Below are 143,199 nucleotides of genomic sequence, written 5' to 3' on the forward strand. Positions count from 1 at the left end.
GCTTAGTTCCTGGAAGCTCTGGTTGGTTGGCATTGTTGTACATATGGGGTCTCGAGCCCCTTCAAGCTCTTCCAGTTCTTTCTCTGATTCCTTCAACGGGGGTCCTATTCTCAGTTCAGTGGTTTGCTGCTGGCATTCGCCTCTGTATTTGCTGTATTCTGGCTGTGTCTCTCAGGAGCGATCTACATCCGGCTCCTGTCGGTCTGCACTTCTTTGCTTCATCCATCTTGTCTAATTGGGTGGCTGTATATGTATGGGCCACATGTGGGGCAGGCTCTGAATGGGTGTTCCTTCAGTCTCTGTTTTAATCTTTGCCTCTCTCTTCCCTGCCAAGGGTATTCTTGTTCCCCTTTTAAAGAAGGAGTGAAGCATTCACATTTTGGTCATCTGTCTTGAGTTTCATTTGTTCTAGGCATCTAGGGTAATTCAAGCATTTGGGCTAATAGCTACTTATCAATGAGTGCATACCATGTATGTCTTTCTGTGATTGGGTTAGCTCACTCAGGATGATATTTTCCAGTTCCAACCATTTGCCTACGAATTTCATAAAGTCGTTGTTTTTGATAGCTGAGTAATATTCCATTGTGTAGATGTACCACATTTTCTGTATCCATTCCTCTGTTGAAGGGCATCTGGGTTCTTTCCAGCTTCTGGCTATTATAAATAAGGCTGCAATGAACATAGTGGAGCACGTGACTTTTTTCTATGTTGGGGCATCTTTTGGGTATATGCCCAAGAGAGGTGTAGCTGGATCCTCAGGCAGTTCAATGTCCAATTTTCTGAGGATCCTCCAGACTGATTTCCAGAATGGTTGTACCAGTCTGCAATCCCACCAACAATGGAGGAGTGTTCCTCTTTCTCCACATCCTCGCCAGCATCTGCTGTCACCTGAGTTTTTTTTTTTTTTTTTTGGTCTTTTTTTCGGAGCTGGGGACCGAACCCAGGGCCTTGTGCTTCCTAGGCAAGCACTTTACCACTGAGCTAAATCCCCAGCCCCTGTCACCTGAGTTTTTGATCTTAGCCATTCTCACTGGTGTGAGGTGAAATCTCAGGGTTGTTTTGATTTGCATTTCCCTTATGACTAAAGATGTTGAACATTTCTTTAGGTGTTTCTCAGCCATTCGGCATTCCTCAGCTGTGAATTCTTTGTTTAGCTCTGAACCCCCTTTTTTTAATAGGTTTATTTGTTTCCCTGTGGTCTAACTTCTTGAGTTCTTTGTATATTTTGGATATAAGGCCTCTATCTGTTGTAGGATTGGTAAAGATCTTTTCCCAATCTGTTGGTTGCCATTTTGTCCTAACCACAGTGTCCTTTGCCTTACAGAAGCTTTGCAGTTTTATGAGATCCCATTTCTCGATTCTTGATCTTAGAGCCTAAGCCATTGGTGTTTTGTTTAGGAAATTTTTTTCAGTGCCCATGTGTTCCAGATGCTTCCCTAGTTTTTCTTCTATTAGTTTGAGTGTGTCTGGTTTGATGTGGAGGTCTTTGATCCACTTGGACTTAAGCTTTGTACAGGGTGATAAGCATGGATTGATCTGCATTCTTCTACATGTTGCCCTCCAGTTGAACCAGCACCATTTGCTGAAAATGCTATCTTTTTTCCATTTGATGGTTTTGGCTCCTTTGTCAAAAATCAAGTGACCATAGGTGTGTGGATTCATTTCTGGGTCTTCAATTCTATTCCATTGGTCTATCTGTCTGTCTCTGTACCAATACCATGCAGTTTTTATCACTATTGCTCTGTAATACTGCTTGAGTTCAGGGATAGTGATTCCACCTGAAGTCCTTTTATTGTTGAGGATAGCTTTAGCTATCCTGGGTTTTTTGTTATTCCAGATGAATTTGCAAATTGTTCTGTCTAACTCTTTGAAGAATTGGATTGGTATTTTGATGGGGATTGCATTGAATCTGTAGATTGCTTTTGGTAAAATGGCCATTTTTACTATATTAATCCTGCCAATCCATGAGCATGGGAGATCTTTCCATCTTCTGAGGTCTTCTTCAATTTCCTTCTTCAGTGTCTTGAAGTTCTTATTGTACAGATCTTTTACTTGCTTGGTTAAAGTCACACCGAGGTACTTTATATTATTTGGGTCTATTATGAAGGGCGTCGTTTCCCTAATTTCTTTCTCGGCTTGTTTCTCTTTTGTATAGAGGAAGGCAACTGATTTATTTGAGTTACTTTTATACCCAGCCACTTTGCTGAAGTTGTTTATCAGCTTTAGTTGTTCTCTGGTGGAACTTTTGGGATCACTTAAATATACTATCATATCATCTGCAAATAGTGATATTTTGACTTCTTCTTTTCCGATCTGTATCCCCTTGACCTCCTTTTGTTGTCTGATTGCTCTGGCTAGAACTTCAAGAACTATATTGAATAAGTAGGGAGAGAGTGGGCAGCCTTGTCTAGTCCCTGATTTTAGTGGGATTGCTTCAAGTTTCTCTCCATTTAGTTTAATGTTAGCAACTGGTTTGCTGTATATGGCTTTTACTATGTTCAGGTATGGGCCTTGAATTCCTATTCTTTCCAGGACTTTTATCATGAAGGGGTGTTGAATTTTGTCAAATGCTTTCTCAGCATCTAATGAAATGATCATGTGGTTTTGTTCTTTCAGTTTGTTTATATAATGGATCACGTTGATGGTTTTTTGTATATTAAACCATCCCTGCATGCCTGGGATGAAGCCTACTTGGTCATGGTGGATGATTGTTTTGATGTGCTCTTGGATTCGGTTTGCCAGAATTTTGTTGAGTATTTTTGCGTCGATATTCATAAGGGAAATTGGTCTGAAGTTCTCTTTCTTTGTTGTGTCTTTGTGTGGTTTAGGTATAAGAGTAATTGTGGCTTTGTAGAAGGTATTCGGTAGTGATCCATCTGTTTCAATTTTGTGGAATAGTTTGGATAATATTGGTATGAGGTCTTCTATGAAGGTTTGATAGAATTCTGCACTAAACCCGTCTGGACCTAGGCTCTTTTTGGTTGGGAGACCTTTAATGACTGCTTCTATTTCCTTAGGAGTTATGGGGTTGTTTAACTGGTTTATCTGTTCCTGATTTAACTTCGGTACCTGGTATCTGTCTAGGAAATTGTCCATTTCCTGAAGATTTTCAAGTTTTGTTGAATATAGGTTTTTATAGTAAGATCTGATGATTTTTTGAATTTCCTCTGAATCTGTTATGTCTCCCTTTTCATTTCTGATTTTGTTGATTTGGACGCACTCTCTGTGTCCTCTCGTTAGTCTGGCTAAGGGTTTATCTATCTTGTTGATTTTCTCAAAGAACCAACTTTTGGTTCTGTTGATTCTTTCTATGGTCCTTTTTGTTTCTACTTGGTTGATTTCAGCTCTGAGTTTGATTATTTCCTGCCTTCTACTCCTCCTGGGTGTATTTGCTTCTTTTTGTTCTAGAGCTTTTAGGTGTGCTGTCAAGCTGCTGACATATGCTCTTTCCTGTTTCTTTCTGCAGGCACTCAGCGCTATGAGTTTTCCTCTTAGCACAGCTTTCATTGTGTCCCATAAGTTTGGGTATGTTGTACCTTCATTTTCATTAAATTCTAAAAAGTTTTTAATTTCTTTCTTTATTTCTTCCTTGACCAGGTTATCATTGAGTAGAGCATTGTTCAATTTCCAAGTATATGTGGGCATTCTTCCTTGATTGTTATTGAAGACCAGTTTTAGGCCGTGGTGGTCGGATAGCACGCATGGGATTATTTCTATCTTTCTGTACCTGTTGAGGCCCGTTTTTTGACCAATTATATGGTCAATTTTGGAGAAAGTACCATGAGGAGCTGAGAAGAAGGTATATCCTTTTGCTTTAGGATAGAATGTTCTATAAATATCTGTTAAGTCCATTTGGCTCATGACTTCTCTTAGTCTGTCTACATCTCTGTTTAATTTCTGTTTCTATGATCTGTCCATTGATGAGAGTGGGGTGTTGAAATCTCCCACTATTATTGTGTGTGGTGCAATGTGTGTTTTGAGCTTTAGTAAGGTTTCTTTTACATATGTAGGTGCCCTTGTATTTGGGGCATAGATATTTAGGATTGAGAGTTCATCTTGGTGGATTTTTCCTTTGATGAATATGAATTGTCCTTCCTTATCTTTTTTGATGACTTTTAGTTGAAAATTGATTTTATTTGATATTAGAATGGCTACTCCAGCTTGCTTCTTCTGACCATTTGCTTGGAAAATTGTTTTCCAGCCTTTCACTCTGAGGTAATGTCTGTCTTTGTCTCTGAGGTGTGTTTCCTGTAGGCAGCAGAATGCAGGGTCCTCGTTGCGTATCGTTTGTTAATCTATGTCTTTTTATTGGGGAGTTGAGGCCATTGATGTTGAGAGATATTAAGGAATAGTGATTATTGCTTCCCGTTATATTCATATTTGGATGTGAGGTTATGTTTGTGTGCTTTCAATTTCTTTGTTTTGTTGCCAAGACGATTAGTTTCTTGCTTCTTCTAGGGTATAGCTTGCCTCCTTATGTTGGGCTTTACCATTTATTATCCTTTGTAGTGCTGGATTTGTAGAAAGATATTGTTTAAATTTGGTTTTGTCATGGAATATCTTGGTTTCTCCATCTATGTTAATTGAGAGTTTTGCAGGATACAGTAACCTGGGCTGGCATTTGTGTTCTCTTAGGGTCTGTATGACATCAGTCCAGGATCTTCTGGCCTTCATAGTTTCTGGCGAGAAGTCTAGTGTGATTCTGATAGGTCTGCCTTTATATGTTACTTGACCTTTTTCCCTTACTGCTTTTAATATTCTTTCTTTATTTTGTGCATTTGGTGTTTTGACTATTATGTGACGGGAGGTGTTTCTTTTCTGGTCCAATCTATTTGGAGTTCTGTAGGCTTCTTGTATGCCTATGGGTATCTCTTTTTTTAGGGTAGGGAAGTTTTCTTCTATGATTTTGTTGAAGATATTTACTGGTCCTTTGAGCTGGAAGTCTTCACTCTCTTCTATACCTATTATCCTTAGGTTTGATCTTCTCATTGAGTCCTGGATTTCCTGTATGTTTTGGACCAGTAGCTTTTTCTGCTTTACATTATCTTTGACAGTTGAGTCAATGATTTCTATGGAATCTTCTGCTCCTGAGATTCTCTCTTCCATCTCTTGTATTCTGTTGGTGAAGCTTGTATCTACAGCTCTTTGTCTCTTCTTTTGGTTTTCTATATCCAGGGTTGTTTCCATGTGTTCTTTATTGATTGCTTCTATTTCCATTTTTAATTCCTTCAACTGTTTGATTGTGTTTTCCTGGAATTCTTTCAGGGATTTTTGTGACTCCTCTCTATGGGCTTCTACTTGTTTATTTATGATTTCCTGATATTCTTTCAGGGATTTTTGTGTCTCCTCTCTATGGGCTTCTACTTGTTTATTTATGTTTTCCTGGAATTCTTTCAGGCATTTTTGTGATTCCTCTCTGTAGGCTTCTACTTGTTTATTAATGTTTTCCTGTGTTTCTCTAAGGGAGTTCTTCACGTCTTTCTTGAAGTCCTCCAGCATCATGATCAAATATGATTTTGAAACTAGATCTTGCTTTTCTGGTGTGTTTGGACATTCCATGTTTGTTTTGGTGGGAGAATTGGGCTCCGATGATGCCATGTAGTCTTGGTTTCTGTTGCTTGGGTTCCTGCGCTTGCCTCTCGCCATCAGATTATCTCTAGTGTTACTTTGTTCTGCTATTTCTGACCGTGGCTAGACTGTCCTATAAGCCTGTGTGTCAGGAGTGCTGTAGACCTGTTTTACTGTTTTCTTTCAGCCAGTTATGGGGACAGAGTGTTCTGCTTTCGTGCATGTAGTTTTTCCTCTGTACAGGTCTTCAGCTGTTCCTGTGGGCCTGTGTCTTGAGTTCACCAGGCAGCTTTCTTGCAGCAGACAAGTTGGTCTTACCTGTGGTCCCAAGGCTCAAGTTTGCTCGTGGGGTGCTGCCCACGGGCTCTCTGCGGCGGCAGTAACCAGGAAGACCTGTGCCACCCCTTCTGGGAGCTTCAGTGCGCCAGGGTTCCAGATGGCCTTTGGTGTTTTCCTCTGGCGTCCGAGATGTGTGTGCAGAGAGCAGTCTCTTCTGGCTTCCCAGGCTTGTCTGCCTCTCTGAAGGTTTAGCTCTCCCTCCCACGGGATTTGGGTGCAGAGAACTGTTTATCCGGTCTGTTTCCTTCAGGTTCCGGTGGTGTCTCAGGCAGGGGTCCTGCCGCTCCTGGGCCCTCCCCCACGGGAGCCCAGGGGCCTTATACAGTTTCCTCTTGGGCCAGGGATGTGGGCAGGGCTGGGCAGTGTTGGTGGTCTCTTCCGCTCTGCAGCCTCAGGAGTGCCCACCTGACCAGGCGGTGAGGTCTCTTTCCCACGGGGTCTCGAGTTATTATAATTCTTAGCAGATGCTAGATCCTGGCTCACCTTGACGCACCTGGTGCAGACCTGAGCAGCGCAGCAATGCCTGCGTGCGGCTCTAGCTCAAGTTTAGAAGTTCTAAAAGCTAGTCATGACCTTGGTGTGTAGGTTTAGATAGTGTCCAGATTGGAATCCTGATGCTAAAGACTTAGTAAGACACAAAAAAGGAGTTGAGAATTACTTAGGGCTAAGGCTATCTAGGTGCTGCAAGGGCAGCACAAGGACATCTAGGACATCTGTTGTTGCAATGCAAGGCTTATAGCTTTTGTTACAAATCGAGTGAGTGCTGTGGGGTTGATGGTTCTGAGACAACAGTACCAGTCAGTTAGGACAACTGGTGAGACCAAATACAAGACTTGATATCAAAATTCTAAGATTAGAATTACTTAGTAGAAGAAGAGGGGAATGAAAGGAAAATTCTACAGATTTAAGGTTTAAAAATATGAAGTTAAAAGAGTATGTTTCAACTCAGGACTAAACACTGTGAAAAGCAAGTCCAGGCAGCCCCGCCCTGCCGCTAGAACTAACAGACCATAAAAGGAAAGGAATGCAGAACAGACCAGGAGTACCGGATCTGACTCACAGGCCACCTGGCAGGAAGAGATAAGCCCCCAGCCCCCGACATCCAGGACGCCCCAAACCTGCCAATGTGTGTAGCTATACCTTATTACCTCATCATGTGAAATAGCCAATCATATGAGAACATGTCTATGTGCCTCGTTTGAATCCACCAATCCCCGTAACTATGCATCTGCTTCTGTACGCCCGCTTCTGCTTCCCCAATCCCTATAAAAGCCCCATGCTGGAGCTGCTGGGCGCGCAAGTCCTCCGAAGAGACTGTGTGCCCGCAGGTACCTGTGTTTTCCAATAAACCCTCTTGCTGATTGCATCCGAGTGGACTCGGCTCGGTCATTGGGCGCTTGGGACTCCTCCTGAGGGAAAGGTCCTCTCCGGGGGTCTTTCACTACAAGACCCAAGTTCTAGTCCCAGCACACACACAAGGTAGCACAGAAATCACCTGTAGATCTAGGGATTTCTGAAGCTCTAATCTCTCACAAACATACCATTAAAAGAAAAAAAATGCAGGCGTAAGCAACAAATTGTAGTTAAATTAATATAAGGAGGTAGAGAGGTGGTTTATGGGTAAGAGTCACCTCTGACCTTCATGAAGAACTGCATTCACATGCACATACCCACACAGTCACACACACACACACACACACACACACACACACACACACACTAATTAAAATAAAAGACAATGTAGGGAGCCGGCCTGGCCACTTTGTGACTGTATAGCTCAAGGTGGCTACATGACTCTGGGCTGTATGGCCACAGATGCTCACCCCTAAGGTGGCTGCTGTAAGATTATGAGATTGTTGTACAAAAGCCTCTTCCAGGAAGATTCCAGGAGCAATCACAGGATGTTTCAGCCTGAGCAAACACCAGATGTCCCTGAGCAGATTCCTGAGAAGGGTTCGACCTTTTCAAAGAACATGTTCCCGGTAGACTGTTGCCTCTTTGTTTAAGGAGGATACCTTGCAGTTTAGTGATTCACCTTATATCCTTGGGCACTTCCCAATACTCCCCCACCCTAAGCTTCAATTCCTGCCTCAGAGCTTTAAATGCTGTACATTCCTCTCAATAAACGAGACCTTGACAACAGAACCTTGCTTGGTCTCCTTCTTTTCTCCCCCCCTTTGACCCTCAGGTAGTGCCTCTTCGGAACCCTGAATAACTAGACCTGCTAGACGGGTCAAGTGGTGCCTGAACAGGGACCCGAAGCATGGCCAATACCGTAGGACGGAGACAGAAGATCCTCGGAGTGATTGAGGACTCTTCAGGCTGCATTGCTCGTGGGTCGCTGGAGAGGGAGGTAAGACCGGTCGAATAATTTTTGTCCCATTGTCATTGGGGAAGGTATTGTCTAAGGAAGCTTGTTTCATAGGAGAGATCAAGCATTCACTCAGGGAGAGAGGAATAAGAGTTAAGAAAAAGGATCTGATAAAATTCTTTTGTTTTGTTGATAAAAAATGTCCTTGGTTAATTTTAAGCAGCCCCGATAAGCACCCCCTTAATTTTAATAATTTTGGTTAATTTTAAGCACCCCCTTACTTGGAATAAGTTTGGTCAGGATATTAATAAGCTCTTGAAAGCTGGGTCACCAAGACATTATAACAGATGCTGAGAAAGGAGGCGAGAGTGCCCACCTCTTAGCTGTTGCAGAGGGTTTCTTTCTTTCTTTTTTTTTTTTTAGTGTCAAAGGTTGTGTTTTTTATTTTTTATTTTTTTTGGTGTATCATTAAGGTATTTTTTTTTTATTAACGAGTATTTCTTATATACATTTCGAGTGTTATTCCCTTTCCCGGTATCCGGGCAAACATTCCCATCCCCCCTCCCCTTCCTTATGGGTGTTCCCCTCCCAACCCTCCCCCCATTGCCGCCCTCCCCCCAACAGTCTAGTTCACTGGGGGTTCAGTCTTAGCAGGACCCAGGGCTTCCCCTTCCACTGGTGCTCTTACTAGGCTATTCATTGCTACCTATGAGGTCAGAGTCCAGGGTCAGTCCATGTATAGTCTTTAGGTAGTGGCTTAGTTCCTGGAAGCTCTGGTTGCTTGGCATTGTTGTACATATGGGGTCTCGAGCCCCTTCAAGCTCTTCCAGTTCTTTCTCTGATTCCTTCAATGGGAGTCCTATTCTCAGTTCAGTGGTTTGCTGCTGGCATTCGCCTCTGTATTTGCTGTATTCTGGCTGTGTCTCTCAGGAGCGATCTACATCCGGCTCCTGTCAGTCTGCACTTCTTTGCTTCATCCATCTTGTCTAATTGGGTGCCTGTATATGTATGGGCCACATGTGGGGCAGGCTCTGAATGGGTGTTCCTTCAGTCTCTGTTTTAATCTTTGCCTCTCTCTTCCCTGCCAAGGGTATTCTTGTTCCCCTTTTAAAGAAGGAGTGAAGCATTCACATTTTGGTCATCTGTCTTGAGTTTCATTTGTTCTAGGCATCTAGGGTAATTCAAGCATTTGGGCTAATAGCCACTTATCAATGAGTGCATACCATGTATGTCTTTCTGTGATTGGGTTAGCTCACTCAGGATGATATTTTCCAGTTCCAACCATTTGCCTACGAATTTCATAAAGTCGTTGTTTTTGATAGCTGAGTAATATTCCATTGTGTAGATGTACCACATTTTCTGTATCCATTCCTCTGTTAAAGGGCATCTGGGTTCTTTCCAGCTTCTGGCTATTATAAATAAGGCTGCGATGAACATAGTGGAGCACGTGTCTTTTTTATATGTTGGGGCATCTTTTGGGTATATGCCCAAGAGAGGTGTAGCTGGATCCTCAGGCAGTTCAATGTCCAATTTTCTGAGGATCCTCCAGACTGATTTCCAGAATGGTGGTACCAGTCTGCAATCCCACCAACAATGGAGGAGTGTTCCTCTTTCTCTGCATCCTCGCCAGCATCTGCTGTCACCTGAGTTTTTGATCTTAGCCATTCTCACTGGTGTGAGGTGAAATCTCAGGGTTGTTTTGATTTGCATTTCCCTTATGACTAAAGATGTTGAACATTTCTTTAGGTGTTTCTCAGCCATTCGGCATTCCTCAGCTGTGAATTCTTTGTTTAGCTCTGAACCCCATTTTTTAATAGGGTTATTTGTCTCCCTGGGGTCTAACTTCTTGAGTTCTTTGTATATTTTGGATATAAGGCCTCTATTGGATCTGTAGGATTGGTAAAGATCTTTTCCCAATCTGTTGGTTGCCGTTTTGTCCTAACCACAGTGTCCTTTGCCTTACAGAAGCTTTGCAGTTTTATGAGATCCCATTTCTCGATTCTTGATCTTAGAGCATAAGCCATTGGTGTTTCGTTCAGGAAATTTTTTCCAGTGCCCATGTGTTCCAGATGCTGCCCTAGTTTTTCTTCTATTAGTTTGAGTGTGTCTGGTTTGATGTGGAGGTCTTTGATCCACTTGGACTTAAGCTTTGTACAGGGTGATAAGCATGGATCGATCTGCATTCTTCTACATGTTGACCTCCAGTTGAACCAGCACCATTTGCTGAAAATGCTATCTTTTTTCCATTTGATGGTTTTGGCTCCTTTGTCAAAAATCAAGTGACCATAGGTGTGTGGGTTCATTTCTGGATCTTCAATTCTATTCCATTGGTCTATCTGTCTGTCTCTGTACCAATACCATGCAGTTTTTATCACAATTGCTCTGTAATACTGCTTGAGTTCAGGGATAGTGATTCCCCCTGAAGTCCTTTTATTGTTGAGGATAGTTTTAGCTATCCTGGGTTTTTTGTTATTCCAGATGAATTTGCAAATTGTTCTGTCTAACTCTTTGAAGAATTGGATTGGTATTTTGATGGGGATTGCATTGAATCTGTAGATCGCTTTTGGTAAAATGGCCATTTTTACTATATTAATCCTGCCAATCCATGAGCATGGGAGATCTTTCCATCTTCTGAGGTCTTCTTCAACTTCTTTCTTCAGTGTCTTGAAGTTCTTATTGTACAGATCTTTTACTTACTTGGTTAAAGTCACACCGAGGTACTTTATATTATTTGGGTCTATTATGAAGGGCGTTGTTTCCCTAATTTCTTTCTCGGCTTGTTTCTCTTTTGTGTAGAGGAAGGCTACTGATTTATTTGAGTTAATTTTATACCCAGCCACTTTGCTGAAGTTGTTTATCAGCTTTAGTTGTTCTCTGGTGGAACTTTTGGGATCACTTAAATATACTATCATATCATCTGCAAATAGTGATATTTTGACTTCTTCTTTTCCGATGTGTATCCCCTTGACCTCCTTTTGTTGTCTGATTGCTCTGGCTAGAACTTCAAGAACTATATTGAATAAATAGGGAGAGAGTGGGCAGCCTTGTCTATTCCCTGATTTTAGTGGGATTGCTTCAAGTTTCTCTCAATTTAGTTTAATGTTAGCAACTGGTTTGCTGTATATGGCTTTTACTATGTTTAGGTATGGGCCTTGAATTCGTATTCTTTCCAGGACTTTTATCATGAAGGGGTGTTGAATTTTGTCAAATGCTTTCTCAGCATCTAATGAAATGATCATGTGGTTTTGTTCTTTCAGTTTGTTTATATAATGGAGCACATTGATGGTTTTCCGTATATTAAACCATCCCTGCATGCCTGGGATGAAGCCTACTTGATCATGGTGGATGATTGTTTTGATGTGCTCTTGGATTCGGTTTGCCAGAATTTTATTGAGTATTTTTGCATCGATATTCATAAGGGAAATTGGTCTGAAGTTCTCTTTCTTTGTTGTGTCTTTGTGTGGTTTAGGAATAAGAGTAATTGTGGCTTCAGAGAAGGAATTCGGTAGTGCTCCATCTGTTTCAATTTTGTGGAATAGTTTGGATAGTATTGGTATGAGGTCTTCTATGAAGGTTTGATAGAATTCTGCACTAAACCCGTCTGGACCTGGGCTCTTTTTGGTTGGGAGACCTTTAATGACTGCTTCTATTTCCTTAGGAGTTATGGGGTTGTTTAACTGGTTTATCTGTTCCTGATTTAACTTCGGTACCTGGTATCTGTTTAGGAAATTGTCCATTTCCTGTAGATTTTCAAGTTTTGTTGAATATAGGCTTTTATAGTAAGATCTGATGATTTTTTGAATTTCCTCTGAATCTGTAGTTATGTCTCCCTTTTCATTTCTGATTTTGTTAATTTGGACACAGTCTCTGTGTCCTCTCGTTAGTCTGGCTAAGGGTTTATCTATCTTGTTGATTTTCTCAAAGAACCAACTTTCCGTTCTGTTGATTCTTTCTATGGTCCTTTTTGTTTCTACTTGGTTGATTTCAGCTCTGAGTTCGATTATTTCCTGCCTCCTACTCCTCCTGGGTGTATTTGCTTCTTTTTGTTCTAGAGCTTTTAGGTGTGCTGTCAAGCTGCTGACATATGCTCTTTCCTGTTTCTTTCTGCAGGCACTCAGCGCTATGAGTTTTCCTCTTAGCCCAGCTTTCATTGTGTCCCATAAGTTTGGGTATGTTGTACCTTCATTTTCATTAAATTCTAAAAAGTCTTTAATTTCTTTCTTTCTTTATTTCTTGACCAGGTTATCATTGAGTAGAGCATTGTTCAATTTCCAAGTATATGTGGGCATTCTTCCCTTATTGTTATTGAAGACCAGTTTTAGGCCGTGGTGGTCGGATAGCACGCATGGGATTATTTCTATCTTTCTGTACCTGTTGAGGCCCGTTTTTTGACCAATTATATGGTCAATTTTGGAGAAAGTACCATGAGGAGCTGAGAAGAAGGTGTATCCTTTTGCTTTAGGATAGAATGTTCTATAAATATCCGTTAAGTCCATTTGGCTCATGACTTCTCTTAGTCTGTCTACATCTCTGATTAATTTCTGTTTCCATGACCTGTCCATTGATGAGAGTGGGGTGTTGAAATCTCCTACTATTATTGTCTGAGGTGCAATGCAGAGGATTTCTTACAAGCTTCACGCCGCCATCACATAACAATGAAAAAGAAAACGGGGAGCAGTATTCTTCTTGCCCTTCCATTGTTATTGATACACCTGGGGATGAGGGACATCCCTCTTCTGAAGCCTTACACTCTATAGAAGGCCCCCAGATGTCCAAAAATTCAAAAACCATTTATCCTTCTCTCAAAGAATTTTCTGGGTAAAATGATAGTGGCAAAAACAAAATCCGCCGCTATCGCTGCCCCTCTGACTCAGGTCTAGACCCCACCTTTGAGGCCAAATTAGAGGAGGAAGCTGCTAGATATGAGGAAGAGAGATATGGCCCCGGGCCACAGGAACCTCGGGTCCTTTTCACACAAAGATCCGGACCTACCCGCCCCCCACCCTATCTGCCCCAAATGCCGTCAGCTCCCCTTGCACCTCTGCCAATGGCAGTGATAGAGGGACTAACTCAGACTAAGGCCGCTCTTCAGGCTCAAATCACCGGACTGAAATAAGTCTTACATTTACAACAGGAGCTAGGGGACCTTACATTAGAGATTCAAAACTTACAAGACCATGAGAAAGGGACAAGTTGCCCCAAAAAGGCCACCTAACACCATTAAAAAACGTCAGCCAAAGTTGACCTTCTCAGTCATGACTAGAGCTCGTGCCAGACAGGCCAGGGACAAACCTGAACCAGAAGTACTAACAATAGCCAGGGAGAAAATGATAATGAGGAACAAGAGAGTGAGGAAGAAAATGATTACGATGAAGTACCCTCAGATTCAGAGGAAGAAAGCCCTCATCAGAATGAGGGTGGGACCTCGTGTCCCTTATACAAGAAACTTAAACTCAAACACATAAAGGAATTACATTCAGCTGTTAAAAATTATGGTATAAATGCTCCCTTTACCTTGTCCATTTTAGAGGGACTCGCGGGGTCTGGATATTTGACTCCTAGTGAATGGACCAAGGTGGTACAATCTGTCCTCACTAGAGGGCAATATTTAACTTGGAAATACAAGTTTATAGATAGGGTGGAGAGTCTTGCTGCTAGAAACAGAAAAAAATCCTTTAAGTAAAACTGCTTCCTGGACAGCAGACAAGCTATGTGGGAGAGGCTCATTCACCTCTGAGGAAAAACAACTCGGACTGTCCCTGGGTGTACTTGCCCAAACAGCACAGGCGGCTCTGTCAGCTTAGAGAGCAGTCCCAGCTACAGGAGCACTCACCACCCCCCTAACTAAAATAATCCAGTGGGCACAAGAGCCCTACGCTCAATTTGTGGGGAGACTACAAGAAGCAGCTGAAAGAATCCTAGGTCAAAATGAAAGTGAAGGGCTTCTCGCTAGACAGCTTGCTCTCGAAAATGCTAACTCGGCATGCAGAGCCGCACTTCGAGGCAAGACCAAAGACCTTGATATCCCAGGCAAGATTAAACTTTGCAATGATGTTGATTCTTTCTCACACCAAGTATCCAAGTCTATTAGCCTGGCAATTGGGGCTGTGTTCCAAAAAGCTGGAAATTCTGGTCGCCCTAGAGGCAAAACATGTTTTAAAACACGGACAACCCGGTCATTTTGCTAGAGAATGTAACACCCCCAACCTTAGCCAGTCCCCCAACTCTGTTGGATGGCCCATTGCCCCAGGGGTTTGTCCCCGCTGCAGGAGAGGCCGTCACTGGGTCAGGGAATGTCGGTCTAAGACTGACTCAAGTGGACAAGCCCTCCCTGCAGTCTAGGGAAACTGAATGGGGGCCCCGCACTGGGGCCCCTTTCCACAGGCAAGAGTGGGCCCCTATCCACAGGTGACCACACGCCCCCTAGTGCAGCATCAAGCCCCTGCAACGCCAACTTATCCAGGGCAACAGCAGGGAGTGCAGGAGTGGACCTGTGTTCCTCCACCACCAGGATTATAACCCCTGAGGAAGGGACCATTATCATAGAATCTGGAGAGTTTGGGCCCCCGCTGCCTGGCATGTTTTTCCTAATAATTGGGCGAGCCTCGAGTGCTCTTCAAGGACTTGTCATCCTTCCCTCTGCAATAGATGCTGACTATTCTGGAGAAATAAAATTTCTAACCACTACCACGTGGGGCCCCTTAACGCTTAGGGCCAGACAACCCATTGCACAAGCTTTACCGCTTCCCGTCATGGGACAGTTCCCTCACAAAGAAAAGGGGCATGGTTCTTCCTCTCCTGGCTCTTCAGATGTTTATCGGGTTCAAAAATTAACTGATGAAAGACCCATAATGTCTCTTTGGCTCGATGGCAAACAATTTCAGGCTCTTTTAGATATGGGGGCGGATGCAACAGTGCTCTCTTCTAGACACTGGCCCTCAACCTGGCCCCTTAAGGCTACCGACACACATTTAAAAGGGATAGGTCAAACACAGGATACACTTCAAAGCTCAAAGCTCCTGACCTGGAAAGATAAAGAAAATGATACAGGCACAGTTAGGCCATGTGTAGTCTCTGGACTCCCTGTTACCTCTGGGGAAGGTATATACTTTCCCAGATGGGAGTGATGATGTGTAGCCCCAATGAGGTTATTACTAACCAGATGTTAAGGACAGGATTCCTCCCTGGAAAAGGATTAGGTAGAAATGAACAGGGAATTACAGAACCCTTGATCCCCACACCCAAAACAGATAGAGGAGGTTTAGGAGCAGACCTTTTTTCATAAAGACCGCTGCTCCTCCTGCACTCCAGGCTGATAAAATATCTTGGAAGTCAGATGTCCCAGTCTGGATCGATCAGTGGTCCATGCCTCAAGAAAAGGTTCAAGCAGCCCTGCAGTTGGTGCAGGAACAATTATTGCAAGGGCACCTTGAACAGTCCACTTCACCGTGGAACACCCCAATTTTTGTCATTAAAAAGAAAAATGGTTCTTGGAGATTGTTACAAGACCTTAGAGCAGTTAATAAAACTATGGTCCCTATGGGGGCCCTACAACCTGGTTTGCCTTCCCCAATAGCTATTCCTAAAGACTTTTATAAAATAGTCATTGATATAAAAGATTGTTTCTTTTCCATTCCCCTCCATCCGGAGGATTGTGCTCGCTTTGCCTTTTCTATCCGTCATTAATCATGTGGGTCCTAATCCCCGCTTTCAATGGCGCGTGTTACCACAAGGGATGGCTAATAGCCCCACTCTGTGTCAAAGATATGTGGCTCAAACTAGAGATCCAATAAAGCTGTGTTTCCCCTCTGCTTACATTACTCATTACATGGATGACCTGATGGTTTCTTCCGCTTGTTTACAGGAAACCCCAAAATTAGCCCAAATTATTGTTTTAGCCTTGCAAAAAAGGGGCTTCACTATTGCCCCTGAAAAAATTCAAACACAATACCCCTTTTTGTTCCTTGGATTCCAATTAGAACCTACATCCATTTATTCTCAAAAGCTAGCAATTAGAAGATCGCAGCTACATACCTTAAATGATTTTCAAAAACTTTTGGGTGATATTAATTGGCTTAGACCTTACCTTAAACTAACTACCGGTGATTTAAAACCTCTATTTGAAATCCTGAATGGTAGCCCTGATCCTAATTCCATTAGGGTTCTGACTCCCGAGGCTGAAAAGTCTCTACTAAAGGTTGAACAGGCTATTAGCCAACAATTCAGCCCCTCCAAGACACTGTATCTGATCCTTTTTGGAACAAAGTTTACACCCACAGACCTCCTATGGCAAGATAATCATCCACTAATGTGGATCCACCTGCCCACAACCCCCCCCCCAAATACTCCCTACTTATCCCTCCTTGATTTGCCAGACCATTTTCTTGGGGCTTAAGCTGGCTACCCACCATTTTGGCCGCGATCCAGATATTATCATTTCTCCATATTCACAGGAGCAGCTTGCTTGGCTGCAACATAGACATGATGACTGGACAGTCCTGCTGTCCATTTATCAGGGAACATTTGATACTCATTTACCAGGAGATAAATTATTACACTTCCTCCATGTTACCCCCTTTGTCTTCCCAAAGGTTACACATCTAAAACCGATACCAAATGCCTTGACTGTTTTCATAGACAGATCTAAGAATGGAAAGGCCTCCTTTGTTGTTAAAGATCAAGCTTTTTCTGTCAATACTCCATACGCTTCTGCCCAATTGGTAGAACTTTATAGTGCTTTAGAAGTATTTAAATTAGTAAATCAATCATTTAACCTTTTCTCTGATAGCCATTATGTAGTCAGAGCTCTCCAAGTCTTAGAGACTATCTCTACCATACAACCTTCAACACCTACCTTTAAACTATTTTCAGAAATACAAAAACACATAAGGGCCCGGCCAAACCCATTCTTTGTGGGCCGTATCAGGGCTCACTCGAATGTGCCCGGTCCTTTAACCAAAGGAAATGATCTAGCCAACAAAGCCACTAGGCTGGCCATGATTGCTTCTCTTAGTGAGTCCTTACAAGAGGCACAGATGGCACATTCACTCCATCACCTTAATGCTCAAACTTTGCGGCTTAAGTACAAAATTACTAGAGAACAAGCCAGACAAATTGTCAAAAATTGTAAGAACTGCCTGACCCTACTTCCTGAGCCACACATTGGGGTTAATCCCAGGGGCCTTGTTCCGGGAGAAATATGGCAAATGGATGTCACCCATGTCCCATCTTTTGGAAAATTAAAATTTGTACATGTTACCATTGATACCTTTAGTGGGTTCATATGTGCCTCTGCACACACAGGAGAGGCCACAAAAGATGTTATTGCTCATATCCTCTACACATTTTCGGTTATGGGACAGCCCAAAATGCTAAAAACAGATAATGGGCCCGGCTATGTTAGTCACAAATTTAAACAATTTTGCTCCCAATTTCAAATAAAACATATTACAAGCATACCTTATAACCCTCAGGGACAAAGAATTGTGGAACAAGCCCATCAAACCCTTAAAAATACACTGTTAAAGCTTACTGCCCAAGAAACTCTCTATTCTCTTAAAGGCAGCGCTAAATTCTTATTGTCCCATGCTCTTTTTGTTTTAAATTTCTTAACCTTGGATAATCAAGGGCGTTCGGTCACTGATCGCTTATGGTACCCCTCAACCAAGATGGATCATGCTCATGTTCTTTGGAAGGACCCCCTAACTGGACAATGGCAAGGTCCTGACCCCGTGATAGTTTGGGGAAAAGGGTTCGCCTGTGTTTATAATTCTAAAGAAGGGGGAGCCTGATGGCTCCCTGAAAGATTAATAAAGCTGTACAATAAATTCCAAACAAATTCCAAGATTGATAAAGCCTTATAACAAATTCCAGGGTGGCGCCTGAGAACAATCTATTTTTCCTTTCAGATAATGACCCACTACTGGATTACTGGAGAGGAGGTGTGCCTCCTCTCCCTCCATCTGGAGATCATCGGAGCATGAGCACCCTATCAGGTCTACAACTATACATGGGTAATTATAAACCAGGCTGGAGACTAGGTCCATAGTACATCTCATACATGAACTTCACCAATGTGGAGTCCCCTCCATATTGATTATGCAAACTGGCCCTAGGAGCCGAACCAGCCTGGGGGGGGGTACCCAACATCTATTGGCCTCAAGAAAAGGTACCCCCTAACAAAGGGAGGCTCAACCCGGGAAGCCCTGGATTTGGGGGCCTGGGGTGTACCGGGCCTGGCTCTACCTCTCCAGGATGTGACTCCATTGCTGGCCGAAACGCCCTTTATGAGATACTATACAAAATTGGCTATAATACTGGGTTCTATGTTTGTCCTGGGCCCCATCGGCCCAGATCACAAAACTATTGTGGGGTCCAGGAGGCGTTTTTTTGTGCTTCATGGGGATGTGAGACTACAGGGAATACTTACTGGAAACCCTCCTCCACATGGGATTATATCACCGTGGATATGGATACACAAAATAAACCTCACAACTGCACCAGTTGGTGCAGCCCCTTGTTAATTAATTTCACTTCCCAAGGAAAAGCGAAAGATTGGACAAAGGAGCCATGAGGCCTCTCCTGGGGCCTTCGCCTCTATCTGACTGGCTATAACCAGGGACTCTATTCTACCATAAAGTTACTCAAAACTGTCCCTAGCACATACAGGGCTTCTATTGGACCAAACCCTGTTCTTCATAGTTTTGTTACCTCTCTGCCAAATAGGGCTCAGAGCCCAAAAACCCAGTGGCCACACAGGCCCCACAAGATTCCCTTGTAAGTACTGTCTTTCAGCCAACCATTCCTCCAGGCCCTATGCCATCCTCCAGAGTCATACTTTCCATCCTTAATGCACCAGCCTCAGCTTTACTTCTCCAAGAGCAGATAAATAATTCCTCCAAATATGTGGAATGCTGGATGTGCTTTTCTTCTTCCCCTCCATTTTATGAAGGCATTGCCCTTTTTGGAGAATTTATTTATACCAATGAATCCAATGTCCTATATGAAGGCTCTTTAGGATTTACCCTCACTGAGGTATCCAGGGTGGGAAGTTGTATTTTGGGAGAACATATGCTCCCTCCTCACCAGCTGTTAGAAATATGCAACCATACCTTGGTTGTTAACAAACATCATGAGTACCTGCTTGCCCCAAACCATATCTATCTGGCATGTTCATCAGGGCTGGCTACCTATGTAATAATATCTGATTTCTTGCAGCAGCGTGATTATTGCATATTAGTACAATTACTCCCCAGACTCAGCATTCATGAGCCACAAGATATCTTGGATTTTTGGGATAGAAACCCTGGTGCACCCCATCGAAAAAAAAGAGAGCCTATATCGGCCATCACTCTCTCAGTCCTCTTGGGGTTAGGAACAGCAGGGACAGGCACAAGCATCGCTTCTCTTGTGACCTCCCAACAAAATCAACAACGCTATCATTTACTCAGCACTGAAATTGACCAGGACCTAGCTGAACTGAGAGAGGGCTTAGCCAATTTAAAAGATTCTGTTGCCTCCATTTCAGAAGAAGTACTGCAAAATAGAAGAGAGCTTGATTTGCTCTTCCTACAACAAGGAGGACTTTGTGCAGCCTTAAAAGAGGAATGCTGTGTTTTTGTAGACAAGACTGGACTTGTGGAAGACAGTCTGAGAAAAGTGAGAGATAGCCTAGAAAAACGAAAGAGAGAGACAGAGCAACAGGAGTCTTGGTACAAAAACTGGTTTTGTACATCCCCATGGCTCTCTACCCTGTTGCCTTCAATTTTAGGGCCCCTTGTGGGCCTGCTTCTATTGATTTCCTTCTGTCCTTGGGCCTTTCAGCGACTTACATGCTTTATTAAATCACAAATAGATTCTGCTTTGCCTAGAAATTCTGTTTCAGTACATTATCATCGCTTGGAGACCAGAACAGCTGAGGAGAACCAGAGAGATGACAAACAAGATGAGGTGCCCACAACATATTGGGAGAGGCTCAACTTCCACAATCTCCTAAATTAATGCCATTTGGCCCCTACCCTTTCGCCCCTGGGCTCAAGTAAGAGGAATGAGAAGATGACCCGAAGTAGCCATACTCAGAGACGGGCAACTTCCTCTGACCCTTGACCAATCTAAGACACGGAGCCTTGAGGGCGACAAGGTAATCCTATGATGGATAAGGCTAGGGTTCGAGAGGTCGATCCTAAGACAGAGGTGGCTGACCCCGTTTAAATGTACTGGCCGGTCAAATGCTCCTCTGCCCAGTTTCTCCCCCCCAAAAAATACACATATAGCCCAGAACGGTGTGTTACAGCATAAGTTCATTCCTAGCCATTGGGGTGCAGTCCAAACTGCAAGAATGGCTCGCCATGGCCGAGCTGGGCACTCTGTGAGGCATGTCTGATCTCTCTCAGACCATTACTTCTACCTAATGGTCTTTCTATAAAAGAAAAACGGGGGAGATGTAGGGAGCCATATTGGCTTTGGGCCTGGCCACTTTGTGACTGTATAGCTCAAGGTGGCTACATGACTCTGGGCTGTATGGCCACAGATGCTCACCCCTAAGGTGGCTGCTGTAAGATTATGAGATTGTTGTACAAAAGCCTCTTCCAGGAAGATTCCGGGAGCAATCACAGGATGTTTCAGCCTGAGCAAACACCAGATGTCCCTGAGCAGATTCCTGAGAAGGGTTCGACCTTTTCAAAGAACATGTTCCCGGTAGACTGTTGCCTCTTTGTTTAAGGAGGATACCTTGCAGTTTAGTGATTCACCTTATATCCTTGGGCACTTCCCAATACTCCCCCACCCTAAGCTTCAATTCCTGCCTCAGAGCTTTAAATGCTGTACATTCCTCTCAATAAACGAGACCTTGACAACAGAACCTTGCTTGGTCTCCTTCTTTTCTCCCCCCCTTTGACCCTCAGGTAGTGCCTCTTCGGAACCCTGAATAACTAGACCTGCTGGATGGGTCAAGACAAGGACTGGAGAGACAGTTCAATGACTGACTGCATGCTGCTCTTCAGAGGACACCAGTTTGTCTCCAAATAACCACACGAGATGGCTCAGACTCACCTGTGACGTCAGCTCTGGGAGATCTGTCACTTTATTCCATTAGCCAGGGGCACTGCACTCACCCCTGCATGTGTATGGATTTCTCTCTCTCTCTCTCTCTCTCTCTCTCTCTCTCTCTCTCTCTCTCTCACACACACACACACACACACACACACACACAAACGCATACACACAAACACACAATTAAAATAAAACAAATGATTTAAAAAGTAAAAGTAAATGTATATTGCATTCAAAATCAACTTTAACAAACATATAAACAAGTTTCAAAGAGGAAATCATTTATAAAAGAACATTTTATTATTGGTTTTAAATATTATTTATTGTGCGTGTGGTGTAGGATGTGTTTATGAGTGTGGGGTGCTGTGCAGCCTGCACATGGGAATCAGAGGACAACTTATGGGAGTTGGTTCTCTCCTTCCACCATAATCCTGGGCACTGCCCTCAGGTGACCAGGCTTTCACCACAAGACTGAACCATCCCACTGACCCTTAGAAGATATTTTCAAAGTCCCAAGTCATTGTGCTTACAGTCCATGTTCATAGATGAGGAAGTTATCCTAACAGTGCATTGGAGGCTCTGTGCTGCCTGGGTTTAATGTCCAATTGGCCCGAGCTATGGTCACCTGAGGGAAGGAAACCTCAGCTGAGAAACAGCTTCATGCAGGCAGAGCGGTACAGACATTTGATGCCCACAGTGGGGAGGCAGAGGCAAGGTGATCTCTGTGAGTTCTAGGACAGCAAGGCAACAGGACTACATAGAGACAGACTTCCTGTTTCAGGTCTGGGCTGGTGGCACTGGGTTCTATAAGAAAGCAGGCTGAGCAAGCCATGAGGAGCAGAACAGTAAGTGGCCGCCCTCCATGGCCTCTGCATCAGCTCCTGCCTTGGGGTTCCTGCCCTGTCTGTCTTCTGTTTTGACTGCTTTTGATGCTGGACTGAGATATGGAAGAGACAACAAAATAAACCTTTTCTTCCCCCAGTTGCTTTTGGTTGTAGTTGGTGTTTCTTCACAGCAACCGACTCCATGCTTGAGACATGGGCTCACACTCAAAGTCCCAACATGGGCTTTTCAGAAAACCTTTCCTTTTCTTAAAGCTTTGTGTCGTTTTTAATGTGTGTTATTTCTGTCTGTCTGTCTGTCTGCCTGCCTGTCTCTTTTTGTGCATCAGATCAGCGCAGTAATTTGAGAGACTAGAAGGAAGTGTAGCTCCCTTGAGAAGTGTTGTTAGACACCCAGGCTCGGTGCTAAGAAGTAAACTCAGCATCTCTGCTAGGTCAGCCTCTGCTCTCAGTGGAGCCATCTCTCTAACCCAAATTTCACTTTCCTTTTAGGAACTCGATTGCCTCGTCCCAAGATCAGAACAGCAGAGGACTTGGCCAGTGAGGAAGAAGACATACAGATATGTAAGAAGAGAGCCGAGACACCAAGACTTAAGACTACCACTCCAGCTAGAAGACCACTGTGTACCAGTGTGACCCACGCTGGCTCAGTGGATGACAATGCTTGGCAAGCCTGGGGACCTGAATTAAGTGTTCGTACCTCACGTGACTGTGGAAGGAGGGAACTGATTCCACGAATGTCTGCCCTGACTGTGGCATGCACGTGCACACAATACTCACTCAATAATCATGAAAAATAGAATGTGAGGAGTTAAACATAAACATGTTTACAATTCAGGAAAGCAATTTTAATTTTAGGGCGTCACCTTCTCTTCTCCCTGTTATGACTAGTCTCCCCCTCCTCTTTATCTTCTTAGGTTGTTAATTATGTTGAAAATATTTTTGTTTATTTTTATTTGCATGAGGGTTTGTACCCACGTGCATGTTACTGTAGCTGGCAGTGCTCAGACAGGGCCAGAGAGGAAGTTGGATCCCCTAGAAATGGAGTTAGAGGCCACTGTGAGCTTCTATGGGGTGCAAACATGGAGGAGAAGCCAGTGCTTGTAACTGCCAAACCATCTCTCCACCATCATATGTAGTCTAAGATGATCTAGAATTTACTATGTAGCTGCGGATGAAACTCCAGGTTCTTCTGCCTCTATGTCATGTGTGCTGGGATTGCAAGCATGTGCTTGTATGAAAATTTCATAAGTCAGAGTCAAAGGCCAAAGCCACAAAGGAATATCGACTACTTTGCTACATTGCAATTAAAAACTATTCATCAAAATGTGTATCTCATTCTCTATATCTCTGTGTATGACTATCTATATATGTCAATATACATACATACATACATAAATACATATATACATACATACATACATAAATACATATATATATATATATATATATATATATATATATAGAGAGAGAGAGAGAGAGGGAGAGGGAGAGAGAGAGAGAGAGAGAGGAGGATCAGCAGAACTAACATAAAAAGCAGGTCTTGGTGATGTGTGCTTTTGCTTTATTTCATAACACCAGCAGGAAGGGGGAGGGAGGAAGAAGATGAGGATGAGGAGGGAAGGAGAGAGAAGGGAAAAGGAAAAGAGGCTTTAAGTGTTTAACAACAGAAGGCAAAAATGCTGTCTTGGGTGCTTACATAGCCACCGAGAGTGTAGCACAGACAGGGTGCATGTTAGAGCATCCACATATCAGTTGTGGGAACCTCGAAGACACAATATAAACTGGAAAAGCCACAAGACTTAGAAATGAAGCAGGTAACTGAGCATGGTAGCACATGGCTGTAATCCCAGAACCAGGAAGGCAGAGGCAGGAGGAACAGGATTGGGGGTTGCAAACTAGCCTGGGCTATGTAGGGAGACCCTATTAATGACAAAAAAGGAAGAAGAAAGGATGGAAAAAATGAGACAGACAGACAGACAGACAGGAGGGGAGGGTGGGGTGCATCTCTGTGGCAAAGTGCTTGTTCTATGAATCAGGCTTTGGGGTTAGTCTAGAACAGTGGGGAAAAATCTAACATCTGTCCTGGTATGACGATGCTGGTGAATTTCTGAGTTCAAGGCCAATCGGGTCTATATAGTGAATTCTGGACCAGACATCCATAGTGAGATTCTATGTAAAACAAAAAAAGTATAACTTTGTTTATATGACAATCAAACCCAGAGAAGCTAAAAAATACACCCTTGGCAGCCCATGAGCATGTATGCGGCAAAGCCTTAAGCCAAGCAGATATAAGTGTTAGATTCAGGATGTCTCCGGGGTGGCTGGGAAGCAGGGATGTGACATTAGACAGGGGGATCATCAGTATAGACCGCATTCTATTAGTGAATCTGGAGGACACAGTGCATTGGGTATTTCTCATGGAAAGTATACATTTTATTGGGAAACTGTCAAATTGTCCTCTAATCTATGTCTCTACCCTTTAATGTCGCTGCCCTGGCCTTAGTTGGCGATGTTTCCTTCTGCTGTGGTGTAGGTGACCATCGAGTGCTCAGCCCTGTAGGACACCGCCATCCCACCCCAAGGCGTGAGGGAGAGGAAAGAGTTCCACAGGCAGAGGTAGGGGAGGAGAGTGCCCTGAAATGCTGTGTTCTGAATGTGGCTTTGTCTCCTGATCCTGAGGTCACTGCAGCCATGGTCACATGCCCAAGTCCAAGTCAGCAAGGTCAGCTAGCATCCAGTCAGGAGGCACTAAACGTTCTCGGTGAGATATAAAAAGAAAAAGAGAAATGGGAGAAGTGGGAGGGGACATGGAGGGGAGGAGGGAACACAGGCCTGAGGGAGTGGGAGGGTGGGGACGCAGGTGTACATGATAGAGTCATGTTGTACACAAATGTGAACTTACCAAAGAATAAGTAAAGGTACTGTACTATAAGTCTATTTATTTAATTATAATTAATTTATTTACTATATGAGTGTACTATCTGCATGTGCACCTGCACACCAGAAGAGGGCATCAGTTCCTATTGCAGGTGGGTGTGAGCCACCATGTTGTTACTGGGATTTGAACTCAGAACCTCTGGAAGAGCAGCCGGTGCTCTTAACCTCAGAGCCATCTCTCCAGCCAGTATATGTAGGGCACATTCTTTTTTTTTTTTTTTTTTTTGGTTCTTTTTTTCGGAGCTGGGGACCGAACCCAGGGCCTTGCGCTTCCTAGGTAAGCGCTCTACCACTGAGCTAAATCCCCAGCCCCTAGGGCACATTCTTTATGTGTTTGACACGTGCAGAGTGTCAGAGCATTCTCAAGAACACAGGTTTACTGGTTGTCCTTGGCCACCAGAGTGATGCATCCAGGGACAGGGCCTCCATGTCAACAGACTTCACTGGTTCTCATAATAGGGCTGAATGCCTTGTCTCCCAGACCACGTCTGAGGCCTGTTCACCCACAGGACGGCACAGAGCATGCACAGGAACAGGGGCAACTCCAGAAACACCAGGATGCATAAGTAGAGGCTGCCCAGAATGTACCTGGAAGGGACAAAGTCACAATGAGCTCCCTTTGCAGAAGGTGACGCTGCTGCCCTGTGTTATCTGACTGTGTCCACCCCAGGTCTGTGTCCACAGAGATCTATGCAGGGACAAGGACAGGACTGCCTGAAAGGCCAGTGTGATTAATCCATAGCCCAAGAATTAGCTGTGAACTGGGGCCGGGCCTGCTCGCTCCAGACCAAACCCATGGGCCTCTAACCTCAGGGCCTCTACCCATGCTGTCACCTCCTCCCCAACCCACACCCAAATCTCTTCTAACTGGACTTTCTCCTGGCGTCATTCATTCATTCATTCATTCATTCATTCATTCATTCATTCTATGTAGGCCTAGCTGAACCACTCTGGCTGTGAATCAACTCACAGACATCCACCTGTCTTCTTCTCCCAGGTACTGAGTGTCTTGTGCTTCCACACCTGCTGCTTATTTATTTTACATAGATAATTGTGTGTGTGTGTGTGTGTGTGTGTGTGTGCTCATGTGAATGTATGGAGGTGCACATGCGTGTGCATCAATGTAGAGGTCAGAGGACAACCTTGGTCATTCCTCAAGAGCCACTCACTACTCTGTGTTGGTCCTGAGACAGGTCTCACTATGTAGTCCAGGCTAGAATGGAATTCACTGTGTAGTCCAGGCTGGTCCTAAAGTCATAGTGGTTGACCTGCCTCTGCCTCCCAAGTGCTGGGATTAAAGGTGGGAGCCACCACACCTGGCCCATCTGTCCTGTTTTCTGACAGGATCTCTCACTAGCCTGAAGCTCAACAAGTAGGCTGTGTAGCCAGTGAGTCTCAGGCATCCTTCTGTCTCTACATGGACAACTCTGGTCCTTCAGGTATGAGCCGCCATGGCTGACTTTCCCTGTAGGTGATATGGCTCGAACTCAGATGGGCAGAACCATCTCCGCACAGCCATTTCTACAGGCTCTGGGTGTGTTTGGCATGATTTTTCTAGGTTATTGTGAGTGTGGGCAGAGTCCACAGCAGGTAGCCATGAGAGGCCAGCACATTTTGGAATTCTAGAGCCCAGGTTTTGCCAGAAAATTCACAACTGCCAGGAGAGATACTAACAAGGGATAAATTAGGGTTAGCTCCATTTGGCCCCACAAGTGCCAGGGCTACTGCAGGATAAAAGGTTTAGCAAGGTTTTTAATATTTACTGCCAACAAGTGGGTCTTTATCTGAGTGTCATTTTGTGTCCTTATTTTTAGATGAGCATCTGGTACTCACAAGACCCTCCAGGTTAGCCTAAGGTTGGGAATGCAGGAGAGGCATACAAGAGGGAGATCCAAACCCTTCTCCTCTGCTCTCTCAGTATGACCCCTCTTCCCCAATCCAAAGGCCTCAGGGATATTGTTTCCTCACCGTGGGCTGGAAGCAGGAATTGTGTCATTTGTGGTCACGCCGGGCTGAGTGTCAACTGGTGAGGATCTGGTGGGCTCCAGAATTTTTTTACTGCTCCCAGGGCTCCAACCTGTGATTCCGGCAAAGGATGGCAACATAAGACAATTCCCACGATCTCCATACTGTCTCCTACCCATAGGAAGCTCTGTCACTCTGCTTCACACAGCTCCCTGGGGCACGTGGACAGCTGTCTGACAGCCTATCACCCCCATGTCCACACCAAAGCCTGGTCATGGATTCCCTTTTCAGCCCAGATCAGGGTGCACAGTATCTGACCTGCACTTGTAATCATGAAGCCAGTCTTCTTATAGAGGAGAATGTAAGTGTCAGTGACAAGATACTTGGTGAATGCCATGTCTCATCCAACCTCAACCACACTGTTTGCCTCCTTGTCTGTCATTCTTCTGGGGACAAACAGGGTAGTGGGACTCCTTGTCTGCCTGGCCCACTCTTTCCCAGTGTAATCCAGAAAGGCCACTGAGCATTCTTCTCTGAGGAATGAGCAGATGGAAAGTTCTAGAAAGGCAGGTGCTTGCAGGGCCCTGGAGAGTGGCCTCTACTGCAGAGAGCTAGCAATTCAGTGGGATTTTCATTCCCAGGCTTCAGTGTGGATCCACAGAGGAGGTTGCAGGGACACATAAAGGGTAATTCATAATTGAGAGACAGGAGCTGGGTGTGGTGATGTATGTTTGCAATCCAAGCGCTGGAGCAGAGACAGGAAGAGCAGGCATTCAAGATGAGTCCTGAGAACTCAGTGACTTTGTAGTTTCCCTTGGCTACACGAGATCCTCTCTAATAATTATGATGATGATGAAGATGGAGAATGAGAACAAGAAGGAGAAAGAAATTTAAGAAGAAGAACAACAAGAACAGGAAGAAGATGATAAAACTTGGAATTTACAGAGGGGATTGACCCCTTCCTTCACTCCCTTCACAGCCACTGCCCTTAAAGACATGCTCGAACTAGGTTCTAAGAACAAGGGAGGCCCCATAATCTGAGAATGAACTATAGACAGGGAGTATATTAGGGATCAAAGTAGCTGAAAGCCTCCTTTCCATCCTAGAAGGAGAAGTTTTGAGGAATCCTCTGAGTTTCTTCCGGCAGTAAATTGTTTCTGGGAAAGGGGGACACAGGTGAGTATGTAGAATTTGAGAGTATTCCTCAGGGAGCTGAGATGCCCCATATACTTTGTAGGCCCCTCCTTCTGTCTCTGGTAGTCTCCCAGAAGTCCCAGAACCAGTGATGAAGCTGGTACCCTAAGAACCTCCATGGAAGGGAACTGCCCACTCAGTCCCAGGACAGAGGTGTCTTTGAGAGAAGGGAGCTGATGTGCAGGGGTTCTGTTCCCATATGGAGATTAGGGACAGGATTATTTGAGTCCTTGGAGAGGGGAATTGTGTCTTATCAGGACAGGAAGTCACAAAGAGCCAGAGATTCAGAGCCTGTCTCCAGAAATGTTGACACCTGAAACTGTCCCACAGTGCACAGAGAGAATCCCCAACAGAGGCTAATGAGAGGACTCAGTGGGTCCTTGTTTGCCAAACCTGATGCCTTGAGTTTGACCCATAAGGTGGAAATCAAAAACTAACACCCAGAAGTTCTCCATTAACTCACACACAGCATGGGCCAGTCCCTATACACAAATAAACAGATAAATACACAATCAAGCAAACAAATGAATAAAGTAAAAAATGATATCCAAGAACACAGGTTCTCCACTGTGCTTGTGTGCATTTAAACACTTGTACTGGTATATACATACACTGTCATACCTACTGCACATGTTCTCATAGAAGCATGTGTGGACACACACTCCCTATCCTGGATCACTCATGCTCCGAGTTCATCACGCTAAGGATCATGGCTTCCTTCTTCCATGAGGGAATGATAGGCGTGGACTCAGGCTGCCCTGGCATGAAGGAGGCTTACCTGGGACCACAGACAATTCAACCTTAAAGGACTTATCAATAACTAAGGAGAGATCGATCAATGGTATATCCACCGCACATATGTAGGTGCCTGCATCCTCCAGGGTGAGGCTCTCCAAGGTCACTGTGAAGGTCAGGTTGTCTGGATGGTCCCTGATGGACACTTGGCCATTCCTAGCTTCTTCTGAGCCTCCAGTCTAGGCAATATCTTTGCAAAATAGAATAAATGACCCTCTGCACCAGTATTTCTTATTCATCTTGAGTCTTTCCTCATACTGACAAGTCACGCTCAGGGACTCCCCCACAGTACCTGTCACACTGCTGTGGCCACGCAAAGGGACAGAGCCTAGAGAACATGAACCTCCATTCTATACCTCATAGCTGTATGAGAAGAAAGGCCTCCCTTGAGTCAGGTCTTAGAAAACCCTCAGGTCTAAGGCAACAGTGAGAAAGGAGAGAAGCTTTGTCAGAGCAGGAGTCAGCACTGATGTTATAGAGACATTGTAAGATAAATAGAGATCTTGTTCATGGCAGTGACGGTCACAGGTAATGCTCTCAGGGGGTCCTGATTCTGTCTCACATGTGGTAGACATGACCATATTGTGCACAGAATCCTGGCAGCACTGTTGAAGCAGATGCTGACCGCTGCCACCCAACCCCTAAACCCACCCACCTGCCTTTTCTCTAGACCAGTCTGCTTGTGCTGTCTGTTCCTTTCACCTCCTTTGGCCCTGTCAGGCTTACAACAGGAGCTTCCATTTTCAACGTTGGACCTGACACACCTGCCCCTGTGCCCACCTGGCAGCCAAGGAAGGAGCAGTGCTGAAGGCAGTCACAATCCTATTCCTCTGGGGATCATTTCTTCAGCTCAGTTGTCACCTGCATCCATGCCGGAGCCCAGAGGGACAAAGGAGCAGTCTCCTTCTAGACAGTAGAATGTCCTTCTGCCTAGTTCTCCTTTCTGTCTTTAGCTTCCTGGTTCCTTGCTCCCATGTGAGGCACCAGATGAAAAGGTACAGGGAGGGCTCTATCGATGTTCCAGGCCTCAGAGGCTCTGATTCCTACCACACCCAGCAAGTAGAGACACGCATGGCTGTGGATTGAGGATGCCCTCTGTCTCCAATGCCTTCTACCTCCTGCCTGAGAGGCCTGGGGAACATTTTCTTTTTTGGTCAGGTGGCCCACCCTCTCTGACAAGCCACTTCCTGACTGGGTTTGAAAGCTGCCCCTTTTCACTCTAGCTCTGTGATCACAGAGGAACCACCTCCTCTCAAAATTCAGATTATAGGTTGCTCTTAGTCTTTGGGGTCTTTAGCACTATTTCTGGGTTCACACTGCTACTCAAGCTCATGCTATGACCCCCCCCCATCCCTCGGAGATTATCTGGGCATGTGAGTCCTCACACAGTATACGGACCTGTAAGCCACAGCTATCTTCTCTCCCATCATCCCCTCCATCATATTCTGTTTGGTTTGCAGTTTGTCTGTGGCAGCATCTCTAGCCCAGGCTAGCCTCTGTGTAGCTAAGATGTCCTTGAACTCATCTTCCTGTCCTCACATCCTGAGTCCAGAGATTTTAGGTGTCTGTCACCACAGCCCAGTCATGGTGTGCTCGAGATGGAGCCCAGGGATTCGCTCAGGCCAGGCAAGCACTGTGCCAACTAAGACACATCTGTGGCCCTGATGATTTGAGAAAGTGTCTCACACGGCCACCCAAGCTGGGCTGCAATGCACTATTTAGCTCGAGCTAACCTTGAACTCACAGAAATCTCCCTTCCCTTCAGTGCCAGAAGTAGATGGGAGCCACTATGCATGACAGCTCTGTCTTCTTGTGTCTCCTGGCCCCATGTCTAGATCTGGACATGATTTGGTTTAGGTGTTGTGTGGAGAAATGTAAGAATGACTGCAGATACTACTTTCTGATGACTCACTTTCCCAGTGCTGGCCATCCACTTCTATTTCTTGTTGAGGAAGAAGTGAGTACTGAAGCCCACTCACGCACCTGACCATAGAGACACACCCCTCTGATCTATAGAAATATCTGCAGGCTGTGGTGATATTTGCAGGGGACATTTACACTTACATTACCCTAGGTTGGGACCCTATACTGGGTATCCACTGTTATTCCACTCACTTCTCGTCCCTACCAACACAGAATGCAGATGGCCTCCCTACTAACACAGAATGCGGTTTTCCCAGTAACCCAGAATGCAGATGTTCTTCCACTGTATCATTTTCTTGCCTCTCACTGGTTTATCTTCAGGGTTTCTGCCTGCACTAAGTCTGTGTCCACTCTTTCTTTAAGGTCTACAGAATATCAGATCAACAAGAGCAAAGGAACTTTGTGCATTCATTTCAGGACTCTAATTCAAGGTCACTGCTTGGTATCTGTCATAATCACACTGTTCTTTTCCTGTGAAGAGACACCATGACCACAACAGCTAGTATCAGAGAAAGAATGTACCAAGGGCTGGCTTACAGTTTCGGAGGCTTAGTCCATTTCTATCATGGGAGGAAGTATGGGGCAAGCAAGTCATGTGTGGTCCTGGAGACACAGCAGAGTGCTATTTCATGATGTTTAGGCAGAGAGAGAATGGTCCAGACAGAGAGGACAAAGAGAGGTTGGATGAGAGAGGAGAGAGAAGAGAGGAGATGGTAGACAGGAGAGAGAGAGGAGGGGGGGCTTGAGGAGAAAGAGCTCACAAGCGATTCAGTGCCTGGTGTGAGCTTTATGAAACCTCTAAGGCCACTACTACTAATCCACTTCCTCCAACAAACCCAGAACCCTAGTCCTTCAAACCCTGTCAAACTGTTCCAGTCCCTGGTAACAAGGCATTTGGATATATGAGTGGGGCTGGGGAGGTGGGGGAGATGGCGGGGTTTGGGGTCATTCTTTTTTCCAAAGCAGTAATTTAAAGTTTATTCTAGTTATAATTTAGATTATTCTGACATTACGGTAGCATCACATGGCACACTTCTGAGTCCATTCCCGAGATGTTCTGCTGTGCTTGTCTCTGCCTGTTTTACAAATCCATGCAATCTCTGACACCAGGGGGTCCTCTGGGTTTGGATCACATAGCAGTGAACAAATGGATAAAAGGACTTTAGAAATAGTTACAGCAGGAGGCTGCTCTGATCTTAGAATATCAAGACAAATCCTGCCATTACTGTTAATATTTGGATGATAAGTTCTTGGTCTAAATGGTACCTTAGCTGGTTTGAAAGGCTGGTCTGCAGGAAACCACCACAGTATCCAATGAATTCTCACTGTGTCCTAACAGCATAGGAGGGCAGGGGATTCAGAATCTGTCAGAAGCCATAACAAGACAAGCTAATAACTAGCAGGTGTTCATCCTGAGATGGCCAGCCTCGGATTATTATACAATCTGTGACTGGTTCGCCCTCATTACACAAGGATGTAAGGGATTCATTTCAGGAAAGATTACTGCTATTAAAATGCTTTTCCTGTTATTATTATTAAACACTTATAGCAATCATTAAGTAGTAGCACACCCCTTTGGAGCAGATCTCTGCAGATCTACGAAGATGTACTGCCCTGTAGTGATGCTATATAGATAAGTAGATGACTTCTTAGTCTTAACGATGATTCTATAAGAATTGCTAAAATTAAATCAGTGATTATTAAAGTCTTTTATAGTGGGGCTGCTATTCTATTATGTCTTTTTCTGCTAGTCAAAACTACAGTGAGAACTCTGCCAGTCTCCCAAGTGTCACTAGTTAATTGCTCTTAGTAAACAGACTTTCTCCTACTCAGAGCACATTCCAAGAGTTTGTAAAACAATTAACCAAAGGTCCTAAAAAGGAAACTAATAACTTATCATAGGTGCTAGGGCAAAGGATAAAATATTGACTGCAACTCCGGCGAAAACAGATTCTGATGAGGATGTGGAGAAAGAGGAGCACTCCTCCATTATTGCACACTGGTACAACGATTCTGGAAATCAGTCTGGAGGTTTCTCAGAAAACTGGACATTGAACTACCTGAGGACCCAGCTATACCTCTCTTGGGCATATACCCAAAAGATGCCCCAACATATAACAAAGACACATGCCCCACTATATACATAGCAGTCTTATTTGTAGTAGCCAGAAGCTGGAAAGAACCCAGATGCCCTTCAACAGAGGAATGGATACAGAAAACGTGGTACATCTACACAATGGAATACTACTCAGCTATCAAAAACAATGACTCTATGAAATTCATAGGCAAATGGATGGAACTGGAAAATATCATCCTGAGTGAGGTAACCCAATCACAGAAAAACACACATGGTATGCACTCATTGATAAGTGGATATTAGCCCAAATGCTTGAATTACCCTAAATGCACAGAACAGATGAAACTCAAGAAGGATGACCAAAATGCCGATGCTTCACTCCTTCTTTAAAAGGGGAATAAGAATACCCTTGGGAGAGAATAGGGAGGCAAAGTTTAGAACAGAAGCTGAAGGAACACCCATTCAGAGCCTGCCCCACATGTGGCCCATACATATACAGCCACCAAATTAGATAAGATGGATGAAGCAAAGAAGTGCAGGCCGACAGGAACTGGATGTAGAACTCTCCTGAGAGACACAGCCAGAATAAGGCAAATACATAGGCGAATGCCAGCAGCAGACCAGTGAACTGAGAATGGGACCCCCGTTGAAGGAATCAGAGAAAGGACTGAAAGAGCTGAAGGGGCTTGAGACCCCATACGAACAACAATGCCAACCAACCAGAGCTTCCAGGGACTAAGCCACTACCCAAAGACTATACATGGACTGACTCCAACTGCATAGGTAGCAATGAATAGCCTAGTAAGGGCACCAGTGGAAGTGGAGGGCAGTAATGGGGGAAGGATTGGGAGGGGAGCACCCATATAGAATGGGAGGGGGAGGGGTTAAGGGAATGTTGTCATGGAAACCGGGAAAGGGAATAACATTTGAAATGTAAATAAGAAATACCCAATTTAATAAAGATGGGAAAAATAAATAAAAAAGAAAATAAAAAAATATTGACTGCATTTATCTATAGAAAAGTTCACTAATAACTTAGTTGTGGTTTTAAACCATCAGTGAACCTGTGAAGCTGAGACAGGTGATGGATGGTCAACCAGATAATTACTCTTAATGGATATGCATGCAAACATTCTCTGTTGTAAATTTTTATTTCAATTTATGATTTGATTTTTTGTAGGAACTTGTGATGAACTTTGTGACATGTGATCATGTATTCTGAAAGATGTTTACGTGCTGAGGACAAGGAGAAGAGTCAGGACTGAGCTGAAGAGTCAGGACTGAGCTGGAGGGGACTGAGCTGAAGAGTCAGGACTGACTGAAGGAGAATGGAGCTGAACTGAGCTAAGGAGAACTGAGCTAAAAGGATCTGGGCTGAGGAGAAATGCAAAGTGGAATAACTTAGAGACTATAGGTAACATGAGAGAGCAATGTGCAGAATATGGAAAGAGGAAAAAAGAAGAAGCTGGAGAGAGCAGACGTAACTGGCAGGTTTTTCCTCACCATGAGACAGAACAGGTCATTTCTTAACAGCAAGGCAGACTTAATCTTATTAAAAGGAACAAGCCTTTCCTTTACAAACTTGAGTTTAATTCATTTAGCTTTTAAAGGGTAGAAGCTATTTCTTTCTCAATAAAGATTGGCGCTCATGTTTCATCCAGAATGAGTGAGTTCTTTTTGCAGCATTGCTTCTTCTTTTGCTCCATGTGCATATGTAAGTATGGATATGTGTGTAAGTATGTAATTTTGAGACTGTATGCATGTGTGTGTGTAAGAATGTAATTGTGAGAATGCATGTGAGGTGGTCCCAACTGATTTGAGAGGAAATGTATAAATGTACATTCATGAATCGGTATGTGAACTTATATAAGTTTATGCATTTTTGCCGATGTAAAAGTTTTTCCTTCTGCAAGGGCTATTCACTTCCCTTGGTGCAATAGAAGTTTATTGCTCCAAACTTCCCCCTAGCCTGACAAGCAAGAGGCATAGGGGCAAAAGGAAAAAGGCTCTAGCAATTAATCCCCTACTTTATCTCCTGATGGTTTAGAATGAGGTGCTAAATGCCAGAGACTGCAGTTTCTGGCCTCAGAGGAACACAGAAGACAGGTCAGTTACACTAGCAGAGCACAGTGACTTAGACATAGAAAAGTAAATCAGCTACAGTAGCATAGTAACTTAGACTTAGATAAGTAAACTTATTATTATACAGCAAACCTAAATCTCTTGTAAGAAAAAGTCTTACCCCCCTTATCTCCTAGGAAAAAGTCCTACCCTCCACTGATTTTGTTCCCTCTCTGCTGCCTCAAGAAGAACCAACAAGAAAGAAGACTAATACCGGGGCTGCACCCAGCACCTATGCCTGGTGAGACTTTCAGGGGTTTTGTTGCTGGCAAATTCATCATGGTGCCCTGCAGGCTCAAAGCAGATGGTCTTTGGTTGAAGGCTCCCTTTGCACCAGCAAGTAAGATCTAACTCTAGGAAGCACAAGGCTGAGCAAAAGGACCAAATGGATTTTTCTGGACTTGCAATTGTTTTCATATTTGAACCAGGTCAAAATGTCAAGGGCCTGGATAGGGTGTGTCAGGGCCAGAGGGGAAGAGGCATCGGTCAGAACTAACCCCAACTCCTCCATGCTTCCCTAGAGGAGGCACCCTCAGTCCTAGGGTATCTCTGCCTGAGGAAGGGAACAGTCAGACTTTGGGGGAATTCTCAATACTGATCTGAACTGAGGGGCACAAGGGCACTTCATCTCCTGGCTGAACAGTGGCTAATGGAGATCAGAGAATGTGAGGTTTAGACACAGGTTTGTCTTACAGATGACCTCTGGGATTTCCTCAGAACAGGACTTGACTCATAGCACAGCACATGACTCATAACTAACTCAGCCAAGAGATCAGTGCTTACCCCCTGGTCCAGACTTGAGTGACATGGGAATGGAGAGTCACATTCCAGACAGTGTCACAGAACCTCCTGCAGGTGCCACATCAATGTTCCTGACACAACACAATGTCACAGTCCCTTTATACAAACACTTCAGTGAGGACAGGGGACTCATAAGTATTGGTGATGGTTGGTAACTATGCTCCAAATTGTACCTCATGTTCATCTTAGGTCACTCTGCCAGGAGCTGTCCTGGTTAGATAATCTTTGGGCAGACAAGGAACTGCATTAAAAGTTATATTGAGTCATAAAGAGATTTATAAACACAGTGCTGTAACAGAAAGTCCTATAGCAGCTGGGCTACTTCCTCTGACCACTATGCCATCTATAGCCCCAAGACCCCTGCAGGGAGTTGGTATCCCAGGGAGTTCCATGGGCATGGGGAGATGACTCAGTAGGTAAGGTGCTTGCAGTGCAAAGTGATGACTTGAGTTCAGATCCCCAGAAGTCACAGAAAGCTGAATGCTCCCACACATCTGTAATCTCTGCACTCTTAGGTGAGAGAGGATGCAGAGATGGGGAAGTTATGGAAGCTCCTGAGACATTTAGCTTGATATCTGCGCTAGGGAACAAGAGAGGCACAGTTTCAAATAAGGTGAGAGGTGAGGAGGGGCATGAGAGGTTTCCCTCTGTGTGTCCGTGGCATGTGCATGTCTCATGGCACATGTGTGCCCCCAGGAGGATTTTCCTTGTCCCCTCAAACACACAAAGATGCAACAAAATAAAACAACAGAAAGAAAGGATAACAACAAAAATCCCCCAACCCTTCATGGCAAGAAGGTGTACACTCAGGCCCAAGCCTGCAATGTTTTTCACAGCAGGAAGCAGTTGCTCTGCATCCTCTTCTCTCAAAGAGGATGGCAAGAGGTCCCAGTGGGACTCAGGTCCCTTCAGATAGGACATGGTCTTCATCAGGACATGGAGGTATAAAGAGCTCAGGCCTTGATTCTTTCCACCCCTTGGCTGGAAATGTGTGGTCCTGGCACTGTCAGGGTAGGACAAACAGCCCCTGAAGGACAGAGTTGTCTCTGTTCATTTGCACACACCTTCACATTCAGACACACACTGCACAACACACACTGGTCATTGCCATGTACTGACCCTGTATTCTCACTAGGCTGGTTTATTTCATGTCTTTGCCCAGGGCTGTGAAGGACACTCCCATGTTTTGACAGTTCTGTGTCTGCTGGGATCACGGACTTGTGATGGGAAAGTAAGGAGAATTGGGAAGGTGGGATTGTATGCAGGTCCTTGTGGTCCCTTCCAAGTCCATTTGAATGAATCCCACAGCACTTGTGCTTGTATCATCGGGAGAGAAACATGCCTGAGTTTCCTGTGAATGGGAGGTTCATGGGACAACCTTGACTGATGCTTGGCCAAGGTCCACTTCCCACCTTGATTCATGCTAATCCTCCAGGGGCTAAGCAAGAGGGCAAACTCAGCAGAATTGGTCATGTTGTGTGTTTCTCTTCATACTGACACTATGTGCTCAGTAATTCCCCCATGGAGCCTTGCATGACACAGAAGAAGTAAGGACCCTGCAGACCAGGAATCCCCAGTTCTAGCCTCAGAGGAGGGCCAGGCTTAAAGATACTCCCTGGTGTCAGGAACTAAAGAGACCTCTGTGTTACAGGAGGCTGAGCAGGGACACTGCCTTCATCAGACCCAGGACTTGAGCCCGAGTGGTATGTGAGTGAGGGCACAGGGCGAGATGTGTCCATAGAAACAGGGGAACTGGGGCACAGTGACTAAGTGCCATATATGTGATTGTGTGTATTTTCTTGCATGTGTGTTGTTCAGTGAGGTGTGTACCTGTGTGTGTGTGTGTGAGTGTGAGACCAAGATACAAAATTTGTATTGTACTGTTACAGCCACTAGTGCCACAATTACCCCTATGAGTGTATCCTGACTCAAATGACGATGTACACATGTGGTATGTATAGCTATGTAAACTGTTGAGATTATAGTTACATCTGATGTATACAGTTTATATGCATCATGTCTGTAGCATGTGTGACACATGTCCTGTGCATAAGTGCATGAGGTATGTATACATACATATGAGGTGTGTAGTATGTATCATGTGTTGTGTGTGTACTATGCAACACAAGCCTGTGTTATATGTATGCTGTGGGTGGTACATACATATGTGTGTCATCTTTAGCACATGTGAGGAATGTTTGCATGTTTATGGTAGTGCACACACATGCCAATGACTGCCATTGATCCTGGAAGGTTACAATTGTAATGATATATGTGCCTTGGGCAGCCATGCCTTTTCTGTGTAGCTATAAGCCAGTGTAGACCAGCTTGCTTCAAGTGAGTTCTGGGAGGGTGGGCTCCAGGGGTGGCCCTGGCTCTGGGAGCCTCTCTCTCTTGATAGGGGGTAGGACTGGACCATGAGTTGCTCCATACGCCTCTCTTCAAAGGCAGAGGAAAGGGAAGGAGGGGAGGCACAGGTGCTGATGCTCCCAGAAATGCACCTGTACCCCCATCCCTAACTTCCTGCAGACACAGGCTTGGACTCATAGCATTTAAGAACAGTTGCTGGCATAGGAAAACCTCAACTCCAGACTGCCACAACCACACAAGTTTGCTTCTTGCTCTCTAGGGAAAATGAGTCAGCATACCCCCAACCCCTTGCCCCGGGTTAAGATGTCTCCTGTCCACTGTAGGTGGCAGGAAGTCACATGATGGCGCTAACAGTCTCAGCAGGAGAGGCAGGGGGGCATGTGTCACATAAACCCCCATCATCATGATGGTGGGGAGTGTGTGTGTGGAAATAGCATCATTCTCTGCAGCAAAGCACAGCTCTGGGGATCTGGTGGACCTGAGCATGACCTTTGGGGACTCAACTAACAGCAGGAAGGTTAGACTGAATTCAGGTGTGTTGGTGAAAATTGCTCAGGCTTTTTGCTTTGGGCGGCAAGCAGCATCCCATCTAACTGGTTCCTGGACATATCCTGGAGCTTTGGCCTACAGGAGTAGGAGGGACACTAGGTGAAAGGGGGACAGATTCTCTGTGTGGTTGATGGAACACTGTCGGAATTAATTCAGTTCCAGTCACCAACATCATAGACATTTCTCTTATTTCTTATACTACCTGATGTCTTTCCAAAGAAATAACATGGATTTTTCTTTGTCACATGTGTTTGATTTTTGTTAGTTTTAAATTGAATTAATTAAGTATTCGATACAGTCTCTCTGTATGGCAGGTTGATTTATAAGGCTTGATCAAGTGCTATAGATATATGCAAATGTGCTCGGGTGCTCACTGCCACATGCATGTACATCCCCACGTGTGTATGTTCTCCACAACTATATGAACACTCACACAATCGCTCACACTCACACACACACACTCAATCGCTCACACTCACACACTCAAATATATACACACTCATGCACACTCACACACTCACACACTCACACATACAAATGTCCTCACACTCTCACACATGTGCATGCACATACACATACAAATACATGTACACACACTAACACATACACCTACCCTGACACACGCATATACACAATCATACACACAATCACACACTCACACACACACTCACACACACACTCACACATACACATACCCACACTCACACACATACACACACCCACACACACTCTCACACACACACACACTCACATGCATTGAAACACATACACACAGTCACATAGACTCACACACTCACACATAAGCATGCGCTCACACACTCACACATGTGCACACACATACACATACAAATACATGCACACACACTCACACATACACATACCCTGACACTCACACATATACCCAATCACACACACATAAACACACTCACACACACTCACACATACCCATACCCACACTCACACACATATACACACCCACGCATACTCACACACACATACATACACTCATACATACTCACACACATATTCACATACTTACACACACACACTCCCACATACTCTCACACACTCCCACACACAAACACTCACATATACACACACATTTGCATACACACAGAATTATCTGCTCCCTAGAGCCCTTCTTCATCGCCACTGCATCATTTTCCCATGAAGTGTCTTTGATTAATACTGAGTGGAAAGTATAGATCCAAGGAGAAATCTTTTGTATAATAACAGAATCATGGAAGTTAACTTTGAGAAAGTAGCAAATAATCACATTTGTGGAGAAGAGCTCGTCTGCATGCTTCAGTTTGAGAAGGAGAGTGTTAACGAGGACAGAATGTCTGGGAGGAAAGAAGACAAAGAAGGAGGCCATGAGGGTCAAGCCCAGGCTAACAGTGTAAAATGACCCTGGCTTGCTGACTGCCAGCTGCCGCACAGTTTGGAATATGATGAGGCATAAACCAAGCTTGAGAGCTGTCCATCTCCAGGCTGAGATTAAGGTTGCCTTGGAGGAGACACAGGAATTCAGGATTGGGAACTGGGTGAAGCAGGTGTTTATCCTGATGCTCTGAGAAGGAGCTTGGTGCAACTGTTCCCCTCCTCCCAGAGTGATCAGCAGAACAAAGATGGAAGCAGTGTGTGTGTGTGTGTGTGTGTGTGTGTGTGTGTGTGTGTGTGTATCAACTAATCCACGATTCTCTTAAAAGCAGGGCTCACATTTTGTGTGTTCTTAGTGCCTTGTTCACGATAGCCATGGTAAATGAAACTATACATTTCAAAGCATGCTTCACAGACTGGAAAAACTAGTAACTTATTACTGTGTCACCAAAAGTCTGCTGAGGTACATATTCCACAAAGTCATAGGTCCAGGCTTCTGCTGTTTTCCTGTTCTGTGCACTCCCAAGAGCTGACTTCATCTGCACATCTAAGGTAGTCATTACTGCAAGAGTGAGAGAGAGGGTAGGAAGTGGATGGCAAGAGGTCTCCCCAGGTGTGGGTCTGATTCACACTCACAGACCCATGTCAGGGCACAGAAACAAACAGAGCCACAGAAACAAGTGAGGTTGCTATGGGGAAAAGAGGAAACTCAGAAGACAATGGTCTTCTGGAGTCTCTTGCCAAGTTCTGCCCTGAGATGAGAAGCAAGAAATCCAAAAAGAGGAACAACATTCAGCTACCAGAAGAGGAAGTTTGTAGACACATCCAGTGCTGATCACTGCAACTCCACGGGGACAGATGCATCTGGGAGGTGCCTAGTAGGGCTTTTCTGGACATGTGGCACCTCCTTGTGTCTCTTCAGGGCCTTCTGTTGTGATCAGGGCCTCTCTAAGGAGCAGGATGGAGGAAGGTCCCTCTTAAGGAGAGGAGGGAGTGCCAGAAGCAGATGTCTACTCTGGGCTGAATGGAGGACTGGATAAACAGAAGGAAGGGAGGAAGGAAGGGAACACCATCCCTTATCCCTCTCTGCTTTCGACCGTGGAGGCAATGTGGGCAGACACCTCACAGCCCACCACCCGGTCTTTCTACCACGGTTGACTGAATCCCTTCAAACCATGAGCCAAAATAAACCTGTTTCTCCTTAAGTGGTCTTTGTCTTGTTATTAATCAGACTAATGAGAAAAAAGAACTGGCATACGGTCTCTCGACAGAGGAAGGAATGCTGGCATTGCTGGTATAGGTCTTTAATCCCAATGTTGGGAGAGGCAGAGGCAGGGGGATCTCTGCGGGTTTGAGGCCAACCTGATCTACAAAGTAAGTTTCAAGATGGCCAAGAATACACAAAGATACCCTTTATTGAATAGAAAAATAAAGCAAAATAAACAACAATAACCACAACAACAAAAATCCACCAAAACAAACCAAAAAATAAAAAAAGAGAGAAAAAATAATAAACAGACCTACAGGCTGTCAGTGATTTCATAGGTTATAGTGCACCTGTAAGGTTTGTCAACTTGTAACAAACTCGGGAAGAAAGAACCTTTATTGAGCATTTTCTTCTCTTAGGTTGACATGGCAGGCACGTTCATAAGGACCATTTCCTGATTGTGAATTGATGGATGGCTGTGATGCCATCCCTGGACAGGAGGTCCTGGCTTCTATAAGAAATCAGGCTGAACAAACCAGGGAGAGCAAGTCAGTGAGGAGCACCCCTCCATGGCCTCTGCTTCAGTTCCTGCCCCCAGGTTCCTGCTGAGCTCCTGAGCACTTCCTTCCAAATGGACTGCACCATAGAAGCATCAGCCAAATAAAACCTCTCCTTGCAGCACGTTGGCTTTGATTAGGGTTTTATCCCAGCAACAAAAATACAGATTAGGACAGACAGACAGATGGGTGAATGAACCAGACAGACAGACAGACAGAGAGAGAGACCAGCTTATCTCACCCTAGACTCAGACACAGATTGGCTTATCACTATTTGTGACCCACCCAGACTCTTGACCTCATGACCCAACCTCAGCCTGTATCTCAGTTCCCCTTTCCCATATCCTCTTTGCTGCTCACTGTGTTTTGCCTTAAAAATGCAAGCACCAACTTCTCATTACATGCTCTATTTAAAATTAATTTTTAATTTAATTTTGGCTTTTGTTTTTTTCAAGACAGAGTGTAGGGCAGTGGATGGTGTCAACGGAAAGAACTGGTAAGGCTGTAGCAAGTTCAGAACTGCAATAAATCTCATAATTGAGAACAGTGGGGGTTCCAACTAGACTCGATCAGTTTCCTGTCCTGGATCATGTGACCATGACACCCCACCAAGAGGACCACAACAGGCAGTCAGGTAGGATAAAAACCTGGAGGTCTCCATGATAACGAGATATCTACATAGGCCCAGAGTGTTTAACCAATGAGATTCCCTTCCTGGGCATCCCTTCCTTGAGATAGGATCATTTGGGGCTCAATCTGTAGACCAGCATGGCCTCAAACTCAAGGATCTGCCTACCTCTGCCTCCCTATGCTGGGATTAAACGTGTGCACCACCATGCCTCACACATTAATTCTTTTCTAAGGAAAGATGATGTGCAGAGGAAAGAAACAGCTCCCCTTTAAAACTTGTTTCTTTCAGAATGTACTCATTACTGCCTGGTGTGCAGTATGCTGAAAGACTTTGGTTTTGCATATTTTGTCTAGTTCAATTTTTAAAAGGCGTTTATGTATATCTGTATGGGTGGTCTATTGAGGCTATGCACACCATGTACTTGCAGTGCCCATTGAGGCCCACACAGGGCCTCAGATCCCCTGGAACTGGAGTTGCAGATGGTTGACGAGCTACCATGTAGATGCTGGGAACAAAATGCAGTCCTCTGGAAGAGCAGCCAGTGCTCTTAACCACTGAACCATCTCTGCAGCTCCAATTTTGTCTATTTCCACTTTTGTGTTGTTTAAAGCAGGACATAGACCTGAGACCTATTACTGAATTTTGCCCAGAATTAAAGATTCTGCAGCTTCCTTTATTTTATTTTAACAGGGTGAGGACTCAGGATGAGCCTTTAGCTCCGTGATCAAGTACTTGGCTGGCATACATGAGTTTCTGAATTCAATTCTCAGATCTGCAGGAGTTGGAATATCTGAGGCGCACATACAAGGAGACAAGGCTTCCCCAGCTCTGTCTCTATCTCAGTAAATAGCAGGACACATAGAGCTGACTCAGCTTATTTTTTTCTAGTAACAGTTATTTTCACAAGGTTCCCTGATCCTTCAACAGGATTTTCTGGAATTTTTCTCTTACCTGGGTCAATGCTCAAATGAATTTTAGACATAAGATCATATCCAACTTTTGTAATTCCACACCAGTAAATGTCAGCATCGCTCATCCTCAGGTCCTCCATGGTCACTGTGAAGATGAAGTGTGTCTGGTTGTCCCTGATGGACACACGGTTCTTCTTCACCAACCGCTCTGATGCATCGGTTTCAACGAGGATCCCACAGAGATGCCAACTAGATCCTCGGCACCAGTACTTGCTGTAATCCTTCCAGTGTGAGGCATATTGGCACCGCGCGGTCAGGGAGCCCTGCTCCTGACCACTCACTTTCTCTGGTCCTATGAGTAAATCTTGAGCAGTGGAGTAGCCTGGAAAACACAAAATCAGAGATCACTGATCTACTCCAAGGGTGGGATAAGACCCCCCGACCCTCAGTCAGTTTCGAGATGCCCCTGAGTGGGACACTGAGGTGCAGATCAATGCCAAAGCAAGAGGTTTATTTTCTGGTGCATTGGGATCCACCCTCAATTAGTCCCTCAAGGCAAGTGACTAAAAGGTGAACCCCAATGGCTAGAGCAAGCAGTTTTTATGCTTTTAGGGGTTTAGGTTACATCAGCACGGTTACAGTTCAAACTTACTGGCTAAGTATATTGATCTTTAAATCTCTTGGCTAGCAAGCATGGGTAGATCATGACATGCATTTAAATCTATCTGTAACTTTATACAGCATTAGGTGAGCATCAGCCAGTACATTCCAAGAATTGTGGGTGGAGAAAGGAAATTGGCCTGGCCTTGACCTGAGGCCTGTGGGTGTAAGGCTGGCGAAAGCCCCTAGGGTCCTTCCGTGGAACTCTACTCTGCCAAGTAGACTTCATGAGCTGAGTAATAACCCGTGAAGGGCTTCCCTTTTCCCACCACAGATCACCATAGTTTTCCTACTGGCTGAAGCCTCAAAATAAAAAAGAAAAGAAAGAAAGAAAGAAAGAGAAAGAAAGAAAAAGAGAAAAGAAAAGAAAGAGAAAGGAAAATAAGACCCCAAATATAGCTCTCAGAAGATAAAATGGTGACAATGACCAATCATGGATGGAGTGGAGGAAGTGTCAGAAGGCCATGTCTACTGGACATGATTCTGTCTTCCGTTAGGTACCCATTACCCTCAGGAGATTCATCTGAAGAAGCCACATCCCATGGCCACACAGAAGCCACTTGTGGTAGTCTTGGCAGTCTCTAGGATGAATGCCTTGGAGGCTGACCAAAATGACACCAACCATTCAGATTTCCCTATGGTGCAGAGCCCAAGCACATAGACCCTCTGCTGTCCTTCAGATCCATGGAATCTGAGTCCAGAGCTCCTGGTAAGGACTGAGGATGCAGCACCATTGGTGTGGTGCTGACACAGCGTGCACAAGGAGCATCTATCAAATACCCGCTGTAAACAAAATGATACAGGAGTCTCTGGAGAGATCGCTCAGTGGTAAAGACATGTTCTGCTCTTCCAGAGGTCATGTGTTCAATTCCAAGCACCCACATGGTGGCTTCAATCAAATGGCATCTGATAACCTCTTCTATTTTGTGTATGTATGTATGCATGTATATACATATATGTATATATATCCCTATATGTATGTATGTATATATATATATATATATATATATATATATATATATATATATATATATATATATATATATGAAAGAAAAACTAAATGAAGTACTTCAGGTTATTGACTTGAACACCAACACCACCAAGAACAAAGTATGTCCATAGTACCACAGGTAACAAAAATTGCTGAATGTTTTTATGTTAAACCAAAAGGACTCCACCAACAGCATGGAGACCCAGCCTGCAGTGTGGGAGAAAATCTTGTCAGACAATGGGTCTGACAGTTGGATAGCCAGGTGAAGTGGTGGGGGGTGTCTGTAATCCTAAAGACAGGAGGGTTGTGCAGATCACTGGCCAGACAGACTGAACCTGTGAGGTCCACGCACACTGGGAGACCAAGTCTAAACAAACAAGGTGGAGAGTGATGAAGATGCTAAGTGCCAATCTGTGGCCTCCACATGTGTGTGTGCACCCATGTGTGCATCAGAAAGCACATGTATGCACATGCAGAAGGACACACAAACAAACATTTACACATACATACACCACACAGACACATTTTTTCCTCAAAGAAACAAAAGTTAACCTTAAAGAAGCAGAGAACAGAACAGGGGTTATCAGCCTGGGCAGGGTATTAGGGAAGAAGGGAGAGGGCTGACTGCATAGAGGGAGAGGTGTTGGGACAGAGGTGTCTGCCATTTGACGAGAATGACAACTTCTAGAGTTGTATGAGACAGATAAAAACTATGGTTGACAGTAGATTATTTCAAAATATCTCCTAGAGAAGATTTCACAGAAGTGACAAATGGTTATGATGAAAGCCCAGCCCCTGCTCTCCTTACCTCCTGTAGCAATGTGCAGATGCCATATTGCACCCCATCAGGTTTTTCCCTCAAACTGTGGTCCGCCTACTTCTGCTTTCTGACTGGTGGCATTAAAATCATTCAGCACCACAGCCAGCCCCTGTGTATTGATTACTACGTCAATTAAAAATCAAAATGTGGGGTTGGGGATTTAGCTCAGTGGTACAGCGCTTGCCTAGGAAGCGCAAGGCCCTAGTTCGGTCCCCAGCTCCGAAAAAAAGAACCAAAAAAAAAAAAAAATCAAAATGTAACTGGAGATGGAGCTGCAGCCTAGAAATCCCAACAGTCAGAGGGTAGAACCTTGAAGGTCACAAGTTCAGGGTCATCCTAGGCTGCGTGTGCCATACATAAAACTAAAAATACATTTTAAAAAGAATTAGTTCATCCCCTCATTCGTCAGCTTTTCTGGAAGGTGTAGTCTTTGGTTTTGTTTTTTTATTTGATTCTGGTTTTCGTTTTGGTTTTTCTGCAATACCCACAGAATCCCTGGGAGTTTGAAGCAGGTAAGTGAATCACCTAACCCTAACCCGGGCACAACATCTGTGTCACCCACACCACAGACATGGGAGCTTCTATAGCCCCTGCTCCTTACCTGGGAGGAAGAGGAAGAGCAGAGCAGAGATCTGCCACATGGTGTGGTCCCCTCTCCTGTCCTTGGAGGTGACAAATGCCAGCACCCTGCAAGGACTTGAAGCTCAGCTTGAGTTTCCTTTAGGTCTCTCTTGTCCACTTCACTCATTAACTTCCTTGACAGAACTTCTCAATTTTGCACACAGGAAGAAAGATGATGTCAGTCTTTGAGAAGACCAAGTCAGAGCATGGGAGGTCCAGCCAGGTGAACAGGGTGCACCTGTTCTACTGAATGGATGCAATGATGGACCTCAACGTGAAAGGCAGGTGGGATTCACAAGGAGAGATGCAGACAGACAGAAAATATGGAATCCAGCAAACCCCTCACCCAGGAGGTAACTGGGCTGCAGGGGATTATGGGAGAGGACAGCAACCAAAGAGAGGGTGGCTGTTGTAAGAAGAGAGTACAATGTACCTCAGGCTAAGCCTATGGCAGTAGCCTAGGCTAAGCCCAGGATGGCAAAGTTTGTTGCTAAGGCTCAGCCCGGGGCAGCACTGCTATAGACCTCAGAGGAGATATTTCTCTGGCCAGGGAAATCTGTCACGATGGCTACTAGGGCCACAGGCATTGGCCAGGTTTCATGTGGTTCAAGCTGGTCTTGAACTTCTGATATTCGTTTTTCCAACAGCAAATGCTGTGGTTAAAGGCATTCCCCAGCATGTTCAGTTTTATGAGCATCTGGAGAGTGAATGCATGGTTTCAAGAATGCTAGGCAAGTCCTCTACTCACTGATTTGAATCCACAACCCCCTTTTCTTTTCCTAGAAGGCAGAGTTTTGCTGTACAGCCCAATCTGGCTTCAAGCTCTCTCCTTCCCTTGTCAGCCTCCCAACTTGTGGCAATCTGCAATTGGCTTAAATCCAGAGGTAAAATTGCAAGTGTGGATAGATATAAGTACACTATACCTCTGGTATCAAGGTTTTCATGGGAGGAAGTTTAGAAACACACAGACACACACACACACACACACACACACACACACACACACACAAACCCCGCACACTCACACACATACACATCCCCACCACACAAAATACCATTTACTGATAATCTTTTCCTTTTTGTGTGGCACTGGCATCAAACCCAGGGTTCTGTGCATGGTAGACAGGCAAGCTGCCATTGAGCCAGAACTCCAATCTAAGGACACCACTTAAACTAAAAATAAGGGGCTGGAGGGACGGTTCAGTGGTTAAGAGCATTTGCTTCTTCTTCCAGAAAACCCAAGTTCTAGTCCTAGCACACACACGAGGTAGCATAGAAATCACCTGTAGATCTAGGGATTTCTGAAGCTCTGATCTCACACAGACAAACCAATGAAAGAAAAAAATAAAATGGAGGCTTAAGCAATAAATATGTAGTTAAATAAATATAAGGAGGTAGAGAGGTGGCATATGGGTAAGAGTCACCTCTGACCTTCATGAATAACTGCATTCACATGCACATACCTACACACAGTCACACACACAGTCTCACACACACACACTTAATAATTAAAAATAAAAGACAGTGCCTGGCGAGACAGCTCAGTGACTGAGTGCTTTCTGCTCTTTCAGAGTACCCCAGGTTGGCTCCAAATAACCACAGGAGACGGCTCAGCATCATATGTGACTTCAGCTCTGCCAGATCTATCACCTCATTCTGTTACTCAGGGGCCCTGCACTCACACCTGCATGTGTATCTCTCTCTCTCTCTCTCTCTCTCTCTCTCTCTCTCTCTCTCTCTCTCTCTCTCTCTCACACACACACACACACAAAATTAAAATAAAACAAATCTTTTAAAAATTTAAAATAATATATGTAATATATTCAATATCAAATAAAAAACTCAGGAACAAGTTTCAAAGAGGAAATCATTAATTGAAGAACATTTTATTATTGGCTTTAAATATTACTTATAGAGTGTGTGGTATAGGATGTGTTTGTGAGTGTGGGGGTGCATGCAGCCTGCACACGGGAGTCAGAGGACAACTTATGGGAGTTGGTTCTCTCCTTCCACCCTACGTCCTGGGTACTGACCTCAGGTGACCAGGCTTTCACCGCAAGGCTGATCCAAACCACTGAACCTTAGAAGATATTTTCAAAGTTCCCAAGTCATTGTGCTTACAGTCCATGCTCATAGATAAGGAAGATGCTCAGTGCTGCCTGGGTTTAATGTCCAGTTGGCCCGAGCTAGAGTCACCTGAGGGAAGGAAACCTCAGCTGAGAAACAGCTCCATGCAGGCAGAGTGGTACAGACATTTGATGCCCACAGTGGGAGGCAGAGGCAGGGGGATCTCTGTGAGTTCCAGGATAGCAAGTCACCAAGACTCCATACAGGGACAGACTTCCTGTTTCAGGTCTAGGCTGGTGGCACTGAGTTCTATAAGAAAGCAGGCTGAGCAAGCCATGAGGAGCAGAACAGTAAGTGGCCACCCTCCAAGGCCTCTGCATCAGCTCCTGTCTCTCGGTTCCTGCCCTGTGTGTCTTCTGTTTTGACTGCTTTGATGCTGGACTGAGATATGGAAGAGACAACAGAATAAACCTTTTCTTCCCCAAGTTGCTTTTGGTTGTGGTTGGTGATTCTTCAGGGCAACAGAATCCCTGCCTGAGACATGGGCTTTCACTTGAAGTCCCAACATGGGCTTTTCAAAAAACCTTTCCTTTTATAAACTTTGTGTTGTTTTTAATGTGTGTTTATATGTCTGTCTGCCTGCCTGTCTGTCTGTGCACCTTATAAGATCAGGACTTACAGTGGCCAGAAGGAGGCATTAATCCCTTGACCTGGGCTATGAGACACCCAGGCTCGGTGCTAAGAAGTGAATTCAGCGTCTCTGCCAGAGCAGCCGCTGCTCTCAGTGGAGCCATCTCTCTAGCCCAAATTTCACTTTCCTTTTAGGAATGTGATTGCCTTGTCCCAAGATTGGAACAGCAAAGGATTTGACCATTGTTGATGAAGACTTACAGATATGTAAGAAGAGAGCCGAAATACCAAGACTTAAGACTACTGCTCCTACTAGAAGACCACCATGTACCAGTGTGACCCACGTTGGCTCAGTAGGTGACGATGCTCCACAAGTTTGGTGACCTGAATTAAGTGTTTGTACCTCAAGTGACTGTGGAAGGAGGGAATTGATTCCACGAGGTCTGCCCTGACTGTGGCATGTACATGCACACACAATACGCACTCAGTAATCATAAAATATAGAATGTAAGGAGTTAAACATAAACACGTTTACAATTCAGGAAAACAATTTAAATTTTAGGGCGTCACCTTCTCTTCTTCCTGTTATGACTAGTCTCCCCTCCTCTTCATCTTCTTAGGTTGTTTATTTTATTGAAAATATTACTTTTCTTTTTATTTGCATGAGGGTTTGTGTCCCCGTCCATATCACTGTACCTGGCAGTGCTCAGACAGGGCCAGAGAGGAAGTTGAATCCCCTAGAAATGGAGTTAGAGGCCACTGTGAGCTTCTATGGGGTGCAAACCTGGATGAGAAGCCAGTGCTTGTGACTGCCAAACCATCTCTCCACCGTCGTATGTCGTCTAAGATGACCTAGAATTTACTATGTAGCTGAGGATAAAACTCCAGTTTCTCCTGCCTCTACATCAAGTGTGCTGGGATTGCAAGCATGTGCTTGAATGAAAATTTCTTAAGTCAGAGCCAAAGGCCTAAGCCAGAAAGAAATATTGACCAATTTGCTACATTGCAATTAAAAGCAATTCATCAAAAGATATATGTCCTTCTCTATATCTCTGTGCATATGTCTATCTCTATATATCAGTATCTATTGCTATAACTATCTATCTATACATATCTATATCTATATCTATATACATATATATATATATATATATATATATATATTTGACAGTGGAGGTAATTCAGTCAATAAAGGGCCCATTGAACCAGCATGAGGACCTGAGGCAGATCAGCAGAACTAACATAAAAAGCAGGTCTTGGTGATGAGTGCTTGTGTTGTATTTCATAACACCAGCAGGAAGGGGCAGGGAGGAAGAAGATGAGGAAGAGGAAGGAAGGAGAGAGAAGAGAAAAGGAAAAGAGGCTTTAAGTGTTTAACCACAGAAGGGAAAAATGCTGTCTTGGGTGCTTACATAGCCAACCAGAGGGCAGCACAGGCTGGGTGCATGTTAGGGCATCCACATATCAGTTGTGGGAACCTCAAAGACACCATGTAAACTGGTAAAGCCACAAGACATAGAAATGAAGCAGGTGACTGGGCATGGTAGCACATGGCTGTAATCCTAGAACTTGGGAGGCAGAGGCAGGAGGATCAGGATTGGGGGTTGCAAACTGGCCTGGGCTGTATAGTGAGACCCTGTTAATGACAAAGAAGGAAGAAGAAAGGACAGAGAAAAACGAGAGACAGACAGACAGACAGACAGACAGACAGACAAACAGGCAGGCAGGCAGGCAAGCGGGTAGGCTGGGAGTGTGAGGTGCATCTCTGTGGCAAAGTGCTTGTTCTTTGAATCAGGCTTTGGGTTTATTCCTGAACATTGGGGGAAAATCTAACATAGGTCCTGGTATGATGATGCTGGTGAATTTCTGAGTGCAAGGCCAATGGGTCTACATAGTGAATTCTGGACCAGACATCCATAGTGAGATTCTATGTAAAACAAAAAAAGTATAACTTTGTTTATATAACAATCAGAACCAGAGAAGCTAAAAAATACACCCTTGGCAAGCCCATGAGCATGTATGTGGCAAAGCCTTAAGCCAAGCAGATATAAGTGTTAGATTCAGGATGTCACCAGGGTGGCTGGGAAGCAGGGATGTGACAGCAGACAGGGGGATCATCAGTATAGACCACATTGTATTACAGAATCTGGAGGACACAGTGCATTGAGTATTTCTCATGGAAAGTGTACATATTTATTGGAGAAGCTCTCAAATTGTCTTCGAAATATCTACGTCTCCACCCTTTAATGAGCACTGCCCTGTCCTTGGTTGGTGATGCTTCCTTCTGCTGTGGTGTAAGTGACCATTGAGTGCTCAGCTCTATATGACACCGCCATCCCACCCCAAGGCAGAGAGGGAGAGGAAAGAGTTCCACAGGCAGAGGTAGGGGAGGAGAGTGCCCTGAAATGCTGAGTTCTGAATGTGGCTTTGTCTCCTGATCCTGAGGTCACTACAGCCATGGTTACATGACCAAGTCCAAGTCAGCAAGGTCAGCTAGCAATCAGTCAGGAGGCACTAACTGTTCTCGGTGAGATACAAAATGAAAAAGAGAAATGGGAGAAGGGGGAGGAGACATGGAGGGGAGGAGGGAACACAGGCCTGAGGGAGTGGGAGGGTGGGGACGCAGGTGGACAGGATAGAGTCATGTTGTACACAAGTGTGAACTTACCAAAAAACAAGTAAAGGTACTGTACTATAAGTCTATTTAATTAATTATAATTAATTTATTTAATATGAGTGTTGTCTGCATGTGCACCTGCGCACCAGAAGAGGGCATCAGTTCCTATTGTAGGTGGGTGTGAGCCACCATGTTGTTACTGGTATTTGAACTCAGAACCTCTGGAAGAGCAGCCGGTGCTCTTAACCTCGGAGCCATCTATCCAGCCAGTATATGTAGGGCACATTCTTTATGTGTTTGAAACGTGCTGAGAATCTTCTGAAAGTCTCAGAGCATTTTCAAGAACACAGGTTTACTGGTTATCCTCGGCCACCAGAGTGATGCATCCAGGGACAGGGTCTCCATGTCAACAGACTTCATTGGCTCTCATGATAGGGCCAAATGCCTTGTCTCCCAGACCATGTCTGAGGCCTGTTCACCCACAGGATGGCACAGAGCATGCACAGGAACAGGGGTAACTCCAGAAACAGCAGGATGCAGAAGTAGGGACTGCTCAGAAGAGACCTGGAAGGGACATAGACACAATGAGCGCCCTTCCCAAAAGGCAACACTACTGCCCTGTGTTATCTGCCTGTGTCCACCCCAGGTCTGTGTCCACAGAGATCTATGCAGGGACAAGGACAGGACTGCCTGAAAGTCCAGTGTGATTAATCCATAGCCCAAGAATTAGCTGTGAACTCCAGACCAAATCCATGGGACTCTAACCTCAGGGCCTCTAACCAGGCAGGCACCTCCTCCCCAACCCACACCCAGATCTCTTCTAACTGGACTTCTCCCACTTCCTCCTGGATTTCATTCATTCATTCATTCATTCATTCATTCATTCATTTATACTATGTTGTCCTAGCTGAACAAAGATGTCCTTCAAGTCATAGACATCCACCTGCCTTCGCCTCCCAAGTATTGGGTGACTTTGCTTCCACATCCCCTGCTTATTCATTTTACATAGATAATTGTGTGTGTGTGTGTGTGTGTGTGTGTGTTTGCACACGTGAATGTATGGAGGTGCACATGTGTGTGCATCAATGTAGAGGTCAGAGGACAACCTCGGTCATTCCTCAAGAGCTACTACTCTGCATTTGCCCTGAGACAGGTCTCACTATGTAGTCCCGGCTAGAATGGAATTCACTGTGTAGTCCAGTCTGGTCCTAAAGTCATAGAGGTTGACCTGCCTCTGCCTCCCAAGTGCTGGGATTAAAGGTGTGAGCCACCTCACCTGGCCCATCTGTCTTGTTTTCTGACAGGATCTCCCACTATCCTGAAGCTTGCCAAGTAGGCTGTGTAGCCAGTGAGTCTCAGGCATCCTTCTGTCTCTACCTCAGCAGCTTTGGTCCTTCAGGTATGAGCCGCCATGGCTGACTTTCCCTGTAGGTGATCTGGCTCAAACTCAGATGTACTCAAAGGGGCAGAACCATCTCCCCAGAGCCATTTCCACAGGCTCTGGGTGTGTTTGGCATGATTTCCCTAGGTTCTTGTGAGTGTGGGCAGAATCCACAGCAGGTAGCCATGAGAGGCCAGCACATTTTGGAATTCTAGAGGCCAGGTTTTGCCAGAAAATTCACAACTGCTAGGAGAGAAACTAACAAGAGGTAAATTATGGTTAGCTCCATTTGGCCCTATGGGTGCTGGGGCTACTGGGGGATAAAAGGTTTAGCAAGTTTTTAAATATTTACTGCCAACAAGTGTGTCTATATCCTAGTGTCACTTCTGTGTCCTTATTTTCAGATGAGTAACTGGTACTCACAAGACCCTCCATGTTAGCCTGAGGTTGGGAATGCAGAAGAGGCATATAAGAGGGAGATCCAAACCCTTCTACCTCTGCTCTCTCAGTATGACCCCTCCTCCCCAATCCAAAGGCCTCAGGGATATTGTTTCCTCACCGAGGCTGTGGGCTGGGAGCAGGAATTGTGTCAATTGTGGTCATGCTGGGCTGAGGGTCAACCGGTGAGGATGTGGTGGGCTCCGGAATTGTACAGCACCAAGGGCTCGAACCTGTGATTGGAGCGAAGGATGAGAACACAAGACAATTCCCACAAACTCCACACTGTCTCCTACCCATAGGAAGCTCTGTCACTCTCCTTTACCCAGCTCCCTGGGGCATGTGGATAGCTGTCTGACAGCCTATCTGCCCCATGGCCACACCAATGCCTGGTCAGGGATTCCCTTCCTAGCCCATCTCAGGGTGCACATTGTCTGGCCTGCACTTGTAAACATGGAGACAGTCTTCTTATAGAGGAGAGTGTAAGTGTCAGTGACAAGATACTTGCTGAGTGCCATGTCCCATCCAACCTCAATCACACCATTTGCCTCCATGTCTGCCATCCTTTTGGGGACAAACAGGGTAGTGGGACTCCTTGTCTCCCTGGCCCACTCACTCCCAGTGTAATTCAGAAAGGCCACTGGGCAGTCTTCTCTGAGGAATGAGCAGATGGAAAGTTCTAGAGAGGCAGGAGCTTGCAGGGCCCTGGGGAGAGTGGCTTCTACAGCAGAGAGATAGTTATGTCAGTGAGATTTTCATTCCCAGGCTTCAATGTGAATCCACAGAGGAAATTGCAGGGAAACATAAGGGTGAAATCAACATTGAGAAACATGGGCTGATGTATGCTTGCAATCTGAGCGCTGGAGAGGCAGAGACAGGAAGAGCAGGCATTCAAGTTGAGTTCTAAGAGCACAGTGGATTTGAGGTTTGCCTGGGATACTCAAGTTCCTCTCTCAAATAGCTATGATGATGATGATAAAGATGGAGAAGAAGAAGGAGAAAAAAAGGAGGAAGATGAAGAACAAGAAGAACAGGGAGAACAAGAAGAAGATGTGATGATTAAAACTCGGATTATCAAAGGCATTTGACCCCTTCCTTCAGCCCATGTCACCAACCCTGCCCTTAAAGAGATGCTTGAATTGGGTTCTAAGAATAAGGGAGGCCCCATAACCTGAAAATGAACTCTAGACACAGAGAATATTGGCAACCAAAGTAGCTGAAAGCCTGTTTTCCGTCCTGCACGGGGAACCTTGGAGGAATCCTCTGAGTTTCTTCCAGCAATAAATTGTTGCTGGCGTGGCGGGACTCAGGGGATCTCGGGGGCTTGGGGGGTTCCTCAGGATGCTGAGAAGTCTCTCAGGAGTCCCAGAGTCAGTGATGAAGTTGGTACCTCAAGAATCTCCATGGAAAGGAAGGGTACACTCAGTCCCAGGACAGAGCCGCCTTTGAGAGAGGGGAGCTGATGTGAAGAGGTATTGTTCCCTCATGGAGATTGGGGACAGGATCGTATGAGACCTGGGAGAGAGGACTCCTCTTTTAAAAGAACTGGAAGTCACAGAGAGCCAATGATTCAGAGCCTGTCTCTAGAAATTTTCACACTTGAAACTGTCCCACAGTGGACACAGAGAATCCCCAACATGGGCTGATGAGATGGTTCAATGGGTAAAGGCCCTTGCTTGCCAAGCTTAATGACTTGAGTTTGACCTACAAGGTGAAAATAGAAAACTAACACCTAGAAGTTCTCCTTTGACTCCCACACACCATGGACCAGCTCCTATACACAGACAAATAAACAAATATATAAAAAACAAACAAATAAATAAAATAATAAAATGTCTTTTAAGAAGACAGGTTCCCCATTGTTTCTGTCTGTGCATGCACACACATGTAATGGTATACACACTCACTGTCACTTGTACCAAACATGTTCTAACAGAAGCAAGTGTGGACATACACTCCCTGTCCTAGATCACCCAATCTCCCAGTTCATCATCCTAAGGATCATGGCTTCCTTCTTCTATGAGGGAATGACAGCCCTGGACTCAGGCTGCCCTGGCATGATGGAGGCTTACCTGGGACCACAGACAATTCAACCTTGAAGAACTTATCAATCCCCAAGGAGTGATCGATCAATGGTATATCCACCGCACATATGTGGGTGCCTGCATCCTCCATGGTGAGGATTTGCAAAGTCACTGTGAAGATGAGGTTGTCTGGATCATCCTTGATGGACACTCGGTCATTTCTAGCTTCTTCTGAGCCTCCAGTCATGACAATATCTTCACAAAGTAGAACAAGTGACCCTCTGCACCAGTATTTCTTATTTGTCTTGAATCCCTCCTCATACTGACAAGTCACGCTCAGGGACTCCCCCACAGTACCTGTCACACTGCTGGGGCCATGCAGAGGGACACAGCCTAGAAAGCACAAACCTCCATTCTGCACCTCATAGCTAGACGGGAAGAAAGGCCTCCCTTGAGTCAAGTCTTAGAAAACACTCAGGTCTTGAGGAAACAATGAGAAAGGAGAGAAGCTTTGTCCGAGCAGAAGTCAGCCCTGATGTTATAGAGAGATTGTAAGACAAATAGAGATTATGTAGTTATAGCAGTGACAGTCACAGGTAACCTTCTCAGTGGGTCCTGATTCTGTCTCACATGTGGTAGACATGACCATATTGTGCACAGACACCTGGCAGCAATGGTGAAGAAGATGCTAACTGCTCCTGGGCCCCATCCCACCCAACTCCCTTCAAGTGGCTGTGGTTTGAGGATGTCCTCTGTCCCCGTGGGCTTCTACCTCCTGCTCAAGAGGCCTGGGGAACATTTCCTTTTCCAGTCAGGTGGCCCACCCTCTCTGACAAGACACTACCTGAGTGGGTTTGAAAGCTGCCCTTCTCTTGCTCTACCTCTGGAATCACAGAGAAACCTCCTCCCTTCAAAATTCAGATTATAGTGTGCTCTTAGTTTATGGCGTCTTTAGCCCTATTTCTGGCCTCACACTGCTGGCCAAGCTCATGCTACGAGCTGATTACTGGGAGTTTACCTGGGTCTCTGAGTCCCCACAAAGTGTACAGACCTGTATGTCACAGCTTTCTCCCCTCCCATCATCTCTTCCTTCTGATTCTGTTTGGTTTGTTGTTTGTCTCTGACAGCATCTCTAGCCCAGGCTGGACTCTATTTAGCTAACAAGGTCCTTGAACTCATCTTCCTGCCCCCACATCCTGAGTCCAGAAATTTTAGATGTGTGTCAACACAACCCAATCATGGTGTGATCTTGATGGAACCTAGGGCTTTGTGCATGTTGGGCAAGCAATGTGCCGACTAAGACGCATCCTCGGCCCTGACAATTTGAGAAAGAATCTCACACTGCCACCCAAGCTGGGCTGCAATGCACTATTTAGCTCAAGCTAACCTTGAACTCACATCAATCTCCCTTCCCTTCAGTTATGGAAGTAGATGGGAGCCACTGTGCATGACAGTTCTGTCTTCCTGTGTCTCCTGGCCCCATGTCTAGACATGGACATGATTTCAGGTAGGTGTTGTGTGGAAGAATGGAAGAATGGCCTCAGATCCTACTTTCTGATAACTCAGTTGAGCAGTGCTGGCCGTCCACTTCTCTTTCTTGTTGGGGAACAAGGGATGAGAGTGAGTACTGAAGCCCACTCACCCACCTGACCACAGAGGCACTTACACCCCTCTGGTCTACAGAAATATCTGCAGGCTGTGGTGACATTTGTGGGGGACATTTACACTTAGAGTGCCCTAGGTTGTGACTCTTCTCTGTGTATTCACTGTTATTCTACTCACTTGTGATTCCTACCAACACAGAATACAGATGGCCTCCCTACTAACACAGAACGCAGTTCTCCTAGTAACCCAGAATGTAGATGTCCTTCCTATTAACATAAAATGCAGATGTTCTTCCACTGTATCATTTTCTTGCCTCTCACTGATTTATCTTCATGGTTTCTGCCTGCACTCTGTCTGTGTCCACGCTCTCTTTATGCTCTACAGAATATCAGATCAACAAGCGCAAAGGAACTTTGTGCATTCACTTCAGGACTCTAAGGCAAGGTCACTGCTTGGTATCTGTCATAATCACACTGTTCTTTTCCTGTGAAGAGACACCATGACCACAACAGCTAGTACCAGAGAAAGAGTGTACCCAGGGCTACTTACAGTTTCAGAGGCTTAGTCCATTTCTATCATGGGGGGAAGCATGGGATAAGCGAGTCATGTGTGGTCCTGGAGACACAGCGGAGTGCTATTTCATGATGTTTAGGCAGAGAGAGAATGGTCCAGACAGAGAGGACAAAGACAGGATGGATGAGAGAGAAGAGAGGAGATGGTATATAGGAGAGAGAGGCTCAAGGAGAGAGAGCTCACAAGTGATTCAGTGCCTGGTGTGAGCTTTATGAAACCTCTAAGCCCACTACTACTAATGCACTTCCTCCAACAAACCCAGAACCCTAGTCCTTCAAACCCTGTCAAACTGTTCCAGTCCCTGGTAACAAGGCATTTCGATATATGAGTGGGGCTGGGGAGGTGGGGGAGATGGGGTGGCTTTTTTCCAAAGCTGTAATTTAAAGTTTATTCTAGTTATAATTTAGATTATTCTGACATTACGGTAGCATCACGTGGCACACTTCTGAGTCCATTCCCGAGATGTTCTGCTGTGCTTGTCTCTGCCTGTTTTACAAATCCATGCAATCTCTGGCACCAGGGGGTCCTCTGGGTTTGGATCACATAGCAGTGAACAAATGGATAAAAGGACTTTAGAAATAGTTACAGCAGGAGGCTGATCTGATCTTAGGATATCAAGACAAATCCTACCATTACTGTTAATATTTGGATGATTAGTTCTTGGTCTAAATGGTACCTTAGCTGGTTTGAAAGGCTGGTCTGCAGGAAACCACCACAGTATCCAATGAATTCTCACCGTGTCCTAACAGCATAGGAGGGCAGGGGATTCAGAATCTGTCAGAAGCCATAACAAGACAAGCTAATAACTAGCAGGTGTTCATCCTGAGATGGCCGGCCTCAGATTATTATTCAATCTGTGACTGGTTCACCCTCATTACACAAGGATGTAAGGGATTCATTTCAGGAAAGATTCCTGCTATTAAAATGCTTTTCCTGTTATTATTATTAAACACTTATAAAAATCATTAAGTAATACCATACCCCTTTGGAGCAGATCTCTGCAGATCTACGAAGATGTACTGTCCTGTAGTGATGCTATATAGATAAGTAGATGACTTCTTAGTCTTAACGATGATCCTATAAGAATTGCTAAAATTATATCAGTGATTATTAAATCTTTTATAGTGGGGCTGCAATCCTATTATGTCTTTTTCAAATAGTCAAAACTGCAGTGAGAACTCTGCCAGTCTCCCAAGTGTCACTAGTTAATCGCTCTTAGATAGTAAACAGACTTTCTCCTACTCAGAGCACATTCCAAGAGTTTGTAAAACAATTAACCAAAGGTAATAAAAAGGGAACTAACGACTTATCATAGGTGCTAGGGCAAAGGATAAAATATTGACTGCAACTCCGGCGAAAACAGATTCTGACGAGGATGTGGAGAAAGAGGAACACTTCTCCATTGTTGGAGGGATTGCACACTGGTACAACCATTCTGGAAATCAGTCTGGAGGTTCTTCAGAAAATTGGACATTGAACTACCTGAGGACCCAGCTATACCTCTCTTGGGCATATCCCCAAAAGATGCCCCAACATATAACAAAGACACATCCCCACTATGTTCATAGAAGCCTTATTTATAATAGCCAGAAGCTGGAAATGACCCAGATGCCCTTCAACAGAGGAATGGATACAGAAAATGTGGTACATCTACACAATGGAATACTACTCAGCTATCAAAAACAATGCCTCTATGAAATTCATAGGCAAATGGATGGAACTGGAAAATATCATCCTGAGTGAGGTAACCCAATCACAGAAAAACACACATGGTATGCATTCATTGATAAGTAGCTATTAGCCCAAATGCTCGAATTACCCTAAATGCACAGAACACATGAAACTCAAGAAGGATGACAAAATGCAGATGCTTCACTCCTTCTTTAAAAGGGGAAGAAGAATACCCTTGGGAGGGAATAGGGAGGCAAAGTTTAGAACAGAGGCAGAAGGAACACCCATTCAGAGCCTGCCCCACATGTGGCCCATACATATACAGCCACCAAATTAGATAAGATGGATGAAGCAAAGAAGTGCAGGCCGACAGGAACCGGATGTAGAACTCTCCTGAGAGACACAGCCAGAATAAGGCAAATACATAGGCGAATGCCAGCAGCAGACCAGTGAACTGAGAATGGGACCCCCGTTGAAGGAATCAGAGAAAGGACTGAAAGAGCTGAAGGGGCTTGAGACCCCATATGAACAACAATGCCAACCAAACAGAGCTTCCAGGGACTAAGCCACCACCCAAAGGCTATACATGGACTGACTCCAACTGCATAGGTAGCAATGAATAGCCTAGTAAGGGCACCAGTGGAAGGGGAGGGCAGTAATGGGGGAAGGATTGGGAGGGGAGCACCCATATAGAATGGGAGGGGGAGGGGTTAAGGGAATGTTGTCATGGAAACCGGGAAAGGGAATAACATTTGAAATGTAAATAAGAAATACCCAATTTAATAAAGATGGGAAAAATAAATAAAAAAAGAAAATAAAAAAATATTGACTGCATTTATCTATAGAAAAGTTCACTAATAACTTAGTTGTGGTTTTAAACCATCAGTGAACCTGTGAAGCTGAGACAGGTGATGGATGGTCAACCAGATAATTACTCTTAATGGATATGCATGCAAACATTCTCTGTTGTAAATTTTTATTTCAATTTATGATTTGATTTTTTGTAGGAACTTGTGATGAACTTTGTGACATGTGATCATGTATTCTGAAAGATGTTTACGTGCTGAGGACAAAGAGAAGAGTTAGGACTGAGCTGAAGAGTCAGGACTGAGCTGGAGGGGACTGAGCTGAAGAGTCAGGACTGACTGAAGGAGAACGGAGCTGAACTGAGCTAAGGAGAACTGAGCTAAAAGGATCTGGGCTGAGGAGAAATGCAAAGTGGAATAACTTAGAGACTATAGGTAACATGAGAGAGCAATGTGCAGAATGCGGAGGAAAAGAGGAAAGAAGAAGAAGCTGGAGAGAGCAGATGTAACTGGCAGGTGTTTCCTCACCATGAGACAGAACAGGTCATTTCTTAACAGCAAGGCAGACTTAATCTTATTAAAAGGAACAAGCCTTTCCTTTACAAACTTGAGTTTAATTCATTTAGCTTTTAAAAGGTAGAAGCTATTTCTGTATTCAATAAAGATTGGCGCTCATGTTTCATCCAGAATGAGTGAGTTCTTTTTGCAGCATTGCTTCTTCTTTTGCTCCATGTGCATATGTAAGTATGGATATGTGTTTAAGTATGTAATTTTGAGACTGTATGCATGTGTGTGTGTAAGAATGTAATTGTGAGAATGCATGTGAAGTAGTCCCAACTGATTAGAGAGGAAATGTATAAATGCACATTTATGAATCGGTATATGAACTTATATAAGTTTATGCATTTTTGCCTATGTAAAACTTTTTCCTTCTGCAAGTGCTATTCACTTCCCTTGGTGCAATAGAAGTTTATTGCTCCAAACTTCCCCCTAGCCTGACAAGCAAGAGGCATAGGGACAAAAGGAAAAAGGCTCTAGCAATTAATCCTCTATTTTATCTCCTGATGGTTTAGAATGAGGTGCTAAGTGCCAGAGACTGCAGTTTCTGGCCTCAGAGGAACACAGAAGACAGGTCAGTTATAGTAGCAGAGCACAGTGACTCAGCCATAGATAAGTAAATCAGATATAGCAACATAGTAACGTAGACTTCGATAAATAAACTTATTATTATACAGCAAACCTAAATCTCTTGTAAGACAAAGTCTTACCTTATCTCATAGGAAAAGTCTTACTCTCCACTGATTTTGTTCCCTCTCTGCTGTCTCAAGAAGAACCAACAAGAAAGAAGACTAATGCCGGGGCTGCACCCAGCAAGAAACACCATGCCTATGCCTGCAGGCATCTGTTAAATGGTGAGACTTTCAGGGGTTTTGTTGCTGGCAAATTCATCATGGTGCCCTGCAGGCTCAAAGCAGATGGTCATTGGGTTGAAGGCTCCCTTTGCACCAGCAGGTGAGATCTTTAGGAAGCACAAGGCTGAGCAAAAGGACCAAATGGATTGTTCTAGACTTGCAATTGTTTTCATATTTGAACCAGGTCAAAATGTCATGGGTCTGGGAAGAGTGTGTCAGGGCCAGAAGGAAAGAGGCATCAGTCAGAACTAACCCCAACTCCTCCATGCTTCCCTAGAGGAGGCACCCTCAGTCCTAGGGTATCTCTGTCTGAGGAAGGGAACAGCCAGACTTTGGGGGAATTCTCAATACTGATCTGAACTGAGGGGCACAAGGGCACTTCATCTCCTGGCTGAACAGTGGCTAATGGAGATCAGAGAATGTGAGGTTTAGACACAGGTTTGTCTTACAGATGACCTCTGGGATTTCCTCAGAACAGGACTTGACTCAGCACAGCACATGACTCATAACAAACTCAGCCAAGACATCAGTCTGTACCCTCTGGTCCAGGGACATCGGAATGGAGAGTCACATTCCAGATAGTGTCACAGAACCTTCTGAAGGTGCCACATCAATGTGCCTGACACAACACAATGTCACAGTCCCTTTATACAAACGCTTCAGTGAGGACAAGGGACTCATAAGTATTGGTGATGGTTGGTAACTGTGGTCCAAATTGTACCTCATGTTCATCTTAGGTCACTCTGCCCGGAGCTGTCCTGGTAAGATAAATTTTGGGCAGACAAGGAACTGCATTAAAAGTTATATTGAGTCATAAAGAGATTTATAAACACAGTGCTGTAACAGAAAGTCCTATAGCAGCTGGGCTACTTCCTCTGACCACTATGCCATCTATAGCCCCAAGACCCCTGCAGGGAGTTGGTATCCCAGGGAGTTCCATGGGCATGGGAGATGACTCAGTAGGTAAGGTGAGGTGCTTGCAGTGCAAAGTGATGACTTGAGTTCAGATCCCCAGAAGTCACAGAAAGCTGAATGCTGCCGCATGCATTTGTAATCTCTGCACTCTTAGGTGAGAGAGGATGCAGACATGGGGAAGTCAGGGAAGCTCCTGAGACATTTAGCTTGATATCTGCGCTAGAGAACAAGAGAGGCCCAGTTTCAAATAAGGTGAGAGGTGAGTAGGGGCATGAGAGGTTTCCCTCTGTGTTTCCATGGCATGTGCATGTCTCATGGCATATGTGTGCCTCCAGGAGGATTCTCCTTGTCCCCTCAAACTCACAAAGATGCAACAAAATAAAACAACAGAAAGAAAGGATAACAACAAAAATCCCCCAAACCTTCATGGCAAGAAGGTGTACACTCAAGCCCAAGCCTGTGATGTTTTTCACAGAAGGAAGCAGATGTTCTGTGTCCTCTTCTCTCAAAGAGGATGGCAAGAGGTCCCAGGGAGACACAGGTCCCTTCAGATAGGACATGACCTTTATCAGGACACTGAGGTATAAAGAGCTCAGGCCTTGATTCTTCCCACCCCTTTGCTGGGAATGTGTGGTCCTGGCACTGTCAGGGTAGGACACACAGCCCCTGAAGGACAGAGTTGTCTCTGTTCATTTGCACACACTTTCACATTCTGACACACACTGCACAACACACACTGGTCATTGCCACGTACTGACCCTGTATTCTCACTAGGCTGGTTTATTTCATGTCTTTGCCCAGGGCTGTGAAGGACAGTCCCATGTTTTGACAGTTCTGTGTCTGCTGAGATCACGGACACATGATGGGAAAGTAAGGAGAATTGGGAAGGTAGGATTGTATGCAGGACCTTGTGGTCCCTTCCAAGTCCATTTGAATGAATCCCATAGCATTTGTGCCTGTATCATTGGAAGAGAAACATGCCTGAGTTTCCTGTGAATGGGAGGTTCATGGGACAATCCTGAGAGATGCTTGGCCAAGGTCCTCTTCCCACCTTGGCACATGCTAATCCCCCAGGGACTAAGCAAGATGGCAAACTCAGCAGAATTGGTCATGTTGTGTGTTCCTCTTCATACTGACACTATGTGCTCAGGAATTCCCCCATGGAGCCTTGCATGACAGAGCAGAAGGAAGGACCCTGCAGGCCAGGAGTCCCCAGTTCTAGCCTCAGAGGAGGGCCAGGCTTGAAGATACTCCCTGGTGTCAGGAACTAAAGAGATCTCTGTGTTATAGGAGGCTGAGCAGGGACATGCCTTTGTCAAACCCAGGACTTGAGCCTGAGGGATATGTGAGTGAGGGCACAGGAGAGATGTGTCCATAGAAACAGGGGAACTGGGGCACAGTGACTAAGTGCCATATATGTGATTGTGTGTATTTTCTTGCATGTGTGTTGTTCAGTGAGGTGTGTACCTGTGTGTGTGTGTGAGTGTGAGACCAAGATACAAAATTTGTATTGTACTGTTACAGCCAGTACTGCCACAATCACCCCTATGAGTGCATCCTGACTCAAATGACGATGTATGCATGTGGTATGTATAGGTATGTAAACTGTTGAGATTATAGTTACATCTAATGTATACAGTTTATATGCATCATGTCTGTAGCTTGTGTGGCACATGTCCTATGCATAAGTGCATGAGGTATGTATACATACATTTGAGGTATGTAGTATGTATCATGTGTTGTGTGTGTACTATGCAACACAAGCCTGTGTTATATGTAGACTGTGGGTGGTACATACACATGTGTGTTTCATTAGCACATGTGAGGAATGTTTGCATGTCTATGGTAGTGCACACACATGCCAATGACTCCCCTTGATCCTGGAAGGTTACAATTGTAATGATATATGTGCCTTGGGCAGCCTTGCCTTTTCTGTGTAGCTATAAGCCAGTGTAGACCAGCTTGCTTCAAGTGAGTTCTGGGAGGGTGGGCTCCAGGGGTGGCCCTGGCTCTAGGAGCCTCTCTCTCTTGATAGGGGGTAGGACTGGACCATGAGTTGCTCCATATCCCGCTCTTCAAAGGCAGAAGAAAGGAAGGAGGGGAGGCACAGGTGCTGATGTCCCAGAAATGCACCTGCACCCCCATCCCTAACTTCCTGCAGACACAGGCTCGGACTCATAGCTTTTAAGAACAGTTGCTGGCATAGGAAAACCTCAACTCCAGACTGCCACAACCACAGAAGTTTGCTTTTTGCTCTCTAGGGAAAATGAGTCAGCATACCCCCAACCCCTTGCCCCGGGTTAAGATGTCTCCTGTCCACTGTAGGTGGCAGGAAGTCACATGATGGCGCTAACAGTCTCAGCAGGAGAGGCAGGGGGGCATGTGTCACATAAACCCCCATAATCATGAAGGTGGGGAGCCTGTGTGTGGAAATAGCATCATTCTCTGCAGCAAAGCACAGCTCTGGGGATCTGGTGGACCTGAGCATGACCTTTGGGGACTCAACTAACAGCAGGAAGGTTAGACTGAACTCAGGTGTGTTGATGAAAATTGCTTAGGCTTCTTGCTTTGGGCGGCAAGCAGCAGCCCATCTAACTGGTTCCTAGACAGATCCTGGAGCTTTGGCCCACAGGAGTAGGAGGGACAGTGGGTGAAGGGGGGGGGGCAGATTCTATGTGTGGTTGTTGGAACACTGTCAGAGTTAATTCAGTTCCAGTCACTGACATCATAGACATTTCTCTTATTTCTTATACTACCTGACATCTTTCCAAAGAAATAACATGGATTTTTCTTTGTCACATGTATTTGATTTTTGTTAGTTTTAAATTGAATTATTTAAATATTCCATACAGTCTCTCTGTATGGCAGGTTGATTTCTAAGGCTTGATCAAGTGCTATAGATATATGAAAATGTGCTCGGGTGCTCACTGCCACATGCATGTACATCCCCACGTGTATATGTTCTCCACAACCATATGAACACTCACACAATCGCTCACACTCACACACACACACACACTCAAACATATACACACACACTCATGCACACTCACACACTCACACATAAGCATGTGCTCACACACTCACACATGTGCATGCACATACACATATAAATACATGTACACACATACACATACACCTACCCTGACACACACACATATACACAATCACACACACATAAACACACTCACACACACCCACACATACACATACCCACACTCACACACATACACACACCCACATACATTCTCTCTCACACACACTCACATGCATTGAAACACACACACACACTCACATAGACTCACACACTCACACATAAGCATGTGCTCACACACTCACACATGTGCACACACATACACATACAAATACATGTACACACACTCACACATACACATACCCTGACACTCACACATATACACAATCACACACACATAAACACACTCACACACACTCACATACACATACCCACACTCACACACATATACACACCCACACATACACACCCACACATATATACACTCATACATACTCACACACATATTCACATACTTACACACACACACTCCCACATACTCTCACACACTCCCACACACAAACACTCACATATATACACACATTTGCATACACACAGAATTATCTCCTCCCTAGAACCCTTTCTTCATCGCCACCGCATCATTTTCCCATGAAGTGTCTTTGATTAATATTGAGTGGAAAGTACAGATCCGAGGAGAAATCTTTTGTATAACAACAGAACCATGGAAGTTAACTTTGAGAAAGTAGCAAATAATCACATTTGTGGACAAGAGCTCGTCTGCATGCTTCAGTTTGAGAAGGAGAGTGTTAACGAGGACAGAATGTCTGGGAGGAAAGAAGACAAAGAAGGAGGCCATGAGGGTCAAGCCCAGGCTAACAGTGTAAAATGACCCTGGCTTGCTGACTGCCAGCTGCCGCACAGTTTGGAATATGATGAGGCATAAACCAAGCTTGAGAGCTGTCCATCTCCAGGCTGAGATTAAGGTTGCCTTGGAGGAGACACAGGAATTCAGGATTGGGAACTGGGTGAAGTAGGTGTTTATCCTGATGCTCTGAGAAGGAGCTTGGTGCAACTGTTCCCCTCCTCCCAGAGTGATCAGCAGAACAAAGATGGAAGCAGTGTGTGTGTGTGTGTGTGTGTGTGTGTGTGTGTGTGTGTGTGTATCAACTAATCCACGATTCTCTTAAAAGCAGGGCTCACATTTTGTGTGTTCTTAGTGCCTTGTTCACGATAGCCATGGTAAATGAAACTATACATTTCAAAGCATGCTTCACAGACTGGAAAAATTAGAAACTTATTTCTGTGTCTAGCAAAAGTCTGCTGAGGTACATATTCCACAAAGTCGGGGTTCCAGGCTGTCTCCCTGTTCTGTGCACTCCCAAGAGCTGACTTTGCCTGCACATCTAAGCTAGTCATTACTGCAAGAGTGAGAAAGAGGGGTAGGAAGTGGATGACAAGAGCTCTCCCCAGGCCTGGGGCCGATTCACACTCACCCACACCTGTAAGGGCACAGAAACAAACAGAGCCACAGAAACACATGCAGATGCTATGGAGAAAAGAGGAAATTCAGAAGACAACCGTCTTTTCATGACTCTTGCCAAGGTCTGCCCTGAGAAGCAAGAAAGCCAAAAAGAGAAACAACGTTCAGCTACCAGAAGAGGCAGTTTGTAGACACATCCAGTGCTGATCACTGCATCTCCACGGGGACAGATGCATCTGGGAGGTGCCTATTAGGGCTTTTCTGGACATGGGACACCTCCTTGTGTCTCTTAAGGGCCTTCTGTTGTGATAAGAGCCTTTCTAAGGATCAGGATGGAGGTAGGTCCCTCTTAGGGAGAGGAGGGAGTACAGAGAGTAGATGCCTACTCTGGGCTGAATGGCAGACTGGATAAACAGAAGGAAGGGAGGAAGGAACACCATCCCTTATCCCTCTCTGCTTTCTACTGTGGATGCAATGTGAGCAGACACCTCACAGCCCACCACCCCACCTTTCTACCACAGTGGACTGAATCCCTTTAAACCATGAACCAAAATAAACCTGTTCCTCCTTAAGTGGCCTTTGTTTTGTTATTAATCAGACTAATTATTAAAAAGAGCTGACACATGGTCTCTGGATCGAGGAAGGAGTGCTGGCATTGCTAGTACAGGCCTTTAATCCCAATGCTGGGGGAGGCAGAGGCAGGTGGATCTCTGTGGGTTTGAGGCCAACCTGATCTCAAAGTAAGTTCCAAGATGGCCAAGAATACACAAAGATACCCTATATTGAAAAAAATAAAGCAAAATAAACAACAACAATAACAACAACAAAAACCCTCCAAAACAAACAAAAAATTTAAAAAAGAGAGACAAAAAAATATTAAACAGACATACAGGCTGTCAGTGATTTCATAGGTTATAGTACACCTGTAAGGTTTGTCAACTTGTAACCAACTAGAGAACTCTGGAAGAAAGAACCCTTATTGAGCACTTTCTTCTATCAGGTTGACATGGTGGGCACATAAGCAAGGAACAATTCTTGATTGTGAATTGATGGAAGGGTGTGATGCCATTCCTGGACAGGTGGTCCTGGCTTCTGTAAGAAAACAGGCTGAACAAACCAGGGAGAGCAAATCAGTGAGCAGCGCTAGTCCATGGCCTCTGCTTCAGTTCCTGCCTCCAGGTTCCTGCTGAGTTCCTGAGCACTTCCTTCAAAATGGACTGTGCCATAGAAGCATCAGCCAAATAAAACCTCTCCTCCCAGCATGTTGGCTTTGGTCAGGGTTTTATCCCAGCAACAAAATTACAGACTAGGACAGACAGACAGATAGGTGAATGGACCAGACAGACAGAGAGAGAGACCAGCTTATCTCACCCCTAGACTCAAATACAGATTGGCTTATCACTGTTTGTGACCCACCCAGCCTTTTGACCTCATGATCTAGCCTCAGCCTGTATCTCGGTCCCCCTCCCCCACATCCTCTTTACTGCTCACTGTGTTTAGCCTTAAAAATGCAGGCACCAACTTCTCATTACATGCTCTGTTTAAAATTAATTTTTAATTTAATTTTGGCTTTAGTTTTTTGAGACAGAGTGTGGGGCAGTGGATCAGAAGAGCTGGTAAGGCTGTAGCAAGTTCAGAACCCCAGAAAATCTCATAACTGAGAACAGCAGGAGTTCCAACTAGCTCCTGACCAGTTTCCTGTCCTGGAGCATGTGACCATGACACACCGCTAACACAATAACACAACAACCAGTCAGGTAGGATGAAAACCTAGAGGTCTCCATGATAACGAGGTATCTAGATAGGCCCAGACTGTTTAGCTGATGAGATTCTCTTCCTGGGTATCCCTTCCTTGAGACAGGGTTTCTCTGTGTAGCCCTGGGTCACTTGGGGCTCACTCTGGAATTTTTCTCTTACCTGGGTCAATGCTCACATGAACTTTAAACATGGGATCATATCCAGCTTTCGTAATTCCACACCAGTAAATGCCAGCATCGCTCATCCTCAGGTCCTCCATAGTCACTGTGAAAATGAAGTTTGTCTGGTTGTCCCTCATGGACACACGGTTCTTCTTCACCAAGCACTCTGATGCATCGGTTTCAACGAGAATCTTACAGGAACTCCACTCAGCTCCTCGGCACCAGTACTTCCTGTAATCCTTCCACCATGAGCCATATTGGCACCGCACTGTCAGGGAGCCCTGCTCCTGACTGCTCACCTCCTTTGGTCCTGTGAGTAAATCCTGAGCAGTGGAGCAGCCTGGAAAACACAAAATCACAATCACTGATCTCCTACGCCCAGGGTGGGATAAGACCCCCAACCTCAGTCAGTTTTACTTACTTTGAGATGCCCCTGTGTGTGACACTGAGATGCAGACCAATGCAGAAGTAGGAGGTTAATTTTTTGTCACATCAGGATTGACCCGCAATTAGTCCCTAAGGCAAGTGACTAGAAGGTGACTCAGAATGGCTAGAATACGCAGTTTTTATACTTTTTAGAGGTGCAGTTTACCTCATCAAGGTTACAGTTCAAGCTTATTGGCTAAGCATATTGACCTTTAAATCTATTGGTTAGCAAGTATGGGTAGATCATGACATGCTTTTGAACTGTATCGGGAACTTTCCAGGGTATTAGGTGCCTATCATCCAGTACATTAAAGAATTGTGCATGGAGATTGGAAATTGGCCTAGCCTTGACTCAAGGCCTGGGGGTATAAGGCTGGTGAAAGCCCCTAGAGTCCTTCAGTGGAACCCTACTATGCCAAGTAGAGTTCATGAGCTGAATAATAACCGGTGAAGGGCCTCTCTTTTCCCAAGACAGATCACCATAGTTTTCCTACTGGCTGAAGCATCAAAATTAAAAAAAAATAATAAAAGAACAAAAAAAGAAAAAAAGGTTGAAGACACCAGATATAGCTCTCAGAAGATAAAATGGTGACAATGACTAATCATGGCTGGAGTGGAAGAAGTGTCAGAAGGCCATGTCCACTAGACATGATTCTGCCTTTCTTTAGGTACCCATTACCCTCATGAGGTTCATCTGAAGAATCCACATCCCATGGCCATATACAGAAGCCACTTGTGGTAGTCTTGGCAGTCTCTAGGATGAATGCCTTGGAAGCTGACTGAAAGGACACCAACCATTCAGATTTCCCTACGGTGCAGAGCCCACAGCACACAGACACTCTGCTGTCCTTCAGATCCATGGAATCTGAGTCCAGAGCTCCTGGTAAGGACTGAGGATGCAGCACCATTGGTGCTGTGATTACACAGCGTGCACAAGCAGCATCTATCAAATACCCGCTGTAAACAAAATGATACAGGAGTCTCTGGAGAGATGGCTCAGTGGTAAAGACACTGTCTGCTCTTCCAGAGGTCTTGTGTTCAATTCCCAGCACCCACATGGTGGCTTACAACCACCAACCATCTGATAACCTATTCTGCTGTGTGTGAAAAAAAACACCTATATGTGTGTGTGTGTGTGTGTGTCTGTGTGTGTGTGTGTTTGTGTCTGTGTGTGTCTGTGTGTGTGTAAAAGAAAGAAAAACCATAAAGGAAGTGCTTCAGGCTATTGACTTGAATACCAACACCACCAAGAACAAAATATGTCCCTAGTGCCACAGGTAAGAAAACAAAAATTGCTGAATGTACTTATTTTAAACCAAAAGGACTCCACCAACAACATGGAGAGCCAGACTGCAGTGTAGGAGAAAATCTTTTCAGACAATGGGTGTGCCAGTTGGAGAGCCATGTGAGGTGGTGAGGGGTATCTGTAACCACAGAGACAGGTGGGTCATGGAGATCACTGACTGCATAGACTGAATCTGTGAGGTCCATGCACACTGGGAGACCAAGTCTAAACAAACAAGGTGGAGAATGATGAAGATGCTAAGTGCCAATCTGTGGCCTCCACATGTGTGTGTGCACCCATGTGTGCACCGGAAAGCACATGTATGCACACACAGAAAGGCAGACACACAAACATTTACACATACATACACCACACAGACACATTTTTTTTTCCTCAAAGGAACAAAAGTTAACCTCAAAGAAGCAGAGAACAGAACAGTGGTTATCAGCCTGGGCAGGGTACTAGGGAAGAAGGGAGAGGGCTGACTGCATAGAGGGAGAGTTGTTGGGACAGAGGTGTCTGCCATTTAATGAGAATGACAACTTCTAGTGTTGTATGAGACAGAGAAAAACTATGGTTCACAGTAGATTATTTCAAAATACCTCCTAGAGAGGATTTCACAGACTTGACAAATGGCTTTGATGAAAGCCTAGGCCCTGCTCTGATCCTTACGTCCTGTACCAATGTGCAAATGCCACATTATACCCCATCAGAATTTTTCCTCAAATTGTGGACCAGGCTGGCCTTGAACTCACAGAGGTCCACCTACCTTTGCTTTCTGAGTGCTGACATTAAAGGCATTCACCACCACAGCCAGCCCCTGTAAGTATTAATTACTGTGTCAATTAAAAATCAAAACGTGTCCGATGCCATCCCACAGCTCCTTGCTCCCAAATCCCACAGGGATGAGAGCTGAATACAGAGAAGTGTGGACAATCCTGAGACTGCTGGACAGCCTGCCACTTCTGCCCACCTTTGCCCACATCCCTGACCCGAGAGGAAATTGCATAGTGTCTCTGTACACAGGAATATAGGAGGAGTCAGCTGCAGTGACTCACAGTTCAGGTCTGTGCCCGGAACTGAACTGAACAGGTCAAACAGCTCCCTGCACCCAAATCCCGTAGGGGAGAGAGCTTGACCCTCAGAAATGTGGACACTCCTGAGAAATCTGAGGAAACTGTCTGTCCACATCCCCAAGTCAAAAGGAAATCGCCTTGTGACATTTGTGTCCCCTGGGCACAGGAACCTAGGAGCAGTCTTTCAGGACCCTTCTGGTTCCTTCCTGTGCCAAGAGCTGAATAGCCAGTTGCCAGGAGGGCTTACATGCCTGAGAGCAGAGCACTGTGTTCCCAGAACCGGTTGAAAGAAAATAGGAAAACTGGTCTACAGGAGGGTCAAGCCATTATCAGAAACAGCAAGACAAGCTAACACCAGAGACAACATGATGGCAAGAGGCAAGCCCGGGAGTCTAAGCAACAGAAACCAAGACTACTTGGCATCATCAGAGCCCAGACATCCCAGCAAAGCAAATATTGGATATCCAAACACACTGGAAAAGCAAGATTTAGATTTTAAAATCACATTTTATGATGATGATGGAGGACTTTAAGAAGGACATAAATAACTCACTTAAAGAAATACAAGACAACACAAGTAAACAAATAGAAGCCCTTAAAGAGGAAACACAAAAAATCCCAGAAAACAGGAAAACACAGTCAAACAGGTGAAGAATTGAACAAAATTCTCCAGGACGTAAAAATGGAAATAGAAACAATAGAGGAAGCAGGAAGGTAGACAAACTTGGAGATAGAAAACCTAGGGAAGAGACCACCAGTAATAGACGGAAGCAACAGAAGAAAAGAGAGAGAAGAGAGCTCGGGGCGCTCGTGGATCGGCAGGATTCATAGAGTAAAAGTGGCCATTCTACCAAAAGCGATCTACACATTCAATGCAATCCCCATCAAAATACCAATCCAATTCTTCAGAGGGTTAGACAGAACAATTTGCAAATTCATCTGGAATAACAAAAAACCCAGGATAGCTAAAGCTATCCTCAACAATAAAAGGACTTCAGGGGGAATCACTATCCCTGAACTCAAGCAGTATTACAGAGCAATCGTGATGAAAACTGCATGGTATTGGTACAGAGACAGACAGACAGACCAGTGGAATAGAATCAAAGACCCAGAAATGAACCCACACACTTACAGTCACTTGATTTTTGACAAAGGCGCCAAAACCATCCAATGGAAAAAAGGTAGCATTTTCAGCAAATGGTGCTGATTCAACTGGAGGTCAGCACGTAGAAGAATGCAGATCGATCCATCCTTATCACCCTGTACAAAGCTTAAGTCCAAGTGGATCAAGGACCTCCACATCAAACCAGACACACTCAAACTAATAGAAGAAAAACTAGGGAAGCATCTGGAACACATGGGCACTGGAAAAAATTTCCTGAACAAAACACCAATGGCTTATGCTCTAAGATCAAGAATCGAGAAATGGGATCTCATAAAACTGCAAAGCTTCTGTAAGGCAAAGGACACTGTGGTTAGGACAAAACGGCAACCAACAGATTGGGAAAAGATCTTCACCAATCCTACAACAGATAAAGGACTTATATCCAAAATATACAAAGAACTCAAGAAGTTAGACCGCAGGGAGACAAATAACCCTATTAAAAAATGGGATTCGGAGCTAAACAAAGAATTCACAGCTGAGGAATGCCAAATGGCTGAGAAACACCTAAAGAAATGTTCAACATCTTTAGTCATAAGGGAAATGCAAATCAAAACAACCCTGAGATTTCTCCTCATACCAGTGATAATGACTAAGATCAAAAACTCAGGTGACAGCAAATGCTGGCGAGGATGTGGAGAAAGAGGAACACTCCTCCATTGTTGGTGGGATTGCAGACTGGTACAACCATTCTGGAAATCAGTCTTTAGGTTCCTCAGAAAACTGGACATTGAACTACCTGAGGACCCAGCTATACCTCTCTTGGGCACATACCCAAAAGATGCCCCAACATATAACAAAGACACATGCTCCACTATGTTCATAGGAACCTTATTTATAATAGCCAGAAGCTGGAAAGAACCCAGATGCCCTTTAATAGATGAATGGATACAGAAAATGTGGTACATCTACACAATGGAATACTACTCAGCTATCAAAAACAATGACTCTATGAAATTCATAGGCAAATGGATGGAACTGGAAAATATCATCATGAGTGAGGTAACCCAATCACAGAAAAACACACATGGTATGCACTCATTGATAAGTGGATATTAGCCCAGATGCTCGAATTACCCTAGATGCACAGAATACATGAAACTCAAGAAGGATGACAAAATGCAGATGCTTCACTCCTTCTTTAAAAGGGGAAGAAGAATACCCTTGGGAGGGAATAGGGAGGCAAGGTTTAGAACAGAGGCAGAAGGAACACCCATTCAGAGCCTGCCCCACATGTGGCCCATACATATACAGCCACCAAACTAGATAAGATGGATGAAGCAAAGAAGTGCAGGCCGACAGGAACCGGATGTAGAACTCTCCTGAGAGACACAGCCAGAATACAGTAAATACATAGGTGAATGCCAGCATTAAACCTCTGAACTGAGAATGGGACCCCTGTTGAAGGAATCTTAGAAAGGACTGAAAGAGCTTGAAGGGGCTTGAGACCTCATATGAACAAAAATGTCAACCAACCAGAGCTTCCAGGGACTAAGCCACTACCCAAAGACTATACATGGACTGACCCTGGGCTCCAACCTCATAGGTAGCAATGAATATCCTAGTAAGAGCACCAGTGGAAGGGGAAGTCCTTGGTCCTGTCAAGACTGAACCCCCAGTGAACGTGATTGTTGGCGGGAAGGGCGGTAATGGGGGGGGGGATGAGGAGGGTTAGGAGGATATTGGCCCAGAAACCGGGAAAGGGAATAACAATCGAAATGTAAATAAGAAATACCCAAGTTAATAAAGATGAAAAAAATAAAAACCCAAAAACACTCAGGAAATCCAGGACACAATGAGAACATCAAACCTAAGGATAATAGGTATAGAAGAAAGCGAAGACACCCAACATAAAGGGGCAGTAAGTATCTTCAACAAAATTATACAACAAAACTTCCCAACCTAAAGAAAGAGATGCCCATAAACATACGAGAAGACTACAGAACTCCAAATAGATCGGACTAGAAGAGAAATTTCTCCGGTCACATAATAGTCAAAACACCAAATGCACAAAACAAAGAAAGACTATTGAAAGCAGTAAGGGAAAAAGGTCAGGTAACATATAAAGGCAGACCTATAAGTATTACACCAGACTTCTTATCAGAGACTATGAAAGCCAGTAGTTCTTGGGCAGATGTCATACAGACCCTAAGCAAATACAAATGCTAGCCCAGGCTACTGTATCCAGCAAAACTCAATTAACATAGATGGAGAAACCAAGATATTCCATGACAAAACCAAATTTACGCAAGATCTTTCTACAAATCCATCCCTACAAAGGACAACAGATGGAGAACCTCAACACAAGGAGGGAAACTACACCCTAGAAAAAGCAAGAAAGTGATCTCCTTGTGACAAAACCAAAGGAAGAGAGACACACAAACATAATTCCACCTCTAAGTAAAAAAATAAGAGGAAGTAACAATCACTTTTCCTTAATATCTGTCAACATCAATGGACTCAATTACCCAAAAAAAAAAAAGACATAGACTAACAGACTGGATATGTAAAGAGGACCCGGCATTTTGCTGCCTACAGGAATCACACCTCAGAGACAAAGACAGACACTACCTGAGAGTAAAAGGCTAGAAAACAACTTTCCAAGCAAATGGTTCGGAGAAACAAGCTGGATTATTCATTCTAATATCAAATAAAATTGACTTTCAACCAAAAGACATCAAAAAGGTAAGGAGGAAACTTCATATTCATCAACGGAAAAATCTACCGAGATGAACTCTCAATCCCAAATGCCTATGCTTCAAATGCAAGAGCACCTACATTCATAAAAAAAACCTTACTAAAGCGCAAATCACACATTGCACCTCACACAATACTAGTAGGAGATTTCAACACCTCAGTCTCATCAATGGACAGGTCATGGAAACAGAAATTAAACAGAGATGGAGAGAAACTAACAGAAGTTATGAACCAAATGGACTTAACAGACATTTATAGAAAATCCCATCCTAAAACAAGAGGATATACCTTTTCCTCAGCACCTCATGGTACCTTCTCCAAAATTAACCATATAATTGGTCACAAAACAGCCCTCAACAGATACAGGAAGATAGAAATGATCCCATGCGTCCTCTCAGATCATCATGGACTTAACCTTGTCTTCAATAACAACAATAAAGACAGAACACCCACATATACATGGAAGTTGAACACTCTACTCATTGATAACTTGGTCAGGGAAGAAATAAAGAAAGAAATTAAAGACTTCTTAGAATTTAATGAAAAGAAAGGCCAAACTTATGGGGCAATGAAAGCAGTGCTAAGAGGAAAACTTAGTTCTGAGTGCCTGCAGAAAGAAACGAGAGAGAGAGAGAGCATGTCAGCAGCTTGACAGCACACCTGAAAGCTCTAGAACAAAAAGAAGCAAATACACCCAGGAGGAGTAGAAGGCAGGAAATAGTCAAACTCAGGGCTGAAATCAATCAAGTAGAAACGAAAAGGACTATACAAAGAATCAACAAAACCAGGAGCTGGTTCTTTGAGAAAATCAACAAGATAGATAAACCCTTAGCCAGACTAACCAGAGGGCATAGAGAGTGTGTCCAAATTAACAAAATCAGAAATGAAAAGGGAGACATAACAACAGAATCAGAGGAAATTCAGAAAAAATCATCAGATCCTACTACAAAAGCCTCTATTCAAGAAAACTGGAAAATCTGGAGGAAATGAACAATTTTCTACACAAATATCAATTACCAATGTTAAATCAGGAACAGATAAACCATCTAAACAACCCAATAACTCCCAAAGAAATAGAAGCAGTTATTAAAAGTTTCCCAACCAAACTGAGCCCAGGACCAGATGGATTTAGTGCAGAATTCTATCAGACCTTCATAGAAGGCCTCATACCAATACTGTCCAAACTATTGCACAATATAGAAACAGAAGGAACACTATCAAATGCCTTCTATGAAGCCAAAATTACTCTTATACCTAAACCACACAAAGGCCCAACAAAGAAAGAGAACTTCAGACCAATTTCCCTAATGAATATTGACACAAAAATACTCAATAAAATTCTTGCAAACAGAATCCAAGAACACATCAAAACAATAATCCATTATGACCAAGTAGGTTTTATCCCAGGCATGCAGGGATTGTTCAATATACAGAAACCCATCAATGTAATCCACCATATAAAAAACCACAAAGATAAAAACCACATGATCATTTCACTAGATGCTGAGAAAGCATTTGACAAAATTCAACACTCCTTCGTGTTGAAAGTCCTGGAAAGATAAGGAATTCAAGGTCCATATCTAAACATAGTAAAAAGTGATATAAAGCAAACCAGTAGCTAACAGTATACTAAATGGAGAGAACATGGAAGCAATCCCACTAAAATCAGGGACAAGACAAGGCTACCCACTCATTCCCTACTTACTTAATATAGTACTCAAAGTCCTAGCCAGAGCAATCAGACAACGAAAGGAGGCCAAACAGATACAAATTAGAAAGGAAGAAGTCAAAATATCAGTATTTGCAGATGATATGATAGTATACTTAAATGACTTAGAGAACTACTAAGCCTGGTAAATAACCTCAGTAAAGTGGCTGGGTATAAAATTAACTCAAACAATTAGCCTTCCTCTATTCAAAAGATAAACAGGCTGAGAAAGAAATTAGGGAAATGACACCCTTCACGATAGTCCCTAATAGTATAAAATACCTTGGTGTGACTCTAACCAAGCAAGTGAAAGATCCGTATGACAAGAACTTCAAGTCTCTGCCGAAAGAAATTGAAGAAGATCTCAGAAGACGGAAAGACCTCTCATGCTCATGGATTGGCAGGATTAATATAGTAAAAATGGCCATTTTGCCAAAAGCAATCTACAGATTCAATGGAATCCCCATCAAAATTCCAACTCCATTCTTCATAGAGATAGAAAGAGCAATTTGCAAATTCATTTGGAGTAACAAAAAACTCAGAATAGCAAAAACTATACTCAACAATAAAAGAACTTCTGGGGGAATCACCATCCCTGATCTCAAGCTGTATTACAGAGTAAATAGTGATAAAAACATTATGATATTTGTACAAAGACAGGCAGATAGATGAGTGGAACAGAATTGAAGACCCAGAAATGAACCCATACACCTATGGTCACTTGATCTTTGACATAGAACTAAAACCCTCCAATGGAATAAAGATAGCATTTTCAACAAATGGTGCTGGTTCAACTGGAGATCAGCATGTAGAAGAATGCAGATCGATTCGTTCTTATCACCTTGTAGAAAGCTCAAGTCCAAGTGGATTGAGGACCTCCATGTAAAAAACAAGTACACTCAAACTAATAGAAGAAAAGTGGGAAAGAGTTTCAATCACATGGGCTGCAGAAAGTTTCCTGAACAGAACAAAATGGCTTATGCTCTAACATCAAGAGGCAACACGTGGGAACTCATAAAACTACAAATCTTCTGTAAGGCAAAGGACACTGTCATTAGGACAAAACGACAATGAAAGATTGGGAAAAGATCTTTGCCAATCCTACATCTGATAGAGGGCTAATAGCCAAAATAGACAAAGAACACAAGAAGTTAGACTCCAGAGAGCCAATTAACTCTATTGAAAATGGGGTACAGAGCTAAACAAAGAATTCACAGCTGAGGAATATCGAATGGCTAAGAAGCACCTAAAGAAATGTTCAACATCCTTAGTCATCAGGGAAAGGCAAATCAAAACAACCCTGAGATTCCACCTCACCCCAGTCAGAATGGTTAAGATCAAAAACTCCAGCGACAGCAGATGCTGGTGAGGATGTCGAGAAAGAAGAACACTCCTCCACTGTTTTTGGGATTGCAAACTGGTACAACTACTCTGAAAATCAGTCTGGAGGTTGCTCAGAAAATGGACATTCCACTACCAGAGGACCCAGCTATACCACTCCTGGGCATATACCCAAAAGATGCTCCAACATACAACAAAGAGACATGCTCTATTATGTTCATAGCAGCCATATTTATAATAGCCAGAAGCTGGAAAAAACTCAGATGCCCTTCAATAGAGGGATGGATACAGAAAATGTGGTACATCTACACAATGGAGTACTACTCAGCTATCAGAAACAATAACTTCATGAAATTCATAGGCAAATGGATTGAAATAGAAAATATTGTCCTAGGTGAGGTAACCCAATCACAGTAAAACATACATGGTATACACTCACCGGTAAGAGGGTATTAGCCCAAAGGCTTCAACAACCCAAGATGCGAATCCAAAGAACAAATGTAGCTCAAGAAGAAGGATGACCAAAATGCAGATGCTTCACTCCTTCTTAAAAGGGGGAACAAAAATATCCTTAGAAGGGGATATGGAGGAAAATTTAGAGCAGAAACTGAAGGAACAGCTATTCAGAGCCTGCCCCACATGTGGCCCATACATATACAGCCACCAAAGCTAGATAAATTGATGAAGCTAAGAAATGCACGCTGACAGGAGCCAGATATAGACCTCTCCCTGAGAGACACAGCCAGAGCTTGTCAAATGCAGAGATGAATGCTAGCAGCAAACTCCTGAACTGAGAATAGGCCCACTGTTAGAGGAATTAGAGAAAGGATTGAAAGAGCTGAAGGGGCTTGTAACCCATAAAAACAACAATGCCAACCAACCAGAGTTTCCAGGGATTAAACGACTACCCCAAAACTATACATGGACTGACCCATGGCTCTAACTGCATATGTAGCAGAGGATGGACTTGTAGGGCACCAATGGAAGGAGAAGCCTTTGGTCCTGCCAAGGTTGGACCAACAATGTAAGGGAATGTCGGGGGGTGCATAAATGGGGGTGGATGGGGAGGGGAGCACCCTCATAGAAGAAGGGGGGAATTGGAGGCTTATGGGCAGGAAACCGGGAAAGGGCATAATATTTGCAATGTAAATAAAGAGTTATCAAATAAAAAATGAAAGAAATAATTTTAAAAGAAAAATGCAAACACCAACTTCTCATTACATTGTCTTTTAAATTTAATTTTGACTTTAGTTTTTAGAGACAGAGTGTGGGGCAGTGGATGATGCCACCAGACAGAGGAACTGGTAAGGCTGTAGCAAGATTAGAACCCAACAAATCTCATAACTGAGAACAGCAGGGGTTCCAACTAGCTCCCCACCAGTTTCCTGTCCTGGAGCATGTGACCATGATACCCCACTAAGACAAAATTACAACAATCAGTCAGGTGGATAAAAACCTAGAGGTCTCCATGATAAAGAGGTATCTAGAGGCCCAGAGTGTTTAGCCAATGAGATTACCTTCTGGCTATCCCTTCCTTGAGACAGGGTTTCTCTGTGTAGCACTGTATCATTTGGGACTCACTCTGTAGACCAGCATGGCCTCAAACTCAGAGATCTGCCTACCTCTGCCTCCCTAAGCTGGGATTAAACCTGTGCAGCACCATTCCTAACACATGAATTCTTTTCTAAGGAAAGATGATGTGCAGAGAAAAGAAACAGCTCCCCTTTAAAACTTGCTTCCTTCAGAGTGTACTCATTACTGCCTGGTGTGCAGTAAGCTGAAAAACTTTGGGTTTTGCACATTTTGTCTAGTTCAGTTTTAAAAAGACGTGTGTGTGTGTGTGTGTGTGTGTGTGTGTGTGTGTGTGTCTGTGTGTGTATCCATAGACTGTTGTAATTATGCACACCATGTACTTGCAGTACCCATTGAGGCCTGAAGAGGGCCTCAGATTCTCTGGAACCGGAGTTGCAGATGGTTGCGAGCGACCATATAGATGCTGGGAACAACATGCAGTTCCTCTGGAAGAGCAGCCAGTGCTCTTAATCACTGAGCCATCTCTGCAGCTCCAATTTTGTCTATTTCTTTTGTCGTAGTTGTTTAAAGCAGGGCATAGACCTGAGCCCCATTACTGAATCTTGCCCAGTATTAAAGGTTCTCAGCTTCCTTTATTTTATTTTAACGGGTGGAGGACTCAGGATGAGACTCTAGCCTCATGATGGAGTACTTGGCTGGCACATGTGAGATTCTGAGTTCAATTCTCAGATCTACAGGAGTCGGAATATCTGAGACGCACATACAAAGAGACAAGGCTTCCCCAGCTCTGTCTCTATCTCAGTAGATAACAGGACACATAGAGCTGACTCAGCTCATTTTCCTAGTAAGAGTTAGATTTACAAGGTGCCGTGATCCTTCCCCAGGATTTTCTGGAAATTTTCTCTTACCTGGCTCAATGCCCACACGAACTTTAAACATGGGATCATATCCAGATTTCACAATTCCACACCAGTAAATGCCAGCATCGCTCATCCTCAGGTCCTCCATGGTCACTGTGAAGATGAAGTTTCTCTGGTCGTCCCTGATAGACACACGGTTCTCCTTCACCAAGCACTCTGATGCATCGGTTTCAACAAGAATCTTACAGGAACTCCACTCAGCTCCTCGGCACCAGTACTTCCTGTAATCCTTCCAGTGTGAGGCATATTGGCACTGCACTATCAGGGAGCCCTGCTCCTGACTGCTCACCTCCTCTGGACCTGTGACTGGATCCTGAGCAGTGGAGCAGCCTGGAAAACACAAAATCACAGATCACTGATCTCCTACTCCCCAGGTGGGATAAGACCCCCGACCTAAGTCAGTTTCAAGATGCCCCTGAGTGGTACACTGAGGTGCAGATCGATGCCAAAGCAATAGGTTTATTTTCTGGTGCATTGGGATCGACCCTCAATTAGTCCCTCAAGGCAAGTAACTAGAAGTTGAACCCGAATGGCTATAACAAGCAGTTTTCATACTTTTTAGGGATTTACGTTACATCAGCAAGGTTACAGTTCAAACTTACTGGCTAAGTATATTGATCTTTAAATCTCTTGGCTAGCAAGCATAGGTAGATCCTGACATGCATTTAAATTTATCCGAAACTTTATAGGAGGTTAGGTGAGTATCAGCCAGTACATTCGAAGAATTGTGGATGGAGAATGGAAACTGGCTAGCCTTGACCTGAGTGAGGCCCATGGGCCTAAGGCAGGTGAAAGCCCCTAGGGTCCTTCAGTGGAACTCTACTCTGCCAAGTAGACTTCATGAGCTGAATAATAACCCATGAAAGGCTTCCCTTTTCCAAGACAGATCATCATAGTTTTCCTACTGTCTGAAGCATCAAAATAAAAAAAAAAAAAGAAAAGAGAGAAAGAATAGAAAAGAAAGAGAAAGGAAAATAACACCCCAAATATAGCTCTCAGAAGATAAAATGGTGACAATGACCAATCATGGCTGGAGTGGAGGAAGTGTCAGAAGGCCATGTCTACTGGACATGATACTGCCTTTCTTTAGGTACCCATTACCCTCATGCAGTCCATCTAAAGAAGTCACATCCCATGGCAACACAGAAGCCACTTTTGGTAGTCTTGGCAGTCTCTGGGATGAATGCCATGGAGGCTGACCAAAATGACAGCAACCATTCAGATTTCCCTATGGTGCAGAGCCCACAGCACACAGACCCTCTGCTGTCCTTCAGATCCATGGAATCTGAGTCCAGAGCTCCTGGCAAGGGCTGAGGATGCAGCACCATTGGTGCAGTGCTGACACAGCGTGCACAAGCAGCATCTATCAAATACCCGCTGTAAACAAAATGATACAGGAGTCTCTGGAGAGATGGCTCAGTGGTAAAGACATATTCTGCTCTTCCAGAGTCGTGAGTTCAATTCCCAGCAACTACATGGTGGCTTACAACCATCGAATTGGATCTGGTAGCCTCTTCCGGTATGTATGAATTATATACATATATATATATACACACACATTTATATATATACATTTATATATATATACATATATATATATATATAATTTTAAAAGAAAGAAAACTATAATCAAATTTCTTCAGGATATTGTCTTGAACACCAACACCACCAAGAACCAAGTATGACCCTAGTGCCACAGGTAAGAAAACAAAAATTGCTGAATGTACTTATTTTAAACCAAAAGGACTCCACCAACAGCATGGAGAGTCAGTCTGCAATGTGGGAGAAAATCTTGTCAGACATTGTGTCTGACAGATGGATAGCCAGGTGAGGTGATGGGGTGGGGTGGCTGTTACCCCAAAGAGAGGAGGATCTTGGAGATCACTGGCCAGACAGACTGAACCTGAGAGGTCCATGCACACTGGGACACCATGTCTACACAAACAAGGTGGAGAGTGATGAAGATGCTAAGTGCCAATATTTCGCCTCCATATGTGTGTGTGCACCCACGTGTGCACCTGAAAGCACATGTATGCACACACAGAAAGACACACAAACATTTACACATACATACACCACACAGACACATTTTTCCTCAAAGAAACAAAAGTTAACCTTAAAGAAGCAGAGAACAGAACAGGGGTTATCAGCCTGGGCAGGTTAGTAGGGAAGAAGGGAGAGGGCTGACTGCATAGAGGGAGAGGTGTTGGGACAGAGGTGTCTGCCATTTGATGAGAATGACGACTTCTAGTGTTGTATGAGACAGATAAAAACTATGGTTGACAGTAGATTATTTCAAAATATCTCCTAGAGAAGATTTCACAGACTTGACAAATGGCTATGATGAAAGCCCAGCCCCCGCTCTGATCCTTACCTCCTGTAGCGATGTGCAGATGCCACATTGTACCCCATCACGTTTTCCCTCAAATCAGTCGGCCTACCTCTGCTTTCTGAGTGCTGGCATTAAAATCATTCAGCACCACAGCCAGCCCCTGTGAGTATTGATTACTGTGTCAATTAAAAATCAAAATGTAACTGGAGTTGGAACTGCAGCCTAGAAATCTCAATTGTCAAAGTGTGGAACCTGGAAGGTCACAAGTTCAGGGTCATCCTAGGCTGCATGTGCCAAACATAAAGCTAAAAATACATTTGTAAAAGAATTAGTTCATCTACTCATTTGTCAGCTTTTCTGGAAGGTGGGCTCTTTGTTTTTGTTTTTGGTTTTGTTTTTTTATTTCTTTTTGGTTTTTCTGCAATTCCCACAGAATCCCTGGGAGTTAGCAGCTGGTGAGTGAATCAGCTGGTTTTCCCTAACCCCAGACAGACCCTCTGTGTCACCCACACCACAGACATGGGAGCTTCAGTAGCCCCTGCTCCTTACCTGGGAGGAGGAAGAAGAGCAGAGCAGAGAACTGCCACATGGTGTGGTCCCCTCTCCTGTCCTTGGAGGTGACAGATGCCAGCACCCGGCAAGGACTTGAAGCTCAGGGTGAATTTCCTTTCGGTCTCTCTCTTCCACTTCTCTCATCAACTTCCTTGACAGAACTTCTCAATTTTGCATACGGGAAGAAAGATGATGTCAGTCTTTGAGAAGACCAAGTCATGGCATGGGAGGTCCAGTCAGGTGAACAGGAACTTCCTCTAATCAATGGATGCAATGCTAGACCTCAGCGTGAAAGGCAGGTAGGGTTCACAAGGAGAGATGCAGAGAGACAAAAGATGGAATCCAGCAAACCCTTCACTCAGGAGGTTACTGGATTGCAGGGGATTATGGGAGAGGAGAGCAACCAAAGGCAGGCTGGCTGCAGTAACAAGAGAGCACAAGGTAGCACAGGCTAAGCCCATGGCAGTAGCTTAGGCAAAGCCCAGGATGGCAAAGGGTGTTGCTAAGGCTCAGTCTGGGGCAGCAATGAGATAGCCCTCAGAGCAGGGATTTTTCTGGCCAAGGACATCTGTCACAATGGATACTAGGGACACAGGCATTGGCGAGGCTTCATGTAGCTCAAGCTGGCCTTGAACTTCTGATTTTCCTTTTTCCAGCATCAAATGTTGTGGTTAAAGGCATTCCCTATCATGCTTGGTTTTATGAGCACCTGGAGATTGAATGCACGGTTTCAAGAATGCTAGACAAGTCCTCTGCCCACCAATTTGAATACACACACCCTTGTTCTGGTCCTAGAAGGCAGAGTTTTGCTGTGCAGCCCATGCTGGCTTCAAGCTCTCCCCCTGCCTTGTCAGCCTCCCAAGTTGTGGGAATCTGCAGTTGGCTTAAATCTAGAGGAACAATTACATGTGTGGATAGATGTAGGTACACTTTCTCTGGTATCAAGGTTTTCACGGGATGAAGGTCACAAACACACTTGGAAACACACACACACACATACACACACACAGAGGCTCATAGTTACACAGACGAATACATGCACCCACACCACACACACTCCACAAACCATACACATACATACCACAGATATATACATACATATACTAAGACATACAGTGCATACACATACACACATGTAACCCAGCATGCATGAATACACACATACCACACACATATACATACAAACCCCACACACAGAAACACACATACACCACATACACAGACACATACACAACCTACCTCAGCCCTGCCACAGACACACAAACACCACATCCTCACACGCATACATTCCCACCACATAAAACACCACTTAATCATAATCTTTTCCTTTTTGTGTGGTACTGCCATCAAACCCAGGGTTCTGTGCATGGTAGACAAGCATGCTGCCATTGAGCCACAACTCCAGTCTAAGGACACCATTTAAAGTAAATATAAGGGGCTGGAGGGATGGTTCAGTGGTTAAGAGTGTTTGCTTCTTCTTCCAGAAGACCCAAGTTCTAGTCCCAGCACACACACGAGATAGCACAGAAATCACCTGTAGATCTAGGGATTTCTGAAGCTCTGATCTCACACACACATACCATTAAGAGAAAAAAAATGCAGGCTTAAGCAATAAATCATAGTTAAATTAATATAAGAAGGTGGAGAGGTGGTTTATGGGTCAGATTCACCTCTGACCTTCATGAAGAACTGCATTTACATGCACATACGCACACAGTCACAGACACACACACACACACACACACAGACCCACACACACTAATTAAAATAAAAGACAAGGACTGGAGAGACAGCTCAGGGACTGAGAGCATGCTGCTCTTTCAGAGGACCCCAGTTTGTATCCAACTAACCACACGAGATGGCTCAGACTCACCTGTGACTTCAGCTCTGGGAGATCCATCACCTCATTCCGTTAGCCAGGGGCACTGCACTCACATATGTATGGATAACACACACACACACACACACACACACACACACACACACACACACAATTAAAATAAAACAAATGATTTAAAAAGTAAAAATAAATGTATATTGTATTCAAAATCGACTTTAACAAACATACAAACAAGTTTCAAAGAGGAAATCATTTATTAAAGAACATTTTATTATTGGTTTTAAATATTGTTTATTGTGCGTGTGGTGTGGGGCGTGTTTGTGAGTGTGGGAATGCAGTGCAGCCTGCACATGGGAGTCAGAGGACAACTTATGGGAGTTGGTTCTCTCCTTCCACCCTAAGTCCTGGGCACTGACATCAGGTGACCAGGCTTTCACCACAAGGCTGATCCATCCCACTGACCCTTAGAAGATATTTTCAAAGTTCCCAAGTCATTGTGCTTACAGTCCGTGTTCATAGATAAGGAAGTTATCCTAACGGTGCATTGGAGGCTCTGTGCTGCCTGGGTTTAATGTCCAATTGGCCCAAGCTACAGTCACCTGAGAGAAGGAAACCTCAGCTGAGAAACAGCTCCATGCAGGCAGAGTGATACAGACATTTGATGCCCACAGAAGGGAGGCAGAGGCAGGGGGATCTCTGTGAGTTCCAGGACATCAAGTCACCATGACTACATACAGAGACAGACTTCCTGTTTCAGCTCTGGGCTGGTGGACCTGGGTTCTATAAGAAAGCAGGCTGAGCAAGCCATGAGGAGAGGAACAGTAAGTGGCCGCCCTCCATGGCCTCTGCATCAGCTCCTGCCTCGGGGTTCCTGCCCTGTCTGTCTTCTGTTTTGACTGCTTTGATGCTGGACTGAGATATGGAAGAGACAACAGAATAAACCTTTTCTTCCCCAAGTTGCTTTTGGTTGTGGTTGGTGATTCTTCACGGCAACAGAATCCCTGCCTGAGACATGGGCTCGCACTCAAAGTCCCAACACGGGCTTTTCAGAAAACCTTTCCTTTTATAAAACTTTGTGTTGTTTTTCATGTCTGTCTGTCCGTCTTTCTGTCTATGCACCTTATAAGACAGGTCTTACAGAGACCAGAAGGAGGCATTAATCCCTTGAGCTGGGCTGTGAGACACCCAGGCTGGGTGCTAAGAAGTGAACTCAGTGTCTCTGCCAGAGCAGCTGCTGCTCTCAGTGGAGCCATCTCTCGAGCCCAAATTTGATTTTCCTTTTAGGAACTCGATTGTCTTTCCCAAGATGGGAACAGCAGAGGACTTGTCCAGTGTGGAGGAAGACTTACAGATAGGTAAGAAGAGAGCCGAGACACCAAGACTTAAGACTACCACTCCAGCTAGAAGACCACGGTGTACCCGTGTGAACCGCGCTGGCTCAGTGGGTGATGATGCTCAGCAAGCCTGGTGACCTGGATTCAGTTTCTGTACCTCATGTGACTGTGGAAGGAGGGAACTGATTCCATGAAGGTCTGCCCTGACTGTGGCATGCACACGCACACACATCACACATGTACTCAATAATCATGAAAAATAAAATGTAAGGAGTTAGACACAAACATGTTTACAATTCAGGAGAGCAATTTAAATTTTAGGGCATCACCTTCTCTTCTCCCTGTTATGACTAGTCTCCCCCTCCTCTTCATCCACTTAGGTTGTTGATTTTGTTGAAAATGTTTTTGCTTATTTTTATTTGCATGAGGGTTTGTGCCCCTGTCCATATCACTGTACCTGGCAGTGCTCAGACAGGACCGAAGAGGTAGTTGGATCCCCTAGAAATGGAGTTAGAGGCCACTGTGAGCTTCTATGGGGTGCAAACCTGGATGAACAGCCAGTGCTTGTGACTGCCAAACCATCTCTCCACCGTCGTATGTCGTCTAAGATGACCTAGAATTTACCATGTAGCTGAGGATGAAACTCCAGATTCTCCTGCCTCTAAGTCAAGTGTGCTGGGATTGCAAGCACGTGCTTGTATGGAAATTTCTTAAGTCAGAGTTAAAGGCCTAAGCTAGAAAGGAAATATTGACTAATTTGCTACACTGCAATTAAAAGCTTTTCATCTAAAGGTATATCTCCTTCTCTATATCTCTGTGCATATGTCTATCTCTATATATCAGTATCTATTGCTATAACTATCTATCTATACATATCTATATCTATATCTATATCTATATCTATATCTATATCTATCTATATCTATATATCTGACAGTGGAGGTAATTCAGTCAATAAAGGGCCCATTGAACCAGCATGAGGACCTGAGGCAGATCAGCAGAACTCACATAAAAAGCAGGTCTTGGTGATGAGTGCTTGTGTTGTATTTCATAACAACAGCAGGAAGGGGGAGGGAGGAAGAAAACAAGAATGGGGAAGGAAGGTGAAGGGAAAAGACCTTCTAAAGTGTTTAACCACAGAAGGGAAAAATGCTGTCTTGGGTGCTTACATAGCCAACCAGAGGGCAGCACAGGCTGGGTGCACGTTATAGCATCCACATATCAGTTGTTGGAACCTCAAAGACACCATGTTAACTGGTAAAGCCACAAGACATAGAAAAGAAGCAGGTGACTGGGCATGGTAGCACATGGCTGTAACCCCAGAACTAGGGGGCAGAGGCAGGAGGATCAGGATCGGGGGTTGGAAACTGCCCTGGGCTGTATAGTGAGACCCTATTAATGACAAAGAAGGAAGAAGAAAGGACGGAGAACATTGAAAGACAGGCAGACAGGCAGGCAGACAGACAGACAGATAGGAGGGGAGTGTGGGTTGCATCTCTGTGGCAAAGTGCTTGTTCTATGAGTCAGGCTTTGGGGTTACTTCAGAACACAGGGGGTAAATGTAACATTGGTTCTGGTATGACAGTACTGGTCAATTTCTGAGTTCAAGGCCAAACGGGTCAATACAGTGAATTCTGGACCAGACATCTGTAGTGAGATTCTATGTATGTAAAACAAAAAAAATATATAACCTTGTTTATATAACAATCAGACCCAGAGAAGCTAAAAAATACACCCTTGGCAAGCCCATGAGCATGTATGTGGCAAAGCCTTAAGCCAAGCAGATAGAAGTGTTAGATTCAGGATGTCACCAGGGTGGCTGGGAAGCAGGGATGTGACAGCAGACAGTAAGGTCATCAGTGTAGACCGCATTCTATTAGTGAATCTGGAGGACACAGTGCATTGAGTATTTCTCATGGAAGGTGTACGTATTTATTGGAGAAGCTGTCAAATTGTCCTCTAAATATCTACATCTCTACCTGTTAATGAGTGATGCCCTGGCCTTGGTTGGCGATGTTTCCTTCTGTTGTGGTGTAAGTGACCATCAGGTGCTCAGCCCTGTATGACACCAGGAATTCCAGACAAGGCAGGGAGGGAGAGGAAAGAGTTCCACAGGCAGAGGTAGGGGAGGAGAGTGCCCTGAAATGCTGAGTTCTGAATGTGGCATTGTCTCGTGATCCCAAGGTCACTACAGCCTTGGTTACACGCCCAAGACGAGGTCAGCAAGGTCAGCTAGCATTCAGTCAGGAGGCACTAACTGTTCTCTGTGAGATTCAAAAAGAAAAAGAGAAATGGAACATGAAGGAGAGCAGGGGACACAGGCCTGAGGGAGTGGGACGGTGGGGACGCAGGTGGACAGGATAGAGCCATGTTGTACACAATGTGAACACACCAAAGAACAAGTAAAGGTGCTGTGTTATAATTCTATGCAATTAATTTTAATAAATTTATTTAATATATGAGTGTACTATCTGCATGTGCACCTGTATAGCAGAGGAGGGAATCGGATCCTATTGCAGGAGGTTGTGAGCCACCAGTGTGGTGACTGAGATTTGAAATCAGGGACTCTGGAAGAGCAGCTGCTGCTCTTAACCACTGAGCCAATTCTCCAGCGGGTATTTATTGGGCACATTCTTCTATGTGTTTGATAGAGCGCAGAGAATCTTCTAACAATCTCAGAGCATTCTCAAGAACACAGGTTTGGGTTGGGGATTTAGCCCAGTGGTAGAGCGCTTGCCTAGGAAGCGCAAGGCCCTGGGTTCGGTCCCCAGCTCCAAAAAAAAGAACCAAAAAAAAAAAAAAAAAGAACACAGGTTTACTTGTTGTCCTCAGCGAATATAGGTGATGTGTCCAGGACAGAGCCTCCACATCAACAGTCTTCACTGGTATTCGTGACAGGGCCAAATGCCGTGCCTCCCAGAGCACCTCTAAGGCCTGTTCACCCACAGGACGGCACTAATCATGCACAGGAACAGGGGCAACTCCAGAAACACCAGAACCCAGAAGTAGAGGCTATTCAGAAGGGACCTGGAAGGGACATAGTCACAATAAGTCTCCTTCTGAGAAGGGGATGCTGATGCCCTGTGCTATGTTCCTGTGTCCTCCCCAGGTCTGTGTCCACATAGATCTATGCAGGGACAAGGACAGGACGGCCTGAAAGGCCAGTGTGATTAATCCACAGCTCAAGAAGTAACTGCGAACTCTGGCCTGGCCTGGCCTGCTCTCTGCAGACCAAACCCATGGGACTCTAACCTCAGGGCCTCTAACCAGGCCGGCACCTCCTCCCCAGCCCACACCCAGATCTCTTCTAACTGGACTTCTCCTCACACTTTCTCCTGGGTGTCATATGTATATATATGTCTCTCTCTCTCTCTCTCTCTCTCTATATATATATATATATATATATATATATATATATATATATATATAGACATATACACATACTATGTAGTCCTAGCTGAAACACGATGGCCTTCAACTCATAGACATCCACCTGTCTTCACCTCCCATGTACTGGGTGTCTTGTGTTTCCATACCCCGTGCCTTATTTATTTTGCATATATAATTGTTTGTTTGTGTGTGTGTGTGTGTGTGTGTGTGTGTGTGTGTGTATGTGTGTGCTCATGTGTATGTATGCAGGTGCACATGGGTGTGCTTGAATGTAGAGGTCAGTGAATAACCTCGGTCATTCCTCAAGAGCCACACTTCTGTGTCTGTCTTGAGACAGGCCTCATTATATAGTCCAGGCTAGAATGGAATTCACTATGTAGTCCAGGCTGGTCCTAAAGTCACAGAGCTTGACCTGCCTCTGCCTCCCAAGTGCTGGGATTAAAGGTGGGAGCCACCACAGCACACCATCTGTCTTCTTTTCTGACAGCATATCTCACTATTCTGCAACTTGTCAAGTAGGCTGTGTAGCCAGTGAGTCTCAGGCATCCTTCCGTCTCTACCTCAATATTTCTGGCCTTTTAGGTACCACAATGCCTGATTTTTCCTGTAGGTGATATGGCTCAAATTGAGATGTATTCAGATGGGCAGAACCATCTTCACCAAGCCATTTCTCAAGGCTCTGGATGTGTTTAGGTAGTGCCTGCTTGGCAGGAAAATAATTCCAGCTCGGTGGGTCTATATCTGAGTCTCACTTCTATGTCCTTATTTTTAGATAAGCAAATGGCACTCACAAAACCCTCCAGGTTAGCCTGAGGTTGGGAAATGCAGGAGGGGCATACAAGAGGGAGATCCAAACCCTTCTACCTTTGCTCTCTCAGTATGAACCCTCCTGCCCAATACGAAGGCCTCAGGGATATGGTTTCCTCACCGAGTCTGTGGGCTGGGAGCAGGAATTGTTTCATTTGTGGTCACGCTGGGCTGAGTGTAACTGGCTGTGGATCTGGTGGGCTCCAGGATTTTTATACTGCTCCCAGGACTTGAACCTGTGATTGGAACCAATGATGGGAACACAAGACAATTCCCATGACCTCCACATTGCTTCCTATCCACAGGAAGCTCTGTCACTCTGCTTTACACAGCTCCCTGGGGCATGTGGACAGCTGTCTGACAGCCTATCATCCCCATGGCCACACCAATGCCTGGTCAGGGATTCCCGTCCCAGCCCATCTCAGGGTGCACAGTGTCTGGCCTGCACTTGTAAACATGGAGACAGTCTTCTTACAGAGGAGAGTGGAAGTGTCAGTGACAAGACACTTAATGAGTACCAGGTCCCATCCAACCTCAACCACACTGTTTGCTTCCTTGTCTGCCATCTTTCTGGGGACAAACAAGGTAATGGGACTCCTTGCCTGCCTGGTCCACTCATTCCCAGTGTTAGCCAGAAAGGCAGCTGGGCAGTGTTCTCTGAGGAATGAGCAGATGGAAAGTTCTAGAAAGGCAGGTGATTGTAGGGCCCTGGGGAGAGTGGCCTCTACTGCAGAGAGACAGCTGTGTCGGTGGGATTTGCCTTCCCAGACTTCAGTGTGGATCCACAGAGGAGGTTGCTGGGAAACATAAGGGGAAAATCAAAATTGAGAACCGGGAGCTGGGTTTGCTGATGTATGTTTGCAATGCGAGCGCTGGAGCTGCAAAAAAGCAGGCATTCAAGATGAATCCTGAGAACACAGTGAGATTGGGCTACTTGATATCCTCTCTCAAATAACTATGATGATGATGATGATGAAGATGGAGAAAGAGAAGGAGAAAAAGAAGGAGAAAGATGAAGAACAAGAAGAACAAGGAGAACAAGAACAGAAAGAAGAGGAAGATGTGGTGGTAGAAACTGGGATCATCAGAGGCATTTGATACCTTCTTTCAGTCCCTCACCACCCCTGCTCTTAAGGGTTCTAAGAACAAGAGAGGCCCCATAATCTGAGAATGAACTACAGACATGGAGAACTTTGGCCACCAAAGCAGCTGAAAGCCTGTTTTCCATCCAGCAAGGGGAACCTGGAGGAATCCTCTGAGTTTCTTCCAGCAGTAAATTGTTGCTGGGAAACAGGGACATGGGGGAGCTTGGAGGAGTTGAAGGGGGTCCTCAGGGTGCTGAGATGCCCTATACACTGTCTAGGCTCTTCCTTCTCTGTCTGGTGGTGTCTCAGAAGTCACAGAACCAGTGATGAAGCTGGTACCCCAAGAATCCCAATGGAGGGGAACTATCTACTCAGTCGCAGGTCAGAGGCACCTTGAGAGAGGGGAGTTGATGTGCAGGGGTTCTGTTCCCATATGGAGATTGGGGACAGGATCATATGAGACCTGAGAAGGAGGACTTGTGTCTTATCAGGACAGAAAGTCACAGAGAGGCAGAGACTCAGAGCCTGTCTCTAGAAAGTTTCACACCTGAAACTGTCCCACAGTGGACACAGAGAATCCACAACAGGGGCTGAGAAGAGGACTCAGGGGGTCCGTGTTTGCCAAGCCTGCTGACTTGAGTTTGACCCACAAGTTGTAAATAGAGAACTGACACCCAGAAGTTCTCCTTTGACTCTCACACAGCATGGGCCAGCCCCTAGTCACAGACAAATAGACAGATAAATACACAAAGAAGCAAACAAATAAATTAGAAAAAGGCCACCTAAGGACACAGGCTCCCCACTGTGCCTGTGTGCATGGACACACATGTACTAGTATATACACACACTATCACACATGCCACACATGTTCTCACAGAAGCATGTGTGGATGCACACTCTGTCCTGGATCACTCACTCTCACAGCTCCTCATGCTAAGGATCATGGCTTCCGTCTTCCATGAGAGAATGACAGGCCTGGACTCAGGCTGCCCTGACATGAAGGAGGCTTACCTGGGATGACAGACACCTCAACCCTGAATGACTCTCTATTCCGAAAGCGGTAATAGGGAAATGGTGTATCCACCCCACATATGTAGGTGCCTGCATCCTCCAGGGTGAGGCTCTGCAAGGTCACTGTGAAGGTCAGGTTGTCTGGATGGTCCCGGATGGACACTCGGCCATTCCTAGCTTCTTCTGAGCCTCTGGTCATGACAATATCTTCGCAAAGTAGAACATGTGACCCTCTGCACCAGTACTTGATGGTCGACTTGAATTTCTCCTTATATGGACAAGTCACACTCAGAGATTCCCCCACAGTGCCTGTCACACTGCTGGGGCCACGCAGAGGGACACAGCCTAGAAAACACAAACCTCCATTCTGCATCTTATAGCTGGATGAGGAGGAAGGCCTCCCTTGAGTCAGCTCTTAGAAAACTCTCAGGTCTTGAGGCAACAGTGAGAAAGGAGAGAGGCTTTGTCAGAGCAGGAGTCAGCACTGAGGTTATGGAGACGTTGTAAGACAAATAGAGATTATGTGGTTATGGCCCTGACCATCGCAGGTGACCCACTCAGTGGGTCCTGATTCTGTCTCACGTGTGGTAGACATGACTGTAATGTGCACGGACACCTGTCAGCACCAGTGAAGAAGATGCTGACCGCTCCTGGGTCCCATCCCTCTCCACCCCCAAACCCACACTCTGGCCTTCTCTCTATGCCTGTCTGTCTGCACTGGATGCTCCATTCACCTCCCGTGGCCCTGTCAGGCTTACAGCAGGAGCTTCCATTTTCAACGATGGACCTGACACACTTGTCCCGTGCTCACCTGGGACCCGAGAGAGGAGCAGAGCTGAAGGCAGCCACAATCCTATTCCTCTGCGGATCATTTCTTCAGCTCAGTTGTCACCTGCACCCACACCAGAGCCTAGAGGGAAAAACGAGCAGTCTCCTTCTACACAGTAGACTGTCCTCTTGCCTAGTTCTCCTTTTTCTCCTCAGCTTCCTGGTTCCTTGATCCCATGAGAGGCTCCAGATGAAAGGTATATGGAGGGCTCTATAGATGTTCCAGTCCTCAGAGCCTGTGGTTCCTACTATGCCTAGCAAGTAGAGACACCCATGGTTGTGGTTTGAGGATGCCTTCTGTCCCTGAGGGCTTCAACCTCCTGCCTGAAGGCCTGGGGGAACATTTCCTTTTTCAGTCAGGTGGTCCACCCTCTCTGAGAAGCCACTTCCTGAGTGGTTTAGAAAGCTGCCCTTCTCTTCCTCTAGCTTTGTGATCACAGAGAAACCTCCTCCTTTCAAAAATCATATTACAGGGTATCTGAGTCTATGGCGTCTTCAACACTATCTCTGCGTTCACCCTGCTGGTGAAGCTCATGCTATGACGTGAATCCTGGGTCCCCTGCAGTGTTTCACCCCTTGTCAGACCCTTGTGTGTCCCCTGCAGTGTTTGACCCCTTCTGAGCCCTGCTGATGCATGTGGAAGCCTTTTGATCCTAACGAAGGAACGTCCTGGCTGGGTAGGAACACAGCTGGGGATACACCTAGGCGCTGGTCCATTCATTCCTGTCTTTTGCTCTCTGTCTTTGTCCCTGGGATTTAGGCTGGTCTTGCTGGATTTCTCCTCAGGAAATTTGGGGCACATAGTCATTCTTTTGTTACTGTAGCCTTAAGCCGGGTTTTCCCACTGTGCTTCCTAGATTTTTCTGCCTAGTCAACTTGGGGTATATATTCAATGGATAAAGCTACAGAATTGGCATTCTTTCTTAACAGGAATGACCCGCTTATGTGTGTTTTTTAATCACACATGCTTACGCCCAGATCTCGGTGCTGTGGTGGTGAGAACATCAACAGATCTGTAGGTCACAGCTTTTTCCTCTCCTATCAGTCTGCCATCTTATTCTGTTTGGTTTGCTCTTGTCTGTGGCAGCATCTCTAGCCCAGGCTGGCCTCTATTTAGCTAAGATGTCCTGGAACTCATCTTCCTGCCCTCACATCCTGAGTCCAGAGATTCTAGGTGTGTGTCACCACAGCCCGATCATGGTGTGCTCAAGATGGAGCCCAGGGCTTCACACTTGCTAGGCAAGCACTGTGCCGACTAAGACACATCCTCGGCCCTGATGATTTGAGAAAGTGTCTCACACGGCCACTCACCTGGGCTGCAATGAACTATTTAGCTCAAGCTAACCTTGAACTCGCAGAAATCTCCCTTCCCTTCAGTGCCAGATGTAGATGAGAGCCACTATACATGACAGTTCTGTCTTCCTGTGTCTCCTGGCCCCATGTCTAGACATGGACATGATTTCTGGTAGGTGTTGTGTTGAAGAATGGAAGAATGGCCTCAGATCTCTCCTTTCAGAAAACTCAATTTCCCAGTGCTGGCCGTCCACTTCTCTTTCTTGTTGGGGAAGAAGGGATGAAAGTGAGTACTGAACCCCGCTGACCCACCTGACTACAGAGGCACTTACACCCCTCTGATCTACAGGAATATCTCCAGACCGGGGTGACATTTTGGGGGTAAATTTATACTTTCAGTTCCCTGAATTGGGACTCAACTCTGTGTATCTACTCTTATTCCACTCACATCTGGTCCCTAATAACACAGAATGCAGATGGCCTCCCTACTAAAACAGAATGCAGTTCTCCTAGTAACCCAAATGCAGAAGGTCTTCCAATGTATCATTTTCCTGCCTCTCAGTGATTTATCTTCAGGGTTTCTGCCTGCACTCTGTCTGTGTCCACTTGTTGGGCCCTACCTTGGTGTTTCTGTCCCCCCTCGATGAGCCTTTTAGCCTGCTATAGCAAGAAATTGTCTACACCCTTGGCAGCTGCTCTTAGCCCCTGATTTGGGGCTGGGATTTTCCATGGCACCCTTCCTCCCCACCCGAGACTTCCTGCTTGTTGTTGTTAAGAAGTTGTTTATGCCCCTGATTGGGTTGGAACTTTCACCACACAGAGTTTTCCTGTTTTCCTGGTTGAGGATTTTCACCTGCCTTGTTGTTTTCCACGGCTTTTGCCTTGGGTAATATAAGGAGATCTCAGCAAAGCCTTGGTGGCACTCACTGAAAAACGGGTGACCCGTGTACTTGATTTATTTCAATCCCACAGACCTACGCCCGATATTCATACACTGGTGGCGCAGGCGCCGACTTCTGGAGGTTCCACCGAGATCGGGAAAGAGAGGACAAACTGACGGGATCGTTCCAAAAGGCCGGCCAGCAAGGAAGCAGAACATATTGGGGACAAGCAGCGACCACGGGGCAAAACTGGAAGTAAGTAGTGCTACGAAGGTTTTGTCTTACCGATGGGAACTACAAGTTCTTCTCGTTATTGGTCGTAGATAAGCTTGTAAGTTTACTCAAACAACAAGGTACTGGTATTAAGGTAAAGATAGCCCAAGATTTTGTTAAAACTATAGAACAAGTCAGTCCTTGGTTTATAGCTAGTGGCAGTTTGAATATTCTGGATTGGAAAGGGAGATTGAGAAATTGGGAGCAAATGGCCAGGAAAGGCCCCAGTAAGCAGAGTTCAGAAGGATGGCAGAAATCGAAAACATGTGCAAAGATAAAGATTTGGGGTAGTGGTAAGTAAACCTTGTCAGAAGGGGACAAGGTAATAATGGTAAAATGTTTTTGTGTATGTGTTCTCTTTGAGTTATGCTAATATCTAGAGAAGCAAAGTCGATTCTCATAGATGCTTTTAGTCTTTGGACCCTGACTAGAGGCAGTTTACACCCTAGACAAGAGAGAGAATGGGGTTGAGAAAAACCGTCCTCCCAGACTCTCCACTTTGGAGATGCTTTGGCAAAAGAAGGAAGTGAGCTTAAGTTTTTTGGAGCTCTCTGGAGACAGAGGGAGGTGGGAGACGTCTTGCCTCCATGCTGGCTCCTATTGGAGAAGTGCTTATTTCTGGTTCTGGATCCTTTAGGATATCTGGGTCCCTTTGGTGGAACACCATCTAGTTCTTTTCCTCTATGTTTATTGTCTGTCCTTGGTGCACCAAGCTGTCCATGTATGTCAATTTATGTCTGGGTTTTGCTTCTCGTTACTTGAATGTTTTGTGTTTCATGTTTTAAAAATAAAAATGGTTAAAACTTTAAATGCTGGTTGATTCACCCATTGATGTTTTAACTCCTTTCAAGAAAGGAACAAATAAATAAAAAGTTTCAATTGGCTTTTGGAGCCTGCATCTGTAGCTAGAAGCCTAAGTTGCTGAAAACGGGTGACCCTCGTATGTGTTTTCTTTCAATCCTGCAGACCTACGCCCCATATTCACACACTGGCGGCGCAGGCACCGACAAAGAAAAAGTCTGGGAAGTGGCGATTATTAAGAGACTTAAGGGAAATTAATAAAATTACGATACCTATGGGATCTACTCAACCTGGTCTCCCTTGTCCTGTAGCTATACGTAAGAATTGGCATATGATAGTTATTGACTTAAAGGACTGTTTCTTTACTATCCTACTAGATCCTAAAGACTGTGAGAGATTTGCTTTTAGCATTCCTTCTGTGAATTTTTCTTTTCTCTTCCTTTTCGTGATTGTTGTTGTTGTTTATTTTCTTTTATTTTTCTTTTCAACATAAGGTATCTTTCTGAATTTGCAGTCTAGACCAGGCTGGCCTCAAACTCACAGAGATTTGACTCTGTATCCACAGTGTTTTCAGTAAAATACTGGACCAGCAACCCCAGCATTTCTTCCTCTTTCCAGAGACTGCCGGTCAGTTCTTTTTTCTCATTACTCTGATTAATATCAACACAAAGGACGCTTAAGGACTGAAAGGTTTATTTTGGCTCATGGTTTAAAGGGATTCAGTCCACTGTGGTGGAAAGGCGGGGTGGTGGCTGTGAGATGTCTGCTCACATGGCCTCCACAGTGGAAAGCAGAGAGGGATAAGAGCTGGTGTTCCCTTCCTTCCTCCCTTCTTTCTGTTTATCCAGTCCGCCATTCAGCCCAGAATAGGAATCTGCTCTCTGCACTCCTTCTCTCCCTAAGAGAGACCTTCCTCCATCCTGCTCCTTAGAAAGGCCCTGATCACAACAGAAGGCCCTGAAGAGACACAAGGACGTGCCACATTTCCAGAGAAGCCCTACTAGGCATCTCCCAGATGCGTCTCTCCCGGTGGAGTTGCAGTGATCAGCACTGGATGTGTCTACAAACTTCCCCTTCTGGTAGCTGAAGGTTATTCTCCTTTTGGATTTCTTGCTTCTCACCTCAGGGCAGGGTTTGGCAAGAGGCTTGAGAAGACCATTGTCTTCTGAGTTTCCTCTGTTCCCATAGCAAGTGCATGGGTTTCTGTGGCTCTGCTTGTTTCTGTGGCCTGACAGGGGTTGGTGAGTGTGAAGTGGCCCCGTGCCTGGGGAGAGCTCTTGCTGTCCACTTCCTACCCCCCCCTCTCTCTCTCTCACTCTTGCAGTAATGACTATCTTAGATGTGCAGGGGAAGTCACTCTGGGGAGTGCACAGAACAGGAAGACAGCAGAAGCCTGGAACCCTGACTTTGTGAAGTATATACCTCAGCAGACTTTTGCTGAACACAGAAATAAGTTGCTAATTTTTACAGTCTCTGGTGCATTTCTGGTAGCATCAGCACCCATGCCTCCCCTCTTCCCACACTCCTGTGCCTTTCAAGAGAGGCATATGGAGCAACGATAAATCCAGTCCTGCATTCTATCATGAGAGAGAGCCTCCCAGACCCAGGGCCAGCCACGGGAGTCCACCCTCCCAGAATTCACTTGAAGCAGGTTGGCCTACACTGTCTTATAGATACACAAAATAGGTATGTCTGCCCAAGGTACACCATTACAACTGTAACCTCATCAGATCAAGGGGAACATTGGCATGTGTGTGCACTACCATATACATGTGAACATTCCTCACATGTGCTAAACATGCCACACACATGTATGTACCACACAGCATACATGTAACCCAGGCATGTGCTGCATAGTGCACATGTGATACATACATACTACATGCATCATTTGTATGTATACCATACCTCATATACCTAACACAAGGCATGTATTGTACATGCTACAAACATAAGGCATATATACTGTACACATCAGATGTGTTTGCTTCATCTTTGTGTGTTTGAGGGGGCAAGGAGAACCTCCTGGGAGAACCCTCATGCTCATGCCACAGACACACAGAGGGAAGCCTCTAATGCTCCTCTTCACCTCTCATCTCATTTGAAACTGGGCCTCTCTTGTTCTCTAGCACAGACATCAGGCTAAATATCTCAGGAGCTTCCCTGATTCCCCCATCTCTGAGTCCTGTCTCACCTAGGAGGGCAGAGATTACAGATGCGTGTGGCAGACTCCAGATTACCTGGCTTCTGGGGATCTGAACTCAAGTCATCAGTTTGCACTGCAAGCACCTTACCTACTGAGCCATCTCCCCACCCCCATGGAGCTCCCTGAGATGTCACCTCCCTGCAGGGGTCTTGGGGCTCTAGATGGCATAGTTGGTCCCAAGAAGTAGCCCAGATGCTATAGGACTTTCTGTTACAATGCTGTGTTTATAATACCTTTATAACTCTATATAATTTTTAATGCAGTTCCTTGTCTGCCCAAAGCCTATCTGACCAGGCAGTTCCTGGCAGAGTGACCTAACATGAGCATGAGGTACAATTGGGTGCACAGCTACCAACCATCACCAATACTTCTGACTCCCCTCTTCTCACTGAAGTGTTCATCCACAGGGACTGTGGCAGTGTGCTGTGTTGGGTATGTTGATGTGGTACCTGGTGCAGGTTCTGTGACATTGTCTGGAATGTGACTCTCCATTCCCACGTCCCTCAAGTCTGGACCAGAGGGTACGGACTGATGTCTTGGCTGAGGTAGTTGTGAGTCATGTGCTCTGCTATGAGTCAAGTCCTGTTTGAGGAAATGCCAGAGGTCAGAGGTCATCTGTAGGACAGGTCTGTGTCTGAACCTCATCTTCTCAGGTCTCCATTAGCCTCCGTTCAGCCATGATAAGAAGTGCCCTTGTGCCCTTTGGTTCAGATCAGTATTGAGAATTCCCCAATGTCTGACTCTTCCCTTCCTCAGGCAGAGATACCCTAGGACTGAGGGTGCCTCCTCTGGGGAAGCATGGAGGAGTTGGGGTTAGTTCTGACCGATGCCTCTTCCTCCTTCGGTCCTGACACACCCTATCCAGGCCCATGACATTTTGACCTATAAATATAAAAACAATTACAAGTCCTGAACAACCCATTTGGTCCTTTTGTTCAGCCTTGTGCTTCCTAGAGCTAGATCTCACCTGCTGGTGCAAAGGGAGCCTTCAACCCAATGACCATCTGCTTTGAGCCTGCAGGGCACCATGATGAATTTTCCAGGACCAAAACCTCTGAGAGTCTAACCATTTACCAGATGCCTGCAGGCATAGGCATGGTGTTTCTTGCTGGGTGCAGCCCAGGCTTTCGTCTTCTTTCTCGTTGGTTCTTTGTGAGGCTGCAGAGGGGGAAGAGTGTTGGCGGAGGGTAATACTTTTTCTTATGATATAGGCGGGTAAGACTTTGTCTTATGAAAGATTTAGGTTTGTTGTATAATAATAAGTTTTCTTATCTAAGTCTAAGTTATTACGTTACCGTAGCTGATTTACTTATCTATGTCTAGGTCACTATGCTCTGGTACTGTAACTGACCTGTCTTCTGTGTCCCTCTGTGGCCAGAAACTGCAGTCTCTGGAATTCAACACCTCATTGTAAAACAGCAAGAGAAAAAGTAGAGGATTAATTGCTAGAGGCTTTTCCCTTTTGTCCCTATGCCTCTTGCTTGTCAGGCTAGGGGTAAGTTTGGAGCAAGAAACTTCTATTGAACCAAGAGAAATGAATAGTGCTTGCAGAAGGAAAAATGTTTATATAGGCAAAAATGGATAAACTTATATAAGTTCATATACAGATTTGTGAATACAGAATACATTTTCTCTCAAACCACTTGGGACCAGGTTACATGCATTCTCACAATTACATTCTTACACACACTCATGCATACATTCTCACAATTACATAGTTACACACACATCCATATTTACATTTGCATATGGAGCAAAAGACCAAACTCTGGTACAGAAAGAACTCACTCATTCTGGATGAAAGATGAAGAAATAGCTTCTACTCTTTTTATGCTCAATTAATTAAACCCAAGTTGGTAAGAAAAAAAGGCTTGTTCCTTTGAATAAGACTAAGCCTACCTTAAGAAATGACCTGTTCTGTCCCATGTTGAGGAGAAACCTGCTTGCTCCTTCTGCTCTCTCCAGCTTCTTCATTTTTCCTCTTTCCCTCCGCATTCTGCACATTGCTCTCTCATGTTACCTATAGTCTCTAAGTTATTCCACTCTGCATTTCTCCTCAGCCCAGATCCTCTTAGCTCAGTTCTCCTTAGCTCAGTTCAGCTCCGTTCTCCTTCAGTCAGTCCTGACTCTTCAGCTCAGTCCCCTCCAGCTCAGTCCCCTCCAGCTCAGTCCTTGCTTTTCAGCTCAGTCCTTCACTCTTTTTCTTGTTCTCAGCACTTAAACATCTTTCAGAATACATGATCACATGTTACAAAGTTCATCAGAAGTTCCTACAAAAAAATCAAATCATAAGTTGAAATAGAAGTTCACAACAGAGAATGTTTGCATGCATAATCATTAGGAGTAATTATCTTGCTAAACACCCATCACCTGTCTCAGCTCCACAGGTTCACTGAAGGTTTAAAGCCAGAGCTAAGTTATTGGTGAAGTTTTGTATAGATAAACCCAGTCAATATTTTATCCTCTGTCCTAGCAGCTATAATAAATCATTAGTTCCCTTTTTATGACCTTTGGTTAATTGTTTTACAACCTCTTGAAATGTGCTCTGAGTAGGAGAAAGTCTGGTCACTATCTAACAGCAATTAACTATTAACATTTGGGAGACTGGCAGAGTTCTCACTGCAGTTTTGACTATCAGAAAAGGACTTAATAGCAGTCTGACTGTAAAAGAGCTTAATAGTCACTGATATAATTATAGGAATTCTTATAGTATCATCATTAGGACTAAAGTCATCTACTTGTCTATATAGCATCACTACGAGACAGTACATCTTCGTAGATCTGCAGAGATCTGCTCCAAGGGGGTGTGCTATTACTTAATGATTGTTGTATGTGTTTAATAATAATAACAGGAAAAGAATTTTAATAGCAGGAATCTTTCCTATAATGAATCCCTTGTAGCCTTGATTAATAAGGCAAACCGGTCACAGATTATGTAATTTTCCGAGGGTGGCCATCTCAGGATGAATACCTGCTAGTTATTAGCTTGTCTCGTTATGGCTTCTGACAAATTCTGAGTCCCCTGCCCTCCTATGGTATTAGGACACAGTGAGAATTCATTGGATACTGTGGTGGTTTCCTGCAGATTACCCCTTCCAACCACCTAAGGTACCATTTAGACCAAGAACTTATTTAAATAGTAACAGTAATAGGAGGATTTATCTTGATAATCTAAGACCACAGCAGCCTCCTGCTTTAACTATTTCTAAAGTCCTTTTATCCATGTGTTCACTGCTATGAGATCCAAACCCAGAGGACCCCTTGGTGCCAGAGATTGTGGGGATCTCTAAAACAGACAGAGACAAGCACAGCAGAGTATCTCGGGGATGGACTCAGGAGTGTGCCATGTGATGCCACTGTAAAGTCAAAATAATCTGAATTGTAGCTGGAATAAACTTTATATTACTGTTTAAAAAACAGAATGACCCCTGACCCTCCCCCCCCCCAATCCAACATCTCTCTAGCCCCATTCATATATCCAGTTGCTTTGTTACCAGGGAGTAGAACTGTTTGACAGGTTTGAAGGACTAGGGCTGTGGGCTTGTTGGAAGAAGTGCATCAGTGTGGGTGGGCTTAGAGCTCACACCAGGCACTGTGTCATTTGTGAGCGCTCGCTCACTCTCCCTCCCTCAGCCACTCTCTTCTCTCTGCTCTCTCCTCTCTCATCACTCCTCTCTTTGTACTCTCTCTTTCTCTCTACCTTTCTCTCTCTGCCTAAACATCATCCAGGACCACACATGACTTGCTTGCCACCAAGCTTCCCCCCTTGATAGAAATGGACTAAGCCTCTGAAACTGTAAGCCAGCCCTGCATACATTCTTTCTCTGGTACTAGCTTTGTGGTCATGGTGTTTCTTCACAGGAAAAGAACAGTGTGACTATGAAAGATACCAAGCAGTGACCTTGCCTTAGAGACTTGAAGTGAATGCACAAAGTTCTTTTGCTCTTGTTGATCTGATATACTGTAGAGCATAAAGAGAGCGTGGACACAGGCAGAGTGCAGGCAGAAACCCTGACAATAAACCAGTGAGAGGTAAGAAGATGATACAGTGGAAGGACATCTGCATTTTATGTTAATAGGAAGGACATCTGCATTTGGGTTACTAGGAGAACTGCATTCTGTGTTAGTAGGGAGAACATTTGCATTCTGGGTTGGTAGGAGAACTGTATTCTGTGTTAGTAGGGAGGCCATCTATATTCTGTTTTGGTAGGGATTAGAAGTGAGTGGAATAACAGTGAATACACAGAGAAGAGTCACAACCTAGGGCACTCTAAATGTAAATGTCCCCCACAAATGTCACCACAGCCTGCAGATATTTCTGTAGATCAGAGGGGCATAAGTGCCTCTGTAGTCAGGTGGGTGAGTGGGCTTCAGTACTCACTCTCATCCCTTCTTCCCCAACAAGAAAGAGAAGTGGACGGCCAGCACTGGGAAACTGAGTCATCAGAAAGTAGTATCTGAGGCCATTCTTCCATTCTTCCACACAACACCTATTGAAATCATGTCCATGTCTAGACATGGGGCCAGGAGACACAAGAAAACAGAACTGTCATGCACAGTGGCTCCCATCTACTTCCATAACTGAAGGGAAGGGAGATTTCTGTTAGTTCAAAGTTAGCTTGAGCAAAGAGTCATTTCTGCCCAGCTTGGGTGGCAGTGTGAGATTCTTTCCCAAATGGTCAGGGCAGACGCTGCGTCTTAGTCGGCACATTGCTTGCCCGACATGCTCAAAGCCCTAGGTTCCATCAGGATCACACCATGACTGGGCTATGGTGACACACACCTAAAATTTCTGGACTCAGGATGTGGGGGCAGGAAGATGAGTTCAAGGACATTTTTAGCTAAATAGAGGCCAGCCTGGGCTAGAGATGCTGTCACAGACAAACAACAAACCAAACAGAATCAGAAGGAAGATATGATGAGAGAGGAGAAAGCTGTGACCTACAGGTCCGTACCCTTTGTGGGGACTCAGACACACAGATAAACTCTCAGGGATCAGCTCATAGCATGAGCTTGACCAGCAGTGTGAACCCGGAAATAGTGCTAAAGACCTCATAAACTAAGAGCAAACGATAATCTGAATATTGAAAGGAGGTGGTTCCTCTGTGACCCTAGAGCTAGAGCAAGAGAAGGGCAGCTTTCAAACCCACTCAGGAAGTGTCTTGTCAGAGAAGGTGGGCCACCTGACCAGAAAAGGAAATGTTCCCCAGGCCTCTTGGGCAGGAGGTAGAAGCCCTCGGGGACAGAGGACATCATCAAACCACAGCCACTTGAAGACTGTGGTAGGACACACAGCCTCTGAGGACTACAGCCCTCCCTATACCTTTCATCTGGAGCCTCACATGGGACCAAGGAACAAGGAAGCTAAGGACAGAAAGGAGAAAATGGCAAGAGGACATTCTACTATCTAGAAGGAGACTGCTCCTTTGTCCTTCTAGACTCTGGTATGGGTGCAGGTAACAACTGACCAGAAGAAATGATCCCCAGAGTAATATGGTTGTGGCTGCCTTCAGTTCTGCTCCTCTCTCAGGTCCCAGGTGAGCATGGGGGCAGGTCTGTCAGGTTCATCGTTGAAAATGGGAGCTCCTGTTTTAAGTCTTATAGGGCCATGGGAAGTGAAAGGAGCAGCCAGCACAAGCAGACTAGCCTAGAGAGAAGGCAGGAGGGTGGGGTTGGGAATTGGGTGGGATGCGGCCTAGGAACGGTTAGCATCTTCTTCAACAGTGCTGCCAGGTGTCTGTGCACAATATGGTCATGTCTACCACATGTGAGACAGAATCAGGACCCACTGAGAGGGTAACCTGTGATCGTGACTTCTATAACTACATAATCTCTATTTTTCTTACAATCTCTCTATAACCTCAGGGCTGACTTCTGCTCTGACAAAGCTTCTCTCCTTTCTCATTGTTTCCTCAAGACCTGAGGGTTTTCTAAGACCTGACTCAAGGGAGGCCTTTCTTCTCATCTAGCTATGAGGTGCAGAATGGAGGTTTGTGCTTTCTAGGCTGTGTCCCTCTTCATGGCCCCAGCAGTGTGACAGGAACTGTGGGGGAGTCCTTGAGCGTGACTTGTCAGTATGAGGAGGGATTCAAGACAAATAAGAAATACTGGTGCAGAGGGTCACTTGTTCTACTTTGCGAAGATATTGTCATGACCGGAGGCTCAGAAGAAGATAGAAATGGCCGAGTGTCCATCAGGGATGATCCAGACAACCTCATCTTCACAGTGACCTTGGAGAGCCTCACCATGGAGGATGCAGGCACCTACATGTGTGCGGTGGATATTCCATTGATCGATCACTCCTTTGGGATTGATAAGTTCTTCAAGGTTGAATTGTTTATGGTCCCAGGTAAGCCTCCATCATGCCAGGGCAGCCTGAGTCAAGGCCTTTCATTCCCTCGTAGAGCCATGATCCTTAAGGATGATAAACTGGGAGAGTGGGTGATCTAGGACAGGGAGTGTGTGTCCACACATGCTTCTGTTAGAACATGTTTGGTATAAGTGACAGTGAGTGTGTATACCATTATATGTGTGTGCATGCACAGACAGAAACAATGGGGAACCTGTCTTCTTAAAAGACATTTTATTATTTTATTTATTTATTTGCTTTTCTATATATTTGTCTATTTGTCTGTGTATAGGAGCTGGTCCATGGTGTGTGAGTCAAAGGAGAACTTCTGGGTGTTAGTACTCTATTTCTACCTTGTAGGTCAAACTCAAGTCATCAAGCTTGGCAAGCAAGGGCCTTCACCCAGTGAACCATCTCATTAGTCTATGTTGGGGATTCTCTGTGTCCACTGTGGGACAGTTTGAGGTGTGAATGTTGCAAGAGACAGGCTCTGAATCGATGGCTCTTTGTGACTTCCAGTTCTGTTAAGAGAGGAGTCCTCTCTTCCAGGTGTCATATGATCCTGTCCCCAATTTACATAAGGGAAGAGTATGTCTGCACATCAGCCCCCCCCTCTCAAAGGCAGCTCTGACCTGGGACTGAGTGTACCCTTCCTTTCCATGGAGGTTCTTGGGGTACCAGCTTCATCACTGGTTCTGGGACTTCTGAGAGTCTTCTTGGCGTCCTGAGGAGCCCCTCAACGCCCCCGCCAAGGTCCCCTGAGTTCCACTACACCAGCAAAAATTTATTGCTGGAAAAAACTCAGAGGATTCCTCCAAGGTTCCCCTTGCAGGATGGAAAATAGGCTTTCAGCTACTTTGGTCGCCAATATTCTCCATGTCTATAGTTCATTCTCAGATTATTGGGCCTGCCTTGTTCTTAGAACCCAATTCAAGCATCGCTTTAAGGGCAGGGGTGGAGACATGGACTGAAGGAAGGGGTCAAATGCCTCTGATAATCCAAGTTTCTATCACCACATCTTATTCTTGTTCTCCCTGTTCCTGTTGGTCTTCATCTTTCTCCTTCTCCTCCTCCTCCTCCTCTTCCTCCTCCTCCTCCTCCTCCTCCTCCTCTTCTTCTTCTTCTTCTTCTTCTTCTTCTTCTTCTTCTTCTTCTTCTTCTTCTTCTTCTTCTTTTTCTTCTCCATCTTCATCATCATCATAGCTATTTGACAGAGGAACTTGATTGACCAGGTAAACCCCAAACTCAGGTAAACTTGAGTACCCCAGGCAAACCACAAACCCACTGTGTTCTTAGGACTCAACTTGAATGCCTGCTCTTCCTGTCTCTGCCTCTACAGCGTTCAGATTGCAAGCATACATCAGCCCATGGTTCTCAATTTTGATTTCACCCTTATGTATCCCTGCAACTTCCTCTGTGGATTCACGTTGAAGCCTGGGAATGAAAATCCCACCGAATTGCTAGCTCTCTGCAGTAGAGACCACTCTCCCCAGGGCCCTGCGAGCACCAGGCTTTCTAGAACTTTCCATCTGCTCATTCCTCAGAGAAGACTGCCCAGTGGGCTTTCAATTACACTGGGAATGAGTGGGCCAGGCAGACAAGGAGTCCCACTACCCTGTTTTTCCCCAGAAGGATGGCAGACATAGAGGCAAATGGTGTGGTTGAGGCTGAATGGGATGTGGCACTCACCAAGTATCTTGTCACTGACACTTACACTCTCCTTTATAAGAAGACTGTCTCCATGTTTACAAGTGCAGGCCAGACACTGTGCACCCTGAGATGGGCTGGAAAGGGAATCCCTGACCAGGCATTGGTGTGACCATGGGGCTGATAGGCTGTCAGACAGCTGTCCACATGCCCCAGGGAGCTGGGTGAAGCAAGTGACAGAGCTTCCTGTGGGTACGAGACAGTATAGAGGTCACGGGTATTGTCTTGTGTTCCCATCATTTGCTCTCTAATCACAGGTTTGAGGCCTGGGAGCAGTACAAAAATCCCGGAGCCCACCAGATCCTCACCAGCTGACCCTCAGCCCAGCATGACCACAAATGACACAATTCCTGCTCCCAGCCCACAGCCTCGGTGAGGAAACAATATCCCGGAGGCCTTTGGATTGGGGAGGAGGGGTCATACTGGGAGAGCAGAGGTAGAAGGGTTTGGATCTCCCTCTTGTATGCCTCTCCTGCATTCCCAAGCTCAGGCTAACCTGGAGGGTCTTGTGAGAACCAGTAGCTCATCTAAAAATAAGGACACAAAATGACACTCAGATACCGCTGTTGGCGGTAAATATTAAAACCTTGTTAAACTATGTCCCTTCCAGGTCTCTTCTGAGCAGCCCCTATTTCTGCATCCTGGTGTTTCTGGAGTTGCCCCTGTTCCTGTGCATGCTCAGTGCCGTCCTGTGGGTGAACAGGCCTCAGAGGTGCTCTGGGAGACAAGGCATTCAGCCCTATCATGAGAACCAGTGAAGTCTGTTGACATGGAGTCCCTGTCCCTGGATGCATCACCTCTAGTGGCTGAGGACAACCAGTAAACCTGTGTCCTTGAGAATGCTCTGAGACTTTTAGAAGATTCTTTGTACTCTATCAAACACATAAAAGAGTGAGCAATAAATACCAGCTGCAGAGATGGCTCATCGGTTAAGAGCAATGGCTGCTCTTCCAGAGGTCCTGATTTCAAATCCCAGTCACCACATTGGTGGCTCACAGCCATCTGTAATGGGATCTGATTCCTTCTTCTGGTATGCCAGTGGACATGAAGATAGCACACTCATTCATTGAATAAATTAATTAAAATTAATTAAATGGAATTAAAATAGAGTACATTTACTTATTCTTTGGTAAGTTCACACTTGTGTACAACATGACTCTATCATGTCCACCTGCATCCTCCTAGTCCCTCTGGCATGTGTCCCCTGCTTCCCTTCATGTCCCCTCTCCCTTTTCCCATTTCTCTTTTTCATTTTGTATCTCACCGAGAACAGTTAGTGCCTCCTGACCGAATGCTACCTGATCTAACTAACTTGGTCTTGGGCATGTGACCATGGCTGTAGTGACCTCAGGATCAGGACACAATGCCACATTCAGAACTCAGCATTTCAGGGCACTCTCCTCCTCTACTGTGCCTGTGGAACTCTTTCCTCTCCCTCTCTGCCTTGGGGTGGGATGGTGGTGTTCTTTAGGTCTGAGCACTCGATGGTCATGTATACCACAGCAGAAGGAAGCATCGCCAACCAAGGCCAGGGCAGCGCTCATTCAAGGGTAGAGATGTAGACACTTAGAGGACAATGTGACAGCATGTCAAATAGATACATACACCTTCCATGAGAAATACCCAATGCACTGTGTCCTCCAGATTCCGTAATAGAATGTGGTCTATACTGATAATCTCCCTGTCTGACGTCACATCCCTGATTCCCAGTCACCTTGGTGACATCCTGAATCTAACACATATCTGTTTGGCTTAAGGCTTTGCCGCATACATGCTCATGGGCTTGCCAAGGGTGTATTGTTCAGCTTCTCTGTGTCTGATTGTTATATAAACGAAGTTGTACTTTTTTTTTTTTTACATAGAATATCGCTATGGATCTCTGGTCTAGAATTCACTGTACAGACCCGATTTTCCTAGAACTCAAAAATTCACCAGTACCATAATACCAGAATCAATGTTATATTTTTCCCCAGTGTTCTGGAGTAAACCAAAAGCCTGATCATAAAACAAGCATTTTGTCACAAAAATGCACCTTGCCTCCCCTCCTCTCTGTCTGTCTCTTGTCTGTCTGTCTGTCTGTCCGTGGTTTTTCTCCATCCTTTATTGTTCCTTTTTTGTTATTAACAGGGTCTCAAGGCTAGTATCCAACCCCTGATCTTCCTGCCTCTGCCCCCTAGTTCTGGGATTGCAGACATGTGCTACCATGCCCAGTAACCTGCTTCATTTCTCCGTCTTGTGACTTTACCAGTTAACATGGTGTCTTTGAGGTTCACACAACTGATATGTTGGTGCTCTAACATGCACCCTGCTTGTGCTGCCCTCTGGTTGACTGTGTAAGCACCAAAGACATCATTTTCCCCTTCTATGGTTAAACACTTTATAGCCTCCTTTCACTTCTCTCTCCTTCCCTCCTTGTCCTCATCTTCTCTCCCCCTTCCTGCTGTTGTTATGAAATAAAACATAAAACACAAGCACACATCACCAAGACCTGCTTTTACTGTGAGTTTTGCTGATCCGTCTCAGGTCCTCATGCTGGTTCAATGAGCCCTTTATTCACTTAATTACTTCTATTGTCTGATATATAGATGTAGATAGAGATAGAGATAGAGATATAGGTAGAGGTAGAGATAGAGGTAGAGATATCTATATAGAAACAGATATGGCTATAGATAGAAGGAGATATATATTTTGATGAATTGCTTTTAATTGCAGTGTATCAAATTAGTCAATATTTCCTTTCTGGCTCAGACCTTTGGCTCTGAGTTAAGAAATATCCATACAAGCACATGCTTGCAATCCCAGCACACTTGATGTAGAGCCAGGAGAACCTGGAGTTTCATCCTCAGCTACATGGTAAATTCTTGGTCACCTTAGACGACATACAACGGTGCAGAGATGGTTTCGCAGTCACAAGCACTGGCTGTTCATCCAGGTTTGCACCCCATAGAAGCTCACGGTGGCCTCTAACTCCATCTCTAGGGGATCCAACTTCCTCTCTGGCCCTGTCTGAGCACTTCCAGGTACAGTAACATGCACGGGCACAAACCCTCATGCAAATAAAAAGGAACAAAAATATGTTTCAAAAAAATCAACAACCTAAGAAGATGAAGAGGAGGGGAAGACTGGTAATAACAGGAAGAAGAGAAGGTGACACCCTAAAGTTTAAATTGCTTTCCTGTATTTTAAACGTGTTTGTGTCTAACTCCTTACATTCTATTTTTCATGATTATTGAGTGCATGTGTGATGTGTGTGCGTGTGCATGCCACAGCCATGGCAGACCTTCATGGAATCAGTTCCCTCCTTCCACAGTCACATGAGGTACCAGCGCTGAATTCAGGTCCCCAGGCTTGCGGAGGGTCATCACCCACTGAGTCAGCGTGGGTCACACTGAACACCGTGGTCTTGTAGGTAGAGCTCTACTCTTAAGTCTTGGTGTCTCTGCTCTCTTCTTAAGTGTGGATGAGTCTTCATCAACACTGGTCAGATCTTCTGCTGTTCCCATTTGGGACGAGGGAATCAAGTTCCTAAAAGGAAAGTCAAATTTGGGCTAGAGAGATGGCTCCACTGAGAGCAGCGGCTGCTCTGGCAGAGACGCTGAGTTCACTTCTTAGCACCGAGCCTGGGTGTCTCATAGCCCAGGTCAAGGGATTAATGCCTCCTTCTGGCCGCTGTAAGTCCTGATCTTATAAGGTAGACAGACAGACAGGCAGGCAGACAGACAGACAGACACACACACACACACACGCACGCACGCACGCACGCACGCACGCACACATGCTTACACATGAAAAACAGCACAAAGGTTTATAAAAGGAAAGGTTTTCTGAAAAGCCCGTGTTGGGACTTCGAGTGCGAGCCCATGTCTCAGGCAGGGATTCTGTTGCCGTGAAGAAACACCAACCACAACCAAAAGCAACTTGGGGAAGAAAAGGTTTATTCTGTTGTCTCTTCCATATCTCAGTCCAGCATCAAAAGCAGTCAAAACAGAAGACACACAGGGCAGGAACCCCAAGGCAGGAGCTGATGCAGAGGCCATGGAGGGCGGTCACTTACTGTTCTGCTCCTCATGGCTTGCTCAGCCTGCTTTCTTATAGAACCCAGTGCCACCAGTCCTGACCTGAAACAGGAAGTCTCTCTGTATGTAGTCCTGGTGACTTGCTGTCCTGGAACTCACAGAGATCCCCCTGCCTCTGCCTCCCCACTGTGGGCATCAAATGTCTGTACCACTCTGCCTGCATGGAGCTGTTTCTCAGCTGAGGTTTCCTTCCCTCAGGTGACCATAGCTCGGGCCAATTGGACATTAAACCCAGGCAGCACAGAGCCTCCAATGCACCGTTAGGATAACCTCCTTATCTATGAGCATGGACTGTAAGCACAATGACTTGGGAACTTTGAAAATATCTTCTAAGGGTCAATGGGATGGATCAGCCTTGCAGTGAAATCCTGGACACCTGAGGTCAGTGCCCAGGACTTAGGGTAGAAGGAGAGAACCAACTCCCATAAGTTGTCCTCTGACTCCCATGTGCAGGCTGCACTGCACCCCCACACTCACAAACACATCCCACGCCACACGCACAATAAATATTATTTAAAGCAAAGCATAAAATGTTCTTTAATAAATGAATTCCTCTTTGAAACTTGTTTGTATGTTTGTTAAAGTTGATTTTGAATACAATATATATTTATTTTTCCTTTTTTAAAACATTAATTTTATTTTAATTGTGTGTTTGTGTGTGTGTGTCTCTGCCTTCCAGGAACAGAGCAAGGGTTTGTGGATTCAGCACGGTGGATAGAGGGTTTGCCTAGCCTTCGTGAAACCTTGCATTCATTGTCCAGATTCTCATAAAACCGAGCATGCTGGGGAATGCCTTTAACCACAGCATTTGATGTTGGAAAAAGGAAGACCAGAAGTTCAAGGCCATCTTGAACTACAGGAAACCTCAACTTAAAGCCACATCCTCCCTCTTGCTCTGAGCAAATGCCTGTGGCCTGAGTAGCCACTGTACCAGATGCCCCTGGCCAGAGAAATCCCTGCTCTGAGGTCTATAGCAGTGCTGCCCCAGGCTGAGCCTTAGCAACACCCTTTGCAATCCTGGGCTTCACCTAGGCTACTGCCATGGGCTGCCTTGTGCTCCCTTGCTACTGCAGCCACACTGTCTTTGGTTGCTCTCCTCTCCCATAATCCTCTGCATCTCAGTAACCTCCTAGGTGAGGGGCTTGCTGGATTCCATCTTTTGTCTCTCTGCATCTCTCCTTGTGAATCCCACCTGCTTTTCACATTTTGTCTAGCGTTCCATCCATTCAGTAGAGGACGTCCTTGTTCACCCGGCTGGACATCCCATGCCGTGACTTGGTCTTCTCAAAGACTGACATCATCTTTCTTCCTGTGTGCAAATTTGAGATGATCTGTGAAGGAAGTTGATGAGAGAAGTGGACGAGAGAGACCTAAAGGAAACTCAAGCTGAGCTTCAAGTCCTTGCAGGGTGCTGGCATCTGTCACCTCCAAGGACAGGAGAGGGGACCACACCATGTGGCAGTTCTCTGCTCTGATCTTCCTCTTCCTCCCAGGTAAGTAGCAGGGGCTATAGAAGCTCCCATGTCTGTGGTGAGGGTGACACACATGTTGTGCCCGGGTTTAGGGAAAACCGGCTGATTCACTCACCAGCTGCTAACTCCCAGGGATTCTGTGGGTATTGAAGAAAAACCAAAATCAAATTAAAACAAAACAAAAAAAAAACAAAAATCACACCTGCCATAGTGTGTTTCTCAACCCTAGCTCCTCCATAAAAGCCGATGAATGAGTGGATGAACTAATTCTCTTAGAAATATGTGTGTAGTTTTATGTTTGGCATAAGCAGCTTAGGATGACCCTGAACTTGTGACCTTTCAGGTTCCACCCTCAGAACCTTGGGATTTCACGGGTGCAGCTCCATCTCCAGTTACATTGTGACTTATAATTGACACAGTAATCAATACATACAGGGGCTGGCTGGGGTGGTGAATGCCTTTCATGCCAGCACTCAGAAAGCAGAGGTAGGCAGACATCGGAGTTCAAGGCCAGCCTGGTCTACAATTTGAGGAAAAAACCTGATGGGTGCAGTGGGCATTTGCACATTGGTGCAGGAGGTAAGGATCAGAGCAGGGGCTGGGCTTTCATCAAAGCCACTTGTCACTTCTGTAAAATCTTCTGTAGGAGGTAATTTGAAATATTCAATTGTCAACCATAGATTTTATCTGTCTCATACAACTCTAGAAGTTGTCATTCTCATCAAATGGCAGACACCGCTGTCCCAACACCTCTCCCTCTATGCAGTCAGCCCTCTCCCTTCTTCCCTAATACCCTACCCAGGCTGATAACCCCTGTTCTGTTCTCTGCTTCTTTGAGGTTAACTTTTGTTCCTTTGAGGAAAAATGTGTGTCTGTGTGGTGTATGTATGTGTAAGTGTTTGTGTGTCTGTCTCTCTGTGTGTGCATACATGTGCTTTCAGGTGCACACATAGGTGCACACACACATGTGGAGGCCACAGATTGGCACTTAGCATCTTCATTACTCTCCACCTTGTTTGTGTAGACATGGCGTCCCAGTGTGCATGGACCTCACAGATTCAGTCTGTCTGGCCAGTGATCTGCACAACCCTCCTGCCTTTAGGGTTACACATACCCCACCACACCTCACCTGGCTTTTAATTTGTCAGACACAATGTCTGAAAAGATTTTCTCACATACTGCAGTCTGGCTCTCCATGCTGTTGGTGGAGTCCTTTTGGTTTAAAATAAGTACATTCAACAATTTTTGTTTTCTTACCTGTTGCACTGGAGTCATACTTGGTTCTTGGTGGTGTTGGTGTTCAAGTCAATAGCCTAAAGAACTTCCTTTATAATTTTCCTTCTTGTTTAATTATATTATATATATATGCATATATATTACAGCTACAGTATATTTATGTAGTGTAGCTGTCTTCATACACATGAGAAGAGGGTTTCAGATCCCATAACAGAGGGTTGTGAGCCACCATGAGGTTTCTGGGAATTGAACTCATAATCTCTGAAAGAGCAGTCAGTGCTCTTCACAACAGGCCATCTTTCCAACCTCTACAGTTTTACTTAAAGATTTATTTATTTACTTATGTATTTTATATATGTGAGTTCTCTGTTTTGATGAATAGCAGAAGAGGGCCTCAGATACCATTTCAGATGGTTGTGAAAATGTCGGTGCTGGGAATTGAACTCAGAACTCCTGGAAGAACAACCAGTGCTCTGACCACTGAGCCATCTCTCCAGAGACTCCTGTATCATTTTGTTTACAGCGGGTATTTGATAGATGCTGCTTGTGCACGCTGTGTCAGCACCGCACCAATGGTGCTGCATCCTCAGTCCTTACCAGGAGCTCTGGACTCAGATTCCATGGATCTGAAGGACAGCAGAGGGTCTGTGTGCTGTGGGCTCTGCACCGTAGGGAAATCTGAATGATTGGTCAACCTCCAAGGCATTCATCCTAGAGACTGCCAAGACTACCACAAGTGGCTTCTGTGTGGCCATGGGATGTGGCTTCTTCAGATGACCCTCCTGAGGGTGATGGGTACAAAAAGGAAGATAAAATCATGTTCAGTGGACATGGCCGTCTGACACTTCCTCCACTTCAGCCATGATTGGTCATTGTCACCATTTTATCTTCTGAGAGCTATATTTGGGGTCTTCAGCCGTTTATCCCTTTTCTTTCTTTTCTTTCTTTGTTCCTTTCTTTCTTTCTTTCTTTCTTCCTTTCTTCCATTCTTCCATTTTATTTATTTCTTTTATTTTTCAAACTTCAGCCAGTAGGAAAATCATGGTGATCTGTTTTGGGTAAAGGAAGTCCTTCACAGGTTATTACTCAGCTCATGAACTCTACTTGGCAGAGTAGAGTTCTACTGAAGGACTCTAGGGGCTTTCACCAGCCTCACACCCACGGTGCTCAGGTCAAGGCCAGGCCAATTTCCTTTCTCCATCCACAATTCTTGGAATGTACTGGCTGATACTCACCTAACCTCCTATAAAGTTCCAGATAGATTTAAATGCATGTGATGATATACCCATGTTTGCTAGCCAAGAGATTTGAAGATCAATAGGCTTTGCCAATAAGTTTGAACTTTAACCTTGCTGATGTAACCTAAACCCCTAAAAGCATAAAAAATGCTTGCTATAGCCATTGGGGTTCACCTTTTAGTCACTTGCCTTGAGGGACTAATTGAGGGTGCACCAGAAAATAAACCTCTTGCTTTGGCATCAATTTGCATCTCAGTGTCCTACTCAGGGGCATCTCGAAACTGACTGAGGGTCAGGGGTCTTAACCCACACAGGGAGTAGGAGATCAGTGATACATGATTTTGTGTTTTCCAAGCTGCTCCACTGCTCAGGGTTCACTCACAGGACCAGAGGAGGTGAGCAGTCAGGAGCAGGGCTCCCTGACAGTGCAGTGCCAGTATGCCTCATGCTGGAAGGATTACGGGGAGTTCTAGTGCCAAGGAGCTAGTTGGAGAACCTGTGATTTTTCATTCAAACCAATAAGCCAGAACAGTTGGTGAAGGAGAACTGTGTGTCCATCAGGGACAACCAGACAAACTTCATCTTCACAGTGACCATGGAGGACCTGAGGATGAGCGATGCTGACATTTACTGGTGTGAAATTATGAGAGTTGGATATGATCACTTGTTTAAAGTTTGTGTGAGCATTGACTCAGGTAAGAACAAAATTCCAGAAACTCTTGGGGAAGGATCAGGGAGTCCTTTAAAACTAACATTTACTATAAAAAAATGAGCTGAATCAGCTCTATGTGTCCTGTTATCTACTGAGATAGGGACAGAGCTGGGGAAGCCTTGTCTCTTTGTATTGAATCTCAGATATTCTGACTCCTGCAGATCTGAGAATTGAACTCAGAATCTCACATGTGCCTGTCAAGTACTCAGTCATGAGGTTAAAGTCTCATCCTGAGTCCTCCCCTAGTTAAAATTGAATAAAGGAAGCTGCAGAACTTTTAGTTCTGGGCAAGATTCTGTAATAGGGCTCAGGTCTATGTCCTGCTTTAAACAACTACAACAAAGGAAATAGACAAAATTGGAGCTGCAGAGATGGCTCAGTGATTAAGAAAGATCACTGGCTGTTCTTCCAGAGGACTGCATTTTGTTCCCAGCATCTACATGGTAGCTCGCAACCATCTGCAACTCCAGTTCCAGAGAATCTGAGACCCTCTTCAGGCCTCAATGGGCACTGCAAGTACATGGTGTGCATAGCTACAAGAGACCACCCATACAGATATACATAAATGCCTCTTAAAAATTAAACTAGACCAAAAATGCAAAACCAACATTTTCAAGTTATTGCACACCAGGCAGTAATGAGTACACTCTGAAGGATGCACATTCTAAAGGGGAGCTGTTTCTTTCCTGTGCACATCACCTTTCCTTAGAAAAGAATTAATGTGTTAGGCATGGTGCTGCACATGTTTAATCCCAGCATAGGGAGGCAGAGGTAGGCAGATCCCTGAGTTTGAGGCCATGCTGGTCTACAGATTGAGACCCAAACGATCCTGTCTCAAGGAAGGGATTCCCAGTAAGGGAATCTCATTGATTAAACCCTCTGGGCCTATGTAGTTACCTTATTTTCATGGAGACCTCCAGGTTTTTACCCTACCTGACTGCTTGTTGTGGTTCTCTTAGTGGGGTGTCATGGTCACATGCTCCAGGACAGGAAACTGATCGGGTCTAGTTGGAACCCCCCCAGTGTTCTCAATTATGAGATTTATTGCGGTTCTGAACTTGCTACAGCCTGATCAGTTCTTCTTTCTGGTGACACTGTCTACTGCCCCATATTCTGTCTCGAAAAACTAAATTCAAAATTAAATTAAAAATTAATTTTAAATAGAGCATGCAATGAGAAGTTTGTGCCTGCATTTTAAAGGCAAAACATAGTGAGCAGTGAAGAGGATGTGGGGGAGGGACTGAGATACAGGCTGAGGCTGGATCATGAGGTCAAGAGGCTGGGTGGGTCACAGATAGTGATAAGCTAATCTTTGTTTGAGTCTAGGGATGAGATAAGCTGGTCTCTCTATCTGTCTGTCTGCCTGTCTGTCTGTCTGTCTGGTTCATTTACCCTTCTTTCTGTCTGTCCTAGTCTGTATTTTTGTTGCTGTGATAAAGCCCTGACCAAAGCCAATGTCCTGGGAGGAGAGGTTTTATTTGGCTGATGCTTCTATGGCACAGTCCATTTTGAAGGAAGTGCTCAGGAGCTCAGCAGGAACCTGGGGCAGGAACTGAAGCAGAGGCCATGGAGGGACGCTGATCACTGACTTGCTCTCCCTGGTTTGTTCAGCCTGCTTTCTTATAGAAGCCAGGACCACCTGTCCAGGGATGGCATCACAGCCATCCATCAAGAACAGATCCTTAAGAATGTGCCCACCATGTCAGCCTGATAGAAGAAAGTGCTCAATAAGGGTTCTTCCATGGTTCTCTAGTTTGTACTTAGTTGACAAAGTTACAGGTGCGCTATAACCTATCAGCCCACTGACAACCTGTGTGTCTGTTTATTATTTTTCTTTTCCTTTTTGTTTTTGTTGTTTTTTTTTTCTTTTCAACATAGGGTATCTTTCATAACTTGCAGTCTAGACCAGGCTGGCCTCAAACTCACAGAGATTTGCCTCTGCCTCCACAGTGTTTTGTAAAATCGGGAACCAGCAATCCCAGCTTTCCTTCCTCTTTCCAGAGACTGCCGGTCAGCTTTTTTTCTCATCACTCTGATTAATATCAAGACAAAAGCCGCTTAAGGAGGGAGAGGTTTATCAAAATAAACCTCATGGTAATAAAGCTCATGGTTAGAAGGGATTCAGTCCACTGTGGTGGAAAGGCAGGAAATGGGCTGTGAGGTGACTGCCCACATGGCCTCCACGGTAGAAAGCAGAGAGGGATAAGAGCTGGTGTTCCCTTCCTTCCTCCCTTCCTTCCCTTTACCCAGTCCTCCATTCAGCCCAAAGTAGGCATCTGCTTTCTGCACTCCCTCCTCTCTCTAAGAGGGACCTTCCTCCATCTTGCTCCTGAGAGAGGCCCTGATGGCAACAGAAGACCATGAGAGACACAAGGAGGTGCCCCATGACCAGAGAAGTCCTACTAGGCACCTCCCAGATGCGTCTGTCCCTGTGGAGTTGCAGCAATCAGCACTGGATATGTGTAGAAACTTCTGGTAACTGAGGGCTGTTCCTCTTTTTGGATTTCTTGCTTCTCATCCCAGGGCAGAGCTTGGCAAGAGACTCCAGAAGACCATTGTCCTCGGAGTTTCCTCTTTTCCCCATAGCAACTGCACGTGTTTCTGGGGTTCTGTTTGTTTCTGTGGCCTGACAGGGGTGGGTGAGTGTGAAGTGGCCCCACGCCTGGGGAGAGTTCTTGTTGGCAACTTCCTACTCTCCTCTCTCACTCTTGCAGTAATGACTGTCTTAGATGTGCAGGAAAAGTCAGCTCTTGGGAGTGCACAGAACAGGAAGACAGCAGAAGCCTGGAACCCCGACTTTGTGGAGTATGTACCTCAGCAGACACTGGTGACACAGAAATAAGTTGCTAATTTTTACAGTCTCTGGCGCATTTCTAGGAACATCAGCACCCATGTCTCCCCACCTTCCCACTCCTCTTCGCCTTCCAAGAGAGGCATATGGAGCAACTCTCAATTCAGTCCTGCACCCTAACAAGAAAGAGAGAGATTCCCAGACCTAAGGCCCCTGGAGCACACCCTCCCAGAACTCACTTGGAGCAGGCTGGCCTACACTGGCTTATAGATACACAAATAGGCACGGCTCCCCATGCAAATATATCATTACAATTCCAACCTTTCAGGATCAAGTGTAGTCATTGACATGTGTGTGCACTACCATATACATGTGAATACTCCTAACATGTGCTAAATATGCCACACATGTGTATGCACCACACAGCATACATGTAACACAGGCAAGTGCTGCATAGTGAACATACCACATGTGATACATACATCTATATGCATCATTTGTGTGTATACCATATCTCATATACCTAACATAGGATACATACTGTACATGCTACAGACATAGTACATATATACTGTACACATCAGATGTAATTATGAACTCCACACTATACACAGCTGTACATGCCACATGAAATACGTCAGCCATCGTTATGCTTCAGAGACACAGTCAGGGTTCAATAATAAGGGTGGAAGTGGCAGTCCTGGCTGTAACAACATTATGTCTTGGTCACACACACACACACACACACACACACACACACACACACTTAGGTACACACCTCACCCAAAGACACACATACATGAAGATACACAAATCACATATACTGCATTTAGTCACCCAGCCCCAGGTCCCCTGTTTCCATGGACACCTCGCTCCCTGTCCCCTCACTCACTTACCCTTCAAGCTCAAGTCCTGGGTCTGACAAAGGCAGTGTCCCTGCTCAGCCTACCGTAACACACAGGTCTCTTTAGTTCCTGACTCCAGGGAGCCTCTTCAAGCCTGGCCCTCCTGTGAGGCTAGAACTGGGGACTCCTGGTCTGCAAGGTCCTTCTGTCTGCTCTGTCATGGCCCTGTGCAAGGCCCCATGGAAATTCCTGGGCACATAGTGTCAGTATGAAGAGGAACACAAGACATGACCAATTCTGCTGTGTTCGCCATCTTGGGAGGTCCCTGGAGGTTTAGCACACGCCAAGGTAGGAAGAGGACCCTGACCAAGCATCCATCAGGATTGTCTCAAAAACCTCTCATTCACAGGAAACTCAGGCAGATTTCACTCCAGATGACACAGGCACAAGTGCTGTGGGATTCATTAAAATGGACTTAGAAGAGACCAAAAAGACCTCTGTACAATCCCGCCTTGTCCTGTCCGTCCCATCACAAGTCTGTGATTCCAGCAGACAGAGAACTGTCAAAACATGGGACTCTTATTCACAGCCCTGGGCAAAGACATGAAATAAACCAGCCTAGCAAGAATACAGGGGCAGCCAATGGAAATGACCAGTGTGTGTTGTGCAGTGTGTGCCTGAATGTGACGGTGTGTGCAGATGAACAGAGACAACTCTGTCCTTCAGGAGCTGTGAGTGTACCCCGACTGTGCCAGGACCAGACACTTCTAGCCGAGGGGTAGAATCCAGGCCTGAGCTCCTTATCCCTCCATGTCCTGATGAAGGCCATGTCCTCTCTGAAGGGGCCTGAGTCCTGCTGGGACCTCTTGCCATCCTCTTTGAGGGAAGAGGACTAAGAGCATCTGCTTCCTTCCATGAAGGACTTCCCAGGCCTGGACCTGAGTGCTCACCTTCTTGCCATGAAGGGTTTGGGGATTTTTGTTGTTGTCCTGTTCTGTGTTCTTCTTTCTGTTCTTCTGTCATATCTTTGCGTGTTTGAGGGGGCAAAGAGAACCCTCCTGGGGGCACACATGTGCCATGAGACATGTGCATGCCATGGACACACAGAGAGAAGCCTTCAATGCCCCTCCTCACCTCTCACCTTATTTGAAACTGAGTCTCTCTTGTTCTCTACTGCAGACATCAGGCTAAAGGTCTCAGGAGCTTCCCCAATCCCCTCATCTCTGAGTCCTGTCTCACCTAAGAGTGCAGAGATTACAGATGAGTGGGAGCATTCAGCTTTCTGTGACTTCTGGGGATCTGAACCCAAGTCATCACTTTGCACTGCAAGCACCTTACCTACTGAGCCATCTCCCCACACCCATGGAACTCCATGGAATTCCAAGTCACTAAGGGGTCTTGGGGTTCTAGATGGCATTGTGGGACATAAAAAGTAGCCCTGATGCAATAGGACTTTCTGTTAAAATGCTGTGTTTATAAATCTCTTACTGACTTTATATAACTTTTTTGTATATTTTTATTTCTTCAATTTTTCATTATCAGGAGTGGCTGAAATAAAACATATAATTGAGTCCCATCATTATTGTCATTATGGAAATGGCCATAAGAGAAAACTGGTCAGATGAATATTATTGCTTCCCACTTTTCAACTGGTAAATAGTTGCCATTGATAAAACAGACAAGCCCAGAGAATCTGTCCAGAATGTTCAAGAATATGGTCTGTTATACAACATGCCTGTTCTCGGGGAGAACACTTAGGACATACTTATGTGTCCTTCTTGATCTCATCATACAAGACAAGCACAAAGGCACCACCCATGCCTCTGAGAACGTTGGACCATGCACCCTTGAAAAAGGCCTTGCCTCCTTCGTCTGGAGCAATCTTCCGCCAGCAGTCAAGCGTGCCTGTATGCACGATATCAGTTCCTTTGTGTCCAGACTGCATCATCATATGACGAGGAACCGTGTCAAAAGGATAGGAAGTCAGGCCAGCAACAGAAGTGACAGACTGTGCAATCATCCAGCTGATGAAGATGTGAGTATTCTTGGGATCTGGGAGCATTCCCTTTGCGGTGTCTTAGATACCGAAATAGGCAGCTTGGTAGATGATAATGCCCTGTACTGACACATTAAAGCCGTGGTACAGGCCCTTAATCCCATCAGATTTGTAGATCTTAACCAGGTAGTCACCAAGGCCTTTGAATTCCCTTTCAGCTCCAGCTTTGCCCACATCAGCTGCTAGACTGGTACGGGCAAAATCAAGAGGGTACACAAAGCGTAAGGATGTGGCCCCAGCAGCACCACCTGATGCCAGGTTCCCTGCAAAGTACCGCCAAAACTGGGTCCTCTTGTCCACACCACCCAAAAAGATCTGCTTGTATTTATCTTTGAAGGCAAAGTTGAGAGCCTGGGTGGGAAAGTATCTGATGACACTGGCCAGGTTACCACGCCAGAAGGACAGGACTCCCTGTCCTTGGGGATACAAACCACACAGTCTATGATGCCCTTGTATCGCTTATCTGCCGTGATTTGCTTGCTGGCGTGCTGTACCTGCAGCAGCAGCTTGACCCTCTCGATGGGTGCTACCACCATCTTGAAGATGGCTGCAGTCACTCCAACAGCCAAGAAGACCTTGGTGAAGGACACAGCGGCATCTGTCATGTTGAAAGCAAAAAAGAAGAGGCAGGCGAGTGCAGGACAGGACTGGGTTGACAACCGGCTTTGACTCCCTGACTCTGGGCGACTTTATATAACTTTTAATGCATGTTTCTGGTCTTCCCAAAGCTTATCTGACCAGGACAGCTCCTGGCAGAGTGACCTAACATGAGCATGAGGTACAATGGGAGCACAACTACTGACCATCACCAATAATTCTGAGTCCCTTGTCCTTATTGATGTGTTCGTCCAAAGGGACTGTGGCATTGTGCTGTGTCGGGTATGTTGATGTGGCACCTGGAGCAGGTTCTGTGACATTGTCTGGAAAGTGACTCTCCATTCCCACGTCCCTCAAGTCTGGACCAGAGGGTACGGACTGATCTCTCGGCTGAGTTAGTTATGAGTCATGTGCTCTGCTATGAGTCAAGTCCTGTTCTGAGGAAATCCCAGAGGTCATCTGTAAGACAGACCTGTGTCTGAACCCCACATTCTCTGATCTCCATTAGCCGCTGTTGAGCCAGGGGATGTAGTGCACTTGTGCCCCTCAGTTCAGATCAGTATTGAGAATTCTCCCAATGTCGGACTGTTCCTTTCCTCAGACAGAGATACCCTCGAACAGAGGATGCCTCTTCTGGGGGAAGCAAGAAGTTGGGGTTAATTATGACTGATGCTTCTTCCTCCTCAGGCCCTGACACACTCTATCCAGGCCCATGACATTTTGACCTGGTTCAAATATGAAAACAATTACAAGTCCAGAACAACCCGTTTGGTCCTTTTGTTCAGCCTTGTGTTTCCTAGAGCTAGATCTCACCTGCTGGTAGAAAGGGAGCCTTCAGCCCAGTGCCCATCTTCTTTGAGGCTCCAGGGCATCATGATGAATTTGCATTCTGTGTTAGTAGGAAGAACATCTTTGTTCGGTGTTGATAGGGACTAGAAGTGAGTGGGATAAGAGTGGATACACAGAGTAGAGTCTCAACCCAGGGCCCTGTAAGTGTAAATGTCCCCCACAAATGTCACCACAGCCTGCACATGTTTCTATAGATCAGAGGGGTATAAGTGCCTGTGTGGTCAGGTGGGTGAGTGGACTTCAGTACTCACTCTTGTTCCTTCTTCCCCAACAAGAAAGAGAAGTAGACGGCCAGCACTGGGAAACTTAGTCATCAGAAAGTAGACATCTTGGGGTTGGGGATTTAGCTCAGTGGTAGAGTGCTTGCCTAGGAAGCGCAAGGCCCTGGGTTCGATCCCCAGCTCCGGAAAAAAAAGAACCAAAAAAAAAAAAAAAAGAAAGTAGACATCTGAGGTCATCCTTACATTCTTCCACACAACACCTACCTGAAATCATGTCCATGTCTAGACATGGGGCCAGGAGACACAGGAAGAGCGAGCTGTCATGCATAGTGACACCCATCTACTTCCGGTACTGAAGGGAAGGGAGATTTCTGCGAGTTCAAGGTTAGCTTGAGCTAAATAGGGCATTGCAGCCCAGGTGGGTGGCCGTGTGAGACACTTTCTCAAATCATCAGGGCCAAAGATGTGTCTTAGTCGGCACAGTGCTTGCCTAGCATGTGTGTAGCCCTGAGCTCCATCTTGAGCACACCATGATTGGGCTGTGGTGACACACACCTAAAATTTCTGGACTCAGGATGTGGGGGAAGGAAGATGAGTTCAAGGACATTCTTAGCTAAATAGAGTCTAGCCTGGGCTAGAGATGCTGCCACAGACAAACAACAAACCAAACAGAATCAGAAGGAAGAGATGATGGGAGGGGAGAAAGCTGTGACCTGCAGGTCTGTACACTTTGTGGGGACTCAGACACCCAGACAACCTCTGAGGGATCAGGTCATAGCATGAGCTTGACCAGCAGTGTGAACCTGGAAATAGTGCTAAAGACCTCATAAACTAAGAGCACCCTATAATCTGAATATTGAAAGGAGGTGGTTCCTCTGTGAAGTGGTTTGTCAGAGAGGGTGGGCCAACTGACTGAAAAAGGAAATGTTCCCCAGGCCTCTTGGGCAGTAGGTAGAAGCCCTCAGGGACAGAGGGCATCCTCAAACCACATCCATGGGTGTCCCTACTTGCTGGGCGTGGTAGGAACCCCAGACTCTGAGGACTAGAGCCCTCCCTATAACTTTCATCTAGAGCCTCACATGGGAGCAAGGAACCAGGAAACTGAGGAGAAAAAGGAGAACTAGGCAAGAGGACATTCTACTGTGTATAAGGAGACTGCTCCTTTGTCCCTCTAGGCTCTGGCATGGGTGCAGGTGACAAATGAGCTGAAGAAATGATCCCCAGAGGAATAGGATTGTGGCTGCCTTCAGCTCTGCTCCTCTCTCGGGTCCCAGGTGAGCACGAGGCGGGTGTGTCAGGTCCATCTTTGAAAATGGAAGCTCCTGCTGTTAGCCTGAGAGGGCCATGGGAAGTGCATGGAGCAGACAACACAGGCAGACTGGCCTAGAGAGAAGGCAGGAGGGTGAGACAGAATCAGGAACCACACAGAGGGCTACCTGTGACCGTCACTGCCATAACCATGTAATCTCTACTTATCTTACAATCTCTGTGTAACCTCAGTGCTGACTCCTGCTCTGACAAAGCCTCTCTCCTTTCTCACTGTTGCCTCAAGATCTGAGGGTTTTCTAAGAGCTGACTCAGGGGAGGCCGTCCTCCTCATCCAGCTATGAGATGCAGAATGGAGATTTGTGTTTTCCAGGCTGTTTCCCTCTGCGTGGCCCCAGCAGTGTGACAGGCACTGTGGGGGAGTCCCTGAGCGTGACTTGTCAGTATGAGGAGAGATTCAAGATGAATAAGAAATACTGGTGCAGAGGGTCACATGTTCTACTTTGCAAAGATATTGTCAAGACCGGAGGCTCAGAAGAAGCTAGAAATGGCCGAGTGTCCATCAGGGATGATCCAGACAACCTGACCTTCACAGTGACCTTGGAGAGCCTCACCCTGGAGGATGCAGGCACCTACATGTGTGGGGTGGATATACCATTTACTAATCACCCCTTGGGGATTGATGAGTTCTTCAAGGTTGAATTGTCTGTGGTCCCAGGTAAGCCTCCTTCATGCCAGGGCAGCCTGAGTCCAGGCCTGTCATTTCCTCATAGAAGAAGGAAGCCATGATCCTTAGCATGATGAACTGGGAGAGTGAGGGATCCAGGATAGGGAGAGTGTGTCCACACATGCTTCTGTTAGAATATGTTTGGTACAAGTGACAGTGAGTGTGTGTATACCAGTACATGTGTGTGCATGCACACAGACAGAAACAATGGGGAACCTGTGTTCTACAAGATATTTTATTATTTTATTTATTTATTTCCTTTTTTATATATTGTTTATTTGTCTGTGTATAGGAGCTGGTCCATGGTGTGTGTGAGTTAAAGGAGAACTTCTGGGTGTTAGTTCTCTATTTCCACCTTGTGGGTCAAACTCATTCATCAAGCTTGGCAAGCAAGGGCCTTAAGCCAGTGAACCATCTCATCAACCCGTGTTGGGGATTCTCTGTGTCCACTGTGGGACAGTTTCAGGTGTAAATGTTTCTAGAGACAGGCTCTGAATCGTTGGCTCTTTGTGACTTCCAGTTCTGTTAAGAGAGGAGTCCTCTGTCCCAGATCTCATACGATCCTGTCCCTAATCTCCATGAGGGAACAGTACCTCTGCACATCAGCACCCTTCTCTCAAAGGTGGATCTTACCTGGGACTGAGTGGATACGTCCTTTCCATGGAGGTTCTTGGGGTACCAGCTCCATCACTGGTTCTGGGACTTCTGGGACATTTCTCAGCGTCCTGAGATACTCCCCAAACAACCCCAAGCTCCCCCTTGTCTCCATTTTCCGGCAACAATTTACTGCTGGGAGAACTCAGAGGATTCCTCCAGGTTCCCCTTGCAGGATGGAAAACGCTTTCAGCTACTTTGGTGGCCAATATTCTCCATGTCTATAGTTCATTCTCAGATTATGGGACCTCCCTTGTACTTAGAACCCTTAAGAGCAGGGGTGGTGAGGGACTGAAGTAGGGGTCAAATGCCTCTGATAAGCCCAGTTTTTATCATCACATCTTCTTCTTCCTGTTCTTGTTGTTCTTCATCTTTCTCCTTCTTTTCTCCTTCTTCTCCTTCCCCATCTTCATCATCATCATAGTTTTTTGAGAGAGGATCTTGAGTATCCAGGTAAACCCCAATCTCACTGTGTTCTCAGGACTCATCTTGAATGCCTGCTGTCCTTGTCTCTGCCGCTCCTGCGCTCAGATTGCAAGCAGACATCACCACACCCAGCTCCTGGTTCTCAATTTTGATTTTCCCCCTTATGTTTCCCTGCAACCTCCTCTGTGGATCCACACTGAAGTCTGGGAAGGCAAATCCCACTGACACAGCTGTCTCTCTGCAGTAGAGGCCACTCTCCCCAGGGCCCTGCAAGCACCTGCCTCTCTAGAACTTTCCATCTGCTCATTCCTCAGAGAACACTGCCCAGTGGCCTTTCTGGCTGACACAGAGAATGAGTGGGCCAGGCAGACAAGGAGATTCACTACCCTGTTTGTCCCCAGAAGGATGGCAGACAAGGAGGCAAACACTGTGGTTGAGATTGAATGGAACCTGACACACTCTCCTCTGTAAGAAGACTGTCTCCATGTTTACAAGTGCAGGCCAGACACTGTGCACCCTGAGATGGGCTGGGAAGGGAATCCCTGACCAGGCATTGGTGTGGCCATGGGGCTGATAGCCTGTCAGACGGCTGTCCACATGCCCCAGGAAGCCATGTGAAGCAGAGTGACAGAGCTTCCTGTGGGTAGGAGACAGTGTGGAGGTCATAGGAATTGTCTTGTGTTCTCATCCTTTGCTCCAGTCACAGGTTCAAGCCTTTGGAGCATTACAACAGTCCCAGAGACCATCAGATCCTCACTGGTACATGCTCAGCCCAGTGTGACCACAGAAGACACAATTCCTGCTCCTAGGGCACGGCCTTGGTGAGGAACCTACATCCATGAGATTTTTGGATTGGGGAGGAGGGGTCATACTGAGAGAGCAGAGGTAGAAGGGTTTGGATCTCCCTCTTGTATACCTCTCCTGCATTCCCAATCTCAGGCTAACTTGGAGGGTCTTGTGAGTACAAGTTGCTCATCTAAAAATAAGGACACAGAAGTGACACTAGGATACAGACCCACTTGTTGGCGGTAAATATTTAAAAACTTGCTAAACCTTTATCCCACGGTAGCCCCGGCACCTGTGGGGCCGAATGGAACTAACCCTAATTTACCTCTGGTTAGTATCTCTCCCGGCAGCTCTCTGCTAGCTGATAACTTTCTGGTAAAATCAGGGTTCTAGAAATCCAGCATGGACTGGCCTGTCATGGTTCCCTGCCATTGACCCTGCTCAGACTCCCAACAACCCAGTGAAATCACGACTCAATAAAGTGTATTTTATCAATCTGATTTATATGTTATACTCTCAATCCACAATCCATCCACACAATAAACTCACAAGCCGATAATCGATTACCTCTGATAAGGCTATAAACAGCTTACCTACATAGGATAAATTTGCCTACAGAAATCCATCACAGCTACTTTAGCAATTCAAGATCACCCATATCTGGCTCACCCTTTTCCGTCTCCATCATGATTCTCCTCCTTCCCCTTCTCTCTCACCTTACAAAATCTTTGTCACCACCTTAGTTTTTTACTGTCCAATCATGGCTTTGACCTAATTTGTTCCAGCCCTCACCTGCATACAGACATCAACCTACACCCACTGAACTGGAGTACTTTCCTGCCAAGCGGGTCCTACCTAAACACATCCAGAGCCTGGAGAAATGGCTCTGGGGAGATGGTTCTGCCCCTCTGAGTATATCTGAGTTTAAGCCATATCACCTACAGGGAAAGTCAGGCATTTCAGCTCATACCTGAAGGACCAGAGCTGCTGAGGTAGAGACAGAAGGATGCCTGAGACTCACTGGCAAGACACCCTACTTGGCGAGCTTCAGGCTAGTGAGAGATCCTGTCAGAAAACAAGACAGATGGGCCAGGTGAGGTGGCTCACACCTTTAATCCCAGCACTTGGGAGGCAGAGGCAGGTCAAGCTCTATGACTTTAGGACCAGCCTGGATTACACAGTGGATTCCATTCTAGCCTGGACTACGTAGTGAGACCTGTCTCAGGACCAACGCAGAGTAGTGGTTCATGAGGAATGACCAAGTTTATTCTCTGACCTCTGCATTTATGCACATGCATGTTTACCTGCATATATACACATGAACACACACTTACACACACACACACACACACACACACACACACACAAGTATCTATGTAAAATGAATAAGCAGGGGATGTGGAAGCAAAGTCACCCAATACTTGGGAGGCAAAAACAGGTGGATGTCTATGAGTTGTAGGACATCTTCGTTCAGCTAGGACTACATAGTATGAATGAATGAATGAATGAATGAATGAATGAATGAATGACACCCAGAAGAAAGTGGGAGAAGTCCAGTTAGAAGAGATCTGGGTGTGGGCTGGGGAGGAGGTGTCTGCATGGTTAGAGGCCCTGAGGTTAGAGGCCCATGGGTTTGGTCTGGAGTTCACAGCTACTTCTTGGGCTATGGATTAATCACACTGGCCTTTCAGGCAGTCCTGTCCTTGTCCCTGCATAGATCTCTGCAGACACAGACCTGGGATGGACACAGGCACTAGCACAGGGCAGCAGCGTCGCCTTCTGGGAAGGGAGCTCATTGTGACTTTGTCCCTTCCAGGTCTCTTCTGGGCAGCCTCTACCTCTGCATCCTGGTGTTTCTGGAGTTGCCAGTGTTCCTGTGCATGCTCTGTGCTGTCCTGTGGGTGAACAGGCCTCAGAGGTGCTGTGGGTGACATAGCATTGGGCCCTGTCATGAGTACCAGTGAAGTCTGTTGATATGGAGGCCCTGTCCCTGGATGCATCACCTCTGGTGGCCAAGGACAACCAATAAAGCTGTGTTCTTGAGAATGCTTTTTGAAGATTCTCTGCACATGTCAAACACATAAAAGAATGTGTCCAATAAATACCAGCTGGGGAATTGGCTCAGCAGGTAACAACACTGGCTGCTTTTCCAGAGGTCCTGAGTTCAATTCCAGTAACTACATCGGTGGCTCACAACCATCTCTAATGAGTTCAGATGCCCTCTTCTGGTGTGCATAGAATATTCATACATTGAGTAAATTTATTAAAAGTAATTGCAGAATTATAACACAGCACCTTTACTTGTTCTTTGGTAAGTTCACACTTGTGTTGAACATGACTCTATCCTGTCCACCTGCGTCCCCACCCTCCCACTCCCTCAGGCCTGTGTTCCCTCCTCCCCTCCATGTCCCCTCCCCCTTCTCCCATTTCTCTTTTTCATTTTGTATCTCACCGAGAACAGTTAGCGCCTCCTGACTGGATGCTAGCTGACCTTGCTGACTTGGTCTTGGGCATGTGACCATGGCTGTAGTGACCTCAGGATCAGGAGACAATGCCACATTCAGAACTCAGCATTTCAGGGCACTCTCCTCCTCTACCTCTGCCTGTGGAACTCTTTCCTCTCCCTCTCTGCCTTGTGGTGGGATGGCGGTGTCATACAGGGCTGAGCACTCGATGGTCATTTACACCACAGCAGAAGGAACCATCGCCAACCCAAGGCCAGGGCAGCGCTCATTCAAGGATAGAGACGTAGACACTTAGAGGACAATGTGACAGCTTGTCAAATAGATACGTACACCTTCCATGAGAAATACCCAATGCACTGTGTCCTCCAGATTCACTAATAGAACGTGGTCTATACAGATGACCTTACTGTCTGCTGTCACATCCCTGCTTCCCAGCCACCCTGCTGACATCCTGAATCTAACACTTCTATCTGCTTGGCTTAAGGCTTTGCTGCATACATGCTCATGGGCTGCCAAGGGTGTATTGTTTAGCTTCTCTGTCATCTCTGTGTCTGATTGTTATATAAATGAAGTTATACTTTTTCTTTTTTTTTTTTACATAGAATCTTTCTATGGATGCCTGGTCCAGAATTCACTATATAGACCAATTGGCCTTAAACTCAGAAATTCACCAGCACTGTTATACCAGGACCAATGTTATATTTTCCCCCCAGTTTTCTGAAGTAAACCCAAAGCCTGACTCACAGAACAAGCACTTTACCACAGAGATGCACCCCATCCACCCCTCCTGTCTGTCTGTCTCTCTGTCTGCCTCTTGTTTTTCCTCCATCCTTTCTCCTTCCTTTTTTGGCATTTACAGGGTTTCACTATATAGCCCAGTCTACTTTCCAACCCCTGATCCTCCTGCCTCTGCCTCCCTAGTTCTGGGGTTACAGCCATGTGCTACCATGCCCAGTCACCTGGTTCATTTCTAAGTCTTGTGGCTTTAGCAGTTTACATTGTGTCTTTAAGGTTTCTACATCTGATATGTGGATGCTCTAACATGCATCCTGCCTGTGCTGCCCTGTGGTTGGCTATGTAGGCACTCAAGACATCATTTTTCCCTTCTGTGGTTAAACACATTATAGCCTCCTTTGCTTCTCTCTCCTTCCCTCCTTGTCATCATCTTCTCCTCCCTCTCCCTTCCTGCTGTTGTTATGAAATAAAACACAAGCACTCATCACCAAGACCTGCTTTTATGTGAATTCTGCTGATCTGCCTCAGGTCCTCATGCTGGTTCATTGAGCCCTTTATTGACTGAATTACCTCCACCGTCAGATATAGATATAGATATAGATATGGATATGGATATGGATATGGACAAGGATATGGATATAGATAGAAGGAGATATATATTTTGATGAATAGCTTTTAATTGCAGTGTATCAAATTAGTCGATATTTCCTTTCTGGCTCAGACCTTTGGCTCTGAGTTAAGAAATATCCATACAAGCACATGCTTGCAATCCCAGCACACTTGACTTAGAGCCAGGAGAACCTGGAGTTTCATCCTCAGCTACATGGTAAATTCTTGGTCATCTTAGACGACATACGATGGTGGAGAGATGGTTTGGCAGTCACAAGCACTGTCTGTTCATCCAGGTTTGCACCCCAGTAGCCTCTAACTCCATTTCTAAGGGATCCAACTTCCTCTTCAGCCCTGTCTGAGCACTGCTAGGTACAGTAACATGCACAGGCACAAACCCTCATGCAAATAAAAATAAACAAAAATATTTTCAACAAAATAACCTCAGAAGATGAAGAGGAGGGGAAGACTGGTACTAACAGGAAGAAGAGAAGGTGACACACTAAAATTTAAATTGCTTTCCTGTATTTTAAACATGTTTGTGTCTAACTCCTTACATTTTATTTTTCATGATTATTGAGTGCATGTGTGATGGGTGTGTGCATGTGCATGCCACAGTCAGGGCAGACCTTCGTGGAATCAGTTCCCTCCTTCCACAGTCACATGAGGTACGAACACTGAATGCCGGTCCCCAGGCTTGTGGAGCATCGTCACCCACTGAGCCAGCGTGGGTCACACTGAACACCGTGGTCTTGGTGTCTCTGCTCTCTTCTTAGGTGTGGATGAGTCTTCATCAACACTGGTCAGGTCCTCTGCTGCTCCCATCTTGGGAAAGACAATCGAGTTCCTAAAAGGAAAATCAAATTTGGGCTAGAGAGATGGCTCCACTGAGAGCAGCGACTGCTCTGTCAGAGACGCTGAATTCACTTCTTAGCAGCGAGCCTGTCTCATAGCCCAGCTCAAGGGATTAATGCCTCCTTCTGGCCGTTGTAAGTCCTGATCTTATAAGGTAGACAGACAGGCAGGCAGGCAGGCAGGCAGGCAGACAGACAGACAGACAGACAGACAGACAGACACACACACACACACACACACACACACACACACACACACACACACGCACACGCACGCACGCACCCATGCACACACATGAAAAACAACACAAAGTTTTATAAAAGGAAAGGTTTTTCTGAAAAGCCCGTGTTGGGACTTTGAGTGCGAGCCCATGTCTCAGGCAGGGATTCTGTTGCTGTGAAGAAACACCAACCACAACCAAAAGCAACTTGGGGAAGAAAAGGTTTATTCTGTTGTCTCTTCCATATCTCAGACCAGCATCAAAAGCAGTCAAAACAGAAGACAGACAGGGCAGGAACCCCGAGGCAGCAGCTGATGCAGAGGCCATGGAGGGCGGCCACTTACTGTTCCTCTCCTCATGGCTTGCTCAGCCTGCTTTCTTATAGAACCCAGTGCCACCAGCCCAGAGCTGAAACAGGAAGTCTGTCCCTGTATGTAGTCATGGTGACTTGCTGTCCTAGAACTCACAGAGATCCCCCTGCCTCTGCCTCCCCACTGTGGGCATCAAATGTCTGTACCACTCTGCCTGCGTGGAGCTGTTTCTCAGCTGACGTTTCCTTCCCTAAGGAGACCATAGCTTGGGCCAATTGGACATTAAATCCAGGCAGCACAGAGCCTCCAATGCACCGTTAGGATAACCTCCTCATCTATGAGCATGGACTGTAAGCACAATGACTTGGGAACTTTGAAAATATCTTCTAAGAGTCAATGGGATGGATCAGCCTTGCAGTGAAATCCTGGACACCTGAGGTCAGTGCCCAGGACTTAGGGTGGAAGGAGAGAACCAACTCCCATGAGTTGCCCTCTGACTCCCATGTGCAGGCTGCACTGCACCCCACACTCACAAACACATCCCATACCACACACCCGACAAATATTATTTAAAGCAAAGCATAAAATGTTCTTTAATAAATGAATTCCTCTTTGAAACTTGTTTGTATGTTTGTTAAAGTTGATTTTGAATACAATATATATTTATTTTTCCTTTTTTAAAACATTAGTTTTATTTTAATTGTATGTTTGTGTGTGTTTGTGTCTGCCTTCCAGGAACAGAGCAAGGGTTTGTGGATTCAGCACGGTGGATAGAGGGTTTGCCTAGCCTTCGTGAAACCTTGCATTCACTGTCCAGATTCTCATAAGACCGAGCATACTGGGGAATGCCTTTAACAACAGCATTTGATGTTGGAAAAAGGAAGATCAGAAGTTCAAGGCCAGCTTGAACTACAGGAAACTTCAACTTAAAGCCACATCCTCCCTCTTGCTCTGAGCAAATGCCTGGGGCCTGAGCAGCCACTGTAACAGATGCCCCTGGCCAGAGAAATCCCTGCTCAGAGGTCTCTAGCAGTGCTGTCCCAGGCTGAGCCTTAGCAACACCCTTTGCAATCCTGGCCTTCACCTAGGCTACTGCCATGGGCTTACCCTGGGCTGCCTTGTGCTCCCTTGCTACTGCAGCCACACTGTCTTTGGTTGCACTCCTTTCCCATAATACTCTGCAACTTAGTAACCTCCTGGGTGAGGGGTTTGCTGGATTACATCTTTTCTCTCTCTGCATCTCTCCTTGTGAATCTCATCTGCTTTTCACATTTTGTCTAGCATTGCATCCATTCAGTAGAGGACGTCCCTGTTCACCTGGCTGGACCTCCCATGCCGTGGCTTGGTCTTCTCAAAGACTGACATCATCTTTCTTCCTGTGTGCAAAACTGAGACGTTCTGTGAAGGAAGTTAATGAGAGAAGTGGATGAGAGAGACCTAAAGGAAACTCAAGCTGAGCTTCAAGTCCTTGCAGGGTGCTGGCATCTGTCACCTCCAAGGACAGGAGAGGGGACCACACCATGTGGCAGTTCTCTGCTCTATTCTTCCTCTTCCTCCCAGGTAAATAGCAGGGGCTATAGAATCTTCCATGTTTGTGGTGAGGGTGACACAGATGTTGTGCCTGGGGTTCTGGAAAACCGGCTGATTTACTCATCAGCTGCTAACTCCCAGGGATTCTGTGGGTATTGAAGAAAAACCAAAACCAAACTAAAAAAACAAAACAAAACAAAAAAAAAAAAACAAAAAACAAAAATCACACCTGCCATAGTGTGTTTCTCAACCCTAGGTCCTCCATAAAAGCCGATGAATGAGTGAATGAACTAATTCTCTTAGAAATATATGTGTAGTTTTATGTTTGGCATAAGCAGCTTAGGATGACCCTGAACTTGTGACCTTCCAGGTTCCACACTCAGAGCCTTGGGATTTCACGGGTGCAGCTCCATCTCCAGTTACATTGTGATTTATAATTGACACAGTAATCAATACATACAGGGGCTGGCTGGGGTGGTGAATGCCTTTCATGCCAGCACTCAGAAAGCAGAGGTAGGCAGACATCTGAGTTCAAGGCCAGCCTGGTCCACAATTTCAGGAAAAAACCTGATGGGTGCAGTGGGCATTTGCACATTGGTACAGGAGGTAAGGATGAGACCAGGGGCCGGACTTATATCGAAGCCACTTGTCACTTCTGTAAAATCTTCTCTAGGAGGTAATTTGAAATATTCAATTGTCAACCATAGTTTTTATCTGTCTCATACAACTCTAGAAGTTGTCATTCTCATCAAATGGCAGACACCTCTGTCCCAACACCTCTCCCTCTATGCAGTCAGCCCTCTCCCTTCTTCCCTAATACCCTGCCCAGGCTGATAACCCTTGTTCTGTTCTCTGCTTCTTTGAGGTTAACTTTTGTTTCTTTGAGGGAAAAAAATGTGTCTGTGTGGTGTATGTATGTGTAAGTGTTTGTGTGTCTGCCTCTCTGTGTGTGCATACATGTGCTTTCAGGTGCACACATGGGTGCACACACACATGTGGAGGCCACAGATTGGCACTTAGCATCTTCATCACTCTCCACCTTGTTCTTGTAGACATGGTGTCCCAGTGTGCGTGGACCTCACAGGTTCAGTCTGTCTGGCCAGTGATCTGCACAACCCTCCTGCCTTTAGGGTTACAGACACCCACCACACCTCACCTGGCTCTCCACCTGTCAGACACCTTGTCTGAACAGATTTTCTCCCACACGGGAGTCTGGCTCTCCATGCTGTTGGTGGAGTCCTTTTAGTTTAAAATAAGTACATTCAACAATTTTTGTTTTCTTACCTGTTGCACTGGAGTCATACTTTGTTCTTGGTGGTGTTGGTGTTCAAGTCAATAGCCTAAAGAACTTCCTTTATAGTTTTCCTTCTTGTTTAATTATATATATATGCATATATATTACAGCTACAGTATATTTATGTAGTGTAGCTGTCTTCATACACATGAGAAGAGGGTTTCAGATCCCATAACAGAGGGTTGTGAGCCACCATGAGGTTTCTGGGAATTGAACTCATAATCTCTGAAAGAGCAGTCAGTGCTCTTCACAACAGGCCATCTTTCCAACCTCTACAGTTTTCCTTAAAGATTTATGTATTTACTTATGTATTTTATATATGTGAGTTCTCTGTTTTGATGAATAGCAGAAGAGGGCCTCAGATACCATTTCAGATGGTTGTGAAAATGTCGGTGCTGGGAATTGAACTCAGAACTCCTGGAAGAACAACCAGTGCTCTGACCACTGAACCATCTGTCCAGAGACTCCTGTATCATTTTGTTTACAGCGGGTATTTGATAGATGCTGCTTGTGCACGCTGTGTCAGCACCGCACCAATGGTGCTGCATCCTCAGTCCTTACCAGGAGCTCTGGACTCAGATTCCATGGATCTGAAGGACAGCAGAGGGTCTGTGTGCTGTGGGCTCTGCACCGTAGGGAAATCTGAATGGTTGGTGTCATTGTGGTCAGCCTCCAAGGCATTCATCCTAGAGACTGCCAAGACCACCACAAGTGGCTTCTGTGTGGCCATGGGATGTGGCTTCTTCAGATGACCCTCCTGAGGGTGATGGGTACAAAAAGGAAGATAGAATCATGTTCAGTGGACATGGCCGTCTGACACTTCCTCCACTTCAGCCATGATTGGTCATTGTCACCATTTTATCTTCTGAGAGCTATATTTGGGGTCTTCAGCCGTTTATCCCTTTTCTTTCTTTTCTTTCTTTGTTTCTTTGTTTCTTTGTTTCTTTGTTTCTTTCTTCCTTTCTTCCATTCTTCCATTTTATTTATTTCTTTTATTTTTCAAACTTCAGCCAGTAGGAAAATCATGGTGATCTGTTTTGGAAAAGGAAGTCCTTCACAGGTTATTACTCAGCTCATGAACTCTACTTGGCAGAGTAGAGTTCCACTGAAGGACTCTAGGGGCCTTCACCAGCCTCACACCCACGGTACTCAGGTCAAGGCCAGGCCAATTTCCTTTCTCCATCCACAATTCTTGGAATGTACTGGCTGATACTCACCTAACCTCCTATAAAGTTCCAGATAGATTTAAATGCATGTGATGATATACCCATGTTTGCTAGCCAAGAGATTTGAAGATCAATAGGCTTTGCCAATAAGTTTGAACTTTAACCTTGCTGATGTAACCTAAACCCCTAAAAGCATAAAAAATGCTTGCTATAGCCATTGGGGTTCACCTTTTAGTCACTTGCCTTGAGGGACTAATTGAGGGTGCACCAGAAAATAAACCTCTTGCTTTGGCATCAATTTGCATCTCAGTGTCCTACTCAGGGGCATCTCGAAACTGACTGAGGGTCAGGGGTCTTAACCCACACAGGGAGTAGGAGATCAGTGATACATGATTTTGTGTTTTCCAAGCTGCTCCACTGCTCAGGGTTCACTCACAGGACCAGAGGAGGTGAGCAGTCAGGAGCAGGGCTCCCTGACAGTGCAGTGCCAGTATGCCTCATGCTGGAAGGATTACGGGGAGTTCTGGTGCCAAGGAGCTAGTTGGAGAACCTGTGAGTTTTCATTCAAACCAATAAGCCAGAACAGTTAGTGAAGGAGAACTGTGTGTCCATCAGGGACAACCAGACAAACTTCATCTTCACAGTGACCATGGAGGACCTGAGGATGAGCGATGCTGACATTTACTGGTGTGAAATTATGAGAGTTGGATATGATCACTTGTTTAAAGTTTGTGTGAGCATTGACTCAGGTAAGAACAAAATTCCAGAAACTCTTGGGGAAGGATCAGGGAGTCCTTTAAAACTAACATTTACTATAAAAAAATGAGCTGAATCAGCTCTATGTGTCCTGTTATCTACTGAGATAAGGACAGAGCTGGGGAAGCCTTGTCTCTTTGTATTGAATCTCAGATATTCTGACTCCTGCAGATCTGAGAATTGAACTCAGAATCTCACATGTGCCTGTCAAGTACTCAGTCATGAGGTTAAAGTCTCATCCTGAGTCCTCCCCTAGTTAAAATTGAATAAAGGAAGCTGCAGAACTTTTAGTTCTGGGCAAGATTCAGTAATAGGGCTCAGGTCTATGTCCTGCTTTAAACAACTACGACAAAGGAAATAGACAAAATTGGAGCTGCAGAGATGGCTCAGTGATTAAGAAAGATCACTGGCTGTTCTTCCAGAGGACTGCATTTTGTTCCCAGCATCTACATGGTAGCTCGCAACCATCTGCAACTCCAGTTCCAGAGAATCTGAGACCCTCTTCAGGCCTCAATGGGCACTGCAAGTACATGGTGTGCATAGCTACAAGAGACCACCCATACAGATATACATAAATGCCTCTTAAAAATTAAACTAGACCAAAAATGCAAAACCAACATTTTCAAGTTATTGCACACCAGGCAGTAATGAGTACACTCTGAAGGATGCACATTCTAAAGGGGAGCTGTTTCTTTCCTGTGCACATCACCTTTCCTTAGAAAAGAATTAATGTGTTAGGCATGGTGCTGCACATGTTTAATCCCAGCATAGGGAGGCAGAGGTAGGCAGATCCCTGAGTTTGAGGCCATGCTGGTCTACAGATTGAGACCCAAATGATCCTGTCTCAAGGAAGGGATTCCCAGTAAGGGAATCTCATTGATTAAACCCTCTGGGCCTATGTAGTTACCTTATTTTCATGGAGACCTCCAGGTTTTTACCCTACCTGACTGCTTGTTGTGGTTCTCTTAGTGGGGTGTCATGGTCACATGCTCCAGGACAGGAAACTGATCGGGTCTAGTTGGAACCCCCCCAGTGTTCTCAATTATGAGATTTATTGCGGTTCTGAACTTGCTACAGCCTGATCAGTTCTTCTTTCCAGTGACACTGTCCACTGCCCCATATTCTGTCTCGAAAAACTAAATTCAAAATTAAATTAAAAATTAATTTTAAATAGAGCATGCAATGAGAAGTTTGTGCCTGCATTTTTAAGGCAAAACATAGTGAGCAGTGAAGAGGATATGGGGGAGGGACCGAGATACAGGCTGAGGCTGGATCATGAGGTCAAGAGGCTGGGTGGGTCACAAATAGTGATAAGCTAATCTTTGTTTGAGTCTAGGGATGAGATAAGCTGGTCTCTCTATCTGTCTGTCTGCCTGTCTGTCTGTCTGTCTGTCTGTCTGGTTCATTTACCCTTCTTTCTGTCTGTCCTAGTCTGTATTTTTGTTGCTGTGATAAAGCCCTGACCAAAGCCAATGTCCTGGGAGGAGAGGTTTTATTTGGCTGATGCTTCTATGGCACAGTCCATTTTGAAGGAAGTGCTCAGGAGCTCAGCAGGAACCTGGGGCAGGAACTGAAGCAGAGGCCTTGGAGGGACGCTGATCACTGACTTGCTCTCCCTGGTTTGTTCAGCCTGCTTTCTTATAGAAGCCAGGACCACCTGTCCAGGGATGGCATCACAGCCATCCATCAATTAACAATCAAGAACAGATCCTTAAGAATGTGCCCACCATGTCAGCCTGATAGAAGAAAGTGCTCAATAAGGGTTCTTCCATGGTTCTCTAGTTTGTACTTAGTTGACAAAGTTACAGGTGCGCTATAACCTATCAGCCCACTGACAACCTGTGTGTCTGTTTATTATTTTTCTTTTCTCTTCCTTTTTGTTTTTGTTGTTTATTTTTTTTCTTTTCAACATAGGGTATCTTTCATAACTTGCAGTCTAGACCAGGCTGGCCTCAAACTCACAGAGATTTGCCTCTGCCTCCACAGTGTTTTGTAAAATCGGGAACCAGCAATCCCAGCTTTCCTTCCTCTTTCCAGAGACTGCCGGTCAGCTTTTTTTCTCATCACTCTGATTAATATCAAGACAAAGGCCGCTTAAGGAGGGAGAGGTTTATCAAAATAAACCTCATGGTAATAAAGCTCATGGTTAGAAGGGATTCAGTCCACTGTGGTGGAAAGGCAGGAAGGGGGCTGTGAGGTGACTGCCCACATGGCCTCCATGGTAGAAAGCAGAGAGGGATAAGAGCTGGTGTTCCCTTCCATCCTCCCTTCCTTCCCTTTACCCAGTCCTCCATTCAGCCCAAAGTAGGCATCTGCTTTCTGCACTCCCTCCTCTCTCTAAGAGGGACCTTCCTCCATCTTGCTCCTGAGAGAGGCCCTGATGGCAACAGAAGACCATGAGAGACACAAGGAGGTGCCCCATGACCAGAGAAGTCCTACTAGGCACCTCCCAGATGCGTCGTCCCTGTGGAGTTGCAGCAATCAGCACTGGATATGTGTAGAAACTTCTGGTAACTGAGGGCTGTTCCTTTTTTTGGATTTCTTGCTTCTCATCTCAGGGCAGAGCTTGGCAAGAGACTCCAGAAGACCATTGTCCTCGGAGTTTCCTCTTTTCCCCATAGCAACTGCATGTGTTTCTGGGGTTCTGTATGTTTCTGTGGCCTCACAGGGGTGGGTGAGTGTGAAGTGGCCCCACCCCTGGGGAGAGCTCTTGCTGTCCACTTCCTACTCCCCCCTCTCACTCTTGCAGTAATGACTGTCTTAGATGTGCAGGAAAAGTCAGCTCTTGGGAGTGCACAGAACAGGAAGACAGCAGAAGCCTGGAACCCCGACTTTGTGGAGTATGTACCTCAGCAGACACTGGTGACACAGAAATAAGTTGCTAATTTTTACAGTCTCTGGCGCATTTCTAGGAACATCAGCACCCATGTCTCCCCACCTTCCCACTCCTCTTCGCCTTCCAAGAGAGGCATATGGAGCAACTCTCAATTCAGTCCTGCACCCTAACAAGAAAGAGAGAGATTCCCAGACCTAAGGCCCCTGGAGCCCACCCTCCCAGAACCCACTTGGAGCAGGCTGGCCTACACTGGCTTATAGATACACAAATAGGCACGGCTCCCCATGCAAATATATCATTACAATTCCAACCTTTCAGGATCAAGTGTAGTCATTGACATGTGTGTGCACTACCATATACATGTGAATACTCCTCACATGTGCTAAATATGCCACACATGTGTATGCACCACACAGCATACATGAAACACAGGCAAGTGCTGCATAGTGAACATACCACATGTGATACATACATCTATATGCATCATTTGTGTGTATACCATATCTCATATACCTAACATAGGATACATACTGTACATGCTACAGACATAATACATATATACTGTACACATCAGATGTAATTATGAACTCCACACTATACACAGCTGTACATGCCACATGAAATACGTCAGCCATCGTTATGCTTCAGAGACACAGTCAGGGTTCAATAATAAGGGTGGAAGTGGCAGTCCTGGCTGTAACAACATTATGTCTTGGTCACACACACACACACACACACACACACACACACTTAGGTACACACCTCACCCAAAGACACACATACATGAAGATACACAAATCACATATACTGCATTTAGTCACCCAGCCCCAGGTCCCCTATTTCCATGGACACCTCGCTCCCTGTCCCCTCACTCACTTACCCCTCAAGCTCAAGTCCTGGGTCTGACAAAGGCAGTGTCCCTGCTCAGCCTACCGTAACACACAGGTCTCTTTAGTTCCTGACTCCAGGGAGCCTCTTCAAGCCTGGCCCTCCTGTGAGGCTAGAACTGGGGACTCCTGGTCTGCAAGGTCCTTCTGTCTGCTCTGTCATGGCCCTGTGCAAGGCCCCATGGAAATTCCTGGGCACATAGTGTCAGTATGAAGAGGAACACAAGACATGACCAATTCTGCTGTGTTCGCCATCTTGGGAGGTCCCTGGAGGTTTAGCACACGCCAAGGTAGGAAGAGGACCCTGACCAAGCATCCATCAGGATTGTCTCAAAAACCTCTCATTCACAGGAAACTCAGGCAGATTTCACTCCAGATGACACAGGCACAAGTGCTGTGGGATTCATTAAAATGGACTTAGAAGAGACCAAAAAGACCTCTGTACAATCCCGCCTTGTCCTGTCCGTCCCATCACAAGTCTGTGATTCCAGCAGACAGAGAACTGTCAAAACATGGGACTCTTATTCACAGCCCTGGGCAAAGACATGAAATAAACCAGCCTAGCAAGAATACAGGGGCAGCCAATGGAAATGACCAGTGTGTGTTGTGCAGTGTGTGCCTGAATGTGACGGTGTGTGCAGATGAACAGAGACAACTCTGTCCTTCAGGAGCTGTGAGTGTACCCCGACTGTGCCAGGACCAGACACTTCTAGCCGAGGGGTAGAATCCAGGCCTGAGCTCCTTATCCCTCCATGTCCTGATGAAGGCCATGTCCTCTCTGAAGGGGCCTGAGTCCTGCTGGGACCTCTTGCCATCCTCTTTGAGGGAAGAGGACTAAGAGCATCTGCTTCCTTCCATGAAGGACTTCCCAGGCCTGGACCTGAGTGCTCACCTTCTTGCCATGAAGGGTTTGGGGATTTTTGTTGTTGTCCTGTTCTGTGTTCTTCTTTCTGTTCTTCTGTCATATCTTTGCGTGTTTGAGGGGGCAAAGAGAACCCTCCTGGGGGCACACATGTGCCATGAGACATGTGCATGCCATGGACACACAGAGAGAAGCCTTCAATGCCCCTCCTCACCTCTCACCTTATTTGAAACTGAGTCTCTCTTGTTCTCTACTGCAGACATCAGGCTAAAGGTCTCAGGAGCTTCCCCAATCCCCTCATCTCTGAGTCCTGTCTCACCTAAGAGTGCAGAGATTACAGATGAGTGGGAGCATTCAGCTTTCTGTGACTTCTGGGGATCTGAACCCAAGTCATCACTTTGCACTGCAAGCACCTTACCTACTGAGCCATCTCCCCACACCCATGGAACTCCATGGAATTCCAAGTCACTAAGGGGTCTTGGGGTTCTAGATGGCATTGTGGGACATAAAAAGTAGCCCTGATGCAATAGGACTTTCTGTTAAAATGCTGTGTTTATAAATCTCTTACTGACTTTATATAACTTTTTTGTATATTTTTATTTCTTCAATTTTTCATTATCAGGAGTGGCTGAAATAAAACATATAATTGAGTCCCATCATTATTGTCATTATGGAAATGGCCATAAGAG

At 45.3% G+C, this 143,199-nt stretch overlaps 5 protein-coding genes and 1 pseudogene across 16 annotated transcripts; 2 read left to right on the plus strand and 4 right to left on the minus strand.

The window, feature by feature from the left end:
* Positions 1 to 23,704: 23,704 nt before the first annotated feature.
* Positions 23,705 to 46,832, minus strand: Cd300ldl1 (Cd300 molecule-like family member D like 1). Of its 2 annotated transcripts, XM_017597742.3 has the most exons (4): positions 46,604 to 46,832; positions 43,572 to 43,913; positions 27,019 to 27,127; positions 23,705 to 25,638 (listed from the first exon to the last, which is right to left on the minus strand). In XM_017597742.3, exons 1-4 carry the CDS (start codon positions 46,641 to 46,643, stop codon positions 25,491 to 25,493), a joined length of 639 nt encoding a protein of 212 aa, XP_017453231.1. In that variant the 5' UTR covers positions 46,644 to 46,832; the 3' UTR covers positions 23,705 to 25,490. The 2 variants fall into 2 exon arrangements, 1 of the variants encoding a protein (XP_017453231.1); XR_005490792.2 differs by lacking the exons at positions 43,572 to 43,913; positions 46,604 to 46,832 and adding an exon at positions 29,785 to 30,193 and having other exon boundaries at positions 25,611 to 25,638.
* Positions 46,833 to 51,490: 4,658 nt separating this feature from the next.
* Positions 51,491 to 84,399, minus strand: Cd300ld (Cd300 molecule-like family member D). 6 transcript variants are annotated; one of them, XR_010055111.1, is made up of 6 exons: positions 84,225 to 84,398; positions 81,332 to 81,673; positions 69,194 to 69,535; positions 58,940 to 59,047; positions 58,382 to 58,700; positions 53,878 to 53,989 (listed from the first exon to the last, which is right to left on the minus strand). XR_010055111.1 is itself a non-coding variant. In NM_001408733.1 (5 exons), the coding sequence occupies exons 1-5, from the start codon at positions 84,262 to 84,264 to the stop codon at positions 52,354 to 52,356; spliced, it is 984 nt and encodes a 327-aa protein (NP_001395662.1). In that variant the 5' UTR covers positions 84,265 to 84,349; the 3' UTR covers positions 51,491 to 52,353. The 6 variants fall into 6 exon arrangements, 4 of the variants coding, with proteins under 4 accessions (NP_001395662.1, XP_038943716.1, XP_038943719.1 ...); XR_010055112.1 differs by having other exon boundaries at positions 58,940 to 59,035; positions 84,225 to 84,397; NM_001408733.1 differs by lacking the exons at positions 58,382 to 58,700; positions 58,940 to 59,047 and adding an exon at positions 51,491 to 52,501 and having other exon boundaries at positions 84,225 to 84,349.
* Positions 84,400 to 86,315: 1,916 nt separating this feature from the next.
* Positions 86,316 to 94,840, minus strand: Cd300cl1 (CD300c molecule like 1). Its single transcript, XM_003750957.6, has 4 exons — positions 94,506 to 94,840; positions 93,695 to 94,039; positions 91,720 to 91,834; positions 86,316 to 90,428 (listed from the first exon to the last, which is right to left on the minus strand). Exons 1-4 carry the CDS (start codon positions 94,564 to 94,566, stop codon positions 90,329 to 90,331), a joined length of 621 nt encoding a protein of 206 aa, XP_003751005.2. The 5' UTR covers positions 94,567 to 94,840; the 3' UTR covers positions 86,316 to 90,328.
* A 9,780-nt stretch (positions 94,841 to 104,620) lies between these two features.
* Cd300c2l1 (CD300C molecule 2 like 1) lies at positions 104,621 to 109,140 on the plus strand. 3 transcript variants are annotated; one of them, XM_577143.8, is made up of 4 exons: positions 104,621 to 105,513; positions 105,981 to 106,325; positions 108,290 to 108,404; positions 108,643 to 109,140. In XM_577143.8, the coding sequence occupies exons 1-4, from the start codon at positions 105,453 to 105,455 to the stop codon at positions 108,788 to 108,790; spliced, it is 669 nt and encodes a 222-aa protein (XP_577143.3). In that variant the 5' UTR covers positions 104,621 to 105,452; the 3' UTR covers positions 108,791 to 109,140. The 3 variants fall into 3 exon arrangements, with proteins under 3 accessions (XP_577143.3, XP_038943721.1, XP_038943720.1); XM_039087793.2 differs by having other exon boundaries at positions 104,633 to 105,513; positions 106,203 to 106,325; XM_039087792.2 differs by having other exon boundaries at positions 104,646 to 105,513; positions 106,119 to 106,325.
* A 13,027-nt stretch (positions 109,141 to 122,167) lies between these two features.
* Slc25a6-ps2 (solute carrier family 25 member 6, pseudogene 2) lies at positions 122,168 to 123,063 on the minus strand (annotated as a pseudogene).
* On the plus strand, positions 122,299 to 130,030 carry Igsf7 (immunoglobulin superfamily, member 7). Of its 4 annotated transcripts, XM_039087794.2 has the most exons (5): positions 122,299 to 122,437; positions 125,301 to 125,399; positions 125,765 to 126,109; positions 127,899 to 128,019; positions 129,801 to 130,030. In XM_039087794.2, the coding sequence occupies exons 2-5, from the start codon at positions 125,339 to 125,341 to the stop codon at positions 129,913 to 129,915; spliced, it is 642 nt and encodes a 213-aa protein (XP_038943722.1). In that variant the 5' UTR covers positions 122,299 to 122,437; positions 125,301 to 125,338; the 3' UTR covers positions 129,916 to 130,030. The 4 variants fall into 4 exon arrangements, with proteins under 4 accessions (XP_038943722.1, XP_340958.6, XP_038943723.1 ...); XM_340957.10 differs by lacking the exon at positions 122,299 to 122,437 and having other exon boundaries at positions 125,070 to 125,399; positions 127,905 to 128,019; XM_006247739.5 differs by lacking the exon at positions 122,299 to 122,437 and having other exon boundaries at positions 125,073 to 125,399.
* Positions 130,031 to 143,199: the final 13,169 nt, after the last annotated feature.

The sequence above is a fragment of the Rattus norvegicus genome, chromosome 10, assembly GCF_036323735.1.
Source record: "Rattus norvegicus strain BN/NHsdMcwi chromosome 10, GRCr8, whole genome shotgun sequence".
In the NCBI taxonomy this organism is placed as follows: domain Eukaryota; kingdom Metazoa; phylum Chordata; class Mammalia; order Rodentia; family Muridae; genus Rattus; species Rattus norvegicus.

Excerpts from the sequence above, each read along its gene's own strand:
- Cd300ldl1 (XM_017597742.3), bottom strand. The coding sequence starts at position 46,643 with ATGTGGCAGATCTCTGCTCTGCTCTTCCTCTTCCTCCCAG. Across the intron at positions 27,128-43,571 it reads TCATTTGAGCATTGACCCAG|GTTGGAGCCCTGGGAGCAGT; the intron begins GTAAGAGAAAAA and ends CCGGAATCACAG. Across the intron at positions 25,639-27,018 it reads ATTCCTGCTTCCAGCCCACG|GTACATTCTGGGCAGCCTCT; the intron begins GTGAGGAAACAA and ends TGTCCCTTCCAG.
- Cd300ld (NM_001408733.1), bottom strand. The coding sequence starts at position 84,264 with ATGTGGCAGTTCTCTGCTCTGCTCTTCTTCCTCCTCCCAG. Across the intron at positions 69,536-81,331 it reads TCGTGTGGGCATTGAGCCAG|GCTGCTCCACTGCTCAGGAT; the intron begins GTAAGAGAAAAT and ends TGTGTTTTCCAG. Across the intron at positions 52,502-53,877 it reads GCTCCCAGCCCACAGCCTCG|GTCTCTTCTGAGCAGTCCCT; the intron begins GTGAGGAAACAA and ends TGTCCCTTCCAG.
- Cd300cl1 (XM_003750957.6), bottom strand. The coding sequence starts at position 94,566 with ATGATCCGCAGAGGAATAGGATTGTGGCTGCCTTCAGCTCTGCTCCTC. Across the intron at positions 94,040-94,505 it reads GCTCCTCTCTCGGGTCCCAG|GCTGTGTCCCTCTGCGTGGC; the intron begins GTGAGCACGGGA and ends TGTGTTTTCTAG. Across the intron at positions 90,429-91,719 it reads GCTCCCAGCCCACAGACTCG|GTCCCTTCTGAATAGCCTCT; the intron begins GTGAGGAAACCA and ends TGTCCCTTCCAG.
- Cd300c2l1 (XM_577143.8), top strand. The coding sequence starts at position 105,453 with ATGATCCCCAGAGTAATATGGTTGTGGCTGCCTTCAGTTCTGCTCCTC. Across the intron at positions 105,514-105,980 it reads GCTCCTCTCTCAGGTCCCAG|GCTGTGTCCCTCTTCATGGC; the intron begins GTGAGCATGGGG and ends TGTGCTTTCTAG. Across the intron at positions 108,405-108,642 it reads GCTCCCAGCCCACAGCCTCG|GTCTCTTCTGAGCAGCCCCT; the intron begins GTGAGGAAACAA and ends TGTCCCTTCCAG.
- Igsf7 (XM_039087794.2), top strand. The coding sequence starts at position 125,339 with ATGATCCCCAGAGGAATAGGATTGTGGCTGCCTTCAGCTCTGCTCCTC. Across the intron at positions 125,400-125,764 it reads GCTCCTCTCTCGGGTCCCAG|GCTGTTTCCCTCTGCGTGGC; the intron begins GTGAGCACGAGG and ends TGTGTTTTCCAG. Across the intron at positions 128,020-129,800 it reads GCTCCTAGGGCACGGCCTTG|GTCTCTTCTGGGCAGCCTCT; the intron begins GTGAGGAACCTA and ends TGTCCCTTCCAG.